Source organism: Xenopus tropicalis, chromosome 9, assembly GCF_000004195.4.
Source record: "Xenopus tropicalis strain Nigerian chromosome 9, UCB_Xtro_10.0, whole genome shotgun sequence".
NCBI classification, from domain to species: domain Eukaryota; kingdom Metazoa; phylum Chordata; class Amphibia; order Anura; family Pipidae; genus Xenopus; species Xenopus tropicalis.
Genome location: NC_030685.2, coordinates 88,362,320 through 88,484,215, shown reverse-complemented (window position 1 = coordinate 88,484,215; position 121,896 = coordinate 88,362,320). Strand labels below are relative to the sequence as shown.

The following is a 121,896-nucleotide window of genomic DNA, read 5'->3' as shown; positions in this document are numbered from 1 at the left end:
TCTGGATCCATTATCTGCTGTAAGCTTACTGACGTGTCCGGGGTTAACCGATTCCTCAGGATCCATTATCTGCTATGAGCTTACTGATGTGTCTGGGGTTAACCGAATCCTCTGGATCCATTATCTGCTGTGAGCTTACTGACCTGTCTGGGGTTAATGGAATGTTCTGAATCCATTATCTGCTGTGAGCTTACTGACGTGTCTGGGGTTAAAGGAATCCTCTGAATCCATTATCTGCTGTGAGCTTACCGACATGTCTGGGGTTAAAGGAATCCTCTGAATCCATTATCTGCTGTGAGCTTACCGACATGTCTGGGGTTAAAGGAATCCTCTGAATCCATTATCTGCTGTGAGCTTACCGACATGTCTGGGGTTAAAGGAATCCTCTGAATCCATTATCTGCTGTGAGCTTACTGACATGTCTGGGGTTAAAGGAATCCTCTGAATCTATTATCTGCTGTGAGCTTACTGACATGTCTGTGGATAATAATAATAATAAACCGAGGCGGAGGCGGAGCTTATAGAAAGCATGCTGTGTGAGACCTTTACTTATTACGTGAGCAGCTACATTCTCAAAATCCCCCAAAATTCTTATACAAACTGACAAAAAAAGGAAGAATTGTGCATTTTCAATAAAATACATCAGAAAAACATAATAATAATAATAATAACAGGCGAGCGCGGTTCTAGTGACATTTGTACACGTAAAAACGGTCCCATATACGGAGCCGCGTCCATTCCGTGGGGGCGGGGGGGGGGGGCAACGTCTCCCTTAGAACTGGGTTTAACCTCTTGTTTGCCAGGTTGCTATAATAACGCTCATTCTTATCTGGGGACAAAAACTCAGGAATGATTCTTATTGATTTGCCCCATTTAAAGGGAAAGTTTTCCTAAGGATTTAGTCATCTTTGTCAGTTCTTCTGTCTCTCTCTCAAGCTGTCCTGTTGCTAGGGTGAGTGACACCGGCAACCAAAAGTAAAGGCTACATTATTATTATTATTATTTATAATTTATTTATTATTTTTAGGCCTTTCTCGTTCATCTTATGTCGTGTAATCCAGTGCGTGGTTGTTAGGGTCAGTGGCACCATAGCAACCAGACCAGCATAAAAGTCCGGCTGAAGAGTAAAAAAAAACTCACTAAAATAGAACAAAACTGAATGGAAATGTTACACACAGCCAATGGGGAAATGAATATAGTATAAAAACAAAATATTTGGGCTCTTTGATCGGATTGGGGTCTAGGGGAAATTATTGGGGTGAAGGGGAAATAGTCCTAGAATGGGGCCCCCGGATTCCGAATCCTTGTGCCAATCAGGAGGCATTTGGGGGTCATTCCTGCGCTTGTGCCCGACCCTATAACATTCCAATGGGACCAATCACTCCTAACGCTGCCCCCCCACATGGATATTCCCAGCACCCCGGTTGGTGCCCCCCTCCCCAGGTGCTGGTTCTGACCCATTGCCCCACACACAGGCAACATGGGACACGGCCCCCCCCCCCCAAACAACCTCGGAAACAAAGAAAACAAAGTGCTTAAATGTGAAGTCAAATCTGAGTGCGAATCTCACGTCACGTAGAAGAAGAGGGTCCCCGGGTCGTCGGTCCTGTTGATGAGAATCAGAACCCGGAGAGCGGTTCATTTGGCACCGGTGCTGGATCATCGCTTCATCTTACAGAGCTTCCTCTGCACTTACCCCCCAACCCCTGCCCCCGGGGTATCCTGAATGCACAGCAGGTAACAACAGCTCCAGAACCGGAGAAAGGGCCCATTTGCCTTGGTTACAGTACTCGACCCAAATGATGGCATCACTGCTGCTTCTATATTTGCCCTTAGCGGATGTAAATTACCCCTGCTTGTGACATCATAACATCGGAGAGCCAATCAGATTTAAGACAAGTCAACTGGGCCCTTAGTCTTCCGAGATGCCAATCTGGGTTCTACTTTGGGTTCTGTTCAAGGGGAATAATATTCATTATAGGGAAAAATTCCTCTTTAACCCTATTTACGGAATAATGACCCCCCAAGTCCATCATGGGGCCCCTGGAAACTGCTTGGGTGATCTATGGAAGGAACCACTGAGCCGGTACTAAGGTATCAGTTCTAAGGTATTGGTACTAAGGTATTAGTTATAAGGTATTGGTACTAAGGTATTGGTACTAAGGTATCGGTTCTAAGGTATCGGTTCTAAGGTATCAGGTTCTAAGGTATCGGCACTAAGGTATCTGTTATAAGGTATCGGTTCTAAGGTATCAGTACTAAGGTATTAGTTCTAAGGTATCGGTACAAAGGTATCGGTTCTAAGGTATCAGGTTCTAAGGTATCGGCACTAAGGTATCGGTTCTAAGGTATCAGTACTAAGGTATTAGTTCTAAGGTATCAGTACTAAGGTATTAGTTCTAAGGTATCAGTACTAAGGTATTGGTTCTAAGGTATCTGTTATAATGTATCGGAACTAAGGTATGGGTTCTAAGGTATCGGCACTAAGGTATCGGTTCTAAGGTATCAGTACTAAGGTATTAGTTCTAAGGTATCAGTACTAAGGTATCGGAACTAAGGTATTGGTTCTAAGGTATCAGTTCTAAGGTATCGGTACCAAGGTATCGGTTCTAACGTATCAGTTCTAAGGTAACGGTACTAAGGTAGCGGTTCTACGGTATAGGTACTATGACTGTAGAACTACAGAACCTACGGGAATGTTACCACCCCCTGCCCCCTTCTCGCTCGGCTCTTGCCCCCACTATCCCCCTGTCCTGGCCCATATCTGGTAAGTGCAGAGAAGGCCCTGGAGATCCAGTGAGTTTCTGGTTCTGATTCCTGTCAGTTTCCAGCCCTGCCCTGGGGCATCTGCTAACGGTGCCGGAGGGCCGAGCTCCACCATTTTGGATTTGTTGGCCGAGCTCTGGCGATGGCCGGGCCTGGAAGGATGAACCTCTCCTGGTATCGGGCCGGGATCTAAGGTCCAATCAGTGAAATTGAAGCAAAATGTTCTCACTCCACTTTTGTTCTGGAAAAATTAAAAAAAAATAAAGCAAAGTTTTTCTGGGGATTAAATGGTTGAATTCCCCGTGAGTTGTGCTCAGTTAGTGCTCCGGGCGGAGTCCGTGTTTTACTCCTCCTCCTCTTCCTCCTCCTCTTCCTCCTCCTCCTCCGCCATCACCTCTACAATCAGCTCGGCCGTGCAGGTCGTATCCCCCAGGCTGTTGGCGGCTTTGCAGGTGTATTTGGCGTCGTCGTCGCCGCAAACTTCCGAGATGGTCAGGGAGCAGTTACCGTCCTCGTCGTAATCGATCTGGAAGTGCCGAGACTCCTTGATGGGTTGGTCGTCCTTGTACCAAATCACCTCCGGGTCGGGGTGCCCTGCAGCAATGAGCGACATGTATTATACACCCGCACCCTCAGTTACACCCGCACCCCCAGTTACACCCCACCCCCAGTTACACCCGCACCCCAAGTTACACCCCACCCCCAGTTACACCTGCACCCCCAGTTACACCCGCACCCCAAGTTACACCCCACCCCCAGTTACACCCGCACCCCAAGTTACACCCCCCCACCCCCCCAGTTACACCCGCACCCCAAGTTACACCCCACCCCCAGTTACACCCGCACCCCCAGTTACACCCGCACCCCAAGTTACACCCCACCCCCAGTTACACCCACACCCCAAGTTACACCCGCACCCCAAGTTACACCCGCACCCCAAGTTACACCCCACCCCCAGTTACACCCGCACCCCCAGTTACACCCACAATTACCCGCACCCCCAGTTACACCCACACCCCCAGTTACACCCGCACCCCCAGTTACATCCGCACCCCCAGTTACACCCGTACCCCCAGTTACACCCGCACCCACAATTACACCCGCAAACCAATTACACTCCCAGTTACACCCGCACCCACAATTACCCGCACCCCCAGTTACACCCACACCCCCAGTTACACACGCACCCACAATTACACCCGCAAACCAATTACACCCCCAGTTACACCCGCACCCCCAGTTACACCCGCACCCACAATTACACCCGCACCCCCAGTTACACCCGCACCCCCAGTTACACCCGCAAACCAATTATACCCCGTTACACCCGCACCCCCAGTTACACCCGCACCCCAGTTACACCAACACCCCCAGTTACACCCGCACCCACAATTACCCGCACCCCCAGTTACACCCACACCCCCAGTTACACCCGCACCCACAATTACCCGCACCCCCAGTTACACCCACCCCCCCTTACATCTGCCCCAAAGAAACCCTCCCCGGAGAGTCCAATTTTTTTCAGTCCTTGGTGTTTACAGCTCATGGGCTGCTCTCCTCCCTGTGGTCAGGTCCAGTCCTGCCCAAGTACCAGAGAATATCCCAGGGGGCCCCAGTCCGGGGCAATTCCCATGAGCCCTATTTTATTCCCACCATAAGCCTAAATACCCCTGTCTATCTAATGGCTGTGAGGGTGGGCTCCAGGCTTCCTGGGGTCTAACACTGCTCGGGTCAGGGGGAAATTATATGGGGAGGAATCAGAATAAAAATGGGTTGGGGGCAACACCACCCCCCACTTCCAGCCCCAACCAATGAAGAGAGAGAATTCCCCGAGCAAGATAAACAACTAAAGTGATTGAATTACCCTGGCGCACTTACCCTCAATTCTGCAGTCAAACCTCGCGGCGCTCCCTTCCACGACTTCGATATCCAGAATGGTCTTCGTGAAGAAAGGCTTTGCGGGGGGCTTCTCCTCTGTCACCGACTCCAGGAAAGCCTGGTTGTCTTCTGCCGGGGGGGTAAAGGGGTTACACTCACTGCATAATACATATACCCCTCCTCCGTGCTGCGGGGCACTGCCAACCCAAGGCTGGTACTTACAGTCTCATAGACTGACTGGCACACAGGCCTGGACTGGCAATCTGTGGGTACTGGGAATGCCAGGGGGGCTGTAAGGTGCCACAGACAGTCACTATTTATTGGGCTGGGGGGGGCTGTTTGTGCCTCTGGGTACTGGGAATGCCAGGGGGGCTGTAAGGTGCCACAGACAGTCACTATTTATTGGGCTGGGGGGGCTGTTTGTGCCTCTGGGTACTGGGAATGCCAGGGGGGCTGTAAGGTGCCACAGACAGTCACTATTTATTGGGCTGAGGGGGCTGTTTGTGCCTCTGGGTACTGGGAATGCCAGGGGGGCTGTAAGGTGCCACAGACAGTCACTATTTATTGGGCTGGGGGGGGCTGTTTGTGCCTCTGGGTACTGGGAATGCCAGGGGGGCTGTAAGGTGCCACAGACAGTCACTATTTATTGGGCTGGGGGGGGCTGTTTGTGCCTCTGGGTACTGGGAATGCCAGGGGGGCTGTAAGGTGCCACAGACAGTCACTATTTATTGGGCTGGGGGGGGCTGTTTGTGCCTCTGGGTACTGGAATGCCAGGGGGGCTGTAAGGTGCCACAGACAGTCACTATTTATTGGGCTGGGGGGGCTGTTTGTGCCTCTGGGTACTGGGAATGCCAGGGGGGCTGTAAGGTGCCACAGACAGTCACTATTTATTGGGCTGGGGGGGGGCTGTTTGTGCCTCTGGGTACTGGGAATGCCAGGGGGGTGGAAGGTGCCACAGACAGTCACTATTTATTGGGCTGGGGGGGGGGGCTGTTTGTGCCTCTGGGTACTGGGAATGCCGGGGGGGCTGTAAGGTGCCACAGACAGTCACTATTTATTGGGCTGGGGGGGGGCTGTTTGTGCCTCTGGGTACTGGGAATGCCGGGGGGGCTGTAAGGTGCCACAGACAGTCACTATTTATTGGGCTGGGGGGGCTGTTTGTGCCTCTGGGTACTGGGAATGCCAGGGGGGCTGTAAGGTGCCACAGACAGTCACTATTTATTGGGCTGGGGGGGCTGTTTGTGCCTCTGGGTACTGGGAATGCCAGGGGGGCTGTAAGGTGCCACAGAGAGTCACTATTTATTGGGCTGGGGGGGTACTGGGAATGCCGGGGGGGCTATTTGGAATCCAGTCCATACCTGCTGACAGAGTTTTTAACAAAATAATATAAATTCAGGAATAATCAAATTATTACAGCAATCTTTCCATTCTCGTTCCCATCGAGCGAATCCCAAAATAACCGAGGGATCAGGCTGCGGGGCACGTAGCTCTGTCCCGGGGGGGGGGGCAATGCTCATAACATGGATCCCTTTGCTGGGATCAAGGAGAAAACGGGGCAGAGGCTAAAACCCCGATAATGTGTATCCGGTTACTTTGGGCATCTGATTGGGCGCTGACCCAATGTATCCGCACCCCCTGCGCCCCTAGTGGCACAAAGTGACTGCTGCACCCAGTTATAATTGGTGCAAATGGCGCTGGTGCCCTGACAATCGCTGTTACCCCCATATATATAATAACAGGCACTAAGTTTGCCCATGAGCAGTAACCCATAGCAACTAATTAGATTTTGGCTGATTGGTTGCTATGGGTTACTGCTCCAGGGCAAACTTAATGCCCTTTATTACATAACCCCCTTTATTCTTAGTATATCTGGAATGGTCACATTTATTGCCCATGTCTCTCAGAGCGGCAGATTAACCCTTGCCAGTTCAGTGCCACCGCAAACCTCATCTCACCTTCATTGGCTTCAAGCTCCGCAGACAGGGGGCTGCTGGGGGCGCTGCCCGATGACTTCCTGGCGCTCAGCCCAGAGATCATGGCCATAGAGGAGAGACGTCCGATTGCCCTCACTGCGTGCCCGGTTTTCTGCAAGTACGGCAGTGTGTTAGATGCCACAAGTAACATGTAAGCTTAATGGCCCAATCACAGAATCACAGGGGCTTAATGGCCCAATCACGGAATCACAGGGGCTTAATGGCCCAATCACAGCATCACAGGGGCTTAATGGCCGTATTCAATATAAACTGGCACAGAACGGACATTACCTGCCATTTCCTCCGAGCCATATATTTCTTCATCCTGTCTTTGGAGAGTTTCTTGGCTTCCATTGTGGCAGTGTCCTGCTGTAGCCACGAATGCTGGAGGCACTGGGTACAGTTCAGCCGATTCCTAATCAGAGGGACAAAGAGATACTCTCTGTACAGGCTATGGGCAAACTTAGGGGGCTGTTCCTGCTGAATTGTGCTTAGTACAGGGGAATCCCTATGTGCCATAGTTTTATGGTATCTCTCTGTACAGGCTATGGGCAAACTTAGGGGGCTGTTCCTGCTGAATTGTGCTTAGTACAGGGGAATCCCTATGTGCCATAGTTTTATGGTATCTCTCTGTACAGGCTATGGGCAAACTTAGGGGGCTGTTCCTGCTGAATTGTGCTTAGTACAGGGGAATCCCTATGTGCCATAGTTTTATGGTATCTCTCTGTACAGGCTATGGGCAAACTTAGGGGGCTGTTCCTGCTGAATTGTGCTTAGTACAGGGGAATCCCTATGTGCCATAGTTTTATGGTATCTCTCTGTACAGGCTATGGGCAAACTTAGGGGGCTGTTCCTGCTGAATTGTGCTTAGTACAGGGGAATCCCTATGTGCCATAGTTTTATGGTATCTCTCTGTACAGGCTATGGGCAAACTTAGGGGGCTGTTCCTGCTGAATTGTGCTTAGTACAGGGGAACCCCTATGTGCCATAGTTTTATGGTATCTCTCTGTACAGGCTATGGGCAAACTTAGGGGGCTGTTCCTGCTGAATTGTGCTTAGTACAGGGGAATCCCTATGTGCCATAGTTTTATGGTATCTCTCTGTACAGGCTATGGGCAAACTTAGGGGGCTGTTCCTGCTGAATTGTGCTTAGTACAGGGGAATCCCTATGTGCCATAGTTTTATGGTATCTCTCTGTACAGGCTATGGGCAAACTTAGGGGGCTGTTCCTGCTGAATTGTGCTTAGTACAGGGGAATCCCTATGTGCCATAGTTTTATGGTATCTCTCTGTACAGGCTATGAGCAAACTTAGGGGGCTGTTCCTGCTGAATTGTGCTTAGTACAGGGGAATCCCTATGTGCCATAGTTTTATGGTATCTCTCTGTACAGGCTATGAGCAAACTTAGGGGGCTGTTCCTGCTGAATTGTGCTTAGTACAGGGGAATCCCTATGTGCCATAGTTTTATGGTATCTCTCTGTACAGGCTATGGGCAAACTTAGGGGGCTGTTCCTGCTGAATTGTGCTTAGTACAGGGGAATCCCTATGTGCCATAGTTTTATGGTATCTCTCTGTACAGGCTATGGGCAAACTTAGGGGGCTGTTCCTGCTGAATTGTGCTTAGTACAGGGGAATCCCTATGTGCCATAGTTTTATGGTATCTCTCTGTACAGGCTATGGGCAAACTTAGGGGGCTGTTCCTGCTGAATTGTGCTTAGTACAGGGGAATCCCTATGTGCCATAGTTTTATGGTATCTCTCTGTACAGGCTATGGTCAAACTTAGGGGGCTGTTCCTGCTGAATTGTGCTTAGTACAGGGGAATCCCTATGTGCCATAGTTTTATGGTATCTCTCTGTACAGGCTATGGGCAAACTTAGGGGGCTGTTCCTGCTGAATTGTGCTTAGTACAGGGGAATCCCTATGTGCCATAGTTTTATGGTATCTCTCTGTACAGGCTATGAGCAAACTTAGGGGGCTGTTCCTGCTGAATTGTGCTTAATACAGGGGAATCCCTATGTGCCATAGTTTTATGGTGTCTCTCTGTACAGGCTATGGGCAAACTTAGGGGGCTGTTCCTGCTGAATTGTGCTTAGTACAGGGGAATCCCTATGTGCCATAGTTTTATGGTATCTCTCTGTACAGGCTATGGGCAAACCTAGGGGGCTGTTCCTGCTGAATTGTGCTTAGTACAGGGGAATCCCTATGTGCCATAGTTTTATGGTATCTCTCTGTACAGGCTATGAGCAAACTTAGGGGGCTGTTCCTGCTGAATTGTGCTTACTACAGGGGAATCCCTATGGTAACTCTTACTTCATGTCCTTCTTCAACAAACTGCTGATTAAGTTTTTGGCTTCTTCAGATATTTCATCAAAGGCTTCATCATCGAAGTCCCAAGTGGCCGAAGTTACATTCGCCAGCGTTTCATTGTCATTATCCCCCATGAATGGAGAAAGTCCACTGACCCTGCAAAAGAGAAAGAGACGCGGGTAAATGGATCCATTCCCTGTATATCTGTAGCTATATATATATATTGGTAGGAGCTGCCATATTGATGGGCAGTTTGTTGGCACTATATAAATATTAGATAACAAGAAAGTACCCAGAGGCACAAACAGCCCCCCCAGCCCAAAAAATAGTGACAGTCTGTGGCACCTTACAGCCCCCCTGGCATTCCCAGTACCCAGAGGCACAAACAGCCCCCCCCCCAGCCCAATAAATAGTGACTGTCTGTGGCACCTTACAGCCCCCCTGGCATTCCCAGTACCCAGAGGCACAAACAGCCCCCCCCCCAGCCCAATAAATAGTGACTGTCTGTGACACCTTACAGCCCCCCTGGCATTCCCAGTACCCAGAGGCACAAACAGCCCCCCCAGCCCAATAAATAGTGACTGTCTGTGGCACCTTACAGCCCCCCCCGGCATTCCCAGTACCCAGAGGCACAAACAGCCCCCCCCAGCCCAATAAATAGTGACTGTCTGTGGCACCTTACAGCCCCCCTGGCATTCCCAGTACCCAGAGGCACAAACAGCCCCCCCAGCCCAATAAATAGTGACTGTCTGTGGCACCTTACAGCCCCCCTGGCATTCCCAGTACCCAGAGGCACAAACAGCCCCCCCCAGCCCAATAAATAGTGACTGTCTGTGGCACCTTACAGCCCCCCTGGCATTCCCAGTACCCAGAGGCACAAACAGCCCCCCCCCAGCCCAATAAATAGTGACTGTCTGTGGCACCTTACAGCCCCCCCGGCATTCCCAGTACCCAGAGGCACAAACAGCCCCCCCAGCCCAATAAATAGTGACTGTCTGTGGCACCTTACAGCCCCCCTGGCATTCCCAGTACCCAGAGGCACAAACAGCCCCCCAGCCCAATAAATAGTGACTGTCTGTGGCACCTTACAGCCCCCCTGGCATTCCCAGTACCCAGAGGCACAAACAGCCCCCCCCCCAGCCCAATAAATAGTGACTGTCTGTAGCACCTTACAGCCCCCCCTGGCATTCCCAGTACCCAGAGGCACAAACAGCCCCCCCCCCAGCCCAATAAATAGTGACTGTCTGTAGCACCTTACAGCCCCCCCGGCATTCCCAGTACCCAGAGGCACAAACAGCCCCCCCAGCCCAATAAATAGTGACTGTCTGTGGCACCTTACAGCCCCCCTGGCATTCCCAGTACCCAGAGGCACAAACAGCCCCCCCCCAGCCCAATAAATAGTGACTGTCTGTAGCACCTTACAGCCCCCCCGGGCATTCCCAGTACCCAGAGGCACAAAAAGCCCCCCCCCCAGCCCAATAAATAGTGACTGTCTGTGGCACCTTACAGCCCCCCTGGCATTTCCAGTACCCAGAGGCACAAACAGCCCCCCCCCCAGCCCAATAAATAGTGACTGTTTGTGGCACCTTACAGCCCCCCTGGCATTCCCAGTACCCAGAGGCACAAACAGCCCCCCCAGCCCAATAAATAGTGACTGTCTGTGGCACCTTACAGCCCCCCCCCCCCCCCGAACCCACAGATTGCCAGATATAATGGCAATAAACTCTTTTTGTAACAAAGTGCAAATCAGCCTGTAGGGGGCAGCCGCAGCCAAGAGATCACAAATTTAAACACACTTCTTCATAGTTGTAGAAGTTGTAGAACAAAACCGGTCTTTGTGGATTGTTTAAGAAATAAATTAAATCTAAATACTTCCTAATATGCTGGAGCTTTAGCACTTATAATTAGACTTCAAAGGAGGCTCGGAAAGTATTGGAATAAATATTATCCAAATTGTTCCATTAAACTGTCATCTGGGGTAAAGTAATGCAAGGCACACAGTCTGCATCTAGATAATAGCCTCTGGGAAGGGACTGGGGCTGTGGGATAGCAGGTATAGTAGGGAGAGATGGTGCCTATAGTAGCAGTGGGGGGATAATAGCCTCTGGGAAGGGACTGGGGCTGTGGGATAGCAGGTATAGTAGGGAGAGATGGTGCCTATAGTAGCAGTGGGGGGATAATAGCCTCTGGGAAGGGACTGGGGCTGTGGGATAGCAGGTATAGTAGGGAGAGATGGTGCCTATAGTAGCAGTGGGGGGATAATAGCCTCTGGGAAGGGACTGGGGCTGTGGGATAGCAGGTATAGTAGGGAGAGATGGTGCCTATAGTAGCAGTGGGGGGATAATAGCCTCTGGGAAGGGACTGGGGCTGTGGGATAGCAGGTATAGTAGGGAGAGATGGTGCCTATAGTAGCAGTGGGGGGATAATAGCCTCTGGGAAGGGACTGGGGCTGTGGGATAGCAGGTATAGTAGGGAGAGATGGTGCCTATAGTAGCAGTGGGGGGGCGATAATAGCCTCTGGGAAGGGACTGGGGCTGTGGGATAGCAGGTATAGTAGGGAGAGATGGTGCCTATAGTAGCAGTGGGGGGGCGATAATAGCCTCTGGGAAGGGACTGGGGCTGTGGGATAGCAGGTATAGTAGGGAGAGATGGTGCCTATAGTAGCAGTGGGGGGGCGATAATAGCCTCTGGGAAGGGACTGGGGCTGTGGGATAGCAGGTATAGTAGGGAGAGATGGTGCCTATAGTAGCAGGGGGGGGGGATAATAGCCTCTGGGAAGGGACTGGGGCTGTGGGATAGCAGGTATAGTAGGGAGAGATGGTGCCTATAGTAGCAGTGGGGGATAATAGCCTCTGGGAAGGGACTGGGGCTGTGGGATAGCAGGTATAGTAGGGAGAGATGGTGCCTATAGTAGCAGTGGGGGGATAATAGCCTCTGGGAAGGGACTGGGGCTGTGGGATAGCAGGTATAGTAGGGAGAGATGGTGCCTATAGTAGCAGTGGGGGGATAATAGCCTCTGGGAAGGGACTGGGGCTGTGGGATAGCAGGTATAGTAGGGAGAGATGGTGCCTATAGTAGCAGTGGGGGGATAATAGCCTCTGGGAAGGGACTGGGGCTGTGGGATAGCAGGTATAGTAGGGAGAGATGGTGCCTATAGTAGCAGTGGGGGGATAATAGCCTCTGGGAAGGGACTGGGGCTGTGGGATAGCAGGTATAGTAGGGAGAGATGGTGCCTATAGTAGCAGTGGGGGGATAATAGCCTCTGGGAAGGGACTGGGGCTGTGGGATAGCAGGTATAGTAGGGAGAGATGGTGCCTATAGTAGCAGTGGGATAATAGCCTCTGGGAAGGGACTGGGGCTGTGGGATAGCAGGTATAGTAGGGAGAGATGGTGCCTATAGTAGCAGTGGGGGGATAATAGTCTCTGGGAAGGGACTGGGGCTGTGGGATAGCAGGTATAGTAGGGAAAGATGGTGCCTATAGTAGCAGTGGGGGGATAATAGCCTCTGGGAAGGGACTGGGGCTGTGGGATAGCAGGTATAGTAGGGAGAGGTGGTGCCTATAGTAGCAGTGGGGGGATAATAGCCTCTGGGAAGGGACTGGGGCTGTGGGATAGCAGGTATAGTAGGGAGAGATGGTGCCTATAGTAGCAGTGGGGGATAATAGCCTCTGGGAAGGGACTGGGGCTGTGGGATAGCAGGTATAGTAGGGAGAGATGGTGCCTATAGTAGCAGTGGGGGGGGGGGATAATAGCCTCTGGGAAGGGACTGGGGCTGTGGGATAGCAGGTATAGTAGGGAGAGATGGTGCCTTTAGTAGCAGTGGGGGGGATAATAGCCTCTGGGAAGGGACTGGGGCTGTGGGATAGCAGGTATAGTAGGGAGAGATGGTGCCTATAGTAGCAGTGGGGGGATAATAGCCTCTGGGAAGGGACTGGGGCTGTGGGATAGCAGGTATAGTAGGGAGAGATAGTACCTATAGTAGCAGTGGGGGGATAATAGCCTCTGGGAAGGGACTGGGGCTGTGGGATAGCAGGTATAGTAGGGAGAGATGGTGCCTATAGTAGCAGTGGGATAATAGCCTCTGGGAAGGGACTGGGGCTGTGGGATAGCAGGTATAGTAGGGAGAGATGGTGCCGGAGGGGTTAATGGGCAGTTGTATCCGGGCCCCGCTGACAGTGCAGTGAGAGTGGTTCCCGCCGGCAGTCGGGTCTCTGGGTGACAGAAAGTTCTCAGCACAAACTTGGCGCCAGTTGAAAGGAGACGCAGGAAGCGGTTGCTGATTTCGGGCCAACGACCCAATAAGAATCTCTCAGATTCCCCAGGGAAACGCGTCGCTCGGTGGCTCTAAACTGACATTTTAATCTTTTATTTCATATTTGGATCCAATGCAAGAAATTATCTGGAAAAATGTCAGCTGAGTGGGAGGCGACAGTTTTGGGGGGGGATAAGATATAAGTTTGGCGACTGCTGGGGGGCCTAGGCGACGCCCCTCTATCAGGCAGCCAATGGGAATACAAAGTCACATGACGGGGGGGCACATTGTTACACAAGACTTACAAGATGTAGCAGATGACCCCGATGCTCCACATGTCCGTCGAGTAACCAATCGGCTCGTAGTTTATCACTTCGGGGGCTACAAATTCAGGGGTTCCAAAAAGCACTTTGAGGTTCGGGCAGCTCTCTGTGAGGAAAGAAGGGAAATCATGTGGGGCCCCTAGGAATGGGCAGGCGCGTTGGGGCCCCCAGGGGCCAATCACTGTCCAAGTAATCTCATTATACAGATTAGCAGGTTATTTGGGGATAATAAGTAAACGGGTAATCGGGGGAAATGGGGTGGGTCTTATTAGGGGTCGGTACTAGTTAATTAACATTATTACAGGGAATGAGTAGTACTAGTACTAATTAATCAAAGGGAGTGAGTTACTAGTTAACTGAGTTTATTACAAGAGAGTGAGCTTCTAGTTAGTGGATGTTAGGGGGAGTTTAATCAATAAAGATCAATACAAAAATCCCTCTTTATTGACTAAACTCCCCTTAACATCCACTAACTAGATGCTCACTCTATTGTAATAAACTCAGTTAACTAGTAACTCACCCCTGTCAGTTAATTAGTACTAGTACTACTCATTCCCTGTAATAATGTTTATTGACTAGTACCAACTAGTTCATTTGGGTTATCGTGAGGGTGAAGCAGCAGAAGTTAGTGGAAAGGTAATAGAGAAGTACTAGTTATTGTGTGGGGTTAGTAGGGATGAGAGAAGGCAGTACTAGTTACTGTGTGGGGTTAGTAGGGGTGAGAGAAGGCAGTGCTAGTTACTGTGTGGGGTTAGTAGAGATGAGAGAAGGCAGTACTAGTAACTGTGTGGGGTTAGTAGAGATGAGAGAAGGCAGTACTAGTTACTGTGTGGGGTTAGTAGAGATGAGAGAAGGCAGTACTAGTTACTGTGTGGGGTTAGTAGAGATGAGAGAAGGCAGTACTAGTTACTGTGTGGGGTTAGTAGGGATGAGAGAAGGCAGTACTAGTTACTGTGTGGGGTTAGTAGGGATGAGAGAAGGCAGTACTAGTTATTGTGTGGGGTTAGTAGGGATGAGAGAAGGCAGTACTAGTTACTGTGTGGGGTTAGTATGGATGAGAGAAGGCAGTACTAGTTACTGTGTGGGGTTAGTAGGGATGAGAGAAGGCAGTACTAGTTACTGTGTGGGGTTAGTAGAGATGAGAGAAGGCAGTACTAGTTACTGTGTGGGGTTAGTAGGGATGAGAGAAGGCAGTACTAGTTACTGTGTGGGGTTAGTAGGGATGAGAGAAGGCAGTACTAGTTACTGTGTGGGGTTAGTAGGGATGAGAGAAGGCAGTACTAGTTATTGTGTGGGGTTAGTAGAGATGAGAGAAGGCAGTACTATTTAGTGCTGGTTATTAGGAGGAGGAAGAAGGGGTGCGTTAGGGGGTGTGGGACTAGTTAGGGCAGATTACTGGCAGGCAGCTGTGAATCTTTAGCAGAGGGAACTGGGAATTTAGGGTAACGGGGGGGGGGTTACAGAGACTTAATCCTTTGTGCACCGAGCACCCACAATCAGTGCCGAGGGTCCCACATCCGGAAACAATTCAGTTTAACACTAATGAGGGGGGTCACACTGGGTGTGGGCGGGGCTTATTAATGCCTTGGTGCTGAACTCAGGGGTCACCCCACCCCAAAGTCCCCCCCCCCCCGTTGCTACCTCTCACCCCTCCCCATGGCACCCACTCCCTCCCCCCACCCACCCGGGGAGAGAGCCCAGCAGTGAAGGAGTTAAGCTGCGGAACCGCCGGCAGCTGCTTTATCTGAAATGAGTTTACACGAAGCTTTAAACGCACCAAAAAAGGGCAGAAATGAAATCCCATTCGTTAGGGAAGAATTTCCAACCATAATAAGGGCCCTAACGAGCCGGGAGTGCGGTCAGAGCGGGGTCAGGGGGGAGATGGGACGGCTGATTGCACTGAAAATCCGCTTTATGGGCTTTATAGGCACTTAATGGGCTCAGCACCGAGACACCGCAGGGCACAGCGGGAACACACTGATATAGACTGGCACATATGGGGCAAGAGTGGCATACTGCATGTGGCACAGACTGGGGAGAGAGGGGCACAAACCTGGGAGAGAGGGGCACAAACTGGGGAGAGAGGGGCACAGACCGGGGAGAGAGGGGCACAGACCGGGGAGAGAGGGGCACAGAGCGGGGGGAGAGGGGCACAGAGCAGGGAGAGAGGGGCACAGAGCGGGGAGAGAGGGGCACAGAGCGGGGAGAGAGGGGCACAGAGCGGGAAGAGAGGGGCACAGAGCGGGGAGAGAGGGGCACAGAGCGGGGAGAGAGGGCACAGAGCGGGAAGAGAGGGGCACAGAGTGGGGAGAGAGGGGCGCAGACTGGGGAGAGAGGGGGCACAGACCGGCGAGAGAGGGGCACAGAGTGGGGACAGAGGGGCACAGACCGGGGAGAGAGGGGGGCACAGAGCGGGGAGAGAGGGGCACAGAGCGGGGAGAGAGGGGCACAGAGCGGGGAGAGAGGGGCACAGAGCGTGGAGAGAGGGGCACAGAGCGGGAAGAGAGGGGCACAGAGTGGGGAGAGAGGGGCGCAGACTGGGGAGAGAGGGGGGCACAGACCGGCGAGAGAGGGGCACAGAGTGGGGAGAGAGGGGCACAGACTTGGGAGAGAGGGGGGCACAGACCGGCGAGAGAGGGGCACAGAGTGGGGAAAGAGGGGCACAGACTGGGGAGACAGCAGACACATTGGGCAGAGTGGCACACACTGGGCAGACAGCGGCACACACTGGGCAGAGTGGCACAGACTGGGGAGACAGCAGACACATTGGGCAGAGTGGCAAACACTGGGCAGACAGCGGCACACACTGGGCAGAGTGGCACAGACTGGGCAGACAGCGGCACAGACTGGGCAGACAGCAGACACACTGGGCAGAGTGGCACAGACTGGGCAGATAGCGGCACACACTGGGCAGACAGCGGCACACACTGGGCAGAGGGTGAGGTTGGCACGCAGGCTGAGGATGGCGCGAGGGTTACTATTTACCCAATCTGCGGGCGAGGCCGAAGTCGATGAGTTTGATCTTGGTGCCAGTCTTATTGACGCACATGATGTTCTCGGGTTTGAGGTCGAGGTGCACGATCCCCTGTTTGTGGATGAACTCGACCCCCTCGCAGATCTGCTTCATGTACTTAATCACCTCCCGCTCCGTCAGCTCAAAATCCTCGTCAATGATTCGCTCGAAGAGTTCCCCGCCCGAGACCCTGCGCCGGGGGCAGATACAGCCTCAGTCCAACTGAACCCCAGGGGGGCCCCCCGTAACCCTTTCATCGGCCCAACCTGCGGCTCTTCTATTGTTGTTGGAAAACTACTCCCGGCAGGGTGCGGGGAGTTGCGCTCAACAACAACAGGAGAGCCTTCATTTCCCACAATGCCTTGCTCCTATCTGGAATTCTTTACAGGTCATGCAAGGCATTGTGGGAAGCGACAGCTGGACATTGAGACAATGCTAAATCGATACAGACAGTCGGAACCAGCAGTTCAGAGCTACTCACAGTTCCAGAACCATCACCATGTCGGCTTTGGACTCAAACGCGTCGACGCACTGGACCAGCTTGGGGTGGTGCAGGCAGTTCATGATGGCAATTTCTTGCCGGATGCCCTCCTTGTCTTTGGCCGAATAGGCTTTGAAGAACTTCCCGGCATAGATTTTCCTGCTCTTCTTCTCTACGATTCGGAAGACTTGGCCAAATTTGCCCCTGTCAGACACGAGCGGCCCCAGGAGATCAGAAGGGATGGTAATAATATTGCCCCCCCCCCACCGGTGTATGTAGAACCACTTAGTACATACGTGCCCAGTCTCTCCTCCACATCGTAGTAGTCGGTCACTTTCTCGCTGCTGTTGAGAGTGACGTCCCTGTATTCCGGCTCCGACTCCTTCTCCTCTGTGAGGGACAAAGACAGACAGTGAGCTTCCAGGGCTTTGTGGGGTTCTTGGGAAGTCTGTACCCCAACTTTTCATTAAGAGAAACTAAGACAGACTTTGTGGGTCACTGCTATTTCTTGAGCACAGAGCTAGCACTTCAGCTGTATCAGCCCCAAACTCACCGTCGTCTGAAACTTCTGCCTCTTCTTCTTTGTGTTCTGCAGAAGAAAAAGGAAAACATTGTGTCTGCGCTTCTACTCACAGAGTAACACTGAGTATTTACCCCTAATACCCCTGGCACAAAGAAACCCACTGTATTCTAAATATAAGGTGAAAAATTAGCCCAGGCTCCTCTTACCCCCCTGTCATCAGGGTTCTCGTCCCACCCACTGCTTGAGTCACAGACTCTCTGCCCCTCCCCCTGTAAGCTGCCATCAGGGTTCTAGTCCCACCCACTTACTGAGTTACAGTCTCCCTGCCCCTCCCCCTGTAAGCTGCCATCAGGGTTCTAGTCCCACCCACTTACTGAGTTACAGACTCCCTGCCCCTCCCCCTGTAGAGTATTCTAGTCCCACCCACTGCTTGAGTCACAGACTGGCTACACTGGCTCCCATAGGACCTTTGGGTGAGATTGTATTTAATACCCCCGGGGTACAGGCGATTGCCCCTGGCACAGGCACAGATGGCAGACATTGGGGGTAATATATTTCTCTAGGGGACAATCTGCGCCCCTGGGCTTAGTACCTTCTTCCTTCTCCTTGTAGGTAACTGGTTCCGACTCCTGACTGGGTTCGCTGGTGCCGTGGATGTTAGTGGCCCGGACCCGGAATTTGTACTCTCTGTCCTGCAGTAAATTCTCCACATTAAAGGAGGTGCTGCGGCAGGAGGTCAGATCCGTCCAGACTTTGCCCACTGAGTCCCAGATCTCCACCGAGTAGGACTCGACCACACTGCCCCCATCATACGTGGGGCCGTACCACGACAGGGTGAGCACCGAGCCCTTCATACAGGAGGCACAGGGCACCCCCGCCGGCGGGTCGGGTTTATCTACAGGAAACAGAGGGGTTAATACACATAAGGTACATAGTGTAGGGGGCTGTTCCTGCTGAATTGTGCTTAGTACAGGGGAATCCCTATGTGCCATAGTTTTATGGTATCTCTCTGTACAGCCTATGGGCAAACTTAGGGGGCTGTTCCTGCTGAATTGTGCTTAGTACAGGGGAATCCCTATGTGCCATAGTTTTATGGTATCTCTCTGTACAGGCTATGGGCAAACTTAGGGGGCTGTTCCTGCTGAATTGTGCTTAGTACAGGGGAATCCCTATGTGCCATAGTTTTATGGTATCTCTCTGTACAGGCTATGGGCAAACTTAGGGGGCTGTTCCTGCTGAATTGTGCTTAGTACAGGGGAATCCCTATGTGCCATAGTTTTATGGTATCTCTCTGTACAGGCTATAGGCAAACTTAGGGGGCTGTTCCTGCTGAATTGTGCTTAGTACAGGGGAATCCCTATGTGCCATAGTTTTATGGTATCTCTCTGTACAGGCTATGGGCAAACTTAGGGGGCTGTTCCTGCTGAATTGTGCTTAGTACAGGGGAATCCCTATGTGCCATAGTTTTATGGTATCTCTCTGTACAGGCTATGGGCAAACTTAGGGGGCTGTTCCTGCTGTATAGATATCCTAGACAGGGTGTATATAACAAAACAGCTCAACCCAGTCTCCTGGCACCATTATATCCTTACTGTGCAACGCCGCTGTCACTAAATGATTTCTTTATGAAGGAATCTGGCAGAACCAATAATGAATGGTAGAGTTGGCACAACATGGCAGAACCAAGACAATGGGACAGAACCAACAGGTGGCAGAATTCAGCAGAACCAACAGCTCAGCGGGTCATCATGGGAGACAGTGTGGGGAAAGGGTTAATTCCCTGCTATCAGAGAGACATTTTGCCTCTGGTCGGGCACAGAAAGCTGCCATTCTACTCTCATTATTCCCCCAGCAAAACAATTTCATACTCTCATCCCGCCAGTTGGACCAGCGCCACAAACTGGCACCGTCTCCGATTCTAATTCATCAGCCGTGCAGAAAAGAAACCTTAAAAGGTCAAGGGAGCAGATTGTTCTGATGGAGGCAGAAGCCCAAACCCCTCACAGGCTAATGGGCCCCATTGGGTTTCCTCTCCCCCAGGCTCAGATTTATCCGTCTGGTTCTACAGAGGCCTGCGAGGGGGTGCGGGGAACCCAAATAGCATAAGAGCAAACACAGCAATATGGCAGCTCCCACGCATAGGTGTCAATGTAAATATCATGAATTTGGCAGTGCAATGGTTAATAAACCCATATCAGTTAATAAAACATATGCCTTGGTCCAAGGGCAGTCAGGTTATGGGGTTCCCTACCAAGAGAGGGGGAATGAGTGATACATTGGGGGTGGGGAGGAAAGGGGATCTCACCATCAGCATAGGAAGGGGTTTCTTACTGTAAGGGCAGTCAGGTTATGGGGTTCCCTACCCAGAGAGGGGGAATGAGTGATACATTGGGGGTGGAGAGGAAAGGGGATCTCACCATCAGCATAGGAAGGGGTTCCTTACTGTAAGGGCAGTCAGGTTATGGGGTTCCCTACCAAGAGAGGGGGAATGAGTGATACATTGGGGGTGGGGAGGAAAGGGGACCTCACCATCAGCATAGGAAGGGGTTCCTTACTGTAAGGGCAGTCAGGTTATGGGACTCCCTACCCAGAGAGGGGGAATGAGTGATACATTGGGGGTGGGGAGGAAAGGGGACCTCACCATCAGCATAGGAAGGGGTTCCTTACTGTAAGGGCAGTCAGGTTATGGGACTCCCTACCCAGAGAGGGGGAATGAGTGATACATTGGGGGTGGGGAGGAAAGGGGACCTCACCATCAGCATAGGAAGGGGTTCCTTACTGTAAGGGCAGTCAGGTTATGGGGTTCCCTACCAAGAGAGGGGGAATGAGTGATACATTGGGGGTGAGGAGGAAAGGGGATCTCACCATCAGCATAGGAAGGGGTTCCTTACTGTAAGGGCAGTCAGGTTATGGGGTTCCCTACCAAGAGAGGGGGAATGAGTGATACATTGGGGGTGGGGAGGAAAGGGGATCTCACCATCAGAATAGGAAGGGGCTCCTTACTGTAAGGGCAGTCAGGTTATGGGGTTCCCTACCAAGAGAGGGGGAATGAGTGATACATTGGGGGTGGGGAGGAAAGGGGATCTCACCATCAGAATAGGAAGGGGCTCCTTACTGTAAGGGCAGTCAGGTTATGGGGTTCCCTACCAAGAGAGGGGGAATGAGTGATACATTGGGGGTGGGGAGGAAAGGGGATCTCACCATCAGAATAGGAAGGGGCTCCTTACTGTAATGACACTCACCAAACACAGTCAGGTTAACCTGCGCCTGTTTGCTGCCCTGTTTGTTCTCCGCCACCAGGGTGTAGCAGCCGCAGTGCTCCTGTCGGGCCGAGGAGATTGTCAGCTTACTGGTCTCTTCTGTGCTCTCAATCTTGATAAATTCACTTTCTTTAATCTGTGGGGGGGCAAATAAATGACTGTACCTATTACAGAGTAGGGTAACAAGCCCCAGAGCAGGTACGGGCTGTACGTCTGGGAGCGGATCCTGGTGCCCTATGGCAGCTCCTGCCCTATTAGTAACTCACCTCCTTCCTGAACTTCATCCACATGCAGGTAATGGGCTGGGTCCCCCCCACCTTGCACAGGAGCTCGACCGACTCCCCGGCTTTCACCTTCCTGTCTTCTGGGAACTGTAGGATCTGAGGGGCAGATGCTGTAGGCAAAGGATAAAGGGCGGGTTATGGGGGCAGTTGATTTAAAGGGACAGTAACACCGACATGGCCAAGTCCTGCTCTTAGTCTCTACCCTTGGCACTCGTGTCCAAATATGTGAATAATGGAGCTCAATGGAATAATGGAACTCAATGGAATAATGGAACTCAATGGAATAATGGAACTCAATGGAATAATGGAACTCAATGGAATAATGGAACTCAATGGAATAATGGAACTCAATGGAATAATGGAACTCAATGGAATAATGGAACTCAATGGAATAATGGAACTCAATTAAAGGGGGCTCCCAGGGACTATTTAGGGGTGCGCTGAGATATATCTTCCCCTATATATATGGCACAATGCGGAAAAACAAGACATGGAGGGGAAGCCAAGCGCTGATTGGTCGTTAGTGTTGGACTCCCATGAGTCCCGGAGCAAAGCCCATCATTCTACCTGCTTTGGGGGGGGTCTTCGGAGCCGGCTTCTTCTTAATCGTAGCTTCATCTGGAAGGAGAGCGGAAGGATTTGTTATACAACCAGGGGGAATGTTCTAGAAGGATTAGTTGAGGTTGGGAAAGGTTATAAAAAAAGAGACCTTCCAAGAGTTCTGATGAAAAAACCCAAAATATTAGATGTTAAACATCTGAAATGAAGACAGAATGCGAATATGAGAGAGAAGTTTGGGGGGCAGATTTGTAGAATGGGGCGCAGTGATGGAAAGAAACTGCACAAGAAACAAGGACAATGGAGGAGAGGCTGAAGGTGGAGACATGTAATCCAGATGTTAGAGAGTTAATGTAGCGAGGGCCATACGGGAGACCCCCAAGCGTGGGGCCGAGAGACACGAGGCATTGGTGCATCCCTGGCAATGGGTGGAGCAGAGATAATGAAAGCAGAGTTTCCATTGGAGCAGAGCAGCGATGGGGAGGAGTCAGAAGGGTGAACATGGAACAGGGAAGAGCAGAGAATGGATGAAGAGTTGAGTGGACAATGGGAAGATTCAATCTGAGAATGATTTGATGAGTTGCTGGTTAGAGATGGAAATCCAAGAAGAACCAATGAGAAGGAGCCAATGAGAAGGAGCCAATGAGAAGGAGCCAATGGGAGAAGAGAAAGGGAAGCGGTACAGTTGGGCACCAGAGAAATAAAATAAAAGTCTGGTCTCCATCAGAAGTTAGTGGGGAATGGAGAGACTTATGTCTCTGGTAATAACAGAAATCCAAGAAATGATGATGATGATGATGATAATGATGATGAAGCACAAGACAGAGAAAGGGGTGAGAGGAAGGGCAGGTAAAGAAATGAATATGCCCCCCCCCAATGGGACAGGAAAGCACCGAGGTGCAAGAAGACTAAAGAGCCGCCCTGTTAATGAAGATAAAATAGACCTTGGGGCAACCCAGACACAATATGGGGGGGCAATAGTGTTTGGGGCAATAGTGTTTGGGGGGCATTAGTGTTTGGGGGGCATTAGTGTTGGGGGGCATTAGTGTTGGGGGCATTAGTGTTGGGGGCAATAGTGTTTGGGGGCAGTAGTGTTGGGGGCAATAGTGTTTGGGGGCATTAGTGTTTGGGGGCATTAGTGTTTGGGGGCATTAGTGTTTGGGGGGCATTAGTGTTGGGGGGCATTAGTGTTGGGGGCAATAGTGTTGGGGGGCAATAGTGTTTGGGGGCAGTAGTGTTTGGGGGCAATAGTGTTTGGGGGGCATTAGTGTTTGGGGGGCATTAGTGTTTGAGGGGCATTAGTGTTTGGGGGGCATTAGTGTTTGGGGGCATTAGTGTTTGGGGGGCACATGAGCAGAATGGCACATCCCTGGCACAGAATTGGGAAAGCGAGACCCCGTGTGGGGTTAATGGGCCGCCCCAGTATTGCGCTGCCCTAATGCGGATCCAGCACAGAAGGGGCTACGACCCGGCGGCACAAAAATAGTGATTTTCCCATGAGCCGCGAGCAGCCGGGCCGGGCCGAGTTCCCACAGATATTTATAGATAGGGTGGCGCTCATTTCTGTGCCTAAAGGGACCGTGGAAACGTCACAGAAATTTATATTTTCTACACTTTTACACAGGTGCCACCTTTGTGCCTTTATTGCACCTAGACAGTACCAGTACCATAGTAACAAGACCTTTAACAGCAGCCAATCAGCACTTGTCTTTTACTGGCTGAGTGCAGCGAGTATAATGAACAGTAACATCTGATTGGTTGCTATGGGGTAGTGAGGCAGAACTAATACACACTGGGCATATTCCACCATAAGAAACTCCCTGGCCCCCCAATGCCCCTATCAGTACATGATTGGGTTTCTTACAGTTTATAAATCAGAGATCCCAAAGTTCTACAACAAATTCCGTGCTACGAGTAACACTGCAGGAAGGAAAGGGTTAATAGGTGCCCGGCGGCCCTGGCACGGGGCCCCAGAGAAAGCTTTTCCGCTGCCCATGATGCTCCGTCTGTAGCCGGGACATTGGGAACTTTCCGCTGATCCCTGCAAATTGCCTTATTTGGTCACTTGTTCCAACAGAACCAGAGCGATTGTACGGATCAGTTCCACCCCCGGCACCGTCCGTGTCCCAGAGAGAGAGAAACCCAACATCCCCCCCCCATTCTATCTCATCCATAGTCCCATGTCATTTTTAGTTATTTAATTTTCAGTTCAGCAGCTCTCCAGTTTGGCGTTTCAGCTGCTATTTGGTTGCCAGGGTACAGTTACCTTAGCAACCAGGCACTGGTTTGGAAGAGAGACTGGTATATGAATAGGAGAGGCCTTACTAGTAAAGAAAGTTATAAAAATTTACAATAAAATTGTAGCCTCACAGAACGATTCTTTTGCTACTGGGGTCAGCGACCCCCATTTAAAAAAAGTCGGAAGAAGGCAAATAATTAAAAAACTATAAAAAAAAAAATAACTAATGAAAACCAATTGCAAAGTTGCTAGGAATAGGTAATTCTATAATACGAAACGTTAACTTAAAGGTGTACCGGCCCTTTAAGGATTTACATATCATAGGAATATTCAAATATAGGGGGGAAAATATCCAATCAGAATTGCTACCTAGGGATGTAGGGAGGTCATGTGATGGACTAGACCATGGGCAGTATATAGGGGTGGATAAGATGGCTCTATTGGATATGCACCCCTAGGCTTGAGGGTAGGGCCCTGGGAATGGTTTGGCCCCTGCAGGGATCCCATAGCTTTTATGGCTCGTCACCACTTGGCAACCAGAATATCAAGTGCGAGATCTTGGAGGTATTTGCTCTGCTCTCTGTCCGGCCCCTGACACTGAGTATATACAACTGTCAGCCAGAAATGTTCCTCTTCCCAAAATGTGTTTTCCATTCTAAAGAGGATTAACTGAAGTGAGATGGATCCTCCGAGAGCCCCCGATGCACCCCCCAAGTGCCCCCCCTGGCACGAGTGTGTTTAGAGAGCAGTGAGAAATGAGCGCTGGGGGGGGGGGATCCAATGGGGGCAACATTACGGCCAAGGTTACAGATATATAGAAACATTGGGGTAACAGTCACCCCGCTATAGTTCCAGGGGTACCCAGGGTACAAATAAGCACTCACCCCAAATCCCCCCCTAACTGGCCTTCAGGCTGGGCCCCCTTAGCCCATAACAAGGTTACAGATATATAGAAACATTGGGGTAACAGTCACCCCGCTATAGTTCCAGGGTACCCAGGGCACAAATAAGCACTCACCCCAAATCCCCCCCTAACTGGCCTTCAGGCTGGGCCCCCTTAGCCCATAACAAGGTTACAGATATATAGAAACATTGGGGTAACAGTCACCCTGCTATAGTTCCAGGGGTACCCAGGGCACAAATAAGCACTCACCCCAAATCCCCCCCTAACTGGCCTTCAGGCTGGGCCCCCTTAGCCCATAACAAGGTTACAGATATATAGAAACATTGGGGTAACAGTCACCCCGCTATAGTTCCAGGGGTACCCAGGGCACAAATAAGCACTCACCCCAAATCCCTCCCTAACTGGCCTTCAGGCTGGGCCCCCTTAGCCCATAACAAGGTTACAGATATATAGAAACATTGGGGTAACAGTCACCCCCCTATAGTTCCAGGGGTACCCAGGGCACAAATAAGCACTCACCCCAAATCCCCCCTAACTGGCCTTCAGGCTGGGCCCCTTAGCCCATAACAAGGTTACAGATATATAGAAACATTGGGGTAACAGTCACCCCGCTATAGTTCCAGGGGTACCCAGGGCACAAATAAGCACTCACCCCAAATCCCCCCCTAACTGGCCTTCAGGCTGGGCCCCCTTAGCCCATAACAAGGTTACAGATATATAGAAACATTGGGGTAACAGTCACCCCGCTATAGTTCCAGGGGTACCCAGGGCACAAATAAGCACTCACCCCAAATCCCCCCCTAACTGGCCTTCAGGCTGGGCCCCCTTAGCCCATAACAAGGTTACAGATATATAGAAACATTGGGGTAACAGTCACCCCGCTATAGTTCCAGGGGTACCCAGGGCACAAATAAGCACCCCAAATCCCCCCTAACTGGCCTTCAGGCTGGGCCCCCTTAGCCCATAACAAGGTTACAGATATATAGAAACATTGGGGTAACAGTCACCCCGCTATAGTTCCAGGGGTACCCAGGGCACAAATAAGCACTCACCCCAAATCCCCCCCTAGAGGCAGATTAATCCGGAGCAGTGGGGCCCCCTATTATAAAAGTCACTGGGAAATGATCCCAGAAAATGATTTCACACAGTTATTTCCTCCCATGGGGACTGGGGGGCACGGGTCGGACTGGGGAAGGAGGGAAGGTTCCCATTGGATCGTGAGGGTCTCTTTAGACTCCTGTTGCTTTCTGGGAGGACGAGAGAGGCTCCCAGAGTGCCATTCTATGGGCAGTGAAGGGGTTAATGCTACAGGGTATCTGAGCCCCGCCCCCACAGGATATTCACATGACCCGGCAGAAGGGCGAATGGAACTCACGGAATCCAATTCCAAGGCTCTTGTAGTATAATGTAGAGAGTGATATTGTAAGACAATTTGCAATTGGTCTTCATTATATATAGTTTTTTATGTAGCAGCTCTGCAGTTTGGAATTTCAGCAGCGATCAGGTTGCTAGAGTCCAGATTACCTTAGCAACCAGGCACTGATTCGAATGAGGGGCCTGAATACAAAGGTAAATAATAAAACTGGAGCCTCACAGAGCAATAGGTTTTGGCTGCCGGGGTCAGTGACCCCCTATTAAAAGCTGCGGCAAATAATTCAAAAACTATAAAAAAAAAGAAGACCAATTGAAAAGTTGCTTAGTATTGGCCATTGGCCAAAGGTGAACTGCCCCTCTGAGGATCTGCCGTACAGAATTGACACATTCTGCTCTGCTGAGAGGGTAGTGGATACATGGAACAGACACCGAGTGGGGAAACAAACTTGCGGCAATTACCTACAACTCCCAATGAATATGGTGAGAAGGGGTAGGAGACCCCGGGTTTGTCGTTACTGGGCCCTACAGTAAATACCCCATTGGCCACTCCCCATTATGACATATTAGTGGGCGGAGCCACTTACTTTCCGTTGCGTTGGAGAGCGGAGCGTTGCTTCTCGGCTTCTTGCTCTTCTTGATGCCCTTGTTGCCCGAGGTATCTGCAAGACAGGGCAATAGGTTCATCAGGGGCACGGGGGCAGGGACAGGGGGGCCCCCATTATGGGGCCCGAAGGGTTAAACAATGACACAGGGTTATGAGCTGCGGAACAGCTGGGGAGTTATCCTTTGTAATCCCCTCAGTGTATCCCGGCCAGGCGTCCCCTGCATAACCAACCCCCCCCCCGCCTGCATTCTGCCTGACATCAGCCCCCCGAAATACCCTCCGAGGGGCAACAGGCTGTGCCGCTAATTAAAGGGGAACTTCAAATTAACCTTTAGTAAGATTAACGACATCCTAAGGCAGTTGCAATTGGTCAAGTGAATTACAGACCCCTCCTCCATAGACCAGCCATTCTAGTAACATTGTAGCTGAGGGTGAACAAAAGACACACGTCCATCCAGTTCAACCTTAAAGCTTCTTTTCGAAAAAGTTGCAGAGAAAAAAACGTTGCAACTTTTCCGAGATTTACTATACGTTTAAACGGCTAAAAATCTGAATCCGACAATTCGCGGGGTTAAACTCGCCGAGCTCCCGTAGGAGCCAATGGCAGAGGCCCCTCCCCTTCCCTTGAACTTCTTACTTTAGTCTCAAAACTTTACAGATTTCGCTGGGTTTTGCCCCAAAACTCAACTTTTTGTTTAGAGTGACAATTCGATAAAATCGAGATTTTTCGGGATTTTCGTGGGGACAATTAAAAAAGTTGAGTTTTTTTTACGACTTTTCCTTTTTTTTAGTAAATATTACATTCGGGAAAACGAGTTTAGTCGAATTTGACTGAATCTGCCCCTAATGGTCTTTGACTGCATTATATTAAAATCATGTTTTCAGTTTAACTTGCCCTTTATGCAGAGGATGCTGAGAGGGTTAAAGCTTAGATCCTCCCATTTAGATTAACCCCCGTTATGCTGCCACTTATTTGCACCCCACAGAATCCTTATGTTGCTGTAGGGGGGCACACCTGGCACAGGTAAGGGTGGGGAACATGGGGGCAATGGGAAGGCTACAGGCTCCGGCAGTCAGTGCCGCGGGTATTTGTGCCACCGGTGCCAGCTGCTATAGATATCACTGACAGCCAGGGATTTGTCCCTCAGCCCGGGGTTACATTTCATAGCCTGATGCCCCCCATGTTTGGTTTTATGGCCCCCAGAAATGGAATATATGGGAAATACCTTCCACCGTGACATTACAGGCACATTCTGCCCTCCCGGCCGCATTCTCCACCGCGCACAGGTACTGCCCCTCGTCCTCCGGGAAGGTCTTCTCGATGCTCAGGGAACACACGGAGCCTGGAATAGAAAGTCACACGCGGGATTAGGGGCCGAATCCACAGCAAATAGACCCCCAAGTGCCAACAGAGGGCACCCAGCACAACTTGCCACGCTGTATGCCAGGCCCCTGGCACTTACAGGCACACTGGCATCACCGACTGGCATCACCTAGTTGCACCCAGTTGCATTTTGAAATCATCTGCACGTTGGCACCTAGTACTGGGGGGCCTGTTTCTAAGTGCCAATTACTCACTATATTCATGAAGGGGGCATATACCCTATAGGGGTCCTGCTCATTTACATTTCCGTGCCTGTAGCCGGGCGCCAGTCAATGCCACGCGTGGGGTATTCTCCGTCTATCAGGGCTCACAGGGGGCAACGTTGGCACAATAACATGCCCAGGGTCAGAGCCAACTGGTATTTGCCAGGGGTACATAACATGGCAAATAAGCAGGAGCTAAAGCGAGTGAACCCATGTGTAAAATATAAACCAATAAGGGGAAATAGCACCCCCTTTACGAGGAACCCCCCCCATTCATTTGTGTAAGAGATAAAACAGGAATATGGGGGGGTTCTGTGCACAGAGGGTCCCTTTCTGTTCCTACAATTCTCTCTGAATCAGTCAGTTCCTGTCCCCAGAGCCCACCCAGAATTAATAGTTATTTGCTCCCCTTCCCCAAAGGGGATATCCCCCCCCCCCGCCCCACGGCCCCCGCGGATGCTGCTGACACTTCAAAAACAGGATGTAATCAGGCAGAATCCCAAATGTTCTGCACTATCCGAACGGAATAACAAAGTCTGCTCCCCTTGTATTATACACAGAGCGGGGGGGGGGGGGGGGGGTATGTATTATACACAGAGCGGGGGGGTGGGTATGTATTATACACAGAGTGGGGGGTGGGTATGTATTATACACAGAGCGGGGGGTGGGTATGTATTATACACAGAGCGGGGGGTGGGTATGTATTATACACAGAGCGGGGGTGGGTGGGTATGTATTATACACAGAGCGGGGGGGGGTATGTATTATACACAGAGCGGGGGGTATGTATTATACACAGAGCGGGGGGTGGGTATGTATTATACACAGAGCAGGGGGTGGGTATGTATTATACACAGAGCAGGGGGTGGGTATGTATTATACACAGAGCGGGGGGGTGGGTATGTATTATACACAGAGCGGGGGGTGGGTATGTATTATACACAGAGCGGGGGGTGGGTATGTATTATACACAGAGCGGGGGGGTGGGTATGTATTATACACAGAGCGGGGGGTGGGTATGTATTATACACAGAGCGGGGGGTGGGTATGTATTATACACAGAGCAGGGGGTGGGTATGTATTATACACAGAGCGGGGGGGTGGATATGTATTATACACAGAGCGGGGGGGTGGGTATGTATTATACACAGAGCGGGGGGTGGGTATGTATTATACACAGAGCGGGGGGGTGGGGTATGTATTATACACAGAGTGGGGGGTGGGTATGTATTATACACAGAGCGGGGGGGTGGGTATGTATTATACACTGAGTGGGGGGTGGGTATGTATCATACACAGAGCGGGGGTGGGTATGTATTATACACAGAGCGGGGGGGTGGGTATGTATTATACACAGAGCGGGGGGTGGGTATGTATTATACACAGAGCGGGGGGGTGGGTATGTATTATACACAGAGCGGGGGGGGTATGTATTATACACAGAGCGGGGGGGTATGTATTATACACAGAGCGGGGGGGTATGTATTATACACAGAGCGGGGGGGTATGTATTATACAAGAGCGGGGGGGGGTATGTATTATACACAGAGCGGGGGTGGGTATGTATTATACACAGAGCGGGGGGTGGGTATGTATTATACACAGAGCGGGGGGGGTGGGTATGTATTATACACAGAGCGGGGGGGTGGGTATGTATTATACACAGAGTGGGGGGGGTATGTATTATACACAGAGCGGGGGGGGGGTATGTATTATACACAGAGCGGGGGGGGTATGTATTATACACAGAGCGGGGGGGGTGGGTATGTATTATACACAGAGCGGGGGGGTGGGTATGTATTATACACAGAGCGGGGGGTGGGTATGTATTATACACAGAGCGGGGGGTGGGTATGTATTATACACAGAGCGGGGGGTGGGTATGTATTATACACAGAGCGGGGGGGGTATGTATTATACACAGAGCGGGGGGGTATGTATTATACACAGAGCGGGGGGGTATGTATTATACACAGAGCGGGGGGGGTATGTATTATACACAGAGCGGGGGGGGTATGTATTATACACAGAGCGGGGGTGGGTATGTATTATACACAGAGCGGGGGGTGGGTATGTATTATACACAGAGCGGGGGGGTATGTATTATACACAGAGCGGGGGTGGGTATGTATTATACACAGAGCGGGGGGTGGGTATGTATTATACACAGAGCGGGGGGTGGGTATGTATTATACACAGAGCGGGGGGTGGGTATGTATTATACACAGAGCGGGGGGTGGGTATGTATTATACACAGAGCGGGGGGGTATGTATTATACACAGAGCGGGGGGGTATGTATTATACACAGAGCGGGGGGGTGGGTATGTATTATACACAGAGTGGGGGGGGGGTTGCAGGGAAATAATTTAGGGGGGTGGGGCCAAAAATCTTTTCATGGCCGGATAAGAATCTGACTGATATTTCCCTCTGGGCAGGAGCCAAACAAACAGAATCTCCCCGGGGGCCGAGCTGAACCCCAATTCCCTGCAGCACATTCCCCTGATGGGGGGGGGGGGGGCTCAGTCTGGGAACATGCGGATCTGTCCCTGCGCCCTTAGAATGTGAACTTTCCCTTTAATCACTGGAGCCCGACCCAAGTGGGAGCAGTCGCCCTGGGGGGGTCTCCATGGGTAGAAATAGGGGCACTTCTGCCCAATAATAGGGCCCCGTTATTTATAATCAAATTTACTGTTACTGAACTACAACTCCCAGAATTCCTTTATGGTAACTTCTAGCATGTGATAGAACGGCCGCCCCACGGATGCCCCACGGATGCCCCACGGATGCCCCACGGATGCCCCAGCCGTTCATCTTGTCCAACAGTGTGAGACTAAAATGCCATTTGCAGTCACATGGGGTAACGGGGCGGGGCTATTGGACAGAGACAGGGGTACTGCTGCCCCACCCCCCTTTTTTAGGAGAAGGAAAAGGGAATTATGGGTCAGGTAAGAAAAGCTTTAGACTTAAATAGAGGCAAAAAGAATAGGGGTGGGGTTAAAGAGCTAATACAGGAAGGGGTGGGGTAAAAGTGTTGTCACAGGAAGGGGTGGGGTTAAAGGGCTATTACAAGAAGGGGTGGGGTCAAAGGGCTAATACAGGAAGGGGTGGGGTTAACGGGCTATTACAGGAAGGGGTGGGGTTAAAGGGCTATTACAGGAAGGGGTGGGGTAAAAGTGTTGTCACAGGAAGGGGTGGGGTTAAAGGGCTATTACAAGAAGGGGTGGGGTCAAAGGGCTAATACAGGAAGGGGTGGGGTTAGAGGGCTAATACAGGAAGGGGTGGGGTTAGAGGGCTAATACAGGAAGGGGTGGGGTTAGAGGGCTAATACAGGAAGGGGTGGGGTTAGAGGGCCAATACAGGAAGGGGTGGGGTTAGAGGGCTAATACAGGAAGGGGTGGGGTTAGAGGGCTAATACAGGAAGGGGTCTACCAATAGTTTATAAGGCAAAGGTGTAAGAGGGTAACAGGAAGCAAAGTTGGGGGGCAAGGTGGGAGTGGCTTATAAAGGGGGTTCCTTATTCTCTTACTGTAAAACAGCTATTGGCTGAGAGATATTGTGATTATTTCCCAAGCCGTAAATAATAAGTAATAGGGACCCCCCCCCCTCCTGGAACCAGAGACCCCCCAAATCTCCCCTCTCTTTGTGCCCATAATGGTGCCACATACTGAGAGATGCCCCCTGCCTGCGCCTGCTGACGGGCGCCCCCCCATGGCTCTGGGGCTGGCAGCACGAGGGCATCAGGGCAAGAGTGGCAGCACGAGGGCATCAGGGCAAGAGTGGCAGCACGAGGGCATCAGGGCATTATAGTGTAAGGGCTCAGTGCAGGGTACAGATCTGTACTATTCAGTGCAAAAGCACCCGGGTTACACCAGGATGGGCACTAACGGGGCAAATGGGCTCGTCTAACAATATATCTGTGCCATGGAACATCCTGCAGGGATGGGGCACAGTCAGTCCAGGTGCCCAGCAATACAGGCTGCAGGGATTCTACCCCAGGTGCCCAGCAATACAGGCTGCAGGGATTCTACCCCAGGTGCCCAGCAATACAGGCTGCAGGGATTCTACCCCAGGTGCCCAGCAATACAGACTGCAGGGATTCTACCCCAGGTGCCCAGCAATACAGGCTGCAGGGATTCTACCCCAGGTGCCCAGCAATACAGGCTGCAGGGATTCTACCCCAGGTGCCCAGCAATACAGACTGCAGGGATTCTACCCCAGGTGCCCAGCAATACAGGCTGCAGGGATTCTACCCCAGGTGCCCAGCAATACAGACTGCAGGGATTCTACCCAGGTGCCCAGCCAATACAGGCTGCAGGGATTCTACCCCAGGTTGCCCAGCAATACAGGCTGCAGGGATTCTACCCCAGGTGCCCAGCAATACAGACTGCAGGATTCTACCCCAGGTGCCCAGCAATACAGCTGCAGGGATTCTACCCCAGGTGCCCAGCAATACAGACTGCAGGGATTCTACCCCAGGTGCCCAGCAATACAGGCTGCAGGGATTCTACCCCAGGTGCCCAGCAATACAGACTGCAGGGATTCTACCCCAGGTGCCCAGCAATACAGACTGCAGGGATTCTACCCCAGGTGCCCAGCAATACAGGCTGCAGGGATTCTACCCCAGGTGCCCAGCAATACAGGCTGCAGGGATTCTACCCCAGGTGCCCAGCAATACAGGCTGCAGGGATTCTACCCCAGGTGCCCAGCAATACAGGCTGCAGGGATTCTACCCCAGGTGCCCAGCAATACAGGCTGCAGGGATTCTACCCCAGGTGCCCAGCAATTACAGCTGCAGGGATTCTACCCCAGGTGCCCAGCAATACAGACTGCAGGGATTCTACCCAGGTGCCCAGCAATACAGCTGCAGGGATTCTACCCCAGGTGCCCCAGCATACAGACTGCAGGGATTCTACCCCAGGTGCCCAGCAATACCAACTACAGGGATTCTACCCCAGGTGCCCAGCAATACCAACTACAGGGATTCTACCCCAGGTGCCCAGCAATACAGGCCTGCAGGGATTCTACCCCAGGTGCCAGCAATACAGAGCTGCAGGGATTCTACCCCAGGTGCCCAGCAATACAGACTGCAGGGATTCCTACCCCAGGTGCCAGCAATACAGACTGCAGGGATTCTACCCCAGGTGCCCAGCAATACAGACTGCAGGGATTCTAACCCCAGGTGGCCCAGCAATACCAACTACAGGGATTCTACCCAGGTGCCCAGCAATACAGACTGCAGGGATTCTACCCCAGGTGCCCAGCAATACAGACTGCAGGGATTCTACCCCAGGTGCCCAGCAATACAGGCTGCAGGGATTCTACCCCAGGTGCCCAGCAATACAGACTGCAGGGATTCTACCCCAGGTGCCCAGCAATACAGACTGCAGGGATTCTACCCCAGGTGCCCAGCAATACAGGCTGCAGGGATTCTACCCCAGGTGCCCAGCAATACAGACTGCAGGGATTCTACCCCAGGTGCCCAGCAATACAGACTGCAGGGATTCTCCCAGGTGCCCAGCAATACGGCTGCAGGGATTCTACCCCAGGTGCCCAGCATCAGGCTGCAGGATTCTACCCCAGGTGCCCAGCAATACAGGCTGCAGGGATTCTTACCCCAGGTGCCCAGCAATACAGGCTGCAGGGATTCTACCCCAGGTGCCCCAGCAATACAGGCTGCAGGGATTCTACCCCAGGTGCCCAGCAATACAGGCTGCAGGGATTCTACCCCAGGTGCCCAGCAATACAGGCTGCAGGATTCTACCCCAGGTGCCCAGCAATACAGACTGCAGGGATTCTACCCCAGGTGCCCAGCAATACAGACTGCAGGGATTCTACCCCAGGTGCCAGCAATACAGGCTGCAGGGATTCTACCCCAGGTGCCCAGCAATACAGACTGCAGGGATTCTACCCCAGGTGCCCAGCAATACAGGTGCAGGGATTCTACCCCAGGTGCCCAGCAATACAGGCTGCAGGATTCTACCCCAGGTGCCCAGCAATACAGACTGCAGGGATTCTACCCCAGGTGCCCAGCAATACAGACTGCAGGGATTCTACCCCAGGTGCCCAGCAATACAGACTGCAGGGATTCTACCCCAGGTGCCCAGCAATACAGACTGCAGGGATTCTACCCCAGGTGCCCAGCAATACAGACTGCAGGGATTCTACCCCAGGTGCCCAGCAATACAGACTGCAGGGATTCCTGTTTCCCATAAGGCACCATTTCACAATCAGACTGGTTTGCAGTATGGCATTTTCTATTTAAATGAATAAACCCATATGTGGGCTCCCAGTGCAGGAAACAATAGAAATGGGTTTATTTTCCCTTTAAAAAATATTCTGCTATTACAAGTGGTAATTTGCAACACCTTGCAATTTGCCCCAGAGATAACCCATTAGCAGGCCTCCCCTTTAGCACAGCTTACCCCTATTTACCCCCCTTGCTCCCCCCAGTGGTGGGTTACCTTCTTGGGACAGGACAATGTACTTGGAGGACTTGATGACTTTTCCATCCAGAGTCCACACAACGGTCGGAGGTGGTTCGGCTGTGACGCGGCACTGCAACACCAGCTTCTCCCCATCGGTAACACGTACATCCTGCAGTACCTCCGAAAACTCGGGTTTTGTGGGCGCACTTGGGGCAACGTCCTTTTCTGAACTTGGGGCAACGTCCTTCTCTGAATTTGGGGCAACGTCCTTCTCTGAATTTGGGGCAACGTCCTTCTCTGAACTCGGGGCAACGTCCTTCTCTGAACTGGGGGCAACATCCTTGTCTGAACTGGGGGCAACATCCTTGTCTGAACCGGGGGCAACATCCTTGTCTGAACTGGGGGCAACATCCTTGTCTGAACTGGGGGCAACGTCTTTGTCTGAACTTGGGGCAATGTCCTTGTCCACACTTGGGGCAATGTCCTTGTCCACACTTGGGGCAACGTCCTTCTCTGAACTTGGGGCAACGTCCTTGTCCACACTTGGGGCAACGTCCTTTTCTGAACTTGGGGCAATATCTTTATCCACATTTGGGGTTAGCTGCTTGTCTGCACTTGGGGCAACGTCCTTATCATTGGTCTTGACTGCAGCAGGGACACTAGACTTGTCCACACTTGGGACACTGGCCTTGTCCACACTTGGGACATTGGTCTTGGTTGCAGTTGGAAGACTGGTCTTGGCCAAACTTGGGACATTGGTCTTGGTTGCGGCAGGGACATTAGTCTTGTCCACACTTGGGACATTGGTCTTGGTTGCAGTTGGGACACTGGTCTTGGCCACACTTGGGACACCGGCCTTATCCGCACCTAGGAAACTGGCCTTGGATCCACTTGAGACACTGTTCTTGGCTGTACTTGGGGCACTGGTCTTGTCCACACTGGGGACACTGTTCTTGGCTGTACCTGGGGCACTGGTCTTGTCCACACTGGGGACACTGTTCTTGGCTGTACCTGGGACATTGGCCTTGTCCACACTGAGGACACTGATCTTGGCTGCATTAGGGACACTGTTGTTGGTCACGCTGTTCTTGGCAACCCCCCCATCCACTACCGTGCAGCAGTTCACCTTTGATTTGCCCTGTTCATGTGGAACGTCGTTGGGGCTGCCATTCTCAGTGGGAAGCTTTTTCTTGCCACCGAGGACCGACCTGAAGTCAGGAGTTGCTGCCTTGGCGACCACCTTCTCTGGAAGAGGGGTTTTGGGAGTCGATGGCTTCTTGCCCAGTACCGAGCGGAAGTCCACCTGCTGTGGGCTATTGACCTTGCGTTCATCCTCAGCCTTAGGTTTGACCTGCCGCTGGAGGTTGGCTCGGAAGTCCATCTGCTCCGGTGGGATGTCCTTCAAATCCTCCTCGGAAACGCTCCTCGTGCTCACCTTTTTGCCCAGAACCCTACGGAAGTCGACTTGTTCCGCCTCTTGCTGCCGGAGCTTCTCCTCCGAGCTCTCCTTGACCTCAACTCTCCTCTTGAGAACCCCTCGAATGTTCTCCTGTTGCTCCTCAGTAGTCCTGCCAAGACTCAGAGCATCCTCCTCATCCCATCCATCCCTCTCGCAAGAGCGCAGCTGCTCCCTCTGCCTGAGAGTCCGATTGGGAAAGAGACAGAAAGAGACAATCAGGGAGGTTTGGCTTTGGGAAAAAAAAAAAAAAAAATTAAACAAACTCTCGTCTAGGAAGGGAAATGTCCTTAGGGGAGGGAGTTTGATAGAAGGAACACAGTCCATTGCTTTATTGCATCAATGACGAATTCGGTGGCCTTATAAGGGAACGAGCCAAGAAAAAACTTCTGCCTTCGCTCCCCGGCTCTGCCGCGTCCGGCACAGTGTGATGGGTCACGTTTGGGGGGATTAGTCCGGCTCTTGGGTAAGGGAGGGAAGGGTATTAGCAGAGCAAAAAATAGCAGCAGAACCTGCAGTCACTTACTGTGTATGAGAGGGACCCCCGGAGCTTCCCTCGACCATCAGCGAGACCCGGCAGCTGCATTCTCCCACCGCATTGCTGCAAATAAAGGAGATGATTTATCCTCCGGCAAAAACAATAAACTCGAAATTCTTTGTAACTTTGGCAACTTCTCTTCAATAGGAGAGTCGGGGCAATAAATCCCTGGCGCGCTCTCGCACTGTCTCTTATAATTTATTCCTTTATCTCAGGGCAAAGTACAGTATTGTCTCCCTGGGCTGTGATTAAAGGGACACAACCAAATGTTGCCCTTGTGCCATAAAGCAGGGCAGGACTGCTGCTTATAATGGGGGGGATCAGATAGGATCTGTGCCACTGTGACAGAATGCTCTGTTATACAGATAGCTAGAATCTCAGCCATAAAGCAGGGCAGGACTGCTGCTTACAATGGGGGGATCAGATAGGATCTGTGCCACTGTGACAGAATGCTCTGTTATACAGATAGCTAGAATCTCAGCCATAAAGCAGGGCAGGACTGCTGCTTACAATGGGGGGGATCAGATAGGATCTGTGCCACTGTGACAGAATGCTCTGTTATACAGATAGCTAGAATCTCAGCCATAAAGCAGGGCAGGACTGCTGCTTACAATGGGGGGATCAGATAGGATCTGTGCCACTGTGACAGAATGCTCTGTTATACAGATAGCTAGAATCTCAGCCATAAAGCAGGGCAGGACTGCTGCTTACAATGGGGGGATCAGATAGGATCTGTGCCACTGTGACAGAATGCTCTGTTATACAGATAGCTAGAATCTCAGCCATAAAGCAGGGCAGGACTGCTGCTTACAATGGGGGGGGGGGGATCAGATAGGATCTGTGCCACTGTGACAGAATGCTCTGTTATACAGATAGCTAGAATCTCAGCCATAAAGCAGGGCAGGACTGCTGCTTACAATGGGGGGATCAGATAGGATCTGTGCCACTGTGACAGAATGCTCTGTTATACAGATAGCTAGAATCTCAGCCATAAAGCAGGGCAGGACTGCTGCTTACAATGGGGGGGGGGATCAGATAGGATCTGTGCCACTGTGACAGAATGCTCTGTTATACAGATAGCTAGAATCTCAGCCATAAAGCAGGGCAGGACTGCTGCTTACAATGGGGGGGATCAGATAGGGATTTTTACTAAAATGGATGCCCCTGATTTATATAAGGGGTATATTTCCCCGGGGTTAGGGGGCCCCAACTGCCTTATTAGGGTCCACAAGAAAACCCAAGAAAAGGACTTTGTGGATCTCCCAGGATGTTTATTCAGATGGGAAGGTGTTGCTTTACGGCTCTGCCGTGCAACAAACACACAATAAAGTTCAGACGACTAAAGGCGGAGCCAGGCTGACAGAATCTGATTAATCCCCCTGTGATTGGATGGAGAAGCCCAGACTATAATGTTGATAAAAACATTAATGGATTTTGTAACAAAATATAAATCACAGGGAGAGACGAACGCCAGGCCCCGAGCCTTTTACCTACAAACATTCCCCACGAGACAAAGATGAATTATTGCCCGAAATAGATAAACATAAAGGGCCACAGCGATAGACTTGGGTGCCCGGAATACATCTCCCAGCATTCCCTCTCAGTCATTTGCTTTATGGCTTTTGCTGCAAATGCTCCCTTAGCGAATGGCAGTGTAATAGCCGGAGGGCTTGGCTGGACTTTCCATCTTTTTTCCACTTGCCAAAGGGGCCTTTCCCATAAGCCCAATGCCGGCCCCCCTTCTGCCAGCGCCTCCCTGACCCCCCCCTGCTAAGGTTCATGGGAAGTCATGGGAAACTGTAACTCCCTACAAGTTCAGGCCCGACAGCTGCGCTTTTACTGCTCGTTCCTTAACCCCCGGGGTTTGCCACCCAAAAAGTGAATGTAGGAAAACATATCGGCCCCATCCATCCTTCCCCGGCCGATTTTTCGTTTATGTTTAAAACATTAGTGTCGCCATATATGGAGCTGAGAGCGGCCGTGCCTGGAGCGAGAGCGTCTGCGCAACTCTCACCGAGCTCCTCGGCATCGGGGCCCCCCGTGGCTCCTCTCTCTCCCGCACTCACTTCCATATAAATCCATAGAAAGGGGCCCTCACCCGCGCACAGTAGCCGAGGTGGGAGAGCGAGGAATTCAGGGAGAGAAGCCTATTAATAGGAAGCCGAAATTTCCAATTACTTGGCTAGGAAATCACTTTCCGAAATGACTTAACCCCTTCACTGCTGCCCTGGAAACTAACATCTTCATAACCAGGTCACAGATATATAGAAACATTGGGGTAACAGTCACCCCGCTATAGTTCCAGGGGTACCCAGGGCACAAATAAGCACTCACCCCAAATCCCCCCTAACTGGCCTTCAGGCTGGGCCCCCTTAGCCCATAACAAGGTTACAGATATATAGAAACATTGGGGTAACAGTCACCCGCTATAGTTCCAGGGTACCCAGGGCACAAATAAGCACTCACCCCAAATCCCCCCTAACTGGCCTTCAGGCTGGGCCCCCTTAGCCCATAACAAGGTTACAGATATATAGAAACATTGGGGTAACAGTCACCCCGCTATAGTTCCAGGGGTACCCAGGGCACAAATAAGCACTCACCCCAAATCCCCCCTAACTGGCCTTCAGGCTGGGCCCCCTTAGCCCATAACAAGGTTACAGATATATAGAAACATTGGGGTAACAGTCACCCCGCTATAGTTCCAGGGGTACCCAGGGCACAAATAAGCACTCACCCCAAATCCCCCCCTAACTGGCCTTCAGGCTGGGCCCCCTTAGCCCATAACAAGGTTCCATGCTATGTATGAGACTATTGCCCTATTGTAGAATCAATGCCATTAAGCGAGACAGTGCTGCTGTGCTTAGGTGGGAGGGAATAGTCACATGATCAGACTGAGCAATGTGACAGTGATACAGTAACAATGTCCCTTAGAAAGACTGAATAACCTTTAAAACAATGTAATTCCCAGACCCTGTTTCACTATAGAGTCTCTCCATTGGCTGCAGAACTACAACTCCCATCATGCTTGGACAGGTGGTTACACAGCAACGAGGGGGAAATTGTTTTGGAACCACCGCCCGATGTTATTGGCTGTTTGTAATTAAAATCTTCAGTCAGATGAGTTAGGAATCTGCAATGATAATTATGGAGTCAAATGGCGCAACAGCTGTTGTTGTAATATCAACAATAACCGGCGCCTCGGCCAAACCTGCAACAGCGCCCCCTACTGGCACGGCACCAACCTACACTCCTATCAGCCTGTTACATACAGAATGGGGAGACACAGAGGGACCCTGCCCAGACAGAGTGGGGGGGACACATACAGAATGGGGAGACACAGAGGGACCCTGCCCAGACAGAGTGGGAGGGACACATACAGAATGGGGAGACACAGAGGGACCCTGCCCAGACAGAGGGGAAGGTGAGGGGCACATACAGAATGGGGAGACACAGAGGGACCCTGCCCAGACAGAGGGGAAGGTGAGGGGCACATACAGAATGGGGAGACACAGAGGGACCCTGCCCAGACAGAGTGAGGGGGGGGGGCACATACAGAATGGGGAGACACAGAGGGACCCTGCCCAGACAGAGGGGAAGGTGAGGGGCACATACAGAATGGGGAGACACAGAGGGACCCTGCCCAGACAGAGGGGAAGGTGAGGGGCACATACAGAATGGGGAGACACAAAGGGACCCTGCCCAGACAGAGGGGAAGGTGAGGGGCACATACAGAATGGGGAGACACAGAGGGACCCTGCCCAGACAGAGGGGAAGGTGAGGGGCACATACAGAATGGGGAGACACAGAGGGACCCTGCCCAGAGGGGAAGGTAAGGGGCACATACAGAATGGGGAGACACAGAGGGACCCTGCCCAGACAGAGGGGAAGGTGAGGGGCACATACAGAATGGGGAGACACAGAGGGACCCTGCCCAGACAGAGGGGAAGGTGAGGGGCACATACAGAATGGGGAGACACAAAGGGACCCTGCCCAGACAGAGGGGAAGGTGAGGGGCACATACAGAATGGGGAGACACAGAGGGACCCTGCCCAGACAGAGGGGAAGGTGAGGGGCACATACAGAATGGGGAGACACAGAGGGACCCTGCCCAGACAGAGGGGAAGGTGAGGGGCACATACAGAATGGGGAGACACAGAGGGACCCTGCCCAGACAGAGGGGAAGGTGAGGGGCACATACAGAATGGGGAGCCACAGAGGGACCCTGCCCAGACAGAGGGGAAGGTGAGGGGCACATACAGAATGGGGAGACACAGAGGGACCCTGCCCAGACAGAGGGGGGGGGGGCACATACAGAATGGGGAGACACAGAGGGACCCTGCCCAGACAGAGGGGGGGGGTGGCACATACAGTATGGGGAGACACAGAGGGACCCTGCCCAGACAGAGTGGGGGGGGGGGCACATACAGAATGAGGAGACACAGAGGGACCCTGCCCAGATAGAGTGGGGGGGGCACATACAGAATGGGGAGACACAGAGGGACCCTGCCCAGATAGAGTGGGAGGGGCACATACAGAATGAGGAGACACAGAGGGACCCTGCCCAGATAGAGTGGGGGGGGCACATACAGAATGGGGAGACACAGAGGGACCCTGCCCAGACAGAGTGGGGGGGACACATACAGAATGGGGAGCCACAGAGGGACCCTGCCCAGACAGAGTGAGGGGGGGGGCACATACAGAATGGGGAGACACAGAGGGACCCTGCCCAGATAGAGTGGGGGGGGCACATACAGAATGGGGAGACACAGAGGGACCCTGCCCAGATAGAGTGGGGGGGGGGGCACATAGAGAATCGGTGCCTGAAACACTGACACAAAGAAATGATTTAGGAACAATAAATTATAATTTTGTTAGAATTTTAAGCTTCAGTTGAAGGAACCGGAGCCCAACAGAACCGACAGAAGACAAACTCTCCCAGCTGGAGCCTATTCGGGTCGGGCGACCTCTCCCTAAAAGCCACTCGAAATGTTCCGGCCGTTCCATGGGAAGCCTCGTTTCCTGCCATCTGCCCTCGGCACAACCGGGATGGGATTACTTCCCCTTTACTCACATCTAATCGCTAGGGAGGAATTTCCAGGGAACGCGACGGATCGGGGGGAAGTGACTGGTGCAGGTCCGATTGGTCCCCAGAAACTGGCAAATTAAAGGGTAACTGTCACCCTGACAGGGATAAAGATATTTACCAGACAACTGGGGGTAGGAAGCCCCTATCTGTAATGCATTTTGTACCCTATACAACGTATGTGTTGCCGGGTAAACCATCCCAAGATACCAGAGGTAGACTCAGCCCTGCGTTAGGTTTGGGAGTGATACACACACAGCCGTGGGATACAGAGATTCAAGGAAATTGTAGGGGGGGGGGCTAACAATAGGTGAAGGGCAGGGGTAAGATTTAGGGGCTGTTTAAGCACATACAGTTGGGGGGGTCAGGGGGCAAACTCAGAGCGTGGGAAGGGGCTGATTCCTACGGCAGTCGCTGTTATTTAGATAAACTGGGGGGGGGGGTCAGTGCTTGGGGGCGGATAAATGAGACACTGAGGGGTTAATGCCCCAATCTATCATAGTTGGGGTTGAAACTGGCGCCATCCAGCCAGCAAGTCATCAATAACTATTAACCTGCTGGCAGAGGATGCTGGGAGTTGTAGTTTAGGCAGATTTTTGAGGTGGCAGAATGTATTGCCCCTTTGCCCCCTCACTTCTGTTACAGGTGAAAGATAGAAAGCAGGTCAAACCCCCCGCTGAGCCCCACTGAGCCCAAGAGCTTACGCTTTGTATGACATCATTATATTAATAAGGTACAACCTCGGACATGTGGTGTCACATAATCTGTCGCCCCCTGTGGCGCCACGCAGAGTACCCCAAAACATGAAAGGGGAGGGGCCTTACATCAGCGTGATCTGGTATTGGCCGCCGTCGCTCTGCTGGACGTTTCTGAGGATGAGAGTGAAGACGTCGTCGCTCTGCAGGATCCGCTCGGGGGGCAACTCGCGCCCGTCCTTCAGCCATTGTACCCGCGGGAAGGGGTCCCCGGCGATGGCGCAGGATAGGATCACATTCTGCCCCACTGAAGCGCTGGTGCACTTTGGTTTGCTGATAAACCATGGCTGGATTCCCTCCTGCGGCTCTGAAACAAAAATAAGGGGATCACTTGGGATCCAATAGATTCACTGGGAAAATGGTCTGACCATGGGAAGGAGAGCAGCCCAGGAGCAGGAAGTACAGAGAATCAGAGCTCTGTACCTGGGTAAGTACTGGGGGGAGATTGGATTCACTTACCCAGGGGGAGGTTCCTGCCTGACCATGGGAAAGAGAGCAGCCCAGGAGCAGGAAGTACAGAGAATCAGAACTCTGTACCTGGGTAAGTACTGGGGGGAGATTGGATTCACTTACCCAGGGGGAGGTTCCTGTCTGACCATGGGAAAGAGAGCAGCCCAGGAGCAGGAAGTACAGAGAATCAGAGCTCTGTACCTGGGTAAGTACTGGGGGGAGATTGGATTCACTTACCCAGGGGGCCTGACCATGGGAAAGAGAGCAGCCCAGGAGCAGGAAGTACAGAGAATCAGAGCTCTGTACCTGGGTAAGTACTGGGGGGAGATTGGATTCACTTACCCAGGGGGAGGTTCCTGCCTGACCATGGGAAAGAGAGCAGCCCAGGAGCAGGAAGTACAGAGAATCAGAGCTCTGTACCTGGGTAAGTACTGGGGGGAGATTGGATTCACTTACCCAGGGGGAGGTTCCTGCCTGACCATGGGAAAGAGAGCAGCCCAGGAGCAGGAAGTACAGAGAATCAGAGCTCTGTACCTGGGTAAGTACTGGGGGGAGATTGGATTTAGCTGACTCAGCATTTAACCTTTCAGGAATATTTCTGATTTCATGGGGCTCAGCCTCCCTACTGGGGGTGCAAAGGGCCGCCATCAATGGGCTACTGAAGTCAGGGGAGCCCAGAAATAGAAAGTCTACTTTGCAGGTTGCAGAAGGGGCACTACCTTGTGGCAGTGGGCGGAGTCTGGGTAGATCAGAGGGAATGGCCATTATTTATTGTTGGAGGACACTCACTACCCAGGGGGCCAAGTTAGATACTAATTGGGGCCCTGGGGGTGGGGCTTGGCAGTTTCACAGGCAGTCGGACCTTGTACGGTTAAGGTGGCCTCCGTTGCAGTTTGGCCCAAACTATTCCAGGCTTTGCACATGTAGGTTCCTGTGTCCTCGGGGAAGACTTCCTGGATGCACAGACGGTGCTCGTTACCACTCTGCTCAAAATGGAAATCCTCCGTCTCCTGAATCTCTTTCCCATTATGGAACCAAAGGATCTCGGCAGGGGGGGTCCCTATAGAAAAAGAAACACAGCACTTAGTCTCTCTCTTGCCCTACTGTCTCCATCTTGCCCTACTGTCCCCATCTTGCCCTACTGTCTCCATCTTGCCCTACTGTCTCCATCTTGCCCTACTGTCTCCATCTTGCCCTACTGTCTCCATCTTGCCCTACTGTCTCCATCTTGCCCTACTGTCTCCATCTTGCCCTACTGTCTCCATCTTGCCCTACTCTCTCCATCTTGCCCTACTGTCTCCATCTTGCCCTACTGTCTCCATCTTGCCCTACTCTCTCCATCTTGCCCTACTGTCTCCATCTTGCCCTACTCTCTCCATCTTGCCCTACTGTCTCCATCTTGCCCTACTCTCTCCATCTTGCCCTACTGTCTCCATCTTGCCCTACTCTCTCCATCTTGCCCTACTGTCTCCATCTTGCCCTACTCTCTCCATCTTGCCCTACTGTCTCCATCTTGCCCCTACTGTCCCCATCTTTGTCCTACTGTCTCCATCTTGCCCTACTGTCCCCATCTTGCCCTACTGTCCCCATCTTGCCCTACTGTCCCCATCTTGCCCTAATGTCTCCATCTTGCCCTACTGTCTCCATCTTGCCCTACTGTCTCCATCTTGCCCTACTGTCTCCATCTTGCCCTACTGTCTCCATCTTGCCCTACTGTCCCCATCTTGCCCTACTGTCTCCATCTTGCCCTACTGTCTCCATCTTGCCCTGATCCCACCCCCCCCACCCCAGAGACTTGGGGTGCAGCCAACGTACCTGACAGTTCAACGCTCATGGTGACTTGACTCCCATCCATAACCTGCAGGTCAGTGAGGCGCTTCAGGAATATTGGGGGGCTGCTCTTTGGCTCTCGGTCGCCCCCCGGCTCCTCTGCCGCCTTCTTTTCTGCAAATAAAGGGAAAGGGATTGAGGGGACGTTGGGACCCCAAGGGGAACATCCTGTATTACCCCTGATCCATCTGGCGCACCCCAACTCCCGACACCCCCACACAGATCTGATCATGTGACACGTATAACAAAGCTGCTGGCAACTCATTTCCATGCAGCCCAGCAACTTGCACCGATTAGAGGGGTTTCCCATGTTCCCCCCAATAACTCCCTGCCCCTCTGTCTGGGCCCAGTTTAATGGATTCTCTTTGCCCCCACCCATATATATATACACACTGACCTATGGTGATGAGACATTTGCCTTACTATACACACTGACCTATGGTGCCGAGACCAGTTGCCTTACTATACACACTGACCTATGGTGCCGAGACCAGTTACCTTACTATACACACTGACCTATGGTGCCGAGACCAGTTACCTTACTATACACACTGACCTATGGTGCCGATACCAGTTACCTTACTATACACACTGACCTATGGTGCCCAGACCAGTTACCTTACTATACACACTGTCCTATGGTGCCGATACCAGTTACCTTACTATACACACTGACCTATGGTGCCGATACCAGTTACCTTACTATACACACTGACCTATGGTGCCGATACCAGTTACCTTACTATACACACTGACCTATGGTGCCGATACCAGTTACCTTACTATACACACTGACCTATGGTGCCGATACCAGTTACCTTACTATACACACTGACCTATGGTGCCGATACCAGTTACCTTACTATACACACTGTCCTATGGTGCCGATACCAGTTACCTTACTATACACACTGACCTATGGTGCCGATACCAGTTACCTTACTATACACACTGACCTATGGTGCCGATACCAGTTACCTTACTATACACACTGACCTATGGTGCCGATACCAGTTGCCTTACTATACACACTGACCTATGGTGCCGATACCAGTTACCTTACTATACACACTGACCTATGGTGCCGATACCAGTTACCTTACTATACACACTGACCTATGGTGCCCAGACCAGTTACCTTACTATACACACTGTCCTATGGTGCCGATACCAGTTACCTTACTATACACACTGACCTATGGTGCCGAGACCAGTTACCTTACTATACACACTGACCTATGGTGCCGAGACCAGTTGCCTTACTATACACACTGACCTATAGTGCCGAGACCATTTGCCTTACTATACACACTGTCCTATGGTGCCGAGACCATTTGCCTTACTATACACACTGTCCTATGGTGCCAAGACCATTTGCCTTACTATACACACTGACCTATGGTGCCGAGACCATTTGGCTTACTATACACACTGTCCTATGGTGCCGAGACCAGTTGCCTTACTATACACACTGTCCTATGGTGCCGAGACCATTTGCCTTACTATACACACTGACCTATGGTGCCGAGACCAGTTGCCTTACTATACACACTGACCTATAGTGCCGAGACCATTTGCCTTACTATACACACTGTCCTATGGTGCCGAGACCATTTGCCTTACTATACACACTGTCCTATGGTGCCAAGACCATTTGCCTTACTATACACACTGACCTATGGTGCCGAGACCATTTGGCTTACTATACACACTGTCCTATGGTGCCGAGACCAGTTGCCTTACTATACACACTGTCCTATGGTGCCGAGACCATTTGCCTTACTATACACACTGACCTATGGTGCTGAGACCATTTGCCTTACTATACACACTGTCCTATGGTGCCAAGACCATTTGCCTTACTATACACACTGACCTATGGTGCCGAGACCATTTGGCTTACTATACACACTGTCCTATGGTGCCGAGACCAGTTGCCTTACTATACACACTGTCCTATGGTGCCGAGACCATTTGCCTTACTATACACACTGTCCTATGGTGCCGAGACCATTTGCCTTACTATACACACTGTCCTATGGTGCCGAGACCATTTGCCTTACTATACACACTGACCTATGGTGCCGATACCAGTTGCCTTACTATACACACTGACCTATGGTGCCGAGACCAGTTGCCTTACTATACACACTGACCTATGGTGCCGAGACCATTTGCCTTACTATACACACTGACCTATGGTGCCGATACCAGTTGCCTTACTATACACACTGTCCTATGGTGCCGAGACCATTTGCCTTACTATACACACTGTCCTATGGTGCCGAGACCATTTGCCTTACTATACACACTGACCTATGGTGCTGAGACCATTTGCCTTACTATACACACTGTCCTATGGTGCCGAGACCATTTGCCTTACTATACACACTGACCTATGGTGCTGAGACCATTTGCCTTACTATACACACTGACCTATGGTGCCGAGACCATTTGCCTTACTATACACACTGACCTATGGTGCTGAGGGACCCCCCTCCCAGCTATATTTCTAGGTGCCACGGTTCTCTATTTCTGACAGTTACAACCAATAGCCAAGGGCAATACTGACAAGAGAAACAGAATGGAACCTGGAACTGGAAAAGCCAAATGAAACCCTGGGTATTTATGGATTTATGGCCTGGGCTGTGAGCATTAGGGGCGGAGCAGACTGGCACCCTGGCACCCAGGCAGCTGGCATCAAGCAGAGCGCTCTGTCTATGGGTTTATGAATGATGTGAGAATAATGGCACCGTGGGTAGGGGGAGATGCCAAGCGCCAGGCTTGGGTGGCATTGTGCCCAGCGGCTCTGGGAATTAATGGGAAGAGATGAATTTTCCAGACACTAGAGGGAGCCGAAGAGCAGCCGGTAGGGAAATCCTGCCCCACTGTGGGGTTAAAGGGGAAAAGAGGGGTCACCTTAGTATGTTATAGAATGGCCAATTCTAAGCAACTTTCCATTGGTCTTTATTATTTATTTTGTCTAGTTTTTTTTTTAATTATTTCCCTTCTAACTCCCTGCAGCATTCAAATTGGGGTCACTGACCCTGGCAGCCAAACCCTATTGCTCTGTGAGGATTGTACAGACAATCACAGCTTCTGGGTGGAGTCTGATCCTTATATTCCCAAAGTTCCCAGTAAGGCAGTTACTAATTAGCCCATTCTCATACCCCCCCCCCTCCCCATTTTACAAGTTTGTCAAACCCATAAGTAAATCCGCGCACTGGAAGCAAAAGGGTTAACAGTAGGTTGAACATAAATCACTGGCAATCGGATCTGATTGTGTATGCGCCGCGCAGCTATTAATAGTCCCTTCCCATTCCCACCCCGTATCCCACCCCGTCTCCCACCCCGTCTCCCACCCCGTATCCCACCCCGTCTCCCACCCCGTCTCCCACCCCGTCTCCCACCCCGTCTCCCACCCCGTCTCCCACCCCGTCTCCCACCCCGTCTCCCACCCCGTCTCCCACCCCGTCTCCCACCCCGTCTCCCACCCCGTCACCCACCCCGTCTCCCACCCCGTCTCCCACCCCGTCTCCCACCCCGTATCCCACCCCGTATCCCACCCCGTATCCCAGACGGGCAGAAATAGAACCCGGAATGAGATTTATATTCAGGATCCATAAACAAAAGTAAATTCTCTGATCATTAAAAAAACGGAACCATTATTGTAATAAAAATAGAGAGTGTGGGTCCGACTCTTCCCAGAACCCCCCGGGGCTGCCACATTAACCCCTTCAGTGTCACCTCTTTCCCCAAAAATAAATCCTGTTAAGAGTTGGAGTCCTACAGTGTAATTATATCTATATATCTATAAACCCAGTGAGAATGAGGAATGAATGGATATTGGGGAGTTGTATCAGGAGTCAGAACCAGCAGTGCAGAGAAGGGAAAGGGACAGACACAGTGACAGTTACACATAACTATAAACCCAGTGAGAATGAGGGATGAATGGATATTGGGGAGTTGTATCAGGAGTCAGAACCAGCAGTGCAGGGAAGGGAAAGGGACAGACACAGTGACAGTTACACATAACTATAAACCCAGTGAGAATGAGGGATGAATGGATATTGGGGAGTTGTATCAGGAGTCAGAACCAGCAGTGCAGGGAAGGGAAAGGGACAGACACAGTGACCGTTACACATAACTATAAACCCAGTGAGAATGAGGAATGAATGGGTATTGGGGAGTTGTATCAGGAGTCAGAACCAGCAGTGCAGGGAAGGGAAAGGGACAGACACAGTGACAGTTACACATAACTATAAACCCAGTGAGAATGAGGAATGAATGGATATTGGGGAGTTGTATCAGGAGTCAGAACCAGCAGTGCAGGGAAGGGAAAGGGACAGACACAGTGACAGTTACACATAACTATAAACCCAGTGAGAATGAGGAATGAATGGGTATTGGGGAGTTGTATCAGGAGTCAGAACCAGCAGTGCAGGGAAGGGAAAGGGACAGACACAGTGACAGTTACACATAACTATAAACCCAGTGAGAATGAGGAATGAATGGATATTGGGGAGTTGTATTAGGAGTCAGAACCAGCAGTGCAGGGAAGGGAAAGGGACAGACACAGTGACAGTTACACATAACTATAAACCCAGTGAGAATGAGGAATGAATGGGTATTGGGGAGTTGTATCAGGAGTCAGAACCAGCAGTGCAGGGAAGGGAAAGGGACAGACACAGTGACAGTTACACATAACTATAAACCCAGTGAGAATGAGGAATGAATGGGTATTGGGGAGTTGTATCAGGAGTCAGAACCAGCAGTGCAGGGAAGGGAAAGGGACAGACACAGTGACAGTTACACATAACTATAAACCCAGTGAGAATGAGGAATGAATGGATATTGGGGAGTTGTATCAGGAGTCAGAACCAGCAGTGCAGGGAAGGGAAAGGGACAGACACAGTGACAGTTACACATAACTATAAACCCAGTGAGAATGAGGGATGAATGGATATTGGGGAGTTGTATCAGGAGTCAGAACCAGCAGTGCAGGGAAGGGACAGTAATATTATAAGGGAATGTGACAGGAGGGACTGGGGGGGCCCCGCACCCCAATCTCTGAGGGAAAAGCCTTTGCTCGGCAGTGTTTAGACTGGGGCAGGAATGCTTGGCAGCAGCGCAGGAAACAAGGGAATTGATGCCGGACCTGGAACCAGAGCTGAGAGGAATGTGCCGGCGAGGGGACCATGTAAGGAGCGCACGGAGCGGTTTGGCTCCCGGGGACCATAAATCTCCAGGTTCTGCGAGAGATTTAACTCTTGGGGGGGGGGGGGAAGGACCATTTGATAAGGGGTTCCGGGGGTTTCTCAAACTGCCCAAATCCCCCCCAGGCTATAACAGTAGATGTGGTCTTGTCAATCTGTAAAGGGGAAGCAAAGCCTTCATATAAACTGCCCTGAAGTTTATAGAAAAATAACGGAATCAATGAGCAGAACCGAAGCCCAGTCTCACATCCCTGCCCCCCCCCCCCATCCCTGCCCCCACACCGGCACCATCAGCAATAGTAAATAAGGGGTGGCCAATATAGGCCCCGGGAAGAGGGCAACACAGAATGGTAAAATGGTATCAGTTTGGGGTTGTTGAGGGTGGAGCTCAGCGACTGTAGCTGGAGAGCGAGGGGTTAAAGCTCATTGGCTGAAAGAGTAGTGGAGACAATGACATTTTAAGACACTTTGCAGTTGATCTTTTTTAATTACATTCAGCATCACCAGAGTAATGAAATCTGCCCTTCATTCACCACAAGGGGGCGCTGTGATGCTGGGCAACATCATTCCAGGTGGCACATATGGGCCTGGGTAGGTGCCATTCGGTAGGTACAGATGTAGTGTTTGCCCCATTGGGTGGTTTAGTTTCCCCTTTACTTCCTATCTCTGCCCAGAGATCATTGGTGCCCAGCAAGTTGCCCATTAGTCCGACTAAGGAGCCAGTTTGCCCCATGGTATCGGCGGCTAATGAATTGTTATCCCCGTGTACAACAAGGTACCAGATTAACGGACTGACTTTGTAATGAGCTTAATGGGAATTTTCTTTCTGACGAGTCCACTAATTGCAGCAGCACCGAGACCGGACCTCCCAGTACCCCCAGAGCCTGAGTCTGTGGCACCTTACAGCCCCCCCCTGGCATTCCCAGTACCCAGAGGCACAAACAGCCCCCCCAGCCCAATAAATAGTAACTGTCTGTGGCACCTTACAGCCCCCCTGGCATTCCCAGTACCCAGAGGCACAAACAGCCCCCCCAGCCCAATAAATAGTGACTGTCTGTGGCACCTTACAGCCCCCCTGGTATTCCCAGTACCCAGAGGCACAAACAGCCCCCCCAGCCCAATAAATAGTGACTGTCTGTGGCACCTTACAGCCCCCCTGGCATTCCCAGTACCCAGAGGCACAAACAGCCCCCCCAGCCCAATAAATAGTGACTGTCTGTGGCACCTTACAGCCCCCCCGGCATTCCCAGTACCCAGAGGCACAAACAGCCCCCCCAGCCCAATAAATAGTGACTGTCTGTGGCACCTTACAGCCCCCTGGCATTCCCAGTACCCAGAGGCACAAACAGCCCCCCCCCCAGCCCAATAAATAGTGACTGTCTGTGGCACCTTACAGCCCCCCCTGGCATTCCCAGTACCCAGAGGCACAAACAGCCCCCCCCCAGCCCAATAAATAGTGACTGTGGCACCTTACAGCCCCCCTGGCATTCCCAGTACCCACAGACTGCCCCCCCCAGCCCAATAAATAGTAACTGTCTGTGGCACCTTACAGCCCCCCTGGCATTCCCAGTACCCAGAGGCACAAACAGCCCCCCCAGCCCAATAAATAGTGACTGTCTGTGGCACCTTACAGCCCCCCCTGGCATTCCCAGTACCCAGAGGCACAAACAGCCCCCCCCCCCAGCCCAATAAATAGTGACTGTCTGTGGCACCTTACAGCCCCCCCGGCATTCCCAGTACCCAGAGGCACAAACAGCCCCCCCCCAGCCCAATAAATAGTGACTGTCTGTGGCACCTTACAGCCCCCCTGGCATTCCCAGTACCCAGAGGCACAAACAGCCCCCCCCCAGCCCAATAAATAGTGACTGTCTGTGGCACCTTACAGCCCCCCTGGCATTCCCAGTACCCAGAGGCACAAACAGCCCCCCCCAGCCCAATAAATAGTGACTGTCTGTGGCACCTTACAGCCCCCCCGGCATTCCCAGTACCCAGAGGCACAAACAGCCCCCCCCCAGCCCAATAAATAGTGACTGTCTGTGGCACCTTACAGCCCCCCCCCAGCCCAATATATAGTAATTATAAATATTTGGCTGAACTGTAACAAAAACCCAGCAAGGAAATGGTTAAATATTTTAATGAAGGTAAATTGGGATTTATATAATGAACACAAACCCAATAAACCCAGAAACCTTACCTGTGCCCCCGCCATGGGCTAAATTCTGCCACTTGTGGATCTGGACCTGCCCCTTCCCCCCCCCCCCCGGGCAGCAGATGCCGAGCTGGATTTCAGCTGATTAGCGAGCGCCAAGTAATCAGATTATGGGATGTTCTGACTGGCGCCTGTGTATTGGGCCCGGGGATCTCTGCCCAACGTGGCCCAATTGGTCTCATTTATACATGGATCCCATTGTGTGGGCCGGCGCTGTACCGTGGGCTCTTTGCGCTGATTCTGACTCTCGGCCCCGTCATGGTCACAGGTAAAGGGGGACATTAGGGGTCCATAATGCACAAAGTAGTCTTTTCCACCTCCTCTCCCGGTTGATGAGGAGGCCACTCCCGGTTGATGAGGAGGCCACTCCCAGTTGATGAGGAGGCCACTCCCAGTTGATGAGGAGGCCACTCCCGGTTGATGAGGAGGCCACTCCAGGTTGATGATGAGGCCACTCCCAGTTGATGAGGAGGCCACTCCCGGTTGATGAGGAGGCCACTCCCAGTTGATGAGGAGGCCACTCCCAGTTGATGAGGAGGCCACTCCAGGTTGATGATGAGGCCACTCCCAGTTGATGAGGAGGCCACTCCCAGTTGATGAGGAGGCCACTCCCAGTTGATGAGGAGGCCACTCCCAGTTGATGAGGAGGCCACTCCCAGTTGATGACGAGGCCACTGCCAGTGGATGACGAGGCCACTCCCAGTTGATGACAAGGCCACTCCCAGTTGATGAGGAGGCCACTCCCAGTTGATGACGAGGCCACTGCCAGTGGATGACGAGGCCACTGCCAGTTGATGAGGAGGCCACTCCCATTTTGTGATGAGGTCACTTCCAGTGTATGGTGACATCACCCGCGGGTTGATGGTCCCGGTGCAGATTTGCCCAATGAGATCGCTGCAGGTTCTACTCGCCCAGTTACAGGGATTCGTTGCTACAATGTTGCACTTTGCTTCCCATTCGCTGCTCAACTTACCCCTGCGGCCCATTCCCACCCAGAAACTGCCCTGCGTGGGGGTAAATAACAGTGGTGCCCAACATGCCTTCGGGCAGATACACGTGTGTTTTATAGTATGGAAATTAGATTGTAAGCTCCTCTGGCACAGGGATTGATCTGAATGACAACTTTCCATGGGAGCCGTGGGACCCGATTCAGCGGTTCTGCCCTGATCAGAATAACCCCACTGGTACCAGGAACATTCAGTAAGGAATGAGAAATCACCCCTGACACCAGCGCAGTGACCCCCCCAATTAACCCCTTCATTTCAGCAAACCAGAATCCCACATTGGGTCTGATGTACAGAACCGAAATGGTTTCAGAGGCTGAGATGGATCAGGGGAAACCGGTGAGGATTGTGGGTACTGCTGTGCCCCCCCCCAGTGCCATCTGCCCCCGCCCCTCTGTGGCACCTTACAGCCCCCCCTGACATTTGCCAGAACCCACAGATTGCCGGGCCGGGCCATTCTATAAATGGGCAAGTTTCCCTGCGCCCAGAGAGCATTTTTTGGAGGTTAAAGTGCAAGAGTGGGCGTGGCTGAAACCTTCCAGACCCCCCCGGGCGTTTCTAAATATCCCCCCGACCCGTGCGCATTCACCCGCCAGTGTTTATGTTCCGCGCTGATTTGTGTAGGAACGTTCCGCGCAGGGGATTTTCCACTGACTCGGCCCCTCCGTCCCGGAGATTAAGGCAGGAATTTCCATGCAGCTGCTTTTACCCCCTCACCCCCCCCCCTTTACCCCCCTCACCCCCCCCCCCCTTTACCCCCCTCACCCCCCCTTTCTAGGGGGAACACACTACATTTATTTGTAAAATATTCCTTTTTTAGGGGCAATTGACCAATCAAACGCCACCAAGTCTGACATCACTTCCCCATTTATGATGTCATCAGTAAGTTGTAGCAATTGTTCAACTAGAAATCATTATAATGACCCCCCGACCAACTGTGCCCCCCCAGGTATCACTCACCGGTCACAGTGACGGTTGCACAACAGGACACCTTCCCGCCGCGGTTCTGTGCCAGGCAGGTATATACCCCCTCATCCTCCGGCAGGGCATCCTGTACCCGCAGCCTCGCCACCCCGTCTTCATACGCTGAGTGGGCATATTGTATGGGCTGGTCTGTGGGACACAAAGAGTTAACAGCAACTGCGACTTTTTATTAAATGTAAAACCAAATACATTCCAGCAGCGTGATTAGTGTTTGCTGGGACCTTAGATTGTAAGCTCCACTGGGAACTGTGTGTAAAGTCTAATATCCTTATCATTTACAGTAGGGGGTACATTATCCCTTATAATATATGAGTGATACTCAGAGTTCCCTGTATAACTCAGCCTGCAGCCTTGTGCCTTTATATGGGCACAGAACCCCACAGTGACTGCTAATATCCTTATCATTTACAGTAGGGGGTACATTATCCCTTATAATACATGAGTGATACTCAGAGTTCCCTGTATAACTCAGCCTGCAGCCTTGTGCCTTTATATGGGGGGCACAGAACCCCTCAGTGACTGCTAATATCCTTATCATTTACAGTAGGGGGTACATTATCCCTTATAATACATGAGTGATACTCAGAGTTCCCTGTATAACTCAGCCTGCAGCCTTGTGCCTTTATATGGGGGGCACAGAACCCCTCAGTGACTGCTAATATCCTTATCATTTACAGTAGGGGGTACATTATCCCTTATAATACATGAGTGATACTCAGAGTTCCCTGTATAACTCAGCCTGCAGCCTTGTGCCTTTATATGGGCACAGAACCCCTCAGTGACTGCTAATATCCTTATCATTTACAGTAGGGGGTACATTATCCCTTATAATACATGAGTGATACTCAGAGTTCCCTGTATAACTCAGCCTGCAGCCTTGTGCCTTTATATGGGGGGCACAGAACCCCTCAGTGACTGCTAATATCCTTATCATTTACAGTAGGGGGTACATTATCCCTTATAATACATGAGTGATACTCAGAGTTCCCTGTATAACTCAGCCTGCAGCCTTGTGCCTTTATATGGGGGGCACAGAACCCCTCAGTGACTGCTAATATCCTTATCATTTACAGTAGGGGGTACATTACCCTGCAGAGTAGCCACTCGGCTGTTATTTTCCCCAGTTCAACACAAAGCCAATGCCAATACCAATAAAAAGGCAGACAGATGCCAGCAGTGCCAGCCTTACACTGGGCCTCGTGCCTTTATATGGGCACAGAGCTGCTCGGAGGCTACAGAATCCCATATATAATAATATTCATAGTTCTAAGACTCCATTTATCCCCCATGATCTTTCCACAGGTCAAAGCTTACACTAACCAGAGCTAAGGCTTCTGTAAGGGATAAACTGAGCTGGGACACTGCCCCCGTGTGGGAGGAAAGGGAATAGCGGGAGGAGAAGGCATTTCTCTTGGTTAGATTTTAGGGAAAAGACTCCCCAGTGTCTCGCCTCAGTCAGCTGTTCCCTGCCAGCCAATCCCAGGGCCAGGGAAGCGTCAGGTGGTGAAATAGAACCTTTTGGTCACTTTTTGCAGAGATTTGGGATGAAATAACCTGAAATGGACTTTCTATTCTACAGCCACTAAAACTCTGGTCTGTGGGTTCAACGCTGGCGTGGTGGGAGGAGCCACAGAATGATGAAGGTGTTTATAGGCATCATAATCATCTACTCAGTTCATAAGTCAAGGGGGAGGTTCCTGCCTGACCATGGGAAAGAGAGCAGCCCAGGAGCAGGAAGTACAGAGAATCAGAGCTCTGTACCTGGGTAAGTACTGGGGGGAGATTGGATTCACTTACCCAGGGGGGAGGTTCCTGCCTGACCATGGGAAAGAGAGCAGCCCAGGAGCGGGAAGTACAGAGAATCAGAGCTCTGTACCTGGGTAAGTACTGGGGGGAGATTGGATTCACTTACCCAGGGGGAGGTTCCTGTCTGACCATGGGAAAGAGAGCAGCCCAGGAGCAGGAAGTACAGAGAATCAGAGCTCTGTACCTGGGTAAGTACTGGGGGGAGATTGGATTCACTTACCCAGGGGGAGGTTCCTGCCTGACCATGGGAAAGAGAGCAGCCCAGGAGCAGGAAGTACAGAGAATCAGAGCTCTGTACCTGGGTAAGTACTGGGGGGAGATTGGATTCACTTACCCAGGGGGGGACAGCCCAGGAGCAGGAAGTACAGAGAATCAGAGCTCTGTACCTGGGTAAGTACTGGGGGAGATTGGATTACTGCCTGACCATGGAAAGAGAGCAGCCCAGGAGCAGGAAGTACAGAGAATCAGAGCTCTGTACCTGGGTAAGTACTGGGGGAGATTGGATTCACTTACCCAGGGGGAGGTTCCTGTCTGACCATGGGAAAGAGAGCAGCCCAGGAGCAGGAAGTACAGAGAATCAGAGCTCTGTACCTGGGTAAGTACTGGGGGGAGATTGATTCACTTACCCAGGGGGTTCCTGCCTGACCATGGGAAAGAGAGCAGCCCAGGAGCAGGAAGTACAGAGAATCAGAGCTCTGTACCTGGGTTAAGTACTGGGGGGAGTTGGATTCACTTACCCCGGGGAGGTTTCCTGCCTGACCATGGGAAAGAGAGCAGCCCAGGAGCAGAGTACAGAGAATCAGAGCTCTGTACCTGGGTAAGTACTGGGGGGAGATTGGATTCACTTACCCAGGGGGAGGTTCCTGTCTGACCATGGGAAAGAGAGCAAGCCCAGGAGCAGGAAGTACAGAGAATCAGAGCTCTGTACCTGGGTAAGTACTGGGGGGAGATTGGATTCACTTACCCAGGGGGAGGTTCCTGTCTGACCATGGGAAAGAGAGCAGCCCAGGAGCAGAAGTACAGAGAATCAGAGCTCTGTACCTGGTAAGTACTGGGGGAGATTGGATTCACTTACCCCAGGGGGGGGTTCCTGCCTGACCATGGGAAAGAGAGCAGCCCAGGAGCAGGAAGTACAGAGAATCAGAGCTCTGTACCTGGGTAAGTACTGGGGGAGATTGGATTCACTTACCCAGGGGAGGTTCCTGCCTGACCATGGGAAAGAGAGCAGCCCAGGAGCAGGAAGTACAGAGAATCAGAGCTCTGTACCTATTCTCTATATACAATATATAACTGTATGAGTTGGATCCTTACCGTTCAGCAGCCACGAGATCTCAGGAGCCGGTTGCCCCTCAATGGAACATTCCAACACAAAATCCTCCCCCTCTATAATGGAGCAGCCCCGTAGCTTGCGGACAAACCGAGGCGCGACCGCCTCCATCTTGCGCCCTACAAACCGGACGAGATAAAATTCTATAACTTTCGTGGCAGAAAATGAATTCCGGACGAGCTTTATTTCATTAGCGGCTGCACTGCTGGTTCTGACTTCTACAGATCAGACGGCAGAAGCAGCAGAGACAGACAAAAGTTTATTGTGACAGTTAACTTGCCCTTTAAACCATTCCCCAGGCTGATGCTGGTTGCTAGAGCCGGGGCACAGACACCCTCCCCCCCCCGGTACCACCTGACCCGCGGGGCAGTCTCTTGACCAAAGTGGCGACTTACGCGTGACGCTCAGGGTCCAGCTATGAGACACCCGCCCTCTCGCGTTGGAGACTTCACAGCTGTAATTCCCGCTGTCTCCCGTCTGTGCCTTCAGCAAGTGCAGCGAGTGAATCCGAGCCCCTTCCCTGATCCGCACCCCGTCCCTCTCCCCCAGCGCCGAATTCTCTCGGAACCACTCGACCCGCGGTCTGGGATCTCCCGAAACTGACAGCGAAATGAGGGGAAAGGAGGGAAAGCAAGAGTTAATAATAACAGTGGAATCTTAGGGAGGAATCATGGGAGAGACCTGCCGAATATTGAACCCCCGGGCACCTACAGTACTGAATCTGATCCAAACCCAGCGCTGCCAGTATTAACCCCCCAAGTGCTGCTGCACAGGTAGAACTGCAGGGACCCTTTATGGCTGAGATTCTAGCTATCTGTATAACAGAGCATTCTGTCACAGTGGCACAGATCCTATCTGATCCCCCCATTGTAAGCAGCAGTCCTGCCCTGCTTTATGGCTGAGATTCTAGCTATCTGTATAACAGAGCATTCTGTCACAGTGGCACAGATCCTATCTGATCCCCCCATTGTAAGCAGCAGTCCTGCCCTGCTTTATGGCTGAGATTCTAGCTATCTGTATAACAGAGCATTCTGTCACAGTGGCACAGATCCTATCTGATCCCCCCATTGTAAGCAGCAGTCCTGCCCTGCTTTATGGCTGAGATTCTAGCTATCTGTATAACAGAGCATTCTGTCACAGTGGCACAGATCCTATCTGATCCCCCCATTGTAAGCAGCAGTCCTGCCCTGCTTTATGGCTGAGATTCTAGCTATCTGTATAACAGAGCATTCTGTCACAGTGGCACAGATCCTATCTGATCCCCCCATTGTAAGCAGCAGTCCTGCCCTGCTTTATGGCTGAGATTCTAGCTATCTGTATAACAGAGCATTCTGTCACAGTGGCACAGATCCTATCTGATTCCCCCATTGTAAGCAGCAGTCCCTGCCCTGCTTTATGGCTGAGATTCTAGCTATCTGTATAACAGAGCATTCTGTCACAGTGGCACAGATCCTATCTGATCCCCCCCATTGTAAGCAGCAGTCCTGCCCTGCTTTATGGCTGAGATTCTAGCTATCTGTATAACAGAGCATTCTGTCACAGTGGCACAGATCCTATCCCCCCCATTGTAAGCAGCAGTCCTGCCCTGCTTTATGGCTGAGATTCTAGCTATCTGTATAACAGAGCATTCTGTCACAGTGGCACAGATCCTATCTGATCCCCCCCATTGTAAGCAGCAGTCCTGCCCTGCTTTATGGCTGAGATTCTAGCTATCTGTATAACAGAGCATTCTGTCACAGTGGCACAGATCCTATCTGATCCCCCCCCCCATTGTAAGCAGCAGTCCTGCCCTGCTTTATGGCTGAGATTCCTGCTTATTCATTTTATTCAGTTTGGCCAATAAATTCTACAAACATAATATTATAGAATTTTCTCTTTACTTACTGGTTCAAAAAACACACACAAGAGCAAACGGATTCCTACAGTTTTGGGTTTTGTATTTATGCCACTATGAACCCAGTCTCTCCCAGTACTTTACTATATACAGAGATCTGATACAATACATATGTTCCATCTGGGCTGCTCTCTTGCCACGGTCAGGCAGGGGGGCGGGGCTTGGACATGGATGAAAGGTTCCCATTGGTCTGATTGATAGTAATCAGGGAAAACAATGTACAAAAGTGCTGTGAAGCAAGAGCACCCTCTAGTGGCCACAGCAACATCAAGCTGCTATAAACCCCAATGACAACTTGCTTCTCAGTTTGGTCCCTCCCCATCCGACCACTGGGAAGAGAGCAGCCCAAGAGGAGGAAGTAGAGAGGAGAAGAACTCTGCACCCGGGGATGTTTATTAAAATACACTCTGCCTTTAATACAAGGAATATTTCCCCTTTACAGTGAAACAGATACCTTTGCACCTGAATATCACTTCGCTGCCCTCCGGCACCTCTTGGCTTGAGGGACTCAGGTCGAAGCCGGGGGCAGTTCCAAGGCTTCTGCTCAAGGTTTCTTTTGTGTCCGACAACCCCGGGTGTGAATGAGACCCCTCCCGGCCCAAGGGAAGTGACTGCTGGTTGTGCCTGGTCCCACCATGACTTATCTCAGACTTGGGTTGGGTTTCTATCTTGACAGACTTCAGGGTGATGGTACTGGAGGCGGTCTTCTGGCGTTTTACCTCCCCACCATCTGGCGAGGTCTCGGCTGTACGCTGTGGGGTATCTGGGTGCTGCTGGGTGCTCGATCCCAACAGGGTGCTGCTTGTAGTACCATGGAGTCTAGATTGAGATTCTCTAGATTTGGGAAAAGACTGCGTAGAACTAAATTCTGCGGTCTCTTTTGGCTTCAAGCTCTCGCTGAGGGTCACGTTCGATATCTGTCTAGAAGGGACATCTGAACGGGTCTCTTTAGACATTTCATACAGAGAAGCCGGGTTCCCTAAAGTCTTAGCAGAACCGTAAGGCGACTTTATAGTGGGCCCCATTATCCGCTCCCGTGCCGACAAGAACGAGGTCTCTCTGTTCATTACAGAAGGCAACTTTTTGGAAGACGTCTCTTTTGTGAAACCATCAGATGGGGAATCTCTTATAAACTCCTGGGTGGGTTCCCGCGGGGTCCGTCCAAGTGGCTCTTTTTGGATGATGTCTCCGGGGCCTTTTGGTGGAACGCTCTTGTTCTTGGAGTCTAGAACCGACACCCCAAGATAAGGAGGTTCTTTGGCGCTGGTTTTATCCTTCGATAAAAACATCTGTATTTTAGAGTCAATGTTACTGGAGGTCCGTGACGCCACAGGAGATGTCTCTTTAGCGGAAACAGGGCATGAGTCTACGGGGGATAGAGAGGATGTCTCTTTGTCTGGGAAAGGTGCGGTCGCTTTTGTGGTGGGGGGCGTCTCTTTAGAAGACAGAGGCAGTCTAACTTTGGGTTGGATAGTGGAGGTGTAACGGGAGGTTACAGGTGGGGGCTCCTTGCCTTGCTTTGTGCCGGGGGCCGGGAGGGAAGGAGAGATCCTGCTGGATCCCCTGGGCGGATCTGAAGAGAAACTGTTGGGAACGGCCCGAGAGGGGGGCGACGGGTCCGTGTTGGAAATGGACACCGGCTTGTTGGAAGGGGTTCCGGGGATCCCGACGGGGGACACGTCCGGTTTCTCTATGTGCGAAGCTTTGGTTCCGTGGGAGGATCCGGAACCTCTTTCATTGAGGCCATTAGTGGCGACAGGTTTGGGTTCTGGGCTCCTGGTTGTCGGGAATGTACTCGGCCTTCTCGGGGGCGGCTAGCAAGCCGGACACAGAAAACGCCACACCTGACGGGACTGAGCAACCCCAAAAGTGCCCATCAAATGGCCAGAATCCATCACCTGTACCCTAGCCACTATTGTCCTTCCACTAGTTATTACTCCGCACTGCTTGCTAATATACCATCCTTTCCTATACGCTACCTCTATCTAGTAGTAACTCTATTTGCCCCACACTATATAAGATCACCATATACCCACCCCTCCCAAATTATAACAACTATATCCAGCCCCGAGACCACAAAGTACGATCGAGGCGCATATACCTCCAGAGCTACTCCTGCACCATAGTGCTAGAACTCTATTAAGCGCGCGCCAATAGTACCCCATAAGAGCCCTTCACCTATGATACTACTATGGCCTTCTTTCCGAAATAATACCCATACCCTCTCCCACCAATGAGTCAACTCCCAATTCCGCCCAAAAGTACTTATGGATACCGGACCCATGGCCTATATAACTCTATTGCCGCGCAAACCACCATAAGACCGGGCGGCGATACCCTATGACCCACCCCGCCTAGAATATATAACTTCACTTGCCCAAAAATGAGACTCACGCTTGTACACTCCTTCACTACACCTTCACAACACCATTACATATCCACTCGTTTAGCTCGCATGTACCCATATAACCCTTCCTTATAAACCCTTCATACGTGCCAGTCCAGACTGTACCACCACGATAATACCCCTCCTGATTACTCAGCTCTAGGCGGGGGCCGAGCTGTAGCCCGTATACTTATACCCCCCTAGTAGTAACACTACTCATACGCGATGCCCACCGCTTAGTACCCATTATAGGCGCATCCCCAACAGTTTAACTCCTCTAACCATAACTCTCTGTCCTTAACCTCCTATTTGCCCACGAACCTGTTTGCCTGCTCCATCATATGTGACGCCCTGGCGGCTTTCGCGACATGCATAGGGGCAAGTTCACCAGTTGAGTAGAGGAGCCACTGAGACAATTCAAGAGGCGGTGTACCCAGGAGTATCTTACTCTGCGATTCACGGTTCTTCCTCTCAGACCCAAAACAAGGAGACAACACGGAATGGTTTACATTAATAGGGTCACATGGCTCCTCTGGCCCAATGAATAAAGAGACACGGTTGAAGTCTAGAGTGCAAGATATTGGATCAATATTGTGCGGGCAAGTAGTGCCCGGCGGGCAGATAGACAGAATATGACAGTTGAAGAATATATAAACCACATTCGAGCACACAGAGAGAGTTTTACGTGTGGCCCGACGAGCGACGTTTTTCTCCCGTGAGCCCGGTTCTGGCCAAACGGTCGGCAGGTAGTAAGTCGGCCCGTGAGTGTTACTAGCACACGTCCCAAGTCGCTGTATATCTCTGAGGGGGAATGCGAAAAAGTATCCCGATTGTCTCGACATGAGGAGTAATCGAGCCCCATCGCTTGGCTGTATTCATCTTCTTCCTTGTTATAATCAGAATGTAACTTCACAGCACGCATACAGAGGGAGTACACGGTTAACCGGAACCCTCACACTGTGGCAGAAATTCTCTAATCACTCGACACATAGGGGAGAGACGTAGCAGCCTCTAAGCGGGTAGCGTGGAGAGACTCGGGTACACCATTAGAGTAAGAGAGCTGGGGGGTGAGAGTACAATTTGTAGGATGCTGTGAGAGCTTGTGGGGTGAGCATGGAGAGACAGAGCAGGCGCTGACAGTCATGGACCACTTTGGTCAGACGTTTTTAAATTTAAATTATCAGAGAAAAGGGAATCCATTTAACCATGAGAAATATCCACAAATTATTATAGACAACACAGAGAACTCCAGCTGAACCATCTGTGCGAGGAGAGCAGCCCACGGAGAAGATAGATGCCTGGCTAAATATACTGGGGGGCAGCTATGATATCACGTTACGCAGAACGGAGGTACTTTTCAGGGCATTTATGTTCTCTCTGCTCCGCTGATGCCCCCCTTGGACCCGCAGTGGGGTAGCAAGGATTTAGAGAGTCTCGATACAGCAGGGTGCTATAAAACCAAGTCAGGTTAGCACACAATCTATAAAAGCCAGGGTCTCTTGTATCAAAAAATTCCTCACGCCTTGTGATCCACTGTGGACACTCTAGTATTATTACAGAGGGGACAGGAAATGAGAGCCCACAGGAAGATAAGTCTCGAATAAACCCATAGGGCTGGTTCTGCCCACAATATAGGGTAATTATATCTCCTAGAGCTCTGCCTCCCTCTCTCGGACCAATCCGTCAGACGGCCTTACCAGGCGTGGTTGTTTAATGAACTGGGCGGGACTTCTCACCCAGAATACTCCGGTTCTGCGTCTTTTCTTATTGGAGGATAACCTAATGATGATTTTGAACACCATGAAATACGAGGAGAACAAAAAACAATTGAGTTTTAAGATCGTGACATCAGTTCCCTTCCACCATATATCCTAACCTCGTTATCATACTATTAAAGAGTAAATCCCCTGCCCCCTATACTATACGCGTGGGCATCCCTTCCGCCACTTATACCGTTCCCTTGTGATACTCACTATACCTCACAACACACCTGCCCTATCTACCTCACTGGCATCGCCATCTGCCCCATATGAGCCTCCTGTTATATAACTATAACATATCTCCCTCTCACCTAATCTATCCTGGGCATCTACCTGTTCCCTTATAATAGGCCGATCCCTATACATATATAGCACTATTATACTCACCTACCCCAATGCGTAGCCTGGCATCCCCTTCTCCCTTATATACACCCCTCCTGTAATATACTATATACCCCTTCCCATCGAGCGCTGGCATCCCTCCCTATATACCGTTATCTCGCTAATAATACTTTATAGAGCGTACACCGATATCTCTCTATCTCCATCACAGCCTGGCACCTGGCGACCTTCCCTATATATATCTCCCATGGTATATATATATACCCCTTCACCATCTAACCCTGGCATCCCCATTCCCTATATATCACCTTGTATATAAATATCTATATATACCCCTAAGCCCATCGCTAGCCTGGCACCCAACTAGTGTGGCTCCTGTCCTTCTGCGCGCGAGAGAGCGAGAGAGAGCATTATAACACGGGTAATTATCACTCTGCTCCCTTAGCCATGGCATCCCCTGGCATTTTCTGGTCACTGTCCCATATATTCACAACATGTAATTAACAGTGTACTATATGTACCCCGCGGCCCCCCATCATAGCTCTGGCATCCCCTTCCCTATATACCGTCCTATATATTATTACTATATTACCTTATTATCATCCGGCCCCCATGACCGAGCCTGAGCATCTCACTATGCCCTGAATATATTCCACTGTATACTACTAATTGTACCTCCTTGCCTCCATCACTTAACCTGGCATCACCACTCTCTATCCCATAATTATACCCTATATATTATACTATATACCACCCAAATAGTGGCCTGCCTCCATCTACGCCTGGCATCGCTTCCCTAATGTATAATCCTGTACTATACTACTACTCCTCTGCCTGCCCCCGATCCTAGCCTGTGCATCCTTCCCTATAACCCCTGTATACACCTCCATATACCTTCACCTAATAATGCCCCTATCTACCCTGGCAATATCCCTTCTCCCTATAATAAAACCTGCTCCCTGTGGACTCTGCCCCGCATAATACGCCGGCATTCCCTTCCTATCAGTTACCCTGTATATACCTATACTACACCCCTGCCTGCCCGTGCATCCATCCCCTAGCCTTGGCATCAATTCTCCTAAGTAATATCCTGTATCAGCTACTTAAAGATACAATACCCCAGCCTGCCGACCGGATCTAGCCTGGCTCGAACCTTCCCTATATACCCCTGTATATACTATATACCTGCCCCATCTAGCCTGGCATACCTTCCCTATAATTACCCCCGTATAGTACTATCACTACCCCTCGCTCTCACTTGCTCTAATGGTTTCCTCGCCCCCCCTCACTGTAGGGGTAAATAGGAGCAAGCGATTGTGGGCTTTACGCGACTGCAGCTGACCCCCACTTAACCCCCGTTTTCACCTAACAGGAACCCCAGTATTGGCAGTTGGGCTGGCTACCGTGCACCATTGGCCCTGTGCGCTGGGGATTGGGTTTCAGAGTAGGGGGGAGGGGGGAGGAGCTCTGATTGCTGGGGGGGGAGGGGTTGGGGGGTCTCGGCAGCCAAGTCTGTACAATAAGAGCCCCCCCGAAGGGCCGAGACGCTGATTAATGAGGGATTTTCAGTTCAATCACATGTTCCCCCTGGCGCCGCGATGGGAGTGGCTGAGAGGAACATCAATCAGCGCCGCTATTGGACGGATTACTCGCCCCGGTTGGACCGGGGGCCCAGTCTGCAGCAATAAATTCAGGTACAGGAATTCAGAACCGGCCCACACACACAGTCCTGCCTGGTTCTGCCAAACCACTCATTGTACCTGGTGATGGGAACCATTTGGGTTCTTGGCTTATTCACTGACAGTTTGCCCCTCCCCCTGGGTAAATAAAGCAGCAGGGCTGCTCTCTTTCCCATGGTCTGGCAGAAACCACCCACCAAGTGAATCGAATATCTCTAAGCATTTACCCCGGTACCAAGTCCTGGTTCTCTGTCCTTCCTGCTCCCGGGCTGCTCTCCTTTCCATGTACCCAGGGGACTGACTGTCCATAGGAAGGAGAGCAACCCTGAGAGAGGGAGAACAGAGAACCAGAACTGAGTAGGTACTGGGGGAAGACTGGATTCACTTACCCTCATCATGGGAAAGAGAACAGCCCAATGAAATGTACTGACCCATAACTACCCCCTTCACCCGAGGGTGGATTATGCCCTGTAATGGGACACCCTGGGTACTTACCCCAGGTACTTACCCAAGAGTCCTTGTGCTGGAAGGCAGGCTGTATTTCATTGCAGCAGAACCTATAGGGGCAGAACCAGAGATCCAGTTACATTTCTCAATCTCAGTTGCATTTCCATCATCCCAGAGGTTAATGCTCTTTAGTGAATATGTAAACTACAACTCCCAGCATCCCCAGCAGCTGTATAGGGCCACACACTCAGCACTAATGGGCCCCTGTACAACAGCCAGAACCTGTAAAGAACAAAGCAACTGGGTCTGACACCAGTAACCCGCGGAGACCTAAAATCATGTGTGTGCGCACAGCGCCACCTTCTGGGGATCAACTGGCACAACAGGGACAATGTAAATGATATGTAAGAGGGTCTGACCTTCCACCTCTGCTGGGTGTCTCTGCCATGTACTTTCCATTCTTTAAATCACAGAATTTAATAACTTTTCTACCATGTCTTGTGGCTTTAACTCTCCCATTGGCTAAAAATCAGATTCTTTCTAATTTTAAAATCGGTAAAGTAGCGTTCTCAAATTGCAATTACCCAGGGGGAGGTTCCTGTCTGACCATGGGAAAGAGAGCAGCCCAGGAGCAGGAAGTACAGAGAGTCAGAGCTCTGTACCTGGGTAGTAACTGGGGGGAGATTGGATTCACTTACCCAGGGGGAGGTTCCTGCCTGACCATGGGAAAGAGAGCAGCCCAGGAGCAGGGAAGGAGAGAATCAGAGCTCTGTACCTGGGTAAGTTGGGGGAGATTGGATGCACTTACCCAGGGGGAGGTTCCTGTCTGACCATGGGAAAGAGAGCAGCCCAGGAGCAGGAAGTACAGAGAATCAGAGCTCTGTGTACCTGGGTAAGTATGGGGGGAGATTGGATTCACTTACCCAGGGGGAGGTTCCTGCCTGACCATGGGAAAGAGAGCAGCCCTGGGCAGCAAATGAACACAAAGAGTCTCACTTACCTTCCACAGTCAGTTCTACTGTGACCTGTCGGACGCCGCCATCATTGACAGCCTCGCACGTGTATTTCCCGCTGTCGCCTTCAGTGACATTTCTGATCACAAGGGAGAAATTCCCCCGGATTCCCTGCGCCACTTCACACCGGTCGCCGCTCTGCACGGGCTGCGCATTTCTGTACCATGTGACCTGAGGGTCGGGGCGGCCATTAACCTGTGAAGTACCAGGGGGACAGTGTGTATAGTAAGGCAAGAGGGTGTGAGGGGGGGGGGAACTATTAGAGTACAGATGGGGCCTGGGTGTTGGAGGGTTAAATGCCTGGGGCCACAGATACTTTTAGATGGAATGTGGCTACAATGAGGGGTTACTGGGCTCCCTGACACCCCCCCCCCCCCGCACACAAGCCTTCTGGGGACCATCAGAACTCAATAGGGTTTCATGTTCTAGGAGGTTTCAAGCAACCACAGCCTGGCACCCACCCCTGACTGGCACCCACCCCTGACTGGCACCCACCCCTGACTGGCACCCACCCCTGATGGCACCCACCCCCTGACTGGGCACCACCCCTGACTGCACCCACCCCTGACTGGCACCCACCCTCTGACTGCCCCCCTGACTGGCACCACCCCGACTGGCACCCGACACCCACCCGACTGGCACCACCCTGACGGCATCCACCCCTGGCACCCACCTGACTGGCACCCACCCCTGACTGGCACCCCACCGACTGGCACCCCCCCACTGGCAGCAAACCTGGAACCCACCCCCTGACTGGAACCACCCCTGACTATAAACCAGTGAGAATGAGGGCTGAATGGATATTGGGAGTTGTATCAAGGAGTCAGAACCAGCAGTGCAGGGAAGGGAAAGGGACAGACACAGTGACAGCACATAACTATAAACCAGTGGAATGAGGAATGAATGGATATTGGGGAGTTGTATCAGGAGTCAGAACCAGCAGTGCAGGGAAGGGAAAGGGACAGACACAGTGACCGTTACACATAACTATAAACCCAGTGAGAATGAGGAATGAATGGGTATTGGGGAGTTGTATCAGGAGTCAGAACCAGCAGTGCAGGGAAGGGAAAGGACAGACACAGTGACAGTTACACATAACTATAAACCCAGTGAAATGAGGAATGAATGGATATTGGGGAGTTGTATCAGGAGTCAGAACCAGCAGTGCAGGGAAGGAAGGGGACAACAGTGGACAGTTACACAACTATAACCAGTGAGAATGAGAATGAAGGGCATGAGGGAAGAAAAGGGGACAAGTGACAGTTACACATAACTATCAACCCAGTGAGAATGAGGGGATGAATGGATATTGGGAGTTGTATCAGGAGTCAGAACCAGCAGTGCAGGGAAGGGAAAGGGACACACAGTGACAGTTACACATAACTATAAACCCAGTGAGAATGAGGAATGAATGGTATTGGGGAGTTGTATCAGGAGTCAGAACCAGCAGTGCAGGGAAGGGAAAGGGACAGACACAGTGACAGTTACACATAACTATAAACCCAGTGAGAATGAGGAATGAATGGATATTGGGGAGTTGTATCAGGAGTCAGAACCAGCAGTGCAGGAAGGGAAAGGGACAGACACAGTGACAGTTACACATAACTATAAACCCAGTGAGAATGAGGGATGAATGGATTTGGGGAGTTGTTATCAGGAGTCAGAACCAGCAGTGCAGGGAAGGGAAAGGGACAAAGTGACAGTTAACACATCTATAACCAGTGAGAATGAGGAATGAATGGGTATTGGTTGTATCAGGAGTCAGAACCAGCATGCAGGGAAGGGAAAGGGACACATAGTACAGTTACACATAACTATAAACCCAGTGAGAATGAGGATGAATGGATATTGGGAGTTGTATCAGGAGTCAGACCAGACAGGTGCAGAGGAATGGGATATGGAATGGAGATTAGGGGAAGTTGCTCTAAGAGTTATATTTTCTTTGTGGGTGAAGTTCCCCTTTAAAGAGAACTTTACATTTAAGAAGCAGTTGCTTTTACTTTTTCCTTCTTTCATATTTTAGCGCTAATTCTCCCCTCTATAAATGAAAAAATGAAAATACTATCTGGTTGCTAGGGCAGGTTACTCTGGTAACCACAGGACAGACTGCTGCAAGGACTAAAGAGGTATTTTGTTGCATAGTTAGGAATTTACTCCATGACGTCGGCTTAGAATTAGAATGTCAGTAACCAGATTATTAATAGTTAATTCAAGGTGAAACCCCCCCCCCCCTTTGGCCGGGGGGCTGCCCAGAGCTGACCCTCTAATTAACACTTCCTTGTTTTAACATACGCGGAAATACTGTAATACGGCGGCGCCAATTCCCACATCAGAGCATGCACAGCGTTTTACAGATTTCTGGGATTGATCATAAGCGGTTTAACCATAATACTCTTACGCGGGTCAGGGTTCACTGCCCCTCCGCCCCCATCAATGATGCGCTGTCTGTGTTGGGCGGAGGGGATTGGGACTAACAGTGCCCCCACTGATTACTGGGGGCAGGGCCAATAGAAACATTGTGCTGAACAATATTCTTCATTAAATTCTGTCTTTAGTTCGCGCTGACCATGGGAAAGAGAGCAGCCCAGGAGCAGGTAATACAGGAGAACCTCAGAGCTTTGTACCTAGCGGTAAGTCTGAGGGGGAGATTGGATTCACTTACACAAGGGGAGGTTCCTGTCTGACAGTGGACAGAGAGCGCCCCAGGAGGCAGACGTACAGAAACTTCCAGAGCTTGTACCTGGGTAATAATCTGGGGGAACATTGGATTCACTTACCCCAGGGGACGGTTCCTGCCTGACCATGGAAAAGAGACAGCCCAAGGAGCGGCAAGTAAGAAGCAGCAGAGCATCTCGCTACCTGGGTAAGTACTGGTGGGGATTGGATCTTCTCACTTACCCAGGGGGATCTACCTGTCTGACCGATGGAATGAGAGCAGCCAGGAGCAGAGAAGTACAGAGAATCAGAGCTCTGTACTGGGTAAGTTAACTGGGGGGGATTGGCATTCACTTACCAGGAGTTTCCTGTTGACCATGGGAAAGAAGAGCAGCCAGGAGCAGAGACAGAGATCAAGAGCTCTGTACCTGGGTAAGTATGGGGGAGATGGATTCACTTCACCAGGGGGGAGGTCTGCTCTTGACATGGGAAAGAGAGCAGCCCAGGGCAGAGAAGAGTAACAGAGAATCACGAGCTCATGTACTGGTAAGACTGGGGGGAGAATTGGATTTCAACTTACCAGGGGAGGTCCTGTTGACCATGGAAGAGAGACAGCCAGGAGCAGAAGTAAAGAGAAAATTTCGAGATCCTGACCTGCGTAGTTCTGGGGGAGATTAGGATTCACTTACCGGGGATGCCTGGATCTAGACCATGGAAAGAGAGAGCCCAGAAGCAGGAAGTACAGAGAATCCAGGACGCTCTTACCTGGGTAAGTACTGGGGGAATTTGGATTACTTACCCAGGGGAGGTTCTGTCTGACCATGGGAAGAGAAGCAGCCCAGAGCAGAGACTAGTACAGAGAATCAGAGCTCAATGGCTGGGTAAGTACTGGCGGGAGATTGGATTACACTTACCCAGGGGGCGGTTCCTGTCTGACCTGGGAAAGAGGGCAGACCAGGACAGGAGTACAGAGATCAGAAGCTTCTGTACCTAGGTAGAAGTTACTGGGGGGAATTGGACTTCACTGTACCAAGGAGAGTTCCTTGTCTGCCACCATGGGAAAGAGAGCAGCCAGGAGCGGACAGTACAGGAATTCAGAGTCTGTACCTGGGTAAGTACTGGGGGGATCTGGATTCACTTACACAGAGGGGAGCGTTCCTGTGCTGACCAATGGGAAAGAGAGAAGCCCAGGAGCAGAGTACAGAGAATCGACTCTTACTCTGGCGTAAGTACTGGGGGGAGATTGGATTTCACTTCCCAGGGGGTTCCCTGTCGACCATGGGAACAGAGCAGACCAGGAGAGGAGAAGTACAGAGACTCAGAAGCTCCTGTAACCTGGGTATAATGGACGGAGGAATGATTCACTTACCAGGGGGAGGTTTCCTGCCCTGCCATGGGAAGAGAGAGCAGCCAGAGCGGGGAAAGTACAGTGAATCACGAGCTCTGTTACCTGGGTAAGTACTGGGGGGAGATTGGATTCACTTACCAGGGGGAGGTTCCGCCTGACCTGGGAAAGAGAGCAGCCCAGGAGCAGGAAGTACCAGAGAATCAGAGCTCTGTACCTGGGTAAGTACTGGGGGGAGATTGGATTCACTTACCCAGGAGGAGGTTCCTGCCTGACCATGCGGAGAGAGCAGCCCAGGAGCAGGAAGTACAGAGAATCAGAGCTCCTGTACCTGGGTAGACTGGGGGGGAGATTGGGATTCACTACCAGGGGGAGGTTCCTGACCTGACCATGGAAAGAGAGCAGCCCAGAGCAGGAAATAAGGGAAACAAGGCTCCTGTATGGTACAGTTGGGGGTTGGATTCATTCCAGGGGAGAGTTCTGCCTGACCATGGAAAGAGAGCAGCAGGCCAGAATAACAATAACTAGATTATACACAGAGGCAGCTCCAGCCCCGCACAGCAGTGCCCTGTACTTGCCCTTTAATCACTTTATACCAAGCCATAAGGGGCATTGTTCCAGCAGAATAAGAATGTTCAGTAACCGGAACAAAAGCGTTTCCTTCCGCCCCCCCCGGCCTATCAGGGGTCCCACACACCGACCCTTGGGAAAAACATTACTTTTCAACATTTATTGTTTGGGTTTAAAACATTAGAAGTAAATATGTCAGTCGCATGGGGTACAGGGAGTTAATTACTGCCCAACCCCTGCCCAATGCACCCACGAAGGGCAACTGAACTGAACCGACTAACAGAAGAGAAACCCCCATGATATGGTTAATTTAATCACAAACACTCAAGCACACATCACTCTGCCAAACCCTTCCTTTGCTGATTGTGACATCTCCTTTCTTAGAGTCCGAAAAGGGCCTTTTATTTTGGGGCTTCTTTACTTTCTTTTTCAAGAGCTTCTGCCGAAGGAGACAAACAACTTGGGGAGTTTAGGAAGGAGAAAAGTTTGCGGTGCCAGTGTGGGCGGGGCAAGCGCTGAATTTAGTTTCTGTAATGATCTTACTGGCATGTCTGGGGTTAATACAAAGCTAGAAATCCATTTTCTGCAGGGATTTTTACGGGCATGATTGGGTCACTGTGGCTAAAGGCAGAGCCATAATAGTGAGAACGGGGCTACATGTGCCCCCCCCTCGGCATTCCCAGTACCCAGAGGCACAAACAGCCCCCCCCAGCCCAATAAATAGTGACTGTCTGTGGCACCTTACAGCCCCCCTGGCATTCCCAGTACCCAGAGGCACAAACAGCCCCCCCCGGCAGTACCCAGATAAATAGTGACTGTCTGTGGCACCTTACAGCCCCCCTGGCATTCCCAGTACCAGAGGCACAAACAGCCCCCCCCCAGCCCAATAAATAGTGACTGTCTGTGGCACCTTACAGCCCCCTGGCATTCCCAGTACCCAGAGGCACAAACAGCCCCCCCAGCCCAAATAAATAGTGACTGTCTGTGGCACCTTACAGCCCCCCTGGCATTCCCAGTACCCAGAGGCACAAACAGCCCCCCCAGCCCAATAAATAGTGACTGTCTGTGGCACCTTACAGCCCCCCTGCCATTCCCAGCACCCACAGATTGCCAGTCCAGGCCCGAGTGACCCCCCCCACTGAATAAAAAACCCAATGAGATCATTTCTGGGACCCCCATCTTCACTAGTAAGGAGAAATCTGATCTCCTATCTGCATGGGGAAAGCTTCAGGTGAGTTTGGGGGTGCCGGGGGCCTGGGGTATTTAATGACCCCTCTGATTTACGTGCAAATGTTATTTTAGCCCCAGCAGGGGTAATTGGTTTATTTATACAGTAACCCCCCCCCACGCTGAATCCATCATGTAACCCCTCGTGGGGCCGATATTAATGTGGTTGCTCGGCGCAGTCGGGTGATGAATAACAGCTATTTCCATATTATATAACGGCGGGGGCTCTGAAAATCAGCACAAATCCCCAGAACCCATCAGCACCAGCGCCGGCCCGTTCCCCACTCACTGGGGTTTGTTTGTTTCCAGGAAGATTGGGCCAATAGTCATTTGAATGTCAAATTTAAAGGGGAACTAAACCACAACAAAGAAGTAGGTTGGATTTGCTGAACCTTATGTTTGGTGCTTCTGTACCAGCCCAAATCCACCTGAAGATGCCCCCAGTAGCCCCCCATCTTCCCCTCCACTGATCCTCAGCACAGGCTCTGGGCAATGCCCCACTGCCCTTTCCTGCCAACCAATATTAACCCCTTGTTGCTACACAGAGCTGTGGCTCAAAGGGGGTTAATACATAAATCCGGCCTGTAGGGGGTGCTGCAATATACAGTAAATGGTTCCTACATGTCACTAACGGGTGAGGGTAATAAATCTTTCAGCAGACCCGAGCCGTTGGGGGCACAATGCAGAGTGACGGGCACTGGGGGGGCGGAACAAGACATGTTTGCGGGGGGGGGGCTGCCACTTTCAATCCGGTTCTGCAGCTCCATTATGAAAGTGTCACATAAAAATGCAGCTGGTTTGTGAGAAATGCGACACAGCAGCAACGCAGCCTGGGCAGCAACGCCAGGCCCTACAGCGTACCCCCTGCCACCCTGGGGGGGATCAGGGGTAGATCAGGGGCAGGGGTGGATCAGGGGCACGGGTGGATCAGGGGCAGGGGCGGATCAGGGGTGGATCAGGGGCAGGGGATCAGGGGCACGGGTGGATCAGCGGGGCAGGGGCGGATCAGGGGTAGATCAGGGGCAGGGGCGGACCAGGGGCGTTAGGGGCTGGGGGGGATCAGGGGCTGGGGGGATCAGGGGCTGGGGGATCAGGGGCAGAGGCGGACCAGGGGCAGGGGGGATAGGGGAGGGGTGGATCAGGGCAGGGGGGGGATCAGGGCAGGGGGGGATCAGGGGAGGGGTGGTCAGGGGCAGGGGGGGATCAGGGGCAGGGGAGGATCAGGGGCAGGGGGAGGATCAGGGGCAGGGGGGTTCAGGGCAGGGGGGATCAGGGCAGGGGAGGATCAGGGGCAGGGGGGATCAGGGGCAGGGGTGGATCAGGGGGAGGGGTGGATCAGGGGCAGGGGGGGGATCAGGGGCAGGGGAGGATCAGGGGCTGGGGTGGATACAGGGGCAGGGGGGATCAGGGGCAGGGGTGGATCAGGGGCAGGGGGAGGATCAGGGCTGGGGTGGATTCCAGGGCAGGGGTGGATCAGTGGGCGGGGGATCAGGGGCAGGGGGAGGATCAGGGGCAAGGACAGGGGTCAGGGGAGGGGTGGATCAGGGGCAGGGGGGATCAGTGGCAAGGGAGACAGGGCAGGGAGAGGGATCAGGGGCAGGGGGGATCAGGGGCAGGGGAGGATCAGGGGCAGGGGGGGGATCAGGGGCAGGGGTGGATCAGGGGAGGGGTGGATCAGGGCAGGAGGATTCAGGGGCAGGGGAGGATCAGGGCAGGAGGGGCAGGGGCAGGGGGGATCAGGGGCAAGGGGTGGATCAGGGGCAGGGGGGGATCAGGGCAGGGGGGGATCAGGGGGCAGGGGGAGTCGATCAGGGCAGGGGGGATCAGGGGCATGGTTGGATCAGGGCAGGGGGGGATCAGGGCAGGGTGGATCAGGGGCAGGGGGGATCAGGGGCAGGGGGGATCAGGGGAGGGGAGGATCAGGGCAGGGGGGGATCAGGGGCAGGGGTGGATCAGGGCAGGGGGAGGATCAGGGCAGGGGGGATCAGGGGCAGGGGTGGATCAGGGGCAGGGGAGGACAGGGCAGGGAGATCAGGGGCTGGGGTGATCAGGGGCAGGGGGAGGGTCAGGGGCTGGGGTGGATCGGGGCAGGGGAGGATCAGGGGCAGGGAGGATCAGGGGCAGGGGGGATCAGGGGCAGGGGGAGGATCAGGGGCAGGGGAGGATCAGGGGCAGGGGAGGATCAGGGCAGGGGTGGATCAGGGGCAGGGGGGGGCAGGAGGATCGGGGCAGGGGGGATCAGGGGCAGGTAGGGGGGAGGGATCAGGGCAGGGGGATCAGGGCAGGGGGGATCAGGGGCAGGGGGAGGATCAGGGCAGGGGGAGGATCAGGGGCAGGGGCAGGGAGGATAGGGGCAGGGGGGATTCAGGGGGGGGGATCAGGAGGGGGGATCAGGGGCAGTGGGGGATCAGGGGCAGGGGAGGCAGGGGAGGATCAGGGCAGGGGGGATCAGGGGGCAGGGGGAGGGGGGGATCAGGGGCAGGGGGGATCAGGGGCAGGGGGAGATCAGGGCCAGGGGGGGGATAGGGCAGGGAGGATCAGGGGCAGGGGGATCAGGGCAGGGGTGGATCAGGGGCAGGGGGGGCAGGGAGGATCAGGGGCGCAGGGCGGGGATCAGGGGCAGGGGGAGGATCAGGGCAGGGGGGGGATCAGGGGCAGGGGGGATCAGGGGCAGGGGGAGGATTCAGGGGCAGGGGAGGATCAGGGCAGGGGGGGCAGGAGGATCAGGGCAGGGGGGATCAGGGGCAGGGGGGGATCAGGGCAGGGGGGGATCAGGGGCAGGGGGGATCAGGGGCAGGGGGGATCAGGGGGCAGGGGGAGGATCAGGGGCAGGGGGGATCAGGGCAGGGGAGGATCAGGGGCAGGGGGGGATCAGGGGCAGGGGGGATTCAGGGCAGGGGGAGGATCAGGGGCAGGGGGGGATCTGTCCTTTTCTTTCTTTGGGGCCTCACTATACTTGTTGACTGGGCCCTCAGCTCAGGGGCCCAGATGACCAATGGGTTAATAATTGGGGCCCTCTGGGGAGAGACCCCTGCTAGTTTAGCATGTTGGGCAGGGGCGGGGCCAAGCTGTTGGTACAACCCCCACGGGCCCCGTTTTACCCCAAGTGAATGAGACCCTGTTTGCCCCGGGGGTTGGAGTCAATAAAGCAAATTCCCGTAGTTTTCAGCTCCATTTGTTCCACAGGGAAAAGCACTTTATTATTTCTGCGCCTTTCAGCCCCGGGGCCCCCCTCCCCCCCACGCCTGCCCCCACCCTCCCGCCATCAATCCTCTGTCTGGCCATTAGTGTATCTGAGTATTGGGCGGCCAAGAATGCGCCATTTATATTTATACTGCGCCGTTCAGCCGGGGGAACATCTGCGCTGGTTTGTGAGCAGGAACCCCACGGGGGGAGATAATATTGTAACTGCCCACCCTTGGGGCAAAATCCAACCCCCATGATCCCCCTGCGGAGGGCAGAATGGGAGAGCCCTCCCCATTGGTTGGGAGTCCTGCGCCCCTCTGAGCAGCCAAAGTCCTGTCAACTGCCATCTCTCCCTTCCCCGTCTGCATAGTTTCCCCATGAGCAGAACCGCCAGAGAGAGTCCTACAGTACCAGAACCAGGGCCCTATCAGCACTGGGCCCAGCTCACAATGGGGGCCCCAATGCCCTACTTGCCCATTAGTTAGAGGTTTCATTGGCTGTGGAGCCCTGCTCTGTAATTGGATAGGAGCTCCGTGAGCTGTGATTGGCTGGGAGTGCAGTTGGGCTCAAGGTCCAGTTTTGAGGTTTGAGATGAACCCATGACCCCCCCCCCCTCCCCTCACACTGGGTCCCCCCAGTCCCCCACTGGGATTTACTGTAACACCCCCCATTACAGAACTGCCCCCCGCCTTGTGCCTTCCCTGGTCCCTGGGGGTCTGTGGTCTTTACACGCCCTAACGAGGAAATGAATAAGACTCTAATCAGGGAGCCCCTCCTACTTTTTTAATTAAAGAAATGTAACCCTGACAATTCAACAGAAGGAATTCTGGGTCGGAAGCCCAGGATCACCCCTGAAATTCCCTAGAGATTAAACCACGCCCACAGCCAGGGCAGGTGCTGATTGGATACCCAAATACAGACCGGTTTCGCCCTTTTTGGGGCTCATCAGCGCCGCGCAGGGATTTCCCATGAGCCTCTGCAGAACCAGGGAAGGGGTTTTAGTTAAGGTTTAGCATCAAAGCAAACATTTTCCTGGTTCTGTTTGATTGAACTGCTTGACCCGCCCCCTTTCCCCTCCACAATCCAACCCAACCCAACCCAATCCAATCCAATCTAACCCAATCTAACCAACTCTTTTGGCTCATTTGATTGGACAATTCCCTGGCAGATGGTGGAAGTTGTAGTTCATCCAGAGCTGTCGGTGGGACCTTCCTTGTATATAAATCATTATTTTGCCCAATTACTGGGTGGGGTTTAGTTTCGGGGTGTGGGGGGGCCACAGGCAGGGGCACGGGGAAATGTCTGTGCGTCTGACAAACCAGTCGGTTCCGCGTTGCAGGCAGAGAAAAACCATCTGTCGGGCCCAGAGCCCCTGGCAGCGCCGGCCCAATATCTCAGAACATTCCCCGGATTAAATGTCCTTTTCCCTTTTGTTAAACTCATTAAATGAACCTTTTTATGGGATTTCAACAAAAAAGTGACTCTGGGACAGGAGGGGGGGGGGGGCCACGCACAAGGTCTGGATACACAGGGATTCCTGCCCCTGCTGGTGAGAAGGAGGCATTACAGCCGTGATTGGGCGCAGACAGGTCACAGGTGGTCACTGGGCCCTATCAGCAAACAGTATTTAGAACTATCCAGTGAGTCATAGGGACTCTGATGCCACACGTACCCCTGTGCTATGATTGGGCAGGAGCCCACACTGCACTATGATTGGGCAGGAGCCCACACTGCACTATGATTGGGCAGGAGCCCACACTGCACTATGATTGGGCAGGAGCCCACACTGCACTATGATTGGGCAGGAGCCCACACTGCACTATGATTGGGCAGGAGCTCCCACTGCCCTATGATTGGGCAGGGGCCCACACTAAACTGTGATTGGGCGGGAGGTCCATTTTCCTGCACTTCATGGCTCAACCAAACTTTTGCTGCACTACAAATCCCAGAATAATGTAATATATAATGAAGGGTGAGGCATGCTGGGAGCTGTAGTCCGGCAACATCAGGGTGCAATTGGAGTGGGGAGCAATAAGCACAGTTTCCCAGCACTGAACAAGTCTGTCCCTTTATCCCCATGTCTGATTCCTGTGCCATATAATGACGGGAAAATGCCATCATTATCTCTATATGTAAGGTACCAGCAAGGGGCCTGACACAGGGAATCAGCATTCTCATTGGCCACTTCTCCTGCATTTATAATGAAGTTATTTATCTCATTGGGGAACTTTTTTGCATCTATAATTATGTTTTTTGGCAACTTCCATAGTAAATCTATGGGGCCCAGTGGGACAGGGTTATTGCGGGTTTACATCCCCTTTAAAACCACATTGCAGTGTATATGGCCTTTCCAGCACCCCCCCATTCCCCCCCCCAGGGGTTACTGCAACTCCCCCCATTATGGGCACGGATCAGTTTATCCATAGAGCCATCTTCCTATCCTCTGATTTACAGATAAGGGAGAGTTCCTCCTGCATAAAGTTACCCAGGGCCCCTGCCCGACCTCCCGGGGCCCCTGCCCAATAACCCCCATAGCAGAGCTGAGCGCAGACGTCTGGCTTTGGCGGCGGGGGTTTATGAGGTGATGCCGTGAGCCCCCCAGCCGGGCGCATTCCCCAAGCCGTAGGTCACCCAGTTCTGCCTTTATATCTGGAAACTTGGACCCGATTGGGACGCGTTTTCCAGCGGCGACGCATTAGCGGATTCCAGCTTCCCCGGGTCTGAAGGGCAGAGGTTATTTAATAAGCGCAGACTTGGCCGGGGCCCCTCTAGTCTGGCAGCGCCAATGTGTCATGAAAAGGTGAATTAAACACTTTGCGGCGGGTGATTTCAGCGGGTCATTAGTATGTGGGGCCCCCGGGGCTCTTGCCAATAATTTACGATTCAACCTGCAGCTGTTGCTGAGCAACAGAGACCTTTTAGCTGGTGGAGGATGCTGGGAGATGTAGTCTGATAACAGCTAAAGGCTGCAGACTGATTTGATTGTGCACCCCCAGAGTCTGCCATGTTCTTCAGCTAAGTCTAGGGGCCCCACCGGGCCCCTTACTACTCCTGCCGTTCCATTAGCAACTGATTTAGATCCTTAGTGCATGGCGGCACAAAAGGCAGTGCAGTCGGCAGCAGGTATTGCTAATTACCCAGGAAGGATCTGGGTTTCTACCCCAAAGTCAAAGAGGGGAATAGGTACCTTGACGTCAAACCGGGCGGTGCTTCCGGCGGAGACGCGGCAGTTCCTCGGGGGCAGGGTGAAGGCGGGCGCCGCTGCGGGCAGAGACAACTGTGCCAGGGGGAGGTCCATAGATGCCCTGGATACCCGAAGACTCGGCATAACGGTCACATCCCCCATATTGAGCTGCCGGAGGGAAACACAAGGAGCAGGTTAGAGTGTCAGCTCATAGGGCAAAGACTGCATGTACAGTACTGGTCAAAGCTTACTTTCAGTATGTTATAGAATGGCCAGTTCTAAGCAACTTTGCAATTAGTCTTCATTATTTATTTGTTATAGTTTTTGAATTATTTGCCTTCTTCTTCAAATGGGGGTCACTGACCCCGGCAACCAAAACCTATTGCTCTGTGAGGCTCCAGTTTTATTGTTATTGTTACTTTTTATCCCTTATCTTTCTATTCAGCCCCTCCCCTATTCATATATCAGTCTCTCAATCAAACCACTCCGTGGTTGCTAAGGTATTTGGAGCCCTAGCAACAGGATAACTGACCCCAGCAGCCAAACCCTATTGCTCTGTGAGGCTCCAGTTTTATTGCTAAGGTAATTTGGACCCTAGCAACCAGAGAGCTGCTGAACAAAAACTAAAATAATTTAAAAACTACAAATAATAAAAAAATGAAGACCAATTGCAAATTGTCTCAAAATATCACGCTCTGCATCATACTCAAAGGTGAACAACCCCTTTAAAGGAGAAATAAACACAACACATACAGACTATTGGGTAAGTGGGTGTAGCTGATATGGGGGGTACCTTTACTGATTCAGGTATATCATGTGACACATAGAAACAGAATGGGGGGTAAGTGGGAGGGACCTGTAACAAGTAGGTTTTGGGGGTTTCATCATATCAGTCTGTACTGTTACAGAACTACATTTCCCAGCATCCCCCGACAGGTGGCAGTTGCACAGTAGCCAGACGCCGCAGCTGCATTTCCATTCTCACAGTCTGATGATCAAATCTCATTTTTTACTATGAGCCCTGTTCATATTTTCCTATATATAAAAGCCCCGTTTGGCCCCCGTTTGGCTCGTAGGAGCGGCCAACTGGCCAATCTCTGACAGCTCGGGGGGGGGGGGGGGTAGAACCCCATCTGCGCTGGAAGGAGGGAGCGAATGAGTTCAGCAGATGGAGGAGCCATTACGATTGGATATTGATCTCTCTGTTCAGCCAATTGCTTTAACCCTTTCCAACACTTGCCCCACCCTGGGGCTAAATAGGCAACAGGCAGCTCATCAAGGATAAGAAATTATACCTTTAATTAATCAGGAACCACCCCCCCAGGACTGGTCCATCCCCCATGGCTGGAGGCGGAGTTTGGGAAGGTCATTTGGGGTTAAGCGATTTTTATTGGGTTTTATTTTATTAGGATTCGGCAGAATCCGTCAGGGTGGGTTTGGGGGTTCGGCAGAATCCGTCAGGGTGGGTTTGGGGGTTCGGCAGAATCCGTCAGGGTGGGTTTGGGGGTTCGGCAGAATCCGTCAGGGTGGGTTTGGGGGTTCGGCAGAATCCGTCAGGGTGGGTTTGGGGGTTCGGCAGAATCCGTCAGGGTGGGTTTGGGGGTTCGGCAGAATCCGTCAGGGTGGGTTTGGGGGTTCGCCAAAATGGAAAGGTGGGTGTAGAGGTGGGTTTGGGGGTTCGGCAGAATCCGTCAGGGTGGGTTTGGGGGTTCGGCCAGAATCCGTCAGGGTGGGTTTGGGGGTTCGGCAGAATCCGTCCAGGGTGGGTTTGGGGGTTCGCCAAAATGGAAAGGTGGGTGTAGAGGTGGGTTTGGGGGTTGGGCAGAATCCGTCAGGGTGGGTTTGGGGGTTGGGCAGAATCCGTCAGGATGGGTTTGGGGGTTCGGGAGAATCCGTCAGAGTGGGTTTGGGGATTTGGCAGAAAGCGTCAGGGTGGGTTTGGGGGTTCAGCAGAATGGAAAGGTGGGTGTAGAGGTGGGTTTGGGGGTTCGGCAGAATGGAAAGGTGGGTGTAGAGGTGGGTTTGGGGGTTCGGCAGAATGGAAAGGTGGGTGTAGAGGTGGGTTTGGGGGTTCGGCAGAATGGAAAGGTGGGTGTAGAGGTGGGTTTGGGTTTTCAGCAGAATGGAAAGGTGGGTGTAGAGGTGGGTTTGGGGGTTCGGCAGAATCCGTCAGGGTGGGTTTGGGGGTTCGGCAGAATGGAAAGGGGGGTATTGAGGTGGGTTTGGGGGTTCGGCAGAATGGAAAGGAGGGTATTGAGGTGGGTTTGGGGGTTCGGCAGAATGGAAAGGGGGGTATTGAGGTGGGTTTGGGGGTTCGGCAGAACCCAAAAAAAAGTGGGTTTGGTGCACCCCTACTTTTTATGCATGAACAGAGAATTCCTTGCAGAGTAATAACCCTGTTCACTGAGGGCGAGGGGGGCATTCTGCCAGGGTGGCCACTGGGGGGCAGTATTTCATTCATGTTAACCCTTTATCTGCCATGAGTCAGTGGGTCAGAATCCTCCTCTGCCCCAGGTATCTTGTATCACTTCTAATTACCCCCCATTGGGGTGGAAGCCCCGCCCACATGTAAATACAACCAATCCGCTGCTATATAATGAATCGACATATTTGGGCTCCTAATTAGATGGTAAGCGATTGGGTTTCCCTGCGAGTCGGCCAATGGCGCGGCTCCATCTGGAGCAGATTGCGACTGTCTGTAAATCAGCAGATAAATATATAAATACGTCGGGCCGTACCACATTGCTGTAAGGGGGGGGGTGTTTGGTTTGGCAGCGGCGCCCCCCGCACTTCTCAAATGTTCCACAAAGAAAATAAACGTTTAATCGTAGAATCCGCTCTGCCAGCGGCAGCCTGAAAATTCACCTTTTTTGGAATTTATAAAATAAAAATCAATATTATAAGTGAGAAAACGAGAAATGGGGCCAATGGGATTCCTGTTGTCGGTATGTACCCCGATATACCCAGCTGTACCCCTAAACTGGAGCTCCAAGCCTTTCCCTGTCTGCGGGGCAGAACTGTCTCACATTAAAGGGCAACTAAACCTCAATAAAGAATATGGGATTAATAATCAGCCCCATAGCATAAGCTTCTGTGCCAGACTTGAACTCACTTTCTGCTTCATGATTTCCCATCACCCCAAAGCTCTTAGCCCAGAGCCCACTGAGCATGTGCAGTGCCACTGACACACAAACTATGGGCAATAGATGTACCTGGGGGAGATTGGATTCACTTACCCAGGGGGAGGTTCCTGCCTGACCATGGGAAAGAGAGCAGCCCAGGAGCAGGAAGTACAGAGAATCAGAGCTCTGTACCTGGGTAAGTACTGGGGGGAGATTGGATTCACTTACCCAGGGGGAGGTTCCTGCCTGACCATGGGAAAGAGAGCAGCCCAGGAGCAGGAAGTACAGAGAATCAGAGCTCTGTACCTGGGTAAGTACTGGGGGGAGATTGGATTCACTTACCAGGGGGGGTTCCTGCCTGGACCATGGGAAAGAGAGCAGCCCAGGAGCAGGAAGTACAGAGAATCAGAGCTCTGTACCTGGGTAAGTACTGGGGGAGATTGGATTCACTTACCCAGGGGGAGGTTCCTGTCTGACCATGGGAAAGAGAGCAGCCCAGGAGCAGGAAGTACAGAGAATCAGAGCTCTGTACCTGGGTAAGTACTGGGGGGAGATTGGATTCACTTACCCAGGGGGGGGGTTCCTGCCTGACCATGGGAAAGAGAGCAGCCCAGGAGCAGGAAGTACAGAGAATCAGAGCTCTGTACCTGGGTAAGTACTGGGGGGAGATTGGATTTCAACTTACCCACGGGGGGAGGTTTCCTGTCTGACCATGGGAAAGAGAGCAGCCCAGGAGCAGGAAAGTACAGAGAATTCAGAGCTCTGTACCTGGGTAAGTACTGGGGGAGATTGGATTCACTTACCCAGGGGGAGGGTTCCTGCCTGACCATGGGAAAGAGAGCAGCCCAGGAGCAGGAAGTACAGAGAATCAGAGCTCTGTACCTGGGTAAGTACTGGGGGGAGGATTGGATTTCACTACCCGGGGGAGGTTTCCTGGCCTGACCACTGGGAAAGAGAGCAGCCCAGGAGCAGGAAGTACAGAGAATCAGAGCTCTGTAGCCTGGGTAAGTACTGGGGGGAGATTGGATTCACTTACCCAGGGGGGGAGGTTCCTGCCTGACCATGGGAAAGAGAGCAGCCCAGGAGCAGGAAGTACAGAGAATCAGAGCTCTGTACCTGGGTAAGTACTGGGGGGAGATTGGATTCACTTACCCAGGGGGGAGGTTCCTGTCTGACCATGGGAAAGAGAGCAGCCCAGGAGCAGGAAGTACAGAGAATCAGAGCTCTGTACCTGGGTAAGTACTGGGGGGAGATTGGATTCACTTACCCAGGGGGAGGGTTCCTGCCTGACCATGGGAAAGAGAGCAGCCCAGGAGCAGGAAGTACAGAGAATCAGAGCTCTGTACCTGGGTAAGTACTGGGGGGAGATTGGATTCACTTACCCAGGGGGAGGTTCCTGTCTGACCATGGGAAAGAGAGCAGCCCAGGAGCAGGAAGTACAGAGAATCAGAGCTCTGTACCTGGGTAAGTACTGGGGGGAGATTGGATTCACTTACCCAGGGGGGAGGTTCCTGCCTGACCATGGGAAAGAGAGCAGCCCAGGAGCAGGAAGTACAGAGAATCAGAGCTCTGTACCTGGGTAAGTACTGGGGGGAGATTGGATTCACTTACCCGGGGGGAGGTTCCTGCCTGACCATGGGAAAGAGAGCAGCCCAGGAGCAGGAAGTACAGAGAATCAGAGCTCTGTACCTGGGTAAGTACTGGGGGGGGGATTGGATTCACTTACCCGGGGGGGGGCCCTATTCCCAATGCCTGTTTACACCAGGAGCCAGACTTCCTTTATTCCCCTTTCCCAGTGACTGTTTATACAGGATTTTGGGTTCCTTTTGATGCCAGAGTCTGACTGACAGGCAAATAGCGGAGGGTAAGAAGGAATGTGCGTGGGGCAATAGGGGGCAATAGGGGCAGTGGCTCAGGGATTACACAGAGTCTCTCCCTCACTGTACAATAAAGGGAAAGGGCTCAGCAGCCTCTTGTGCATTAAATAGAAAACAAATACAGTTATTGACACAGGAGAGTGCGGTTTTGCACTGAAAATTTGGCGCTCGGTCAGTTACCGAATCCAAGTGCGGCCAAACCGCAGGGCAAACTCACCTCTCCGCTTGCCATGGCAACCACTGCCTGCCAGTCTCAGGGGCCCAATGGCACTGGGGCAATAAGCCAGGACCCGCCTTGCACCAATACCTTCAATTCAGGCCACACCCACTGCGCTGCACAACTGCTATATATATATATATATATACATACATACAGGTATAGGACCCCTTATCCAGAATGCTCGGGACCAAGGGTATTCCGGATAAGGGGTCCTTCTGTAATTTGGATCTCCATACCTTAAGTCTACTAAAAAATCAATAAAACATTAACTAAACCCAATAGGGCTGTTCTGCCCCAATAAGGGGTAATTATATCTTAGTTGGGATCAAGTACAGGTACTGTTTTATTATTACAGAGAAAAGGGAATCATTTAACCATTAAATAAACCCAATAGGGCTGTTCTGCCCCAATAAGGGGTAATTATATCTTAGTTGGGATCAAGTACAGGTACTGTTTTATTATTACAGAGAAAAGGGAATCATTTAACCATGAAATAAACCCAATAGGGTCTGTTCTGCCCAATAAGGGGTAATTATATCTTAGTTGGGATCAAGTACAGGTACTGTTTTATTATTACAGAGAAAAGGGAATCATTTAACCATTAAATAAACCCAATAGGGCTGTTCTGCCCCCAATAAGGGGTAATATATCTTAGTTGGGATCAAGTACAGGTACTGTTTATTATTACAGAGAAAAGGGAATCATTTAACCATGAAATAAACCCAATAGGGCTGTTCTGCCCCAATAAGGGTATTATATCTTAGTTGGGATCAAGTACAGGTACTGTTTTATTATTACAGAGAAAAGGGAATCATTTAACCATTAAATAAACCCAATAGGGCTGTTCTGCCCCAATAAGGGGTAATTATATCTTAGTTGGGATCAAGTACAGGTACTGTTTTATTATTACAGAGAAAAGGGAATCATTTAACCATGAAATAAACCCAATAGGGCTGTTCTGCCCCAATAAGGGGTAATTATATCTTAGTTGGGATCAAGTACAGGTACTGTTTTATTATTACAGAGAAAAGGGAATCATTTAACCATGAATAAACCCAATAGGGCTGTTCTGCCCCAATAAGGGGTAATTATATCTTAGTTGGGATCAAGTACAGGTACTGTTTTATTATTACAGAGAAAAGGGAATCATTTAACCATGAAATAAACCCAATAGGGCTGTTTCTGCCCCCAATAAGGGGTAATTATATCTTAGTTGGGATCAAGTACAGGTACTGTTTTATTATTACAGAGAAAAGGGAATCATTTAACCATGAAATAAACCCAATAGGGCTGTTCTGCCCCAATAAGGGGTAATTATATCTTAGTGGGATCAAGTACAGGTACTGTTTTATTATTACAGAGAAAAGGGAATCATTTAACCATTAACTAAACCCAATAGGGCTGTTCTGCCCCAATAAGGGGTAATTATATCTTAGTTGGGATCAAGTACAGGTACTGTTTTATTATTACAGAGAAAAGGGAATCATTTAACCATTAAATAAACCCAATAGGGCTGTTCTGCCCCAATAAGGGGTAATTATATCTTAGTTGGGATCAAGTACAGGTACTGTTTTATTACCGAGAAAAAGGAAATCAGTTTTAAAATTCTGAATTATTTGATTAAAATGGAGTCTATGGGATTCGGAGCTTTCTGGATAACGGGTTTCCGGATAAGGGATCCGATAATTGTATATATATATATGTACTGTATAGGGAGCTGGCATGGGCAGAATGCAGTCCCAGTGGTGCCCGGGGCAGAAAAGCTCAATAAGGGGCAGATTTCCGTGCAATTAAAGCTCTAATTACCCATAAGCCTTTGCTGTAGGATAAAGGCAAAGTGTTGGCCAGGGGCTGTGCCAGCTCCAAACTTGTCCTATTTTGGAATAAAAAGAAACTATTTCCCCCCAGAAAAGTGCACGTGAGCGGCTGGAGGGAGAGATCGGAATGTCGGTGTTGCCCAACCGCTCACATCATCCGAGTGCAAAAAGCTCCTTTTGTTCCAATTGCACAACCAGAGGCGCCCGCTGCCCCGCATTCCTGCTGCCTGGGGAAGGGGGTACATAGGGGCCGATCAACCCCCCCCCGGCTCACCCAACTGCTCCACTACTCCCGGCAGGGATGGGGTTAACAGCCCCCAGTGTGTAAATAGGGCAAATGTCATCCCCAAGGGCCCAGCCCCCTCTGAACTCCATAGCAACAGTTGTGTGTGTGGGCTCATTAGTGCATCTTTACACCAGTGCATTACTGGGGCTATTACAGCAGCCGGGGCAGGAAGGGGCAAATAGCTCTGTGCCACCCTCAGCACTGAATGGGGGTACCATCACCCCAATATTTTACATTTTTAAAGATGTCAGAGTGCATCCAATTAGATTGCCCCTTGCCTTGCTGAGCTTTCTTATTCTCTCTGATAGTGAAAATGCTCAGAATCTCTGGCTCCGGCCCCCGGGGGGTCAGAAAGAGATGAATCCCTAGACTAATAGGGGAGGCTCCTGTTGCTAGGTTGGACCCCTAGCAACTTACGGAGCTCAGGAATAAGGCGCTATATAAAGAATAATCGTGACAGGTCGGCTCATCCCCTTTCGAGGGCAATTCAAGGGCACACGGGGTTAAACATTTCGGCCCCGGGAGCAGGAAGCCGCGGTAATAACCCCCTTGCACTGGTGCCCACGGGTGTTTGTGCCCATCACTGCTTGTCACACACATCAGCTCTGACGCATAGGAGCTAGCAATCAATCACATTCTCCCGGGGGGGGGGGCTGCTGGGAGTTGTATAGGAAATGCTGTTACAGCGCTGACCCCCTAATGAATGTATTAGATTCACATACACAGGGATCTGCCCCCTTATGTGATAAATAAAGGGCAAGTAAAGGCTCAAACAGCAGAGTTCAATAACCCGGCATCGGGCACCAGCGGGGCAAACACACACAGGGTCAGTCACCTGATGGACACTAATCCGCTCGGTACCATCTGCCACTTTAACCCCTGCAGCCCCTGATCCCTGCCGGATCTGCAGCCGGAGCTCCGTAATGAGGAAAGAAGGTCCAGAAACAAAAGGGGTCAGGTTGGCAGGGGGGGTCAGGCGGGGAGGGGGGGTCAGGTTGGCAGTGGGTCAGGTTGGCAGTGGGTCAGGCGGGCAGGGGGGGTCAGGCTGGCAGCGGGTCAGGCGGGCAGCGGGTCCGGTGGGCAGCGGGTCAGTAGGTAAAGCTGCAGGTCTGGCTGTGATTTAGTTCTTCTTCCAACTTTTTGTAGTTTTTAAATGGGGGTCAGTGACCCCGGCAGCGATAAAACCGATTGCTCTGTGAGGCTCCAGTTTTATTGTTATTATTATTATTATTATTATTATTAACATTTATATATAAAGCGCCAACATACCCCGCAGCGCTGTACAATAAGTGGGTTTCATACATTGGGCATACAGAGTAACATATAAAGCAATCAGTAACCGATACAGGAGGGGAAGGGAGCCCTGCCCCAAAGAGCTTACACTCTACAAGGAGTAACATATAAAGCAATCAGTAACTGATACAGGAGGGGAAGAGAGCCCTGCCCAAAAGAGCTTACACTCTACAAGGAGTAACATATAAAGCATCAGTAACCGATACAGGAGGGGAAGGGAGCCCTGCCCCAAAGAGCTTACACTCTACAAGGAGTAACATATAAAGGCAATCAGTAACCGATACAGGAGGGGAAGGGAGCCCTGCCCCAAAGAGCTTACACTCTACAAGGAGTAACATATAAAGCAATCAGTAACCGATACAGGAGGGGAAGAGAGCCCTGCCCCAAAGAGCTTACACTCTACAAGGAGTAACATATAAAGCAATCAGTAACCGATACAGGAGGGGAAGGGAGCCCTGCCCCAAAGAGCTTACACTCTACAAGGAGTAACATATAAAGCAATCAGTAACCGATACAGGAGGGGAAGAGAGCCCTGCCCCAAAGAGCTTACACTCTACAAGGAGTAACATATAAAGCAATCAGTAAACGATACAGGAGGGGAAGAGAGCCCTGCCCCCAAAGAGCTTACACTCTACAAGGAGTAACATATACAGCAATCAGTAACCGAATACAGGAGGTGGAAGAGAGCCTGCCCCAAAAGAGCTTACACTCTACAAGGAGTAACATTAATCAAAGCAACTCAAGTAACCCGATACAATAGGAGGGGAAGAGAGCCCTGCCCCAAAGAGCTTACTATCTACAAGGAGTAACATATAAAGCAATCAGTAACCGATACAAGAGGGGAAGAGAGCCCTGCCCCAAAGAGCTTACACTCTACAAGGAGTAACATATACAGCAATCAGTAACCGATACAGGAGGGGAAGAGAGCCCTGCCCCAAAGAGCTTACACTCTACAAGGACAAAGGGTTGAGACACAAGGTGCTCTATTGTTACTATTGTTACTTTTTGTAAATTTCTTTCCTATTCAGTCCCCTATTCTCCTATTCATATACCTCTCATCTCTCATCCAGACCACTCCCTGGTTGCTAAGGTAACTCAGACCTTAGCAACCAAATAGCTACTGAAACTCTACGCTGGAGAGCTGCTGAACTGGAAATGAAATAACTACAAAACGACAAATCATAAAAAAGACCAATTGCAAATTGTCTCAGAATATTACTCTCTACATCATAAATGTTACGTAAGGGTGAAGACACACAGAGCTACTTAGTAGCAGCTACTTGTCACAGCTACTGAACCCCAGGGAACCCCCTGCCATAGACAGTACTGGGAATTCCCTCTGCTAAACTCACATAGGGGCAATTATCAGCAACTGATCAGCACTGTCTGTATCTGTAGCCGTGACAAGTAGCTGCTACTAAGTAGCTCCGTGTGACTTCACCCTAAGGGCAAACAACCCCTTTAACTCATCTCAGACCCTTTAACCTCACGTCGGTAATAAAGATTTATTAGCAAACAAGGTTTTAAAAATGTGAAAACTAAAATCCCTCCATCTAATTCCGTCCCCAATTTGGCCCAAAAGGGGAAACAATTCCTTCCTGATCCCCAAATGGCACCGGTACCGGTCCCTAGTTTAACCCTACAGATACCAGCGGCAGAAAGGCATCCGACCCTTTCTTAATCGGATCTCCTGTATCCGCCGGCACAGTCATGTTGGAACCCAATGGGGGGGGGGACCTAGGTCCAACCCTTTATTCCAGACAAGACCCCCAGAAAGTGACCCAGACCCAGCCTCCAATCACGGACAGACGTTCAGTCGAGCCCCTTCATTCTGGGCCGGACCCCCAGTGCACCATATATATATCCTTGCATTCCCCATCAGGCCCCCCCCACTTTATGTAATTCCCCAGAATTGCCCCCACTCTGCCCAAAATCAGCCCCCTCGTTTCTCTAATAATCCTGCTTTGTCCGTGGTGGAGACCCCACTTTCCCAGTGACTGCACCCCCTTTCCCCACCATCTCTCCCAGGCAGAGCGACAGAGGGTGATTCATAGGGGAGCAGAGAACAGAAATAAATGGGCTAACAAAGGAATTGGGGGGCTCAGCGCCCCCATTATTCTCATCATGTTCCAAAAGGAGTTGCATGGATTAACCCTTCAGCTGCTGGGATCTGAAGGGCCATGAAACCCAGCTGAGGCCGCGGGGGGGAGGGGGGGGTTATGGGGTCGGCCGGGAGCTATCACCCATAGTTACATAGTGACAGGGACGCCCTGACAGGTCTCAGTTTTCACACAATTAATGTCGGTGCGAGTGTCAGAGTCGTTAGTCACATCCTGTGAGTGTTTATCAGCCGCACAGCCGGCCTATAATTAGTGCGAGGGATGCGAGTCCCTTATCAACCCGGCACAGCGGCACAACACAAACGCCCGCGGGGCCACCCCCGGCCCCTATAGCCGCACTCTGCCCGCCCATGGCACCTCAATGGTTAATTACTAGGCCGCAGGTTGGTAGAAAGGGCTATTCTGAGACAATTTGCAATTGGTCTTCATTTTTGAATTATTTAGCTTTTGGTTCAGCAGCTCTCCTGTTTGGAAATTCAGCAGCTATCTGGTTGCTAGGGTCCAACTTCACCTAGCAACCAGGCAGTGATTTGAAAGAAAGACGGGAAGATGAATAGAAAGATAAGTAATAAAAAAGGAACAATAACAATAAAACTGGAGCCTCACAGAGCAATAGGGTTTGGCTGCCGGGGTCAGTGACCCCCATTTGAAAGCTGCAAAGAGGCAGAAGCAGAAGGCAAATAATTAAAAAACTATACAAAATAAATAAAGAAGACCTAAGAATAGGTTTAATCTGACATTTAAACCTTCCTGGCATATAATGAAAGTATTAAAGGTAAATCCAACTGGGAAACAATTTCCCCCACATACACAGCACTGATTCTCCGAACCTCTTGGGCTGCTCTCTTACCCATGGTCAGGTAGTAGCCTCCTCCCTGGAAATCATAAATCCTTTCTGACCCACTACTTCCCAGGTACAAAGCATTGACTCACTGTTATCCCTGCTCCTGGGCTGCTCTCCTACCCATGGTCCATCAGGGGGTGGGGCTTGTTCCAGAAACTGGTTGATGGGTGTTTGTTGAACAAAAATTCACTCGTGCCCAATTGCATTTTATTGCTTTAATGATTTATTAAGGTCATCATATTAGGAAAACCCAAGTCTACACGGTCCTGACCATGGGGAAGAATGCAGCCCAGATGTGCCTCTTTGTATTGTTCCCCCATTATGGCTGAACTACTGTATCCATCACAAAACGCTCGAGGAAAGAATTCACTGTTCCTACTGTAAATAAAAATCCTTTCTGTGCCTTAAGATAAAAATGGGCAGACATGTTGGCGCAGGCACTCAGCCCCCCCCCCAGCAGTACAGTGACTGCTAATATCCTTATCATTTACAGTAGGGGGTACATTATCCCTGTATAACTCAGCCTGCAGCCTTGTGCCTTTATATGGGCACAGAACCCCTCAGTGACTGCTAATATCCTTATCATTTACAGTAGGGGGTACATTATCCCTTATAATACATGAGTGATACTCAGAGTTCCCTGTATAACTCAGCCTGCAGCCTTGTGCCTTTATATGGGGGGCACAGAACCCCTCAGTGACTGCTAATATCCTTATCATTTACAGTAGGGGGTACATTATCCCTTATAATACATGAGTGATACTCAGAGTTCCCTGTATAACTCAGCCTGCAGCCTTGTGCCTTTATATGGGGGGCACAGAACCCCTCAGTGACTGCTAATATCCTTATCATTTACAGTAGGGGGTACATTATCCCTTATAATACATGAGTGATACTCAGAGTTCCCTGTATAACTCAGCCTGCAGCCTTGTGCCTTTATATGGGGGGCACAGAACCCCTCAGTGACTGCTAATATCCTTATCATTTACAGTAGGGGGTACATTATCCCTTATAATACATGAGTGATACTCAGAGTTCCCTGTATAACTCAGCCTGCAGCCTTGTGCCTTTATATGGGGGGCACAGAACCCCTCAGTGACTGCTAATATCCTTATCATTTACAGTAGGGGGTACATTATCCCTTATAATACATGAGTGATACTCAGAGTTCCCTGTATAACTCAGCCTGCAGCCTTGTGCCTTTATATGGGGGGCACAGAACCCCTCAGTGACTGCTAATATCCTTATCATTTACAGTAGGGGGTACATTATCCCTTATAATACATGAGTGATACTCAGAGTTCCCTGTATAACTCAGCCTGCAGCCTTGTGCCTTTATATGGGGGGCACAGAACCCCTCAGTGACTGCTAATATCCTTATCATTTACAGTAGGGGGTACATTATCCCTTATAATACATGAGTGATACTCAGAGTTCCCTGTATAACTCAGCCTGCAGCCTTGTGCCTTTATATGGGGGGCACAGAACCCCTCAGTGACTGCTAATATCCTTATCATTTACAGTAGGGGGTACATTATCCCTTATAATACATGAGTGATACTCAGAGTTCCCTGTATAACTCAGCCTGCAGCCTTGTGCCTTTATATGGGGGGCACAGAACCCCTCAGTGACTGCTAATATCCTTATCATTTACAGTAGGGGGTACATTATCCCTTATAATACATGAGTGATACTCAGAGTTCCCTGTATAACTCAGCCTGCAGCCTTGTGCCTTTATATGGGGGCACAGAACCCCTCAGTGACTGCTAATATCCTTATCATTTACAGTAGGGGGTAAAGTATCCCTTATAATACATGAGTGATACTCAGAGTTCCCTGTATAACTCAGCCTGCAGCCTTGTGCCTTTATATGGGGGGCACAGAACCCCTCAGTGACTGCTAATATCCTTATCATTTACAGTAGGGGGTACATTATCCCTTATAATACATGAGTGATACTCAGAGTTCCCTGTATAACTCAGCCTGCAGCCTTGTGCCTTTATATGGGGGGCACAGAACCCCTCAGTGACTGCTAATATCCTTATCATTTACAGTAGGGGGTACATTATCCCTTATAATACATGAGTGATACTCAGAGTTCCCTGTATAACTCAGCCTGCAGCCTTGTGCCTTTATATGGGGGGCACAGAACCCCTCAGTGACTGCTAATATCCTTATCATTTACAGTAGGGGGTAAAGTATCCCTTATAATACATGAGTGATACTCAGAGTTCCCTGTATAACTCAGCCTGCAGCCTTGTGCCTTTATATGGGGGGCACAGAACCCCTCAGTGACTGCTAATATCCTTATCATTTACAGTAGGGGGTACATTATCCCTTATAATACATGAGTGATACTCAGAGTTCCCTGTATAACTCAGCCTGCAGCCTTGTGCCTTTATATGGGGGGCACAGAACCCCTCAGTGACTGCTAATATCCTTATCATTTACAGTAGGGGGTACATTATCCCTATACAATCAGAGTTATAACTCAGCCTGCAGCATATGTCAGCTGCTGTAGCCCCATGAGTGATACTCAGAGTAGCCTGCACACAGAATTACCTTATAATACATGAGTGATACTCAGAGTTCCCTGTATAACTCAGCCTGCAGCCTTGTGCCTTTATACTCATATATATTCATATCCTTAGTGCAGACAGGTGAGGGTTAACCAACAATACTGAAGCCCTGAGCCCCCCTGTGGGAATCAGGTGACAGTTAGTGACACAGAATAAAGGGCAAGTAGCCCGACAGGTATCGGAGGGAAGAGACAAAGAGGTTGGATAATGGGAAGAGAGAGAGGAGTTTGGAGCCTCAGGCAGAGAAACAAAGGCCAAACTGACACATTTACATTAAAAAGACACCTCCCCCCCCCCCCCCCCCCCCGTGTAACGTCTTCCTGCCAAATACTGACCCCCCCCGACCCAAACAGAAATGGCTGAAATGGTCTCCAATCAACTTCAAAAAGAGCCCAACCCATTCGGACCTCCTAGAGGGGGACCGGGTCCAACCCTTTATTCCAGACAAGACCCCCAGAAAGTGACCCAGACCCAGCCCTCCAATCACGGACAGACGTTCAGCCTAGCCCCTTCATTCTGTGCCGGACCCCCAGTACCCCATATATATATCCATGCATTCCCCATCAGACCCCCCCCCCCAGTAATTCCCCAGAATTGCCCCCACTCTGCCCCCTCGGTTACCTAATAATCCTGCTTTGTCGGTTGTGGAGACCCCACTTTCCCGGTGACTGCACCCCCTTTCCCCACGCCGAGCGACTGAGGGTGATTCATAGGGGAGCAGAGAACAGAAACAAACGGGGTAACAAAGGAATTGGGGGGCTCAGTGCCCATTATTCCCATTATCATGTTCCAAATGGAGTTGCTTGGATTAACCCTTCAGCTGCTGGGATCTGAAGGGCCAGACCTGGGTATATTGCCCATTCATGCCCCCAGCAGGGTCAGTGTGTGTGGTTGGGGGGCATCTGTAGCCCCCAGCAGAAATACCTGCAATCTCACACTCACAGACCAGATCAGCTGCCCTGAAGATCTTCAGCCAATCATATTGTCTGATGTTCACTTAGGGGCAGCACAGTACCCAGATATTACTGGGGGGCACAGCAAAGCCAAACATACAGTACAATAGACGGGCACATACATCGGAGATTACATACAAATAGTGACTGGTACAGGCCATACAGGGGGCCCTGCTCATCAGAGCTTGCAATCTAAACAGTAAAACTGGAGCAACCTGCCCCGGGGGGTAACAGCCGGGGGCACTAGTGCCCACCCCAAGGGCAACTTCACACAATAACGGTTCTACACCCCCAGTCTTGCCAGGAGCCCCCAGCCATTACCCTGCGTGGGTAACTGGCAGTTCCATTGGCTGAATGCCGCAGACTACACTGACTTCTGTGCAGCCGTGTATCTATATTCACATAATCAGCCAATCAGCAGGTGGGATAAATAGGGGCAGGGGCAGAAAAGGCTTGGGGGGCACCTTATCAGCACATACGTATAGGGTGATAATAACCCAGTCTTACTTGCAGTTGGTCACTATCCGCCCATTGGCACGGGGTTAGCTGGCATAGGTGGGCAGGGGGTTAGCTGGCATAGGTGGGCTGGGGGTTAGCTGGCATAGGTGGGCAGGGGGTTACTGGCATAGGTGGGCTGGGGGTTAGCTGGCATAGGTGGGCAGGGGGTTAGCTGGCATAGGTGGGCAGGGGGTTAGCTGGCATAGGTGGGCTGGGGGTTAGCTGGCATAGGTGGGCAGGGGGTTAGCTGGCATAGGTGGGCAGGGGGTTAGCTGGCATAGGGGCTGGGGTAGCTGGCAGGGGGGGGTTAGCTGGCATAGGTGGGCAGGGGGTTAGCTGGCATAGGTGGGCAGGGGGTTAGCTGGCATAGGTGGGCAGGGGGTTAGCTGGCATAGGTGGGCAGGGGGTTACTGGCATAGGTGGGCAGGGGGTTACTGGCATAGGTGGGCAGGGGGTTAGCTGGCATAGGTGGGCAGGGGGTTAGCTGGCATAGGTGGGCTGGGGGTTACTGGCATAGGTGGGCAGGGGGTTAGCTGGCATAGGTGGGCAGGGGGTTAGCTGGCATAGGTGGGCTGGGGGTTAGCTGGCATAGGTGGGCTGGGGGTTAGTTGGCATAGGTGGGCACAGCAACTCCCACTCGTACCAATAAACACAGGTATGTAGGAAATTCAGTTGCCCAATAAGCTGCATCTAATCACCTAGCGACACAGGAATATTTCCCCTTTAAACAGGGGCATTTATTAAAAGACTCAATATAGAAGTTCTGATTGGCCCCGGGACTCCCTGCCCAAAGCAGCCCCCCCCCCCCCCCAGTACCTGGCTCCTTGGGTCCATTCCGGGCCGAGTTCTGCGCTACCGGCTGAGGGAGCTGCCACTGAGCTCTCTGCCTCCCTCCCCAAACCCCTAGGACCTGCCCTGCCTGGGGGGGGGGGGTAAATGCCTCACAGGGCTGTTCCCCACCCATAAAGTGATCCCGACCCTCAATTCCCCATCTGCCCCCCCAAACTCCTCAGAGAATAGTTACCCCCCCCCCCCCCCAATAGTTTCTATTTACCAACAGACTGAGCGCAACAGGTTGGGATTTTCCTCCCACTTAACCCTTTATGAGCTTCTGGCTGAGCGATATTCCTGTATATAATAATATATAATAACTCTGAGTTACACGCAGGTACAGGGAGGGGGCAGTTAGTAACTGGGGGGGGGGGGGGTATAAATAATATCGGAATAAAACGCACTCACCTTGGGCTCAGCCTGCGGCCCCACTCAGCTGCCAGACACCGGCGGTTCCCAACACTGCAGTAAGTGGCGGCCCCCCCGCACCTCAGCTGAACCCCGGAGTCAGGGGGAGAAGGGAATCAGGAGAGAGAGCCCCCCCGCACCTCAGCCAATAACCGTATGAGAATGTGAGCGCAGCCTGAGAGCCGGACCGAGACTGACAGGGGGCGGGGCCTTATTTGCATTACCCCCCCCCCCCCCCATGTGTGAGTGATCTTACATAGGGAGAGTATTTACTATCAGCCACTTATATAGCGTTATAATTCATTGTACCCAGGGGAGCCCAAAGGGTGACACACACAGCTACTTAGTAGCAGCTACTGAACCCTGCCATAGGCTATACTAGTAATTGCATCTGTTACAACACACATAGGGGCAATTAACAGAAAGATATCAGCATTGTCTGACCATGGGAAAGAGAGCAGCCCAGGAGCAGGAAGTACAGAGAATCAGAGCTCTGTACCTGGGTAAGTACTGGGGGGAGATTGGATTCACTTACCCAGGGGGAGGTTCCTGCCTGACCATGGGAAAGAGAGCAGCCCAGGAGCAGGAAGTACAGAGAATCAGAGCTCTGTACCTGGGTAAGTACTGGGGGAAGAGATTGGATTCACTTACCCAGGGGGAGGTTCCTGCCTGACCATGGGAAAGAGAGCAGCCCAGGAGCAGGAAGTACAGAGAATCAGAGCTCTGTACCTGGGTAAGTACTGGGGGGAGATTGGATTCACTTACCCAGGGGGAGGTTCCTGCCTGACCATGGGAAAGAGAGCAGCCCAGGAGCAGGAAGTACAGAGAATCAGAGCTCTGTACCTGGGTAAGTACTGGGGGGAGATTGGATTCACTTACCCAGGGGGAGGTTCCTGCCTGACCATGGGAAAGAGAGCAGCCCAGGAGCAGGAAGTACAGAGAATCAGAGCTCTGTACCTGGGTAAGTACTGGGGGGAGATTGGATTCACTTACCCAGGGGGAGGTTCCTGCCTGACCATGGGAAAGAGAGCAGCCCAGGAGCAGGAAGTACAGAGAATCAGAGCTCTGTACCTGGGTAAGTACTGGGGGGAGATTGGATTCACTTACCCAGGGGGAGGTTCCTGCCTGACCATGGGAAAGAGAGCAGCCCAGGGGTAGGAAGTACAGAGAATCAGAGCTCTGTACCTGGGTAAGTACTGGGGGGAGATTGGATTCACTGAATTGGTGGTTTAACTGTTTGACTACCATAGAACATAATTGCTACTGCACTAGGGATATGACCAAAGATGCTGTAAAATATATAGTTATATCTTACTCTTTATACTGGGTACTGTGACTACTTACTGGCAGGCAGGGGGGTTACTGCTTATGTATAGACACTGCTGGTGGCTGAGAAATTATCCATGGATATGTAATTTCAGCCACTAAAAAAATTGTATACATTTATAGAATGAATCTAACCTGAAGATGAAGTGATTGTCAGCTCTTGTGGTCAGGTTTAATCAGAGCTATTTTAGTGCAAGGAATAACAGTGCCCTCTGCTGTTCTGAAATGGATTTGCAAGGAAAGAGTAGGGGTTGCACGGCTGCTCAGTAATAATAATAGGGGGCTGCGGGGGTGGCTCCTCTGACCCCTGGGGGTAAGATTGGTTACACCAGGCGGGGGGCGGGGGGGACATTTCCTCTGTTACCCAGAGTGCAACTCACTCCCCAGGCAGCGGAGGGTTAACCTGGCAGCCCCAGAGTGTCCCCAAATTATCCGGCTATAATGGTAGGTTCCCTGGCCACAAATTACAGACTTTGCCAGGGGCATTTAACAAAAGGGGCATTTATACCTCTTGAAATATCACTGATGCTCCGAGGCCCCGGAAAGGGCAGAAATAATAATAACCCTTCCCCCTTTATAAAAGTTCATATGAAAAATCCCGCAGACTGTACTGGATTCTGTGCAGCCATGCAACGTGCCAATTGACCAATCAGTGAGGGGGGTGAGGTGGCTGCTGGGAGTAGGCCTGTGGCCCCTGCGGGTTCCAGCCTGTATGTAGGGGAAGGGGCTGCTGGGTCCTTCCTTGTTACTTTGTTTGGGGCAATAAACTGTATTTTCAAGGTGAGGTTTTACTGGAATATTTCATTCTTTCTCAGTAGAGGAAACAGTTTGGCACCTCCCGCCCACACCTGCGGGTATACAGGTAACCTGTGCCCATGGGTCTATAGATATGTGTTTTTCTTTAAAAAGAAAAAAGATTTGTAACCCCCAGGGGCAGATCGGGCGCAATTACTATCTGACATAGCACCGCCCCTTTATTGGTTGAACATTGTTATTGGTGGGATTCAGGGGTGAATGGAATGAGGAAGGCGGTGATTAGGCCCAAAACAGGTGCACTCAGTAACCCTGTAACTGCTGGAGTCAGGGGGCCATAGTGTCCCTAAGAGACTGCCCCAGCCAGTACTTACCCAGGTATAGAGCTCTTGTTCTCTGCACTCCTGGGCTGCTCTCTTTCCCATGGTCAGGCAGGAACCCCCCCCTGGGTAAGTGAATCCAATCTCCCCCCAGTACTTACCCAGGTACAGAGCTCTGATTCTCTGTACTTCCTGCTCCTGGGCTGCTCTCTTTCCCATGGTCAGGCAGGAACCTCCCCCTGGGTAAGTGAATCCAATCTCTCCCCAGTACTTACCCAGATACAGAGCTCTGATTCTCTGTACTTCCTGCTCCTGGGCTGCTCTCTTTCCCATGGTCAGGCAGGAACCCCCCTGGGTAAGTGAATCCAATCTCCCCCCAGTACTTACCCAGGTATAGAGCTCTTGTTCTCTGCACTCCTGGGCTGCTCTCTTTCCCATGGTCAGGCAGGAACCTCCCCCTGGGTAAGTGAATTCAATCTCCCCCCAGTACTTACCCAGGTACAGAGCTCTGATTCTCTGTATTTCTGCCCTGGGCTGCCTCTTTCCCATGGTCAGGCAGGAACCTCCCCCTGGGTAAGTGAATCCAATCTCCCCCAGTACTTACCCAGGTACAGAGCTCTGATTCTTTGTACTTCCTGCTCCTGGGCTGCTCTCTTTCCCATGGTCAGGCAGGAACCTCCCCCTGGGTAAGTGAATCCAATCTCTCCCCAGTACTTACCCAGATACAGAGCTCTGATTCTCTGTACTTCCTGCTCCTGGGCTGCTCTCTTTCCCATGGTCAGACCCGGAGCTCCTTCTATAGGGTACCTGACCCATCTTCCTCGATCCCAGCACCACCTTTATCCCCACCTCTTACCTCATTACACCCTCATATACAAAGATCTGATTCTCTGTACCGTCTGCTCTTTTGCTGCTCTCCTCCCCATGTTGGTGCAGATCACTGCAGCTCAATTCAGACAGATACACCTTCAGAGAGAACTCACATTTCTCCGATTCCTATCAGGCCATTCAGTCAGGGCAACAGGGCAATTATAGCCAATCTGAACCCCCTAGTGGCCAGTCACAGAAACTGCATCAATCAATACAGAAGCATTTGGGGGTATTTGCCTTGTGTAGGGAGGTAAGTAGCAGGCAATGTAAAGTCCCACCCTACATACAGATCAGTAAATGAGCAATGTTACAGGGTTAACTTTCCCTTACAATATTCTGCTAGTTTAGTTGCATAGGATTAGATTGGCCAATCTCATTACCCAGGATTACATACATTATGACTATAGAGCGTATCTCAGAGCCAATTCCCTATGTTCTTGACTATAAATGTACAAGTTGGTTGCATAGGATTAGATTGGCCAATCTCATTCATACATTATGACTATAGAGCGTATCTCAGAGCCAATTCCCTATGTTCATGACTATAAATGTACAAGTTGGTTGCATAGGATTAGATTGGCCAATCTCATTACATACATTATGACTATAGAGCGTATCTCAGAGCCAATTCCCTATGTTCATGACTATAAATGTACAAGTTGGTTGCATAGGATTAGATTGGCCAATCTCATTACATACATTATGACTATAGAGCGTATGTCTGAGCCAATTCCCTATGTTCATGACTATAAATGTACAGGTTGGTTGCATAGGATTAGATTGGCCAATCTCATTACATACATTATGACTATAGAGCGTATGTCTGAGCCAATTCCCTATGTTCATGACTATAAATGTACAAATTGGTTGCATAGGATTAGATTGGCCAATCTCATTCATACATTATACTATAGAGCGTATGTCTGAGCCAATTCCCTATGTTCATGACTATAAATGTACAAGTTGGTTGCATAGGATTAGATTGGCCAATCTTATTACATACATTATGACTATAGAGCGTATGTCTGAGCCAATTCCCTATGTTCATGACTATAAATGTACAAGTTGGTTGCATAGGATTAGATTGGCCAATCTTATTACATACATTATGACTATAGAGCGTATGTCTGAGCCAATTCCCTATGTTCATGACTATAAATGTACAAGTTGGTTGCATAGGATTAGATTGGCCAATCTCATTCATACATTATGACTATAGAGCGTATCTCAGAGCCAATTCCCTATGTTCATGACTATAAATGTACAAGTTGGTTGCATAGGATTAGATTGGCCAATCTCATTCATACATTATGACTATAGAGGCGTATGTCTGAGCCAATTCCCTATGTTCATGACTATAAATGTACAAGTTGGTTGCATAGGATTAGATTGGCCAATCTCATTCATACATTATGACTATAGAGCGTATGTCTGAGCCAATTCCCTATGTTCATGACTATAAATGTACAAGTTGGTTGCATAGGATTAGATTGGCCAATCTCATTCATACATTATGACTATAGAGCGTATGTCTGAGCCAATTCCCTATGTTCATGACTATAAATGTACAAGTTGGTTGCATAGGATTAGATTGGCCAATCTCATTCATACATTATGACTATAGAGCGTATCTCAGAGCCAATTCCCTATGTTCATGACTATAAATGTACAAGTTGGTTGCGCCGGTGGCGCCGTGATTGGAGGCTGAAGGGCTGCGGCGCCGGATTGGGGGATTTTTATAGAAAAGAATTCACAGTTTAGCTTTAGGACACTGATCCGTTTGCCTCATACACTGATATTCCCATTATGGTTTCATTAAACCCCCTTCCCTGATATAAGCCCTTCCTGACTTAGAACTACAACTCCCAGAATTCCATGCAGTGGGAGACTCCCCTCACATTGTTTTTGGGTCAGGGGCCCCACTCGGTCTGTGTATAAGGAGCTGCCCTGTGTGTAGCAAGGTCAGTGGATTTAGTACTCACAGTCACACAGCAGCGACAGGGTTAATTTCACTAAAGTGCCTACAGCAGGGTTTACTTCTCCTTTAAACTCCGCGCTAGGAGACCAGTCACTTTTCAGCCGATGACCATAACAGCCCAGAACCCAAACACGGTCCAGACACAAGCGCTGCCCAAATAGCCCAGATATTGGGTCATTGTTATTGTTTTATAACAGGGAGATTTGCCTGGAAGATTTTAAAGGAAACATAAACCTCCCAAAGATGTTACATCTGATTCTCTGTACTTCCTGCTCCTGGGCTGCTCTCTTTCCCATGGTCAGACAGGAACCTCCCCCTGGGTAAGTGAATCCAATCTCCCCCCAGTACTTACCCAGGTACAGAGCTCTGATTCTCTGTACTTCCTGCTCCTGGGCTGCTCTCTTTCCCATGGTCAGACAGGAACCTCCCCCTGGGTAAGTGAATCCAATCTCCCCCCAGTACTTACCCAGGTACAGAGCTCTGATTCTCTGTACTTTCCTGCTCCTGGGCTTGCTCTCTTTCCCATGGTCAGACACGAACCTCCCCCTGGGTAAGTGAATCCAATCTCCCCCCAGTACTTACCCAGGTACAGAGCTCTGATTCTCTGTACTTCCTGCTCCTGGGCTGCTCTCTTTCCCATGGTCAGGCAGGAACCCCCCCCTGGGTAAGTGAATCCAATCTCCCCCCAGTACTTACCCAGGTACAGAGCTCTGATTCTCTGTACTTCCTGCTCCTGGGCTGCTCTCTTTCCCATGGTCAGGCAGGAACCTCCCCCTGGGTAAGTGAATCCAATCTCCCCCCAGTACTTACCCAGGTACAGAGCTCTGATTCTCTGTACTTCCTGCTCCTGGGCTGCTCTCTTTCCCATGGTCAGGCAGGAACCTCCCCCTGGGTAAGTGAATCCAATCTCCCCCCAGTACTTACCCAGGTACAGAGCTCTGATTCTCTGTACTTCCTGCTCCTGGGCTGCTCTCTTTCCTATGGTCAGGCAGGAACCCCCCCTGGGTAAGTGAATCCAATCTCCCCCCAGTACTTACCCAGATACAGAGCTCTGATTCTCTGTACTTCCTGCTCCTGGGCTGCTCTCTTTCCCATGGTCAGACAGGAACCTCCCCCTGGGTAAGTGAATCCAATCTCCCCCCAGTACTTACCAGGTACAGAGCTCTGATTCTCTGTACTTCCTGCTCCTGGGCTGCTCTCTTTCCCATGGTCAGACAGGAACCTCCCCCTGGGTAAGTGAATCCAATCTCCCCCCCAGTACTTACCCAGGTACAGAGCTCTGATTCTCTGTACTTCCCTGCTCCTGGGCTGCTCTCTTTCCCATGGTCAGGCAGGAACCTCCCCTGGGTAAGTGAATCCAATCTCCCCCCAGTACTTACCCAGATACAGAGCTCTGATTCTCTGTACTTCCTGCTCCTGGGCTGCTCTCTTTCCATGGTCAGACAGGAACCTCCCCCCTGGGTAAGTGAATCCAATCTCCCCCCAGTACTTACCCAGGTACAGAGCTCTGATTCTCTGTACTTCCTGCTCCTGGGCTGCTCTCTTTCCCATGGTCAGACAGGAACCTCCCCCTGGGTAAGTGAATCCAATCTCCCCCCAGTACTTACCCAGGTACAGAGCTCTGATTCTCTGTACTTCCTGCTCCTGGGCTGCTCTCTTCCCCATGGTCAGACAGGCCCCCCCCTGGGTAAGTGAATCCAATCTCCCCCCAGTACTTACCCAGGTACAGAGCTCTGATTCTCTGTACTTCCTGCTCCTGGGCTGCTCTCTTTCCCATGGTCAGGCAGGAACCCCCCCCCTGGGTAAGTGAATCCAATCTCCCCCCAGTAGAGATTATAATTTACAGTATTTATTAAGATTAATACTCAGTAGAAGATTATAGAGATATTTACAAAGTTATTTTGCCTCATATAATAAGGTTCTTGCCCCCAGAGCTCACACCAGGTCAGGCAATTAAAGGGGCCACACTGAGATCCCCGGGAAGCTTTCAGTTCTGTTGGTGGCACTGAGGGTCGGATGATGCCTCACAAGCAGGAACAGCCTGATACACGAGTTGTGGGAGCGCCGGGGAGATGAATGAGGGGTCACAATGTTCCCTTTGTATTTGTCTAATTGGATTATTAAGGGGTCAGAGTAGAATTGTCTTCCAGCTGAGGGGGTTTCCTTTGCTTTTATAAAGGTGTCGGCTCGTACAGACTGGAACTAGTCACTGCCCTTATGTACTAACCTAGTCTCCTTACAGCAACCCTACGGAAGCTGTGGGGCATAGGGATTCCCCTGTACTAAGCACAATTCAGCAGGAACAGCCCCCTAAGTTTGCCCATAGCCTGTACAGAGAGATACCATAAAACTATGGCACATAGGGATTCCCCTGTACTAAGCACAATTCAGCAGGAACAGCCCCCTAAGTTTGCTCATAGCCTGTACAGAGAGATACCATAAAACTATGGCACATAGGGATTCCCCTGTACTAAGCACAATTCAGCAGGAACAGCCCCCTGAGTTTGCTCATAGCCTGTACAGAGAGATACCATAAAACTATGGCACATAGGGATTCCCCTGTACTAAGCACAATTCAGCAGGAACAGCCCCCTGAGTTTGCTCATAGCCTGTACAGAGAGATACCATAAAACTATGGCACATAGGGATTCCCCTGTACTAAGCACAATTCAGCAGGAACAGCCACAGAGTTTACCCCCAAGTTCTGATCCCCCATTTCTGCATCACCCGGGGCCGTTTCTCCCTGACTCTTTACTTTGACACCTTTGTACATCTGTAGACACCCATAGAGAATGGTTTTGGGAAGGAAGGGGTTAACACAAGAGTTGTTTACAGGAGAACCATTGGCTCGGCTGTGGGTGCGGGTCGGGCCCCGGGGCCCATATACGGTCAGACTCAGGACATGACATATTTGCACGTGGAATGTGTTTTGGGTTTTTATTTATAAACATTCGGGCAATTTCCCAGTTCGGGGCCCTTCAGCCAAAATACCCCCCCCCCCGGCCAAAGCCAAGAGTCTGGGGCCCCTGCAGCCAAAATACCCCCCCCCGGCCAAAGCCAAGAGTCTGGGGCCCCTGCAGCCAAAATACCCCCCCCCCGGCCAAAGCCAAGAGTCTGGGGCCCCTGCAGCCAAATACCCCCCCCCCGGCCAAAGCCAAGAGTCTGGGGCCCCTGCAGCCAAAATACCCCCCCCCCCCCGGCCAAAGCCAAGAGTCTGGGGCCCTGCGGCTGGAAGAGCAACTGCCATTGGCTGAAGCCAGATTAACCCTTGAGTACTGGGCTAGGTTACCTCCAGCACTCAGCAGGTTAAGCTCAAGCTTCTGATGGGGTCAAACATCCACTGGGAGGGAAGGGGTTAAGGAAAGCAGTTGGGGGGGTGCCACTTGGGGGCGTGTTACCACTTGCCTGTGGAATCTGCCCATTATAGCAGGAATGTCGGGCCCCTGGGTGCGAATGAGCCAGGATCCGGGAAGATGTTAATCATCAATGGGGGGAGCCAGACCCCCTGATTATCCCCTCGGGGCAGATATTTATTTCTTATCCTAGGGGCAAATTCTTATCGCCCTCCTATTCCCAAATCCTTGGTACCATGACACCACCCCAAGGGTTAATAGAGTCCAAACCCAATGTTACTATCTACATTCTGATTCTATGCGCTTCCTGCTTTGGGCTGCTCTCCTCCCTGTGTTCACAAAAGGGGTGTGGCTTGGCAATGACAGTCTGGTCAGGATTTTTACATTGCAGTGATCCATAAGAATGATGGAAATGTAATTAAGAGCGCCCTCTGGTGTCTAAATAATGCACTAACCTGTGAGGGTGTCCCCTGGCGGCCCCTAGTGGTGACTGAGGGTATAAGGAGCAGCTGGGTGAGTAGTAAGGTTACTAATACACTACTACACACACTGACCAAAGGGGGGGAATAGCATTCAGTGCAGTAAGTTCCCCCATAAGGATAGAGTTTGGGTTCCCTTTGGGTCCGCACTGATTATTTGGCCAAACACGGATGAACAAAACGCACCAATCAGGGCCAAAGATCAGTCCTCACATGACTCCTCGCTGCTCATTAATATGTGTGCTGCAGACTGCACTGATTCTGCATAGCCATGATACATGCTTGTTCATTAACTGCTCAGCTGTTACCTACCCACTGGGGCAACTATACCTACCCACTGGGGCAACTATACCTACCCACTGGGGTAACAATACCTACCCACTGGGGCAACTATACCTGCCCACTGGGGCAACTATACCTACCCACTGGGGTAACAATACCTACCCACTGAGGTAACAATACCTACCCACTGGGGCAACTATACCTACCCACTGAGGTAACAATACCTACCCACTGGGGCAACAATACCTACCCACTGGGGTAACAATACCTACCCACTGAGGTAACAATACCTACCCACTGGGGCAACTATACCTACCCACTGAGGTAACAATACCTACCCACTGAGGTAACAATACCTACCCACTGGGGCAACTATACCTACCCACTGAGGTAACAATACCTACCCACTGGGGCAACAATACCTACCCACTGGGGTAACAATACCTACCCACTGAGGCAACAATACCTACCCACTGGGGCAACAATACCTACCCACTGGGGCAACTATACCTGCCCGCTGGGGCAATTATACCTACCTACTGGTGCAACTATACCTACCCGCTGGGGCAACAATACCTACCCGCTGGGGTAACAATACCTACCCGCTGGAGCAACAATACCTACCCGCTGGGGTAACAATACCTACCCACTGGGGCAACAATACCTACCCACTGGGGAAACAATACCTACCCGCTGGGGAAACAATACCTACCTGCTGGGGCAACAATACCTACCCACTGGGGAAACAATACCTACCCACTGGGGCAACTATACCTACCCGCTGGGGCAACTATACCTACCCGCTGGGGCAACAATACCTACCCACTGGGGCAACAATAAACCAGAGCAACCAACTTTGAGCCGGGATATTAAGTCACAAAAAGCTCTAAATTGGTTTATTTCCCAATCAGGGAATCCCAGCCCTTTATATTAATCCCCTGTGTGTGCCTGGCATTGTAAGGGTTAAAGGAAACCTTCCCCTAATTGGCCACAGTCTAATTAATGAGGAACAGGAGATCATTTTACCTGAACTGACCCAATACACTGCATTTCTGCCCAACATCCCAGCACAACAGAGCTTGGCTAGAGTGTCAGCTCACGTGCCGAGTGAGAGCTTTTTCTCTCTGTGCCACGATGGAGAAGGTGAATGTGAAGGAGAAGCTGCTGTGCCTCAAGGCCGGACTCCTGTTTATAATCCTGCTGTTCTGGGTGAGTCGGAAATGGATAAGTAGTTGTTGCTGCACTGCTGCTTCTGACTTCTGAAACAATGTAGGGAAGGCTAGTTCCTCCAGGTCTCTTGCTGCATTAGTTCAGCAGTCAGAACCAGCGGTGCAGGGAATACAAACCCAAGAACCCTGAACTACAACCCCCAGTTCACCACCAACAGTCTCTGTGGCTGTAAATGAATGCTGGGAGTTGTAGTTTAAGTGGTTGGAGGTCACTGAACTATAAGTCTCTGCCACATACAGTATTATTTGTATGAATGTGTATGGGTGGGAGCTGCCATGTTACTGATGTAGTCCGTATTGTTTGTCAGTATGGCAGCAGCAGGGCCATTCCAGCCTTTGGGGTAACGGTGTAATGGGCAGCGCTGGGGGTATCACTCTGTACCCCATGGCAGTTTCTGGGTTAATGCCCCCGGTGTGTCTGTGCCAGGTGACGGGGGTGGCGCTGATCTGCCTCGGGGCAACGGTGCAACTGAGACTGACGGACATCTCTGTGGTTCTGTCCGAGACGTCCTCCGGGGCCCCTCTGGTTCTCACCGTAACGGGAATTATCATCTTCATCATGTCCGGCTTCGGGGCAATTTCTGTGCTGAAAGAAAATAATATGCTCATAAAAACTGTAAGTGCCCCCCCTGGGGGAAATGGGGGGTGACAATGGGGCCAAGGGGCAAATATTTGGGGGAAACCATCCTTACAGAACAATTTGCTTCATTCCCTTTAGTTCCTTTCCATTCTTATATGGGGGAGTGTATTTCCCGGTACCCATGTGACTGTCTCTGCTTCCTTTGCATGGGGGAGTGTATTTCCTGGTACCCATGTGACTGTCTCTACTTCCTTTGCACGGGGGAGTGTATTTCCCGGTACCCGTGTGACTGTCTCTGCTTCCTTTGCACGGGGGAGTGTATTTCCCGGTACCCGTGTGACTGTCTCTGCTTCCTTTGCACGGGGGAGTGTATTTCCTGGTACCCATGTGACTGTCTCTGCTTCCTTTGCACGGGGGAGTGTATTTCCTGGTACCCATGTGACTGTCTCTGCTTCCTTTGCACGGGGGAGTGTATTTCCCGGTACCCGTGTGACTGTCCTCTGCTTCCTTTGCACGGGGGAGTGTATTTCCTGGTACCCATGTGACTGTCTCTGCTTCCTTTGCACGGGGGAGTGTATTTCCCGGTACCCATGTGACTGTCTCTGCTTCCTTTGCACGGGGGAGTGTATTTCCTGGTACCCATGTGACTGTCTCTGCTTCCTTTGCACGGGGGAGTGTATTTCCCGGTACCCATGTGACTGTCTCTGCTTCCTTTCTGACAAAAACACAGCAGGCCTGTTTTGATTTATGGCAGGGGTAAAATATATTGTTTCTGTTTCCAGTTTATAGGGATAATGGTGGTGATCTTTATCATTGAAATTATTGTAGGGATATCTGCCTACTCCTACAGAGAAAAGGTAAGTACAGACAGGGAGCAGGGCGGTTCCTGCTGAATTGTGCTTAGTACAGGGGAATCCCTATGTGCCATAGTTTTATGGTTTCTCTCTGTACAGGCTATGAGCAAACTTAGGGGGCTGTTCCTGCTGAATTGTGCTTAGTACAGGGGAATCCCTATGTGCCATAGTTTTATGGTTTTCTCTCTGTACAGGCTATGAGCAAACTTAGGGGGCTGTTCCTGCTGAATTGTGCTTAGTACAGGGGAATCCCTATGTGCCATAGTTTTATGGTATCTCTCTGTACAGGCTATGGGGAAACTTAGGGGGCTGTTCCTGCTGAATTGTGCTTAGTACAGGGGAATCCCTATGTGCCATAGTTTTAATGGTATCTCTCTGTACAGGCTATGGGCAAACTTAAGGGGGCTGTTCCTGCCTGAATTGTGCTTAGTACAGGGAATCCCTATGTTGCCATAGGTTTTATGGCTATCTCTCTGTACAGGCGATGGGCAAACTTAGGGGGCGCCTGTTCCTGCTGGAATTGTGCTTAGTACAGGCGGAATCCCTATGTGCCATAGTTTTTATGGTATCTCTCTGTACAGGCTATGCGCAAACTTAAGGGGGCTGTTCCTGCTGATATTGTTGGCTTAGTACAGGGATTGGCCATAGTTTGGTTCTTGTCAGGCTATGGGACTTGGGGGCTGTTCTGCTGATGTGCTTGTAGGGGATCCTATGGTGCCAGTTTTATGGTATCTCTCTGTACAGGCTATGGGCAAACTTAGGGGCTGTTCCTGCTGAATTGTGCTTAGTACAGGGGAATCCCTATGTGCCATAGTTTTATGGTATCTCTCTGTACAGGCTATGGGCAAACTTAGGGGGCTGTTCCTGCTGAATTGTGCTTAGTACAGGGGAATCCCTATGTGCCATAGTTTTATGGTATCTCTCTGTACAGGCTATGAGCAAACTTAGGGGGCTGTTCCTGCTGAATTGTGCTTAGTACAGGGGATACATTGATACATTTTTGTACAATTAGCTCCAAAGTGACATTTCCCGGAGGTTCCAGCAGATTCTCAGTAAATACGGTATCGATGGGCAACTCACCCGGAGCCTGGATTACGCGCAGCAGGAGGTGAGAGACGATTGGTTGTTGTACAATTGCAGCTCTTTTTAAATGTTCAGAACAAAAGATCTTTGGGGGCTCAGTAGAACCAATCCACCCACTTATACTGGAGCCTCAAATTCTGATTGGCCCATTGCTGTAACTGGCTGCAGTCATTGGCCGCACTCCTTGATGGCGGTGGGACAATATGGATTCCGGCCCCCCCCCCCCCCTCCAATAATGGCACAGACTGCCATAAAGTGAGCCTGCAGTGAATACCATATAAGGATAATTATTAACTGAAGTATAATAAGGATCTGGCTGGGAGTTGGATGCCCCCTGGCTCTATGCCCTTTGCCCACCCATAAAGTCACACAGAGACCCGGGGGGGGGCACAGAGACCCGGGGGGGGGCACAGAGACCCAGGAGCTGAGCTTCATGTTGAGCTATTTCTGCCCCGGGGGTAAGTTAGACAATTTATTTGCACTCTAGTAAAGAGTCCATGGGGCCACATTTTGTGGGGGGGGGGGGGGCATATAAATCAATAAGTTGGCCACTTTTTGTCATTGGAACTCTATGGGGGGGGGGGGTGCTGAATGGTAAGTGTCTCCCCTGCTCGCCACTGATTGGATAGAAGTCAGAACCATGTTTGCCACGCCCACTCTCTGATTGGATGGCACTGCCATCTGCCAATGTGGGGGCCCAGCAGCACCAGAACTGCAGGAACCGGTGCCGCTTGGGCTTAACGCTTGGGAATCTGTATGAGTGGCCCCCCAGTATTTTTCTGTACCCCGGAGGGCCCATTAAACTGCTGAAGCCCCAGACAAATGATTGGGGCAAAAACAGGAGACTGCTTGGGGTGGGGGGGGCTCACCTCATACAAAGGGCACCCAGGGGCACATAACTGGCACCCACTCCTGATGCCACCTCTCTCCCTACCCAGTTCCGCTGCTGTGGCGCCCAGAACTTTACCGACTGGATGAACGTTACCGTCACCCTCTTACCCTCCTCTGTGCCCAAGAGCTGCTGCCGCAAAGTCACCCCGAAATGTGGGGAGAAGGTGATGGCGCATCAGGATAACATCTTCCTGGAGGTAAGTGCCCCCCTGTGCCCCTGCCAGTCTGTGCCCAGTCCCATAATGCACCTGAATGACTATTTCTCCCTATACAGGCTATGAGCAAACTTAGGGGGCTGTTCCTGCTGAATTGTGCTTAGTACAGGGGAATCCCTATGTGCCATAGTTTTATGGTATCTCTCTGTACAGGCTATGAGCAAACTTAGGGGGCTGTTCCTGCTGAATTGTGCTTAGTACAGGGGAATCCCTATGTGCCATAGTTTTATGGTATCTCTCTGTACAGGCTATGAGCAAACTTAGGGGGCTGTTCCTGCTGAATTGTGCTTAGTACAGGGGAATCCCTATGTGCCATAGTTTTATGGTATCTCTCTGTACAGGCTATGAGCAAACTTAGGGGGCTGTTCCTGCTGAATTGTGCTTAGTACAGGGGAATCCCTATGCTGCCATAGTTTTATGGTATCTCTCTGTACAGGCTATGAGCAAACTTAGGGGGCTGTTCCTGCTGAATTGTGCTTAGTACAGGGGAATCCCTATGTGCCATAGTTTTATGGTACCTCTCTGTACAGGCTATGAGCAAACTTAGGGGGCTGTTCCTGCTGAATTGTGCTTAGTACAGGGGAATCCCTATGTGCCATAGTTTTATGGTATCTCTCTGTACAGGCTATGGGCAAACTTAGGGGGCTGTTCCTGCTGAATTGTGCTTAGTACAGGGGAATCCCTATGTGCCATAGTTTTATGGTTTCTCTCTGTACAGGCTATGAGCAAACTTAGGGGGCTGTTCCTGCTGAATTGTGCTTAGTACAGGGGAATCCCTATGTGCCATAGTTTTATGGTTTCTCTCTGTACAGGCTATGGGCAAACTTAGGGGGCTGTTCCTGTACCAGCATAAGGATTCCCCTGTACTAAGCACAATTCAGCAGGAACAGCCCCCAAAAATTATCAGTTATAGTTTTCCTTTTGGCGCATAAAGTGAATCGGGACAGAATCCTAAGGGGAGTGCAGACATTGTGTTCTCTCCTCCCCACCCCTGAAGGGTTAACCCCTAGCGGTTCCGGCTGTACGTGGGGTTTATTTATATGAAGCCATAGTTTATGCCTCTATAGAAAACCTGAGAGCGTAAATGGAAAATGAGTCAGAGGTGGGAATGAAATGCTGCCTGGCGGTGCTTATAGATTGGGGGGCCCTGGGAGACAGAGATGAAAGGGGGGAGTCTGTGCCAGAGTAAAGGACACAGTCCCACAACTGGATTTGCCCCCCAGTACTTACCCAGGTACAGAGCTCTGATTCTCTGTACTTCCTGCTCCTGGGCTGCTCTCTTTCCCATGGTCAGACAGGAACCCCCCCCTGGGTAAGTGAATCCAATCTCCCCCCAGTACTTACCCAGGTACAGAGCTCTGATTCTCTGTACTTCCTGCTCCTGGGCTGCTCTCTTTCCCATGGTCAGGCAGGAACCTCCCCCTGGGTAAGTGAATCCAATCTCCCCCCAGTACTTACCCAGGTACAGAGCTCTGATTCTCTGTACTTCCTGCTCCTGGGCTGCTCTCTTTCCCATGGTCAGGCAGGAACCTCCCCCTGGGTAAATGAATCCAATCTCCCCCCAGTACTTACCCAGGTACAGAGCTCTGATTCTCTGTACTTCCTGCTCCTGGGCTGCTCTCTTTCCCATGGTCAGGCAGGAACCTCCCCCTGGGTAAGTGAATCCAATCTCCCCCCAGTACTTACCCAGGTACAGAGCTCTGATTCTCTGTACTTCCTGCTCCTGGGCTGCTCTCTTTCCCATGGTCAGACAGGAACCTCCCCCTGGGTAAATGAATCCAATCTCCCCCCAGTACTTACCCAGGTACAGAGCTCTGATTCTCTGTACTTCCTGCTCCTGGGCTGCTCTCTTTCCCATGGTCAGGCAGGAACCTCCCCCTGTAGATGAGCCCGTCGCTGTCTATAGAGGAATAATATGGATGAATAAATGTCACACTTTCTGCCCCATCATGTGACTTTTTGGCACCGCCCACCCCAGTCATGTGACACAAGGGCAATTTCTCATTCCAGGGTTGTGTCATTAAGATGAAGATGTGGATATCGCAGCACATTGATGTCATTGGCGCAGTGGGCGTGGGCCTGGGGTTTGTACAGGTGAGTGGTTACGAGGCAGATGTGGCCTTTAATATCCCAGAGTTCCCTGCTGCATATAACCTAGTTCTTTCCTTTCTGTCCCGTTGTACTCGCAGCTCTTCGGGATCCTCCTGTCCTTCCTGCTGGTGAAGATCCTGCAGGAGAACTATGTGTCCCTGTAGCCGGAGGTGGGAGGAGCCGGCCTGGGGGTGTGGCTTGGACTCAAACATATTTCAAGTGCCCAAATATGGGCGGAGTCACATTTATGCTTTATCCTCTCTCATTGGGTAAAACATTAAACACAATCTGTGTCCAACTTGTGTAACGCCTGCTGTTCCTATGGTTTGCTTTTTGTTCAGCAGCTCTGTTTGGTATTTTAGTAGCTATCTGGTTGCTAGGGTTCTTTTTTACCCTAGTAACCAGGCAATGGTTTATAGGAGAGATGGAAATATGAATAGGGGAGGGGCTGAATAAAAAGTAACAATAAAACTGGAGCCTCACCGAGCAATAGGGTTTGGTTGCCAGGGTCAGTGACCCCCATTTGAAGAAATAATTCAGAAACTATGAAGAACAAATAATGAAGACCAATTGCAAAGTCGCTAGGAATAGGGCATAGTCTAACCTACTCAAAGTTCACATAAGGGTGAATCGCCCCTTTAATAAATACTAGGAATGGGTTAAACGGGGGCAGAGATCACATTATTAGAGAATGGGGCAGAACCTGAGGCCCATAGAAAGTTCTAGAGCGGTGTCAGTAATTGCTGGGGGGCTGCAGGAAGCCTGGTCCGACCCATAAATATTTCCCTATATATTAATGTTGCACCTTCCTTTGTACCCTTTGTTCTGTGCAACCAATGGGCAAATGATAATAATCTCATGTATTTATACCCAGTATTGTGCTGCCTGGCACCCAAGGCCCTGGCACAGCTGGCGTGCAAATATGAGCTGGATGCCCGACTAGTACAGACAGGGCCAACTATGTGCCCAGGGCTGCCCCTTCCCTTCCACAAGCCTTTCAGCTGATTTACAAAAAGCCTAATTTGTCCCCCCCCTTACAGTAAGGAACCCCTTCCTATGCTGATGGTGAGATCTCCTTTCCTCCCCACCCCCAATGTATCACTCATTCCCCCTCTCTTGGTAGGGAATCTCATAACCTGACTGCCCTTACAGTAAGGAACCCCTTCCTATGCTGATGGTGAGATCTCCTTTCCTCCCCACCCCCAATGTATCACTCATTCCCCCTCTCTTGGTAGGGAATCCCATAACCTGACTGCCCTTACAGTAAGGAACCCCTTCCTATGCTGATGGTGAGATCCCCTTTCCTCCCCACCCCCAATGTATCACTCATTCCCCCTCTCTTGGTAGGGACCCCATAACCTGACTGCCCTTACAGTATGGAACCCCTTCCTATGCTGATGGTGAGATCTCCTTTCCTCCCCACCCCCAATGTATCACTCATTCCCCCTCTCTTGGTAGGGACCCCATAACCTGACTGCCCTTACAGTATGGAACCCCTTCCTATGCTGATGGTGAGATCTCCTTTCCTCCCCACCCCCAATGTATCACTCATTCCCCCTCTCTTGGTAGGGAATCCCATAACCTGACTGCCCTTACAGTAAGGAACCCCTTCCTATGCTGATGGTGAGATCCCCTTTCCTCCCCACCCCCAATGTATCACTCATTCCCCCTCTCTTGGTAGGGACCCCATAACCTGACTGCCCTTACAGTATGGAACCCCTTCCTATGCTGATGGTGAGATCCCCTTTCCTCCCCACCCCCAATGTATCACTCATTCCCCCTCTCTTGGTAGGGAACCCCATAACCTGACTGCCCTTACAGTAAGGAACCCCTTCCTATGCTGATGGTGAGATCTCCTTCCCTCCCCACCAATAAGATACTGTAGCTATTCAGCTATTGCCTAACACAGGAGGGGTTGGTTCTTTATTTTCCAACCTTGAAGGCTGAACAAATGACTGTATAATTCGGTTACTACAGATTAAATCCAAGTACAATTATATCCGTGCCCGTGCCAGCGGTGCCAGTAGTGGGTGGCATTGCCCCGGGTGCTGCTAAACCCAATATGCCACAGAGATGCCAAAGCTGCAACATTCATTATATAAAGCGATTATATACGTGCGTGACTCCATACACTTATTTATTGGCCGCAGTTCAAGCTTTCCGGGTCCCGCAGCCAAACTGGATATCGTTTGTTTCTCGCAGTTTAGTTACTGTCTGCGCCGCAAACGCCAGAGAAATGGGCTGTGAATGTTCTGAAATGACTGAGCTGCCCCCCAGCTGACAGGGTGTCGGTACGAGTGCTGTGCGGGGGTTTCTGCAGTTTCAGCTCATTATTTCAATTAACACCCAAAAACCCACTTTGCTGAGGAATAATTTGCCTTAAACAGCTCTTTCCATAGCCCTGAATAACATTACTTTCCTTTCAGAGATAGTTGCAGTTTTAGGCTACTAATAAGCAGAAAATGAATGTAAATTGCAAATGTGCTCAGAGAAATGCCCCGAGTAAGGTTACAGTTTTGGGTTTATATCCCCTTTAGCTGTATTTATATCAATAGGAAGTGCTAAAACCTCTGGCACAGGTGCTTTTTAGCCCCAAAATGCTTTTTTTTCAGCCTGAAGTGTCTGTGCCATTTGGTCTTAGGCATTTCATAATGAAAGGAAAGGGCGCTGCATGGGGGGATGGGGAGGCTCATTTCCACTGGCTACAAAATGCCACAGGTGCGTTAGCCCGTGTAGCCCGGCCAGTTCCCTCTAATGTATCGGTTCTACTACAGACAGGGACCACAATGCAGTAAGTAGTGGCCTATAATTTTGTGCTAATATATACCCCTTCCCTTAGCCCCTACAGGCAGCCATAGCCTGGCAGGCAACATCCCCTATCCGAACGGCCAGATGGGCCTTACACTGTGGGGCCACATTGCTGCTGTTCCTACAGATTAGCCAGTCAGCCTTAACATTGTTATCGTTATATTTATTCTAAATTAGAGTGCGGTTTTGCTTTCAAGCTTCAAACTTACCATTAGTTTAACTAAAGAACTCTGTATAAACAAACCCCTCCCTTCACCCTTTTTCCTTATATATAAGTAGAAGTCCATTATGCATGGGAACGATCTTCCCCAACAAGGACCAAAGGAGTAGCTATAGTTTCCCTGGTCCTTATGTTGCACAAGGGGGGGCTCTCTCTTTCTGAACTCTGTGTCCATTTCAGCAGAGACTGGTCCGATACTGAGAGATCCCATCAGCAGAAAGAACTGGTTTGTGCATATATGAAATCTCTATAATGGTAAAATATGTCCCCCACCCCCTAGAGCAGTGCTGTCCAACTTCTGTTGTACCGAGGGCCGGCATTTTTCCGACCTACGTGGTGGAGGGCCGATAATGGAAGCCCGTTTTGACCACTCCCCTTTTTGAAACCGCACCTACTTGAAACCACACCCATGTTATCACATGACCATACCCATATTAATGGTTGTAGTACAGCAAAAACCTGCCATACTCTGCCTGCCCTATCCTGCCTGTGTGTGCCATACTCTGCCTGCCCTACCCTGCCTGTGTGTGCCATACTCTGCCTTCCCTACCCTGCCTGTGTGTGCCATACTCTGCCTTCCCTACCCTGTCTGTGTGTGCCATACTCTGCCTGCCCTACCCTGCCTGTGTGTGCCATACTCTGCCTGCCCTACCCTGCCTGTGTGTGCCATACTCTGCCTTCCCTACCCTGCCTGTGTGCCATACTCTGCCTGCCCTACCCTGTCTGTGTGCCATACTTTCACTGTGTGTGCCATTCTTGGCTGGTTTGTGCCATACTTGGCCTGTGTGTGCCATACCCTGCCTGTGTGTGCCATACTCTGCCTTCATTACCCTGCCTGCGTGTGCCATACTCTCACTGTGTTTGCCATTCTTGGCTGGTTTGTGCCATACTTGGCCTGTGTGTGCCATACTCTGCCTTCCCTACCCTGCCTGTGTGTGCCATACTCTGCCTTCCCTACCCTGCCTGTGTGTGCCATACTCTGCCTACAGTGACACAATGCTGGCACTGCTCCTACAGTCTGCACAATAACTATATATTAAAAAACTTTTTAATTGCAGTACCACCTCAGTATATGTTCTTTTTGTAGAGTGCAGGGATTATTTGTGGGTTTCTACTGCTCCTGAGGTGTGAACAGGGGAACAATGTGGGTGATTACAGCCTGAGCCTGAGGTGTGAACACTGCAGGGGGGAACAATGCAGAGATTAAAAGGTGTGAACAACACAGGGGATTACATATTTAAACAATACAGAGGGATTACAGCCTGAATCTGAGGTGAGAACCATGCAGGGGGGGCAGTTAATCTCAGTACTGATACCATTTAAAGCTTACACAAGAGTAAGCCATCAAAGCAGCCAGACAGGTGGGGGGCCACACAGAGGGGGGTCGCGGGCCGCCAGTTGGACAGCACTGCCCTAGAGGAAGGCTGCTCTATGTACCCCTTATTGGGGGCAGAACAGCCCTATTGGGTTTATTTAATGGTTAAATGATTCCCTTTTCTCTGTAATAATAAAACAGTACCTGTACTTGATCCCAACTAAGATATAATTACCCCTTATTGGGGGCAGAACAGCCCTATTGGGTTTATTTAATGGTTAAATGATTCCCTTTTCTCTGTAATAATAAAACAGTACCTGTACTTGATCCCAACTAAGATATAATTACCCCTTATTGGGGCAGAACAGCCCTATTGGGTTTATTTAATGGTTAAATGATTCCCTTTTCTCTGTAATAATAAAACAGTACCTGTACTTGATCCCAACTAAGATATAATTACCCCTTATTGGGGCAGAACAGCCCTATTGGGTTTATTTAATGGTTAAATGATTCCCTTTTCTCTGTAATAATAAAACAGTACCTGTACTTGATCCCAACTAAGATATAATTACCCCTTATTGGGGCAGAACAGCCCTATTGGGTTTATTTAATGGTTAAATGATTCCCTTTTCTCTGTAATAATAAAACAGTACCTGTACTTGATCCCAACTAAGATATAATTACCCCTTATTGGGGCAGAACAGCCCTATTGGGTTTATTTCATGGTTAAATGATTCCCTTTTCTCTGTAATAATAAAACAGTACCTGTACTTGATCCCAACTAAGATATAATTACCCCTTATTGGGGCAGAACAGCCCTATTGGGTTTATTTCATGGTTAAATGATTCCCTTTTCTCTGTAATAATAAAACAGTACCTGTACTTGATCCCAACTAAGATATAATTACCCCTTATTGGGGCAGAACAGCCCTATTGGGTTTATTTCATGGTTAAATGATTCCCTTTTCTCTGTAATAATAAAACAGTACCTGTACTTGATCCCAACTAAGATATAATTACCCCTTATTGGGGCAGAACAGCCCTATTGGGTTTATTTAATGGTTAAATGATTCCCTTTTCTCTGTAATAATAAAACAGTACCTGTACTTGATCCCAACTAAGATATAATTACCCCTTATTGGGGGCAGAACAGCCCTATTGGAACCCCCCCCCCCCCCCCAACCCCAAATGCCCCTCCAACACATGGGAACGAGGCTTGGCCACACTAATATTTATTTTATCATTATTATATAAAAATAATTTAGCAGCAGAGAGTTAAATAGGAAAACAAACACACAGACAGCACCCGGGAGCGGTCTCGCCAGTTCATTTCCGAGAGGTGCCGCTTTGCAGGGTTCGCTGCAGCCTGGCAATGTTTTCATCCAGTGCCGCGAGGCCGTTCCTAAAGTCGCGCTCGTCGTGGGAAGTGAAGGTGGAGAAAGAGGAGATGCTCCAATCGGATTTTGCGGAGAGGAAGTCGAACGTGGAGAGGTCAGTGGGGTTCCCCTCTTGTAAGTGGAGGTTCCCCATCTGGACGGGGAGGCCGTTGCTAGGCACAGTGGGCCTCCCCAAGCAACGTGCCCCCTCATCTGACTTGAGGTTTTGCCCCGAGGAGTCGGTGGCATTCCCCAAACCCATTCTGTACCCCAAACCCACCTTAGATGTATCTGCCAAGTGCTTTGCAATGGGGGCCGGCGCCTCGCAGTCAGAGGGGGCAGTCTGGGCCTGAGGGGGGGTGCACATTTGCCCCCGGGAGGAGGCCGCAAGCAGTTTTTGAGGGCTGCTGGTTAATGGCAAATAGATAGTGTCGCCGGGTTTGTAATCGTCACAGGAGCTCGCGCCCGACACACTGTTTGCCTTGGATTTGGGTTTCTCGGGACTGAGATAAAGGGAGGGGGGGCCAGCGGTTTGGTGCCAAGTTTCAGCCATTTTGCCGATTTTATTGCCGCCACTGGGATCGGAGGGCATGTACCTATTGCTGGTTGGATCGCAAGGCTCCGGCCTATCAGGGAATGGCGTATCTGCCCCGGGCAAGACTTGCTCAGTCTCTAACGTCTTCAGGTAACTCATTATGGAGGTGCTGGCCGGACAGTGACCCCCCCGGAGCTGCTGCTCGTAGCTGTCTAACGCAGACTTGGTCAGGTTGTGCCCAGGTTTCCATTTGCTGCCGTCCTTGCTCAGGTCACACAGGAGTTTGGCCATGCTGCCCTGCAGGGTTCTGCAATATAAAGTGCAAGATATAAGATTATAGAATATATATATTAGGGATGCACCAAAACCACTTTTTTTGGGTTCGGCCAAACCCACCCTGATGGATTCTGACGAATCCCGAACCAAAACTGAATTAGCATATGCCAATTAGGATTGGAAGGGGTTAAAAACTGCCGCGAGCACAATTGGTCTTCATTTTTTATTTAACTTTTAGTTCAGCAGCTATCTGGTTGCTAGCATCCAAATTACCTTAGCAACCAAGGAGTGGTTTGAATGAGAGGCAGGTATATGAATAGGGGAGGGGCTGAATAGAAAGATAAGGAATAAAAAGTAACAATAACAATAAAACTGGAGCCTCACAGAGCAATAGGGTTTGGCTGCCGGGGTCAGCGACCCCCATTTGGAAGCTGGGAGGAGGCAAATAGTTAAACTATATAAAAAAAAAATAATGAAGACCAACTGAAAAGTTGCTTAGAATTAGCCATTCTAGAACATACTAAATAACAAACCAGCTATATCATTATATCTCGCGACAGGAGGACAGACTATAAACTCAGCTGCCGCAGAATGACCCCCCTTCAGCAGAAACAATACTAATGTTAAGCTTTACTTGCCCTTTAAACATCTACTACACGTAAAGCAATCTGACCAATGAGGGGCTGAGAAGTCACGCTCACCTTGTGAGTTCCCGCAATCTGCTCACTTCCGCGTCCCGCTGCCGCAGGGCAATTTCCAACACCTTATTGTCCTTTTCCGCTGATTCCAGTTTGAACTGAATCCCGAAAGCCTCATTCACATCTAGAAAGCAATAAGGTGATTGGTTATTGGACTCTCCTCTACGCTGCGGACACACTGTTCAACTCTCAGTTTGATGTAGGGAGTAATAATCTGAGACAATTTGCATTTGGTCTTTATTTTTTATTATTTGTATTTTTTACGTTATTTCACTTTTTGTTCAGCAGCTCTCCAGTTTGGAGTTTCAGCAGTTCTGGTTGCTAGGGTCCAAGTTACCTTAGCAACCAGGGAGTAGTTTGGATGAGAGACTGGAATATGAATAGGGGAGGGGGTGAATAGAAAGATAAGGAATAAAAAGTAACAATAACAATAAAACTGGAGCCTCACAGAGCAATAGGGTTTGGCTGCCGGGGTCAGTGACCCCCATTTGAAAGCTTAAAAAAGGGTCAGAAGGAAAAGGCAAATAGATCAAAATAAATAGAAAATAAATAATGAAGACCAATTGAAAAGTTGTTTAGAAGTGGCCATTTTATAATATAATGAAAATTTACGTATCCCGGGAGATGCAGGGAGTTGTACAGGTTACACGGGCAGAAGTTGGCACTGCCCATGATCCCGTTTAACCCTTATTCACCCAGTCACTTGCCTGTTCTCCCTTTAGCGGCCGCACTCTCCAGTTCCCGCTCTGTATCCCGGAGGCGCTGTGCGAGCTTCTTATTCTCATCCTTCTGGGCCTCAATCACATTTAAGAGCTCCTGGTGTTTGTTCTGCAGGGAATCCAGTCCCGTCTGGGCCTCCGCCAATTGGCGCTGTAACGTCGCATTCATGGAATGAAGGGAAAGCACTGAAACCAAATAATATTTTAACGTTTTAGTGCAACTTTGCCTTTAATAGCCCCTTTATTATGTGAGTCAGTGGAGGGGTTCCACTACCCTGTAAATATTAAGCACAGTATGAACCCCTTGTCCCAAAAGAACGTGAAACAGGGAATGTACCGCAGCCATTACTGCATTCAAATAAACATAAAAAGATTTCCCCTTTAATCCCATGTCGCGTTACACAGCTGGAAGGCCCCATGTGACCATTAGAAAATAAATGGAGAATAAGACGGGGGGGGGTCTGTAGGCAGTGGCACTAACGAGGTGGGAGCGAGATGCAGGGAGTTATGGATTCCAGCAGACGGAAATTCCTTCTTTAACTTGGGATAAACATTTTGGGATCACTTCTAAGGCAAAGTGGCAGCGACTCACATCTCAGTTACAGTTACTGAGTCGTTTACTGTAACAGGAGTCGGAATTCTATGGTTTGGGGGGGGGATGTATAAGGTGATTAGACAATAATATCTGACTTTCCCAGTTTCCATTCCCTTCTATGGATCATGCTCCCTGCGGAAGGATTCTGCCGGCACTACATTGGACTAGACTAGAACCCTGCCTGTTTCTGCCCATTGTAGTGAATGTGGCCCAGAGTGGGGGGGCTTATTGGATTTGGCCAGCAACACACTGACCCCTTGGGCCAATGATCTGATCATAACTAGGGGCCGGCGGGGAAGGGACTACATCATCCTGCCTAACAGGTGTCTGATTTTAGCCAGATATACAGGCCAAGGAATTGCTGTCTAAAAGGTTTAAAAGAGAAGTAAAGGAAACATCACTGGGGGGGGGGGGGGGGGTGCCATAACATTTTGGCATTTTTTGCTTCATCGTGTGATCTGTTGCTTGTGTTATTATCTACATCATTACCCCAGAACTGCAGCTCCCAGAATTCTCTGCAACAACACTCAGACTGGCAATCTGCAGATTCTGGGAATGCCAGGGGGGCTGTAAGGTGCCACAGACAGTCACTATTTATTGGGCTGGGGGGGCTGTTTGCTGCCTCTGGGTACATGGGAATGCCGGGGGGGGCATGTAAGGCTGCACAGACAGTCACTATTTATCTGGGCTGGGGGGGCTGTTTGCTGCCTCTGGGTACTGGGAAATGGCCAGGGGGGCTGTAAAGGTGCCACAGACAGTCACTGATTTATTGGGCTTGGGGGGCTGTTTGTGCCTCTGGGTACTGGGAATGCCAGGGGGGCTGTAACGGTGCCAGCAGACACGTCACTATTATTGGGCTGGGGGGGGCTGTTTGTGCCTCTGGGTACTGGGATGCCGGGGGGCTGTAAGGATGCCACAGACAGTCGACTATTTATTTGGCGACTGGGGGGGCTGTTTGTGCCTAGGGTACTGGGAATGCCCAGGGGGCTGTAAGGTGCCACAGAGCAGTCACTATTTATTGCGGCTGGGGGGCTGTTTGTGCCTCTGGGTACTGGGAATGCCAGGGGGGCTGTAAGGTGCCACAGACAGTCACTATTTATTGGG

General features: G+C 51.0%; 4 protein-coding genes and 1 long non-coding RNA gene across 10 annotated transcripts in view; 1 reads left to right on the top strand and 4 right to left on the bottom strand.

Annotated features, from left to right (window-relative positions):
* Nucleotides 1-518: 518 nt before the first annotated feature.
* mylk (myosin light chain kinase) lies at nt 519-61,108 on the bottom strand. 4 transcript variants are annotated; one of them, XM_031893655.1, is made up of 25 exons: nt 59,759-61,108; nt 57,806-58,009; nt 57,395-57,529; nt 54,254-54,406; nt 44,850-44,978; nt 43,897-44,094; nt 42,654-42,891; nt 36,735-36,809; nt 34,789-36,440; nt 27,966-28,082; nt 26,720-26,794; nt 21,628-21,678; nt 21,043-21,170; nt 20,759-20,912; nt 18,109-18,411; nt 17,547-17,582; nt 17,290-17,383; nt 16,994-17,197; nt 16,485-16,702; nt 13,482-13,605; nt 8,928-9,080; nt 6,909-7,032; nt 6,600-6,729; nt 4,645-4,773; nt 519-3,360 (listed from the first exon to the last, which is right to left on the bottom strand). In XM_031893655.1, exons 1-25 carry the CDS (start codon nt 60,591-60,593, stop codon nt 3,110-3,112), a joined length of 5,910 nt encoding a protein of 1,969 aa, XP_031749515.1. In that variant the 5' UTR covers nt 60,594-61,108; the 3' UTR covers nt 519-3,109. The 4 variants fall into 4 exon arrangements, with proteins under 4 accessions (XP_031749515.1, XP_031749516.1, XP_031749518.1 ...); XM_031893656.1 differs by having other exon boundaries at nt 34,789-36,398; XM_031893658.1 differs by having other exon boundaries at nt 34,789-36,389.
* LOC116407739 lies at nt 56,750-57,083 on the bottom strand. Its single transcript, XR_004220542.1, has 2 exons — nt 57,012-57,083; nt 56,750-56,784 (listed from the first exon to the last, which is right to left on the bottom strand). It is a non-coding gene; the product is annotated as an uncharacterized LOC116407739 (long non-coding RNA).
* Nucleotides 61,109-65,902: 4,794 nt separating the features above from the next.
* Nucleotides 65,903-96,146, bottom strand: LOC116407738 (myosin light chain kinase, smooth muscle-like). Of its 2 annotated transcripts, none has more exons than XM_031893660.1 (4): nt 95,524-95,607; nt 79,102-79,266; nt 66,919-67,126; nt 65,903-66,028 (listed from the first exon to the last, which is right to left on the bottom strand). In XM_031893660.1, the coding sequence occupies exons 1-4, from the start codon at nt 95,539-95,541 to the stop codon at nt 65,976-65,978; spliced, it is 444 nt and encodes a 147-aa protein (XP_031749520.1). In that variant the 5' UTR covers nt 95,542-95,607; the 3' UTR covers nt 65,903-65,975. The 2 variants fall into 2 exon arrangements, with proteins under 2 accessions (XP_031749520.1, XP_031749521.1); XM_031893661.1 differs by lacking the exon at nt 95,524-95,607 and adding an exon at nt 95,947-96,146 and having other exon boundaries at nt 65,932-66,028.
* Nucleotides 96,147-106,326: 10,180 nt separating this feature from the next.
* Nucleotides 106,327-112,548, top strand: cd63l (Novel Trtraspanin family protein loc733535 [provisional]). Its single transcript, NM_001044441.1, is given in 7 exon segments — nt 106,327-106,516; nt 106,964-107,152; nt 107,899-107,973; nt 108,983-109,078; nt 109,992-110,141; nt 112,170-112,253; nt 112,349-112,548. Coding segments are annotated over 7 exon segments (735 nt in total). The 5' UTR covers nt 106,327-106,441; the 3' UTR covers nt 112,415-112,548.
* Nucleotides 112,549-117,809: 5,261 nt separating this feature from the next.
* The window catches only part of ccdc14 (coiled-coil domain containing 14), an 11,489-nt gene continuing 7,402 nt past the window's right edge, over nt 117,810-121,896 (bottom strand). For both annotated transcript variants that reach the window (XM_002941804.5, XM_004919889.4), the window contains 3 exons: nt 120,186-120,383; nt 119,482-119,602; nt 117,810-118,811 (listed from right to left, as the gene is read on the bottom strand). In XM_002941804.5, coding sequence (XP_002941850.3) covers nt 117,920-118,811; nt 119,482-119,602; nt 120,186-120,383 — 1,211 coding nt within the window. In that variant the 3' untranslated portion in view covers nt 117,810-117,919. The remainder of the gene's footprint in view (nt 118,812-119,481; nt 119,603-120,185; nt 120,384-121,896) is intronic.

What these genes read in the sequence shown, in the direction of transcription:
- LOC116407738 (XM_031893660.1), bottom strand. An exon ending in CCGCCCGGTTTGACGTCAAG is followed by an intron (nt 67,127 to 79,101) that starts GTACCTATTCCC and finishes GGTACTTCACAG; the next exon opens with GTTAATGGCCGCCCCGACCC. An exon ending in AGTAGAACTGACTGTGGAAG is followed by an intron (nt 66,029 to 66,918) that starts GTAAGTGAGACT and finishes CTGCCCCTATAG; the next exon opens with GTTCTGCTGCAATGAAATAC.
- mylk (XM_031893655.1), bottom strand. Translation starts at nt 60,593, where the DNA reads ATGTTTTTATCGAAGGATAAAACCAGCGCCAAAGAACCTCCTTATCTT. An exon ending in TGGCTCGGAGGAAATGGCAG is followed by an intron (nt 6,730 to 6,908) that starts GTAATGTCCGTT and finishes CCGTACTTGCAG; the next exon opens with AAAACCGGGCACGCAGTGAG. An exon ending in GTTTGACTGCAGAATTGAGG is followed by an intron (nt 3,361 to 4,644) that starts GTAAGTGCGCCA and finishes TCATTGCTGCAG; the next exon opens with GGCACCCCGACCCGGAGGTG.